General features: G+C 47.3%; 1 protein-coding gene across 2 annotated transcripts; it reads left to right on the forward strand.

Moving 5' to 3' along the window:
• The first annotated feature begins 5,019 nt into the window (after nucleotides 1-5,019).
• R3HDM4 (R3H domain containing 4) lies at nucleotides 5,020-117,541 on the forward strand. Of its 2 annotated transcripts, XM_063914376.1 has the most exons (8): nucleotides 5,022-5,179; nucleotides 91,502-91,656; nucleotides 97,819-97,937; nucleotides 109,526-109,643; nucleotides 112,118-112,203; nucleotides 113,095-113,180; nucleotides 114,797-114,852; nucleotides 116,103-117,541. In XM_063914376.1, exons 1-8 carry the CDS (start codon nucleotides 5,121-5,123, stop codon nucleotides 116,204-116,206), a joined length of 783 nt encoding a protein of 260 aa, XP_063770446.1. In that variant the 5' UTR covers nucleotides 5,022-5,120; the 3' UTR covers nucleotides 116,207-117,541. The 2 variants fall into 2 exon arrangements, with proteins under 2 accessions (XP_063770447.1, XP_063770446.1); XM_063914377.1 differs by lacking the exon at nucleotides 114,797-114,852 and having other exon boundaries at nucleotides 5,020-5,179.
• Nucleotides 117,542-144,179: the final 26,638 nt, after the last annotated feature.

The following is a 144,179-nucleotide window of genomic DNA, read 5'->3' on the forward strand; positions in this document are numbered from 1 at the left end:
CAATATCTTGCGCGTTATTCGAAATTTTCAGCTCCTTCTTGCACTGGTGCTTGGAAGCACGGACAGGCTGTAGGGCAGTAGCGCACTACCTGGACGATTTCTTGCTGGCAGGTCCAGCTCAGTCTGGGCAGTGCGCGCAGTTGCTGCAAGAGCTTACAAAGATGCTGAACGAGTTCGGAGTCCCCATCGCGGGGGAGAAAACTGAGGGCCCAAAACAGGTAATCTCTTACCTAGGTATAGAGATCGACACAGAGAAGATGGAGTGCCGGTTGCCAACAGAAAAAATCGAAAAGTTGGAGCGAGAGATCAGTGCATGCTACAAGCGAAGTCAGTTACCTTGGGCCAGTTGCAGTCATTGCTAGGGTCGCTGAATTTTGCTTGTCGCATAATCCCTATGGGGCGGATTTTCAAGCGACGTATGGAAAGGGCAACAGCGGGGGTGAGGAAGAAACATCACTTCATCCGCATCAGCGGGGAATTGAAGGAAGATTTGTTAGTATGGCAGGATTTCTTGAAACAGTTTAACGCGGTGCGCATGTGGCCGAGCAAGATATCGCCAAACCATGCACTGCAGCTGTTCACAGACGCAGCAGGAGCCATAGGCTTCGGAGCGTACTTGCAGGGAGAGTGGTGCGCAGAAGAATGGGCGCAAAGGGGGAAGGACAGCGGTTTGACTAAGAACTTGGCAGCTTTGGAGTTGTTTCCTATAGTGGTAGCCGTAGAGGTTTGGGGACGCAGGCTAGAGAATAAGTTCATACAGTTTTGGTGCAACAATATGGGCGTGGCACAGGCCATAAACAGCCAATCTGCCTCGTCCGCACCGGTGATTAGGTTGCTGAGGTGGTTGGTAGCGGCATGCTTGAGGCACAACATCACATTCAGGGCAAAGCATGTAACAGGAGTCGAGAACGTTATCGCGGACGCGCTGTCACGTCAGAAATGGGAGGTGTTTAGGGCGGCAGCGCAGTTCGCGCGGGGCCAAGGTTTAACATGCCCTTCTCATCTTTGGCAGATAGCCGAGCCTGTTTGAACGAGCTGGTGGAAAGGTCCCTTGCGCCAAAGACCTGGAAAGCGTACGTGGCAGCATGGGAGAAATGGCAGCAGTTCCAGGGGAATGTAAGCTCAGAGGGCCAGATACCCCTGCAGCAATTGTTGGAATTCTTAGGCAAGAGTAAGGAGGAGGGAGCATCAAGGGCAGTGGCAAACACCAGGCTGGCAGGGGTATCTTTCTTTTCAAAGTTGCTAGGGAAAGAGGACCTAACTAAGGCATTCGTAGTGCGCACAGTGATGAAGGGATGGGCCAGAGCGGAGATACAGAGACCGGACTCCCGGGAGCCAGTAACCATAGAGAGGCTTAAGAGCATTATTCACATTGTGGCGAAAGTATGTAACGGAGAGTACGAGGAAAAACTGTTTAAAGCAGCGTTTATCATGGCGTTTAGCAGAGCATTTAGGGTCGGGGAGCTAGTAGCGCAGTCAAAAATGGTCGCCGGAACAGGCCTGTTGGTAAAAAACATAGTGGCCTCGCAGCGCGAGGTCTTGTGCAAAATTCACAAGTCAAAAACAGACCAGATAGATAAGGGAAGATGGGTCCAGTTGGGCAGGCACCCGGACACAACAGTCTGTCCAATCGAGGCGGTACAAAATTTTTTGGAGGTCAGGCCAAAAGGGGGCGAGAATTTCCTCATTCATGTGGATCAGGTGGCACTTACCAGGTTCCAGTTCACAGCCATATTTAAAAAATGCATCAAGGAGTTAGGCTGGAACCCGAGGAAGTTCGGAACCCACTCATTTAGGATCGGCGCGGTAACATCCGCCGCCAACCAGGGATGCTCAGCCGAAGAGATAAAGGGGAAAGGGGGGTGGAAGTCAAACAGTTACAAATCTTACGTCAGGCCGGTGGCCAGGGCGCCGCCGCAATAAAGGGAATTGACGACTGTCCTAACCCCCCCCCCCGCTTCCTCTATTCTTCGCAGGAATCGCCGGGAAGCGGTGTTGGATCTTCGGCCATTCATACATATTCTGGGCAGCGGCACGGGCCGCGAAAAGACCATACGGGCGCCAGCTGGGGATGAGGCGGGAAGAGGCAGCAGTTTTTTGGCGGGGCAACAGGGGCATAGTATGGGAGCAGGCCAGGGAGGCCTGGCTCAAGGCCGAGCGGGCATTGGGAAAGCCCGACGTGTTGGTGTTGCACCTTGGGGGAAACGATATCGGGAAAACAAAGTCGCTAGACCTGATCAGGCAGGCCAGGGAGGACATCGCCTGGATAAAAGGGCGGTGGAGCAACGTGCGCATAGTCTGGTCAAAAATCATCCCGCGACTAGCCTGGAGGGGGGCTAGGTCAGGGCACGGAATAGACAGAGCTAGAAAGAAAGTCAATGCGGCCATCGGTAAAGTGGTCACAGCCAACGGTGGAAGCGTTATACACCACAATGACCTTGCAGGGAGATGTGAGGGTTTTTACAGGCACGATGGGGTGCACCTGTCGGACATAGGCCTTGATATCTTCAACAATGCGTTGCAGGATGCGTTGGAGGGTTTGCGGTGGTAGCGCAGGGTGGGGCTTCGGTCCACAGGTCGCTGGGACCTCGTGTGGCGGGGAAGGAGCGGTGCACAAGGCATGGTAAGGGGGGATTGTCAGAATGCCTCGCATAAGTCACCAATTAGTAGGCCGTACGCCTGGTTCCAGCTAAATGCGGCAGGGGCCATACGGGTTGCGCGCCGTGGTAGGGTGTTATGCGCATGGTAGCTGGTCCCCCAGCGCAGGGGGCGTGGTCCGTCGGCCCGCAAGGGCGGGACGGGTACGCCTCAGGCGAGGAGGGGGCGTGGCCGTCGCCGGTAAGGCGGCGTAAGGCACGCCCCAGTCGTTTCTCTAAACAGCGGGAGAGCCGTGCACCGCTTCCTCTCCTTTTTACCCTGCAATGGTGTGTTTTTTGGTATTAGGTGGAAATAAAGCTGTGACCATTTATTCTTTGCACAAAATTACCAGTCTCGTCTCCAGTTATTTGATTAGAGCAAGCCGGCGGGGCGCCGGAAGGTCACCCTCTCCATCCTTACCAGCATTCGTGCAATGTTGATTGATCATGTTCCATCCTCACACAGAGGTGGAAATAGGGGCAAAATTTGCTCCAGCATGAAACCAAATGGATCCATAAATTGAATACTATAGCTCCTGGTGGTCTAAATGAATATCTGGGTTTACAATGTATGTTTTAATTTATAATACATTTGATTACGATTATAGTTGAATAACCCATGATATCTCAGTCAGTAGATGGCTGTTTTGACATGTCTTTTAAATGTCTTACTGAATAGTGTGTGGTGTTAGTTTAAAATTTACACTTTATATGTCACTTTGTGATTTCAAATAAGTCTCTTATGCACTGTATTTATTGTTTACATAGTGCTTCACTTAGCAACTAGCGCATACTTGCCTACCTGACCCTCTCCATGAGGGAGAAAATACTCTGTTCCTGGACTTTCCTGGTAATGTATGATTGCCATCACCTGTGGTGAAACACCTTTCTTATCAATTAACTAGCTCACCACAGGTAATGGCAATCATACATTACCAGGAAAGTCCAGGAACAGAGCAGTTTCTCCCTCATGGAGAGGGTCAGGTAGGCAAGTATGAACTAGAGCCATGACGCTGATTCACCTGTCCGACGCCGTTGGATTACGTCACCGGGGGAGTTCCGACTACACGTGTGGGAAACGGCCGGTGGCCCGCGGCTCAGGACAGGTGAGTTGGAACAAACAGTAAATGTAATGATTGTCCTTGTTTTATAAGTGTTATGCTGCAGTTGTGCATTTGTGATGTACTGTCCCTGACGATGGGGTTAAACCCCGAAACGCTGTCGGAGAATAAAGCTATGTCTTTTAATTGACTGAAAGTCTGCATATATAAAATACTTGCGTACCTGACCCTCTCCATGAGGGAGAAAATGCTCTATTCCTGGACTTTCCTGGTAATGTATGATTGCCATCACTTGTGGTGAGCTAGTTAATTGATAAGAAAGGTGTTTCACCGGTTCCGGTATGAAAGATAGTGTCTAGTTAGACAGTCAATAGATAGACACCATATGTTAGACTATGGGTCTTCAACCTGCGGCTCTCCAGCTGCTGTGGAACTACACATCCCAGCATGCTCTGCCTCAGTTTTAGCATGCCTTAATAGCAAAACTGTGGCAGGGCATGCTGGGATGTGTAGTTCCACAGCAGCTGGAGGGCCGCAGGTTGAAGACCCATGTGTTAGACAGACATTAGGTCGACAGGATCAAAAGGCCGACATGCAAAAGGTCGACAGGGTCAAAAGGTCGACATGAAAATGGTCGACATGAAAAAGGTAGACACCATGTTTTTTGCATTTTTGTGGTTTGTGTGGATAGTTTTGTCATCTGGGACCCCCAATTGTAGAAAGGCATACTCTCGCCACGCTTCGGGCACGGTGGCTTGCTGCGCTCGCCACAAGGTTTATAACCAACTCTATGCCGACATGGATAGAGAAAGTATGAAATAATTCAAAAACATGTTACATAAAAAAAAACATTTGTATATCTTTTTTCATGTCGACCATTTTCATGTCGACCTTATGTCTGTCTAATATATGGTGTCTATCGACTGTCTAACTAGACACTGTCTATCTATCAAACGGATAGGGTTTCAAGTTGATGGCAATCATACATTATACAGCACCTTTTATAGCAGTTTGCCCTGTGCCCTAACAAAAACAGACTTGACATGCACCGCAGGCGTGCTCATGGAGATAGAGAACTCGTTGACCCTAAAGACGATGCCAGCATTTCAGTTTATGAAACAACTGTCGCCAAGATTACAAGTTCTACAAAATAAACTTTGTCTAGGGGTTGTCTATGTGGCAGCATTACTCCACCTATACTGTACACTGAGCCATCACAAAACATCATCCGATATCGTACTCTCCGCCCAGCCAAAGATGATGAGACAGAACACTGAGTAGGTACACACACACTGTGTACAGTGCTCCTGCAATAAACATCGGTGACGTCACTGGCTTGACAACAGGGACGCGCCCTTCGTGACGTAACTTCCGTCGGGACCGGCCGAGGTGTCCCCGCCACTGCTGCCAGCAAAACGCCGGGATGGTGAACAACTGGAACCCCGGGCACGTCGTTGAGGGGGAGACCGAGAGCCCTCCTCGGTGAGCTGGGGAGGCAATTAGGGCTGACCTTGTAGGTCCTAAAGGGGATGTCAGCCATAGGGGGTGTGCGCTGTCTTCAGCAGCTGTCACTGTGTGTGCAGTGACCCTCTGCCCACCCCATTTACACTGGTCACCTGTACTGTGTATTGCACTCTTTGGGGTCTGTTCATGGAGCAGTGTAGTGAGTCAGTGGAGAAGTTGCCCCTAGTAACCACTCAGTGTTGAGGTAACAATTGTAAAGTGCATTCTATAAAATTATATGTAGCAGCTTCTTCACTGGCTGACTTCCTCACACTTTTTACTGCTTCATAAATAGACGCTTTATCTCCTAAATATGTGTTATGTTACTGGTTAATTACAATAATATTTCCAGCACTAATGTATGTAATCTTTGATTGCGTTCCCCAGGTGATAACAATGAAGCCCTCACATATTTTAGAGGGGATTAGGTGTGTGTATGCAACTAGTACGTCATAGGATTAGTGTGCTACTGTCACGCAGGGAGACTGTAATGCTGGCAGACTAGTAGGGCAGGTGCTCATCTACACTACCCTATTCCAATAATGTATCTCACTAGCTTTTGCACACTATTAGCAGCACTGCTTCGTTCCCTGTCAGCAGTAATAGGACTGTACTGTGCACATTGGGCTCTAGAAAACCAGTAATCACTGTTTCTCTAACGTCCTAGTGGATGCTGGGGACTCCGTCAGGACCATGGGGAATAGCGGGCTCCGCAGGAGACAGGGCACATCTAAAAAAGCTTTTAGGTCACATGGTGCGTACTGGCTCCTCCCCCTATGACCCTCCTCCAAGCCTCAGTTAGGTTTTTGTGCCCGTCCGAGAGGGTGCAATCTAGGTGGCTCTCTTAAAGAGCTGTTTAGAAAAGTTTTTTTTTAGGTTTCAATCTCAGTGATTCCTGCTGGCAACAGGATCACTGCATCGAGGGACTTAGGGGAGAGATTTCCAACTCACCTGCGTGCAGGATGGATTGGAGTCTTAGGCTACTGGACACTTAGCTCCAGAGGGAGTCGGAACACAGGTCAGCCTGGGGTTCGTCCCGGAGCCGCGCCGCCGATCCCCCTTACAGACGCTGAAGAGACGGCAGAACGGAGGTCCGGAAAACAGGCGGCAGAAGACTCCACAGTCTTCATGAAGGTAGCGCACAGCACTGCAGCTGTGCGCCATTGTTGTCACACGGCTCACTGACTCAGTCACGGAGGGTGCAGGGCGCTGCTGGGGGCGCCCTGGGCAGCAATATAATTACCTTTAGTGGCAAAAGAAATACATCACATATACCCATTAAGGCTATATGTATGTATTTTGACCCAGGCCAGTTTCTTAAAAACCGGGAGAAAAATCCCGCCGAAAAAGGGGCGGAGCTTATTCTCCTCAGCACTCAGCGCCATTTTCCTGCTCAGCTCCGCTGGTGAGGAAGGCTCCCAGGACTCTCCCCTGCACTGCACTACAGAAACAGGGTAACAAAGAGAAGGGGGGCATAAATTGGCGATATTTATATATTAAGAGCGCATATATAGTAAACAACACCTTCTAGGGTTGTTTTTATACATTTATAGCGCTTTTGGTGTGTGCTGGCAAACTCTCCCTCTGTCTCCCCAAAGGGCTAAGGGGTCCTGTCTTCGATTAGAGCATTCCCTGTGTGGCTGCTGTGTGTCGGTACGTGTGTGTCGACATGTATGAGGACGATGTTGGTGTGGAGGCAGAGCAATTGCCGATGATGGTAATGTCACCCCCTAGGGAGTCGACACCGGAATGGATGGCTTTAGTTATGGAATTACGTGATAATGTCAGCACACTGCAAAAGTCAGTTGACGAAATAAGACGCCCGGCAAACCAGTTAGTACCGGTTCAGGCGTCTCAGACACCGTCAGGGGCTGTAAAACGTCCTTTACCTCAGTCAGTCGACACGGGTACCGACACAGATGAATCTAGTGTCGACGGTGAAGAAACAAACGTATTTTCCAATAGGGCCACACGTTATATGATCACGGCAATGAAGGAGGCGTTACAGATCTCTGATACTGCTGGTACCTCAAAAAGGGGTATTATGTGGGGGGTGAAAAAACTACCTGTATTTTTCCCAGAATCAGAGGAATTGAATGATGTGTGTGATGAAGCGTGGGTTACCCCCGATAGAAAAATGCTAATTTCAAAGAAGTTGTTGGCATTATACCCTTTCCCACCAGAGGTTAGGGCGCGCTGGGAAACACCCCCTAAGGTGGATAAGGCGCTCACACGTTTATCAAAGCAAGTGGCGTTGCCGTCTCCTGATACGGCCGCCCTCAAGGATCCAGCAGATAGGAGGCTGGAAACTACACTGAAGAGTATATACACACATACGGGTGTTATACTGCGACCGGCAATAGCCTCAGCCTGGATGTGCAGTGCTGGGGTAGTGTGGTTGGATTCTCTGACTGAAAATATTGAGACCCTGGATAGGGACAGTATTTTATTGACTCTAGAGCAATTAAAGGATGCTTTTCTTTATATGCGAGATGCTCAGAGGGATGTTTGTACTCTAGCATCAAGAGTAAGCGCGATGTCCATATCTGCTAGAAGAAGTTTATGGACGCGACAGTGGTCAGGTGATGCGGATTCCAAGAGGCATATGGAAGTATTGCCATATAAAGGAGAGGAATTGTTTGGGGTCGGTCTTTCGGACCTGGTGACCACGGCAACTGCCGGCAAATCCATCTTTTTACCTCAGACCCCTTCACAACAGAAAAAGACACCGTCTTTTCAGCCGCAGTCCTTTCGCTCCTATAAAAAGCGACCAAAAGGACAGTCTTATCTGCCGAGAGGCAGAGGAAAGGGTAAGAAAGGGCAGCACGCAGCCCCTGCCCAGGAACAGAAGCCCGCCCCGGCTTCTACAAAGCCATCAGCATGACGCTGGGGCTTTACAAGCGGACCCAGGAACGGTGGGGGGTCGACTCAAGATTTTCAGCAATCAATGGGCTCACTCACAAGTGGACCCGTGGGTCCTGCAGATAATATCTCAGGGTTACATGCTGGAGTTCGAAAGGTTTCCCCCTCGCCGGTTCCTAAAGTCTGCTTTACCAACGTCTCCCTCAGAAAGGACGTCGGTTTTGGAAGCCATTCACAAGCTGTATTCTCAGCAGGTGATAGTCAAGGTACCCCTCCTACAACAGGGAAAGGGGTATTATTCCACACTATTTGTGGTACCGAAGCCGGACGGTTCGGTAAGACCTATTCTAAATCTGAAATCCTTGAACCTGTACATACAGAAATTCAAGTTCAAGATGGAGTCACTCAGAGCAGTGATAGCGAATCTGGAAGAAGGGGACTTCATGGTGTCCCTGGACATAAAGGATGCTTATCTGCATGTCCCAATTTACCCCTCACACCAAGGGTATCTCAGGTTCGTGATACAAGACTGTCATTATCAGTTTCAAACGATGCCGTTTGGTTTGTCCACGGCCCCTCGGGTCTTTACCAAGGTAATGACCGAAATGATGGTTCTTCTACGAAGAAAAGGCGTATTAATTATCCCTTACTTGGACGATCTCCTGATAAGGGCAAAGTCCAGAGAACAGCTGGAAGTCGGTGTAGCACTAACCCAGGTAGTGCTTCAGCAACACGGGTGGATTCTGAATCTTCCAAAATCTCAATTGACCCCGACAACTCGTCTGCTGTTCCTGGGAATGATTCTGGACACGGTTCAGAAAAAGGTGTTTCTCCCGGAGGAGAAAGCAAGGGAGTTATCCGAACTTGTCAGGAACCTCCTAAAACCAGGAACGGTGTCAGTAGGTAACACCGTGGGTGTACCAATCAGTGTATGTGTTCCCTCCTCTGCCTCTCATACCAAAGGTACTGAGAATTATACGGAAAAGAGGAGTAAGAACGATACTGGTGGCTCCGGACTGGCCAAGGAGAACTTGGTATCCGGAACTTCAAGAGATGCTCACGGAGGATCCGTGGCCTCTACCTCTAAGAAGGGATCTGCTTCAGCAGGGACCTTGTATGTTCCAAGACTTACCGCGACTGCGTTTGACGGCATGGCGGTTGAACGCCGGATTCTAAAAGAAAAGGGCATTCCAGAGGAAGTTATTCCTACCTTGATTAAGGCTAGGAAGGAAGTGACTGTACAACATTATCACCGCATTTGGCGAAAATATGTTGCGTGGTGTGAGGCCAAGAAGGCTCCAACGGAAGAATTTCAATTGGGTCGATTCTTACATTTCCTGCAAGCAGGATTGTCTATGGGCCTAAAATTGAGGTCTATTAAAGTTCAAATTTCGGCCTTATCAATTTTCTTCCAGAAGGAATTGGCGTCAGTGCCTGAAGTACAAACTTTTGTCAAAGGTGTACTACATATACAACCCCCAATAGTGCCTCCAGTGGCACCGTGGGATTTGAACGTGGTTCTAAATTTTCTCAAATCTCATTGGTTTGAGCCGTTAAAATCGGTAGAATTAAAATACCTTACATGGAAGGTAACCATGCTGTTGGCCCTGGCTTCTGCCAGGAGAGTTTCAGAGTTGGCAGCTTTGTCATACAAGAGCCCATATCTGATATTCCATTCGGACAGGGCAGAATTGAGGACACGTCCTCAATTTCTCCCTAAGGTGGTTTCGGCATTTCACTTAAACCAGCCTATTGTGGTGCCTGCGGCTACTAGCGACTTGGAGGACTCCAAGTTACTGGACGTTGTCAGAGCATTAAAAATATATATTTCAAGGACAGCTGGAGTCAGAAAAACTGACTCGTTGTTTACATTGTATGCACCCAACAAGATGGGTGCTCCTGCGTCTAAACAGACGATTGCACGTTGGATCTGTAGCACAATCCAACTTGCACATTCTGTGGCAGGCGTGCCACAGCCTAAATCTGTAAAGGCCCACTCCACAAGGAAGGTGGGCTCATCTTGGGCGGCTGCCCGAGGGGTCTCGGCATTACAACTTTGCCGAGCAGCTACGTGGTCAGGGGAGAACACGTTTGTAAAATTTTACAAATTTGATACTCTGGCTACAGAGGACCTGGAGTTTTCTCATTCGGTGCTGCAGAGTCATCCGCACTCTCCCGCCCGTTTGGGAGCTTTGGTATAATCCCCATGGTCCTGACGGAGTCCCCAGCATCCACTAGGACGTTAGAGAAAATAAGAATTTACTTACCGATAATTCTATTTCTCATAGTCCGTAGTGGATGCTGGGCGCCCATCCCAAGTGCGGATTGTCTGCAATGCTTGTACATAGTTATTGTTACAAAATCGGGTTATTACTGTTGTTGTGAGCCATCTTTTCAGAGGCTACTTCGTTTTGTTATCATACTGTTAACTGGGTTCAGATCACAAGTTGTACGGTGTGATTGGTGTGGCTGGTATGAGTCTTACCCGGGATTCAAGATCCTTCCTTATTGTGTACGCTCGTCCGGGCACAGTACCTAACTGAGGCTTGGAGGAGGGTCATAGGGGGAGGAGCCAGTACGCACCATGTGACCTAAAAGCTTTTTTAGATGTGCCCTGTCTCCTGCGGAGCCCGCTATTCCCCATGGTCCTGACGGAGTCCCCAGCATCCACTACGGACTATGAGAAATAGAATTATCGGTAAGTAAATTCTTATTTTTTATCAAATCTGCCATATTTACTCTTCCTATTACATGGTGGGAATACTTTGGCCTGAATTCTATTAGCTCTTTACAGTAGGTCAATATCCTGTAGTTGCAGCATTTTCCTATTCAGTTAGAAAATCCGTATTTGGTTAATATGGGTCTCGGTGAGAGTTAAGACAGATTGTAAGTCACAGCCCGTGTGTGTGAAAAGCATGGATAAAATTAGATTTTCTCTGACGTCCTAGTGGATGCTGGGACTCCGTAAGGACCATGGGGAATAGCGGCTCCGCAGGAGACAGGGCACAAAATTAAAGCTTAAGGATCAGGTGGTGTGCACTGGCTCCTCCCCCTATGACCCTCCTCCAAGCCTCAGTTAGATTTTTGTGCCCGGCCAGAGAAGGGTGCAATCTAGGTGGCTCTCCTGAGCTGCTTAGAATAAAAGTTTAGTTAGGTTTTTTTATTTTCAGTGAGTCCTGCTGGCAACAGGCTCACTGCATCGTGGGACTAAGGGGAGAAGAAACGGACTCACCTGAGTGCAGAGTGGATCGGGTTTCTTAGGCTACTGGACACTAGCTCCAGAGGGACGATCACAGGTTCAGCCTGGATGGGTCACCGGAGCCGCGCCGCCGTCCCCCTTACAGAGCCAGAAGAGACGAAGAGGTCCGGTGAAATCGGCGGCAGAAGACATCCTGTCTTCAGACTAAGGTAGCGCACAGCACCGCAGCTGTGCGCCATTGCTCTCAGCACACTTCACACTCCGGTCACTGAGGGTGCAGGGCGCTGGGGGGGGAGCGCCCTGAGACGCAATATAACAGAATACCTTAGGTGGCAAAACAGAATACATCACATATAGCTCCTGGGCTATATGGATGTATTTTAATCCCCTGCCATTTTACACAAAAAAGCGGGAGATAAGGACGTCGTGAAGGGGCGGAGCCTATCTCCTCAGCACACAAGCGCCATTTTCCCTCACAGCTCCGCTGGAAGGACGGCTCCCTGACTCTCCCCTGCAGTCCTGCTTCAGAATCAGGGTAAAAAAGAGAAGGGGGGGCACGTTTGGCAGCAAATAAATATATTAACAGCAGCTATAAGGGAGTAACACTTATATAAGGTTATCCCTGTATATATATATAGCGCTGGGTGTGTGCTGGCAGACTCTCCCTCTGTCTCTCCAAAGGGCTAAGTGGGGTCCTGTCCTCTATCAGAGCATTCCCGGTGTGTGTGCTGTGTGTCGGTACGCGTGTGTCGACATGTATGAGGAGGAAAATAATGTGGAGGCGGAGCAGTTGCCTGTGTTGGTGATGTCACCCCCTAGGGAGTCGACACCTGACTGGATGATTGTATTTAAACAATTAAGTGATAATGTCAGCAATTTGCAAAAAACTGTTGACGACATGAGACAGCCGGCAAATCAATTAGTGCCTGTCCAGGCGTCTCAAACACCGTCAGGGGCGCTAAAACGCCCGTTACCTCAGTGGGTCGACACAGACCCTGACACAGATACTGAGTCTAGTGTCGACGGTGACGAGACAAACGTAATGTCCAGTAGGGCCACACGTTACATGATCACGGCAATGAAAGAGGCATTGAACCTTTCTGACACTACAAGTACCACAAAGAAGGGTATTATGTGGGGTGAGAAAAAACTACCAATATTTTTTCCTGAGTCAGAGGAAATAAATGAGGTGTGAAAAAGCGTGGGTTTCCCCCGATAAAAAACAGCTAATTTCTAAAAAATTATTAGCATTATATCCTTTCCCGCCAGAGGTTAGGGCGCGTTGGGAAACACCCCCTAGGGTAGATAAGGCGCTCACACGTTTATCAAAACAAGTAGCGTTACCGTCTCCTGATACGGCTACCCTCAAAGAACCAGCTGATAGAAGGCTGGAAAATATCCTAAAAAGTATATACACACATACTGGTGTTATACTGCGACCAGCAATCGCCTCAGCCTGGATGTGCAGTGCTGGAGTCGCATGGTCGGATTCCCTGACCGAGAATATTGATACCCTGGATAGGGACAATATTTTGTTAACTATAGAACATTTAAAGGATGCATTACTATATATGCGTGATGCACAGAGGGATATTTGCACCCTGGCATCAAGAGTAAGTGCTATGTCCATCTCTGTCAGAAGAGAGTTATGGACGCGACAGTGGTCAGGGGATGCGGATTCCAAACGGCACATGGAAGTATTGCCGTATAAAGGGGAGGAGTTATTTGGGGCTGGTCTATCGGACCTGGTGGCCACGGCAACGGCTGGAAAATCCACCTTTTTACCCCAGGTCACTCCACATCAGCAGAAAAAGACACCGTCTTTTCAAACTCAGTCCTTTCGTTCCCATAAGTACAAGCGAGCAAAAGGCCACTCCTTTCTGCCCCGGGGCAGAGGAAGAGGAAAAAGACTGCACCATGCAGCCGCTTCCCAGGAGCAGAAGCCCTCCCCTGCTTCTGCCAAGTCTTCAGCATGACGCTGGGGCTTTACAAGCAGACTCAGATATGGTGGGGGCCCGTCTCAAGAATTTCAACGCGCAGTGGGCTCACTCGCAAGTGGATCCCTGGATTCTACAGGTAGTATCGCAGGGGTACAAACTGTAATTCGAGGCGTTTCCCCCTCATCGGTTCCTGAAATCTGCTTTACCAAAGTCTCCCTCCGACAGGGAGGCAGTTTTGGAAGCCATTCACAAGCTGTATTCCCAGCAGGTGATAATCAAGGTACCCCTCCTGCAACAGGGAAAGGGGTATTATTCCCCGCTGTTTGTGGTACCGAAGCCGGACGGCTCGGTGAGACCAATTTTAAATCTGAAATCCTTGAACACTTACATAAAAAGGTTCAAATTCAAGATGGAGTCACTCAGAGCAGTGATAGCGAACCTGGAAGAAGGGGACTATATGGTGTCTCTGGACATCAAAGATGCTTATCTCCACGTCCCAATATACCCTTCTCACCAAGGGTACCTCAGGTTTGTAGTACAAAACTGTCATTATCAGTTTCAGACGCTGCCGTTTGGATTGTCCACGGCACCTCGGGTCTTTACCAAGGTAATGGCCGAAATGATGATTCTTCTACGAAGAAAAGGCATTTTAATTATCCCTTACTTGGACGATCTCCTGATAAGGGCAAGATCCAGGGAACAGTTAGAAGTCGGAGTAGCACTATCTCAGGTAGTGTTACGTCAGCACGGGTGGATTCTAAATATTCCAAAATCGCAGCTGATTCCAACGACACGTCTGCTGTTCCTAGGAATGATTCTGGACACAGTCCAGAAGAAGGTGTTTCTCCCGGAGGAGAAGGCCAGGGAGTTATCCGAGCTAGTCAGGAACCTCCTAAAACCAGGACAGGTCTCAGTGCATCAGTGCACGCGGGTCCTGGGAAAAATGGTGGCTTCTTACGAAGCGATTCCATTCGGAAGATTCCATGCAAGAACGTTTCAGTGGGATCTACTGGACAAATGGTCCGGATCGCATCTGCAGATGCATCAGCGGATAACCCTGTCGCCAAGGACAAGGGTGTCTCTCCTGTGGTGGCTGCAGAGTGCTCATCTACTAGAGGGCCGCAGATTTGGCATTCAGGATTGGATCCTGGTAACCACGGATGCCAGCCTGAGAGGCTGGGGAGCAGTCACACAGGGAAGGAATTTCCAGGGCTTGTGGTCAAGCATGGAAACATCTCTTCATATAAACATTCTGGAACTAAGGGCCATTTACAATGCCCTAAGTCAAGCAAAACCTCTGCTTCAGGGTCAGGCGGTGTTGATCCAATCGGACAACATCACGTCAGTCGCCCACGTAAACAGACAGGGCGGCACGAGAAGCAGGAGGGCAATGGCAGAAGCTGCAAGGATTCTTCGCTGGGCGGAAAATCATGTGATAGCACTGTCAGCAGTGTTCATTCCGGGAGTGGACAACTGGGAAGCAGACTTCCTCAGCAGACACGACCTTCACCCGGGAGAGTGGGGACTTCACCCAGAAGTCTTCCACCTGATTGTAAACCGTTGGGAAAAACCAAAGGTGGACATGATGGCGTCACGTCTAAACAAAAAACTGGACAGATATTGCGCCAGGTCAAGGGACCCTCAGGCAATAGCAGTGGACGCTCTGGTAACGCCGTGGGTGTACCAGTCAGTGTATGTGTTCCCTCCTCTGCCTCTCATACCAAAAGTACTGAGAATCATAAGAAGGAGAGGAGTAAGAACTATACTCGTGGTTCCGGATTGGCCAAGAAGGACTTGGTACCCGGAACTTCAAGAGATGCTCACGGACGAACCGTGGCCTCTACCTCTAAGAAAGGACCTGCTACTGCAGGGGCCTTGTCTGTTCCAAGACTTACCGCGGCTGCGTTTGACGGCATGGCGGTTGAACGCCGGATCCTGAGGGAAAAGGCATTCCAGAAGAAGTCATCCCTACTCTGGTCAAAGCCAGGAAGGACGTAACCGCAAAACATTATCACCGCATTTGGCGTAAATGTGGTGTGAGGCCAAGAAGGCCCCTACAGAGGAATTTCAACTGGGTCGTTTCCTTCATTTCCTGCAAACAGGACTGTCTATGGGCCTAAAATTGGGGTCCATTAAGGTTCAAATTTCGGCCCTGTCGATTTTCTTCCAGAAAGAACTGGCTTCAGTACCTGAAGTTCAGACTTTTGTAAAAGGGGTGCTGCACATACAGCCTCCTTTTGTGCCTCCAGTGGCACCTTGGGATCTCAATGTTGTGTTGAGTTTTCTAAAGTCACATTGGTTTGAACCACTTTCCACTGTGGACTTAAAATATCTCACATGGAAGGTGTCGATGCTGTTAGACTTGGCTTCAGCCAGGCGTGTGTCAGAATTGGCGGCTTTATCATATAAAAGCCCTTACTTAATTTTTCATTCTGACAGGGCGGAATTGAGGACTCGTCCTCAATTTCTACCTAAGGTGGTTTCTGCATTTCACATGAACCAACCTATTGTGGTACCTGCGGCTACCAGGGACTTAGAGGACTCTAAGTTGCTTGACGTTGTCAGGGCCTTGAAAATATGTTTCCAGGACGGCTGGAGTCAGAAAATCTGACTCTCTGTTTATCCTGTATGCACCCAACAAGCTGGGTGCTCCTGCTTCAAAGCAGACGATTGCTCGTTGGATTTGTAGTACAATTCAGCTTGCACATTCTGTGGCAGGATTGCCACAACCAAAATCAGTAAAAGCCCATTCCACAAGGAAAGTGGGCTCATCTTGGGCGGCTGCCCGAGGGGTCTCGGCTTTACAACTTTGCCGAGCAGCTACTTGGTCAGGGGCAAACACGTTTGCTAAATTCTACAAATTTGATACCCTGGCTGAGGAGGACCTGGAGTTCTCTCATTCGGTGCTGCAGAGTCATCCGCACTCTCCCGCCCGTTTGGGAGCTTTGGTATAATCCCCATGGTCCTTACGGAGTCCCAGCATCCACTAGGACGTCAGAGAAAATAAGATTTTACTTACCGATAAATCTATTTCTCGTAGTCCGTAGTGGATGCTGGGCGCCCATCCCTAGTGCGGATTGTCTGCAATACTTGTATATAGTTATTGTTACAAAAATTCGGGTTATTATTGTTGTGAGCCATCTTTTCAGAGGCTCCTTTGCGTTTATCATACTGTTAACTGGGTTCAGATCACGAGTTGTACGGTGTGATTGGTGTGGCTGGTATGAGTCTTACCCGGGATTCAATATCCTTCCTTATTATGTACGCTCGTCCGGGCACAGTATCCTAACTGAGGCTTGGAGGAGGGTCATAGGGGGAGGAGCCAGTGCACACCACCTGATCCTTAAGCTTTTATTTTGTGCCCTGTCTCCTGCGGAGCCGCTATTCCCCATGGTCCTTACGGAGTCCCAGCATCCACTACGGACTACGAGAAATAGATTTATCGGTAAGTAAAATCTTATTGTAAGGTAATAATGTCAGGACCTTCTTCAGAGAAAAACGCAGGTGTCCTGCTGCATGCAGATTTCCAATTATTGGTGATCTGCATCTGCACAAGTTCTGTTCTATGCAGTTACAGAACAGGCCTTGTGATGTTGCCCATAAATTTCCTGTCTGCCAATCAGCCAGTGGCATTGAGAGGGCGTTCCTGGAAATGGGGGCTCGTCACCGCTGTTTTCTGGGAAGGGAGAGCCAAGGGTCTGTGTTTTCCTGGCCTCACAGACCCTTCTTCTGTTGGTCTGCTGCATAAGCTGAGGCTTACTCAGTTGGCCACCTGCGCGGACATTGTGACCCATGGTCGAGATGTTGAATCCCCCCAGCATGTGACATCAGTCGCAGTGCTGGGATCGCAGCTATATGAAGTAAACATCTCTTCTACTGAGACGTCTCCTGCATGTTGTCTTCTTCAAATCGGGGGATCCCGTCCGCCGTAATGTAGGCGGAGCGCTAGAAAGACCCTTGCGGGCTTCCTGCGCTGCTGGCACTGTGGCTCACTGCGCTCGCCACAGGTTCTATTCTCCCTCTGTGGATGTTGTGGACACCCACAGAGGGAGAATAGACTGGCATCGGTATTCCAGCGGCATTTCACCGCTAGTAGGGATTCCGGCGTTGGCATTGTGACTGCCGGGATCCAGACTAGCAGTATTTTTACCGCTTCCCCAAATTGGACAGTAATTTGAAACTGCTTACAAGCTGCATTGAATTTCCATCCATCTCTGAATCAGGCCGTCAGTGCAGAATCTATGGCACACCCCTCCCATTGAATAACGATGCACCTGGAGGCATTTAAATAACATAATTTTACCAATAAATATGTAATTTTCACATTCTATTTTGCAGAAGCTCAAAAAAGGGTTGAATTATGTAGGACCTGTAACCTGGGGTGTTGCATGCAGTAGTTGAGAAATTTAGTTATTTAACTAACGGATGAAAGTTGCAACTTTTTTTTTATTTTTTATTTTTACAATTATTATTATTTTTTTTTTTTTTTTTTTTTTAGACTTGCTGAAAACAATTAAACCACATTGCAGACATTTTTCTGTACTCAAATTATTTATGTATTAACAGTTTCTTATATAATGAAGCAAATTCTGTTGCGTGTTACAGTTGGAAGCAACAGTGATAAAAAAAACAAAAAAAAAACTGGGTAATAACAGTCAGTCATACCCCTTTCACACTGCCAATGCCGGCTCCCACCCGGGAATTGGAAGCGGGTCCTTTCCGGGTGGGATCCGGCATTGGACGCTGCTGCTGGCTTCCCCAATCCGGCAATAAGCCGGGCGGGTTGCCATAGCAGCGGGGGGACGGTGCCGGCGGCGGCGCTGGGAGATGAGCTCAACTCCGCGCCGCCTCTCCCTATCTAGTAAACTGGTCCCGGGTCGCATCGACCCGGGAGCCCATTTACGCAGCCACTGACCCGGTATTCAACCTGGGTATAACACTGCTTTATACCCGGGTAGAATTGCCGGGTCAGGCGACCCGCGATTTCGGCAATACCCCTTTCACACCGCACACCGACCCGGCAATATGCCAAGTCGATACTGGGTTATTTGTGCGGTTAAAGAAAAGGTACAAATCAACTATGTGACACCTTTTGAAGAACCTAAAGCAAACAAGACCCATGGAAAACCATGGATGGAAATATATAGTGCAAGCTGCATTCAAGGTCTGCCATAGGGATCCGGTCACTAGGTCGACAGGGTTTCTAGGTCGACATGTTCTAGGTCAAAAGGTCGACATGAGTTTTTCACAATTTTACTTTTTTTTTTAACCTTTTCATACTTAACGATCCACGTGGACTACGATTGGAACGGTAATCTGTGCCGAGCGAAGCGACACGGTGCACTAATTGGGGTTCCCGGTCACTACGAAGAAAATGACACAAAAAAAAAAAAAAAAAATACTCATGTCGACCTTTTGACCTGTCGACTAGACCCTGTTGACCTAGTTACTGTCGACCTAGTCACTATCTACCTTCCATACCACACCCCTGCCATATGTTTTCTTTGAAGTGCGTGTGCACAGGGCCGTCTTTTCATATGGGCTCAATGAGCAGTTGCCCAAGGGCCCCAGGAGTATATGGGCCCTAGGCTGATAAGTGAGGGTCCCTCATTTCCAGGGGTACCAAATTTCTGCAAATCTGCCCTCGGGAATCGGAGATATCAGACTTCAAAACCGTGGTCCCTATCCGAGCCTGTTAATTGCTCTTCCCAGCTAGATATCTCGGGTTCTGTCTGACTTAAGGCCCACACACACTGGGTGATTTTGAGCTGAGAGCAGGTCACTTTTGGTGTGCTGAGCTGCTTTCAGCTCAGAGCTGCTCAGTGTGTATGTACAAGCGATGAGCGCTGATGCGCGCTCCCGCTTCATCGCTGGCGGACGCCTACTGGTATTACCAGTAGATGAACGGCGGTGTGAGCGGCTTTCCATAGCGTCCTGCTATGGAAAGCCGCTCACCCCCGCTGACATCTCTGGGCAGGGGGGAAAAGCGCTCAGTGTGTATGCACCTTTAGAGTTTTTCTGAGGGTATCCTCCAAAAGCTGTGACTCTCCTTTCGGTGGACACTGGCAGCTTGTATCTACTATGCACATAACCAGAGATATCAGCCTTACAGCTGGTCCCTGCTCCAAGTCCACACGCCTGGTATGCAGTTTTATATTTTAGTCTGTGTTTTGCTCTGGCTCCTGAACTCTGATCCCTAAAGTCCCCAGTACACTCTCGTTTCCTATCCAGTTAAAAGCTAAGAAATCTATTTTTAGGAACTTGAGATATCAGCACACAAGCAAGCAGCCCTTCCACCGGAAAAATGATGAATATAAAAGCCACTCCACTATCTACCCCTCCACTGCTTATTAAACCTCTTCTACCACCCTGGAAGTTACGTACCGGGGCCCCCTCATTCAGCACAATGCCCCCATCTATAGATGTCCATGATCTAGACCGCCCCTGCTCAAACGCCCCTTGAATCATTGAGCCCATATAAGCCCATGCATTAAGATTGTCCTTGCTACAGTGTTTTTTTGTTTTGGTTTTGTCCTTAGCTTTTTTTAGTGTGTTCCTTAAAAAAAAAAATGTTAAAAGGCTGTTTTGTAAGCTTTCATGCTCTCCATATCAGTGGATTGAACATCTGTAATTACATGCCATTTTGATGCAGTTAGGGCAGACTTGGTAGATGCATATGGGTCCATATTTTACCTTTAGTGCTGAGTGGATACTTCATTAATATTTGGCATTCCACAGCAAGATCTCATCTATAATTATCAGTTACGCTTTATCTATTTTCCACAAAAAGATTGTATAAATGTCACAATTTGCAGTACTGTACCGCATGTTGTTGTGTTTAAACAATAGGGCAAATGCTGTGGCTGCACACTCTGCTGCTTGCGTTGATTGATCTCTGCTTTTTGCATATTTCTGCTCGCCACCTAAGGAAAGTGTGAGCAGAAATTATGGGGACTCAGTAGCATTTGCGCCCAATTAGCACAACAATTGAATAGCTGCGCCGGACACCTCAACGAATTGAATTCCACCCTTAGGTGGGTTATTTGGAAATGGCAGTGTTACAAGCTGAACTTAATAGGAAATTTGGAAACACAACAACAAAATCAACCTGTGCCCGCATTTCTTGGTTAGCAGTAAAAATTAGTAAGGTGGCACCAGGAAAAATGTCAAATCAAAGTTCAACATATGATCCATGACCACCAGTTTAATTTAGTTATACTTATCAGTTTTTCTCTTGAAAATACTGCTTGGCTAATGTGGGGTATACTTTTGAACAAAGTAACTGCTCCTAATTTTCTCAATGATTAAGAAAATGCGATATCATACACACTAAACAATCATTGTACCTATTTGAACGATATGCTTGTTCAGAAGATTGTGAGCTACCAGTCGTGCCTGTATACACTCAGATCGTCCGTACACACATTATCAAAGACATATTTTTCAGAAATATCGCATCTCGTGCAGCATGGAAGCTGCTACAGTATATGTCTGTGCTAGAAGTCTTTTTGATAGATGAGTTGGGTGGATCGTCTCTATAGACAATATTTTGTTTAGTGCAAAGGTTCCCAAACTGTGTGCTGTGGCTCCCTGGGGTGCCTCGGGACACTTGCAGGGGTGCCCTGGGTTGGTGGTCCAGGGCCAATTCAAATTATTCATGGTCAATATAATAGGCAAAACCAGTGCTGGTGGCTGCCAGTCATAAAATATGTGGCCAAACAGAAGCAAATCTTGTCCCTCACCACACAACTGACCCTAAGGATGACCTATAAATGCAATCTACTTAATGTAATATTTCTTTCTAAATTTCTCAATAAGACATTTTTGGCCTAGGGGTGCCGTGAAAAAAATTCTGATATTCTAGGGTGTTGTGATTCAAAAAAGTTTGGAAACCACTGGTTTAGTGAGTATCCAGCATTAGCCTCATTTAGGTGACCATTTATTGGGGAATGCTGCCACTAGATTTATTACGTTTGATTGTTTGTGTGAGTGTTAATGTTTTACTTACCTTGGTTATATGCATTTTAGAAATGTATTTACCAACAGCAGCGCACCTGCAAAATGCATCCTGTTACATGTATAAGCTGAGAACAGGTTTCAGGTCCTGACCAGCTGGAGAATTCAAGTACTTTTCTGGATAGGAAAAAGTTTTGTACAGTAGCTGGAGAAGCTCTTCCCTCACACCCTGCAAATGCCGTTTAGCACAGCATTGTACAAAAAAAAAAAAAAAAAAAAAAGGGGGGAGGGGGCTGGAAATGTGAGGACTCTTAAGGGCCCCATACATTACTGCGACATGTCCGTCTGACATGTCGCAGGCGATCACCCCGGCAGCCTCCCGGGAGGCAGGAACGCCCAAGATACATTGTATGCTGTCCTTTTGCATATGATATACAGTTGCAAGAAAAAGTATGTGAACCCTTTGGAATTTCCTGGATTTGTGCATAAATTGGTCATAAAATGTGTTCTGATCTTCATCTAAGTCACAACAATAGACAAACACAGTCTGCTGAAACTAATACCACATAAACAATTATATGTTCTCATGTTTTTATTGAACACACCATGTAAACATTCACAGTGCAAGGTGGACAAAGTATGTGCTCATTGCTCCAGACTGGCCAAGGAGGGCTTGGTATCCAGATCTTCAGGAGTTACTACTGGAAGATCTTTGGCCTCTTCCTCTTCGCGAGGACCTGCTTCAGCAGGAGCCGTTCGTTTATCAAGCCTTACCGCGGCTGCGTTTGACGGCATGGCTGTTGAGTGCCAGATCCTAGCCCGTAAGGGTATTCCTAATGAAGTCATTCCCACACTTTTTCTGGCCAGAAAAGGGGCAACGTCCAAACATTACCATCGTATTTGGAGAAAATAAGTATCTTGGTGCGAATCCAAGAAGTCTCCTGCGGTGGAGTTTAAATTAGGACATCTCCTATTTCTACAGGCGGGTGTGGATGCTGGCTTGAGATTAGGGTCCATCAAGGTCCAAATTTTTACTTTGTCCATTTTCTTTCAGAAATAGTTGGTTTCCCTTCCTGAGGTCCAGACCTTCGTGAAAGGGGTTCTGCGCATCCAACCTCCTTTTGTGCCTCCTGCGGAGCCATGGGATCTTAATGTGGTGTTGCAGTTCCTTAAATTGGACTGGTTTGAGCCTCTGCAAGAGGCGCAGCTGAAGTTTCTCACGTGGAAAGTCGTGCTGTTGGCCTTGGCCTCAGGTAGACGAGTGTCTGAATTAGGGGCTCTGTCACACAAGAGTCCTTATTTGATTTTTCATGAAGATAGGGCTGAACTGAGAACGCATCAGCACTTTCTCCCGAAGGTTGTGTCGTCTTTCCATATCAATCAACCTGTGGTGGTGCCAGTGGTTTCTGACACCTCAGCCGTTTCAAAGTCCTTGGATGTCGTCAGAGCATTAAGGATTTATGTTGCTAGAACGGCTCGGATTAGGAAAACAGAATCTTTGTTTGTCCTCTATGACACTAACAAAATTGGGGGTCCTGCTTCTAAGCAGACTATTGCGCACTGGATCAGAGGTACCATTCAGCACGCTCATTCCACGGCAGGATTGCCGCTACCAACTTCGGTGAAAGACCATTCTACTAGGAAAGTTTGCTCATCCTGGGCGGCTGCCCGGGGGGGGGGGGGTCTTGGCATTACAAATCTGCCGAGCTGCTACTTGGTCAGGTGCAAACACGTTTGCTAAGCTTTACAAGTTTGACACCTTGGCTGCTGACTACCTTCTTTATGGTCAGTCAGTTCTGCAGGAACATTAGCACTTTCCCGCCCGTACTGGGAGCTTTGGTACATCCCCATGGTACTAAAATGGACCCCAGCATCCTGTAGGACGTAAGAGAAAATATGATTTTAATAACCTACCGGTAAATCCTTTTCTTGTAGTCCGTAGAGGTTGCTGGGTGCCCGCCCAGTGCTCATTTTTCCTGCTGAATTAAGTTTATCCTTTTGCACAGTTTTCATGTGTTAAGTGTTAACAGCTGTTGCTGTTGCGTTATGCATGCTAGTTGGCATGGGTTATGTTACAGGCCATGTTAGCCGGCATGTTTGGTGTATGGTGTGAATCTCGCCACTAGTTTAGTTTAGTTTAAATTCCTCTCTCGTGAATGTCCGTCTCCTTGGGCACAGTTCCTATACTGAGGTCTGGAGGAGGGGCATAGAGGGAGGAGCCAGTTCACACTGTTTAAAACTGTTAAAGTGCCGAAGGCTCCTGCGGAACCGTCTATACCCCATGGTACTAAAATGGACCCCAGCATCCTCTACGGACTACGAGAAAAGGATTTACCGGTAGGTTATTAAAATCCTATTTTAAGAAGCATTAGCTAAGGCCATCTTCCCATGGTCATTCACTCATCCTCTTTACAGCAAAAGGCCTTGCCACAGAGGGTTCTTCTGATCCCTCCCCTGCCTCTTTTGGTTGAAATGATGTGTGCATACAGTAATGGAATCCTGGAAGCATAAGGATAACAATCATTCACTATACTTTATCTCTTTGGGGTCCATTCAATTTGCCGACAGTTGAATAGCGCTGGGAATTAGCTCCTGGCGCTATTCAATACAGCGCAATGTGATACTTAATTATCGGGACTACTTCTCGCACGCCCAGGGAGTGCAAGCAGAAATCCGACAAAAGTGCTGTTGGGAGTCAACATCGCGCTGGGCAGTTAAGTCTGAGAATGCCCATTCTCCAAACAAATCAATCTGTTAAGTCTGTGAGAACGGGCATTCACTGACTTAACATTGAGCAGAATTGAATAGTGCCAGGAACTAATTCCCGGCGCTATTCAACTGTCGGCAAATTTAATTGACCCCATTGTCAGGACTGCATGTTATTGGAAGCCCTTTCCCGACAAGAAATTCTTGGTAAATTGCCCCAAAATTAATTAAAATGAATACATATGGCCCCTGGTGACTACATTACAGTATGTCTACCTCCAGCTTTTGTGTTTGAAAACTCACATTTTTGTTTCTTTCCAGCAAATATGAGCTAATATGTTATTGCATTGTGGAAAATAGTAGCGTTTAGTAGCCATTTACTACTGGTGATTTGCACCATATTTAAGGAGTGTGGCTTCCAGGCACATCCTTACTTGCACTGGAAAATAAGTACTTGCTGTGAAAATTAGCTTAGTGCCATGAAAAGTAGTTATTGCTTTTTAAATGGTCTTTTAATGTGCTTAGAAAAGCTTTGAGAACAAAGTGTATTCTTTGCAAAATGTCAAACTCACTTTGAAACATGGTCAACATTGGTATATTGCAAATTACTAGTCATTAAGTGGATATTTGGAAGAAAAAACTCAACTTGATCACTTACAATTCAAATAAGACTAATAATCCCAATGAGAGGAACAGCACAGTACAATGTTGCCAATTGTGACCATTTTGTATAAAATCCCTGTACTATATAATATTGCAAACTTGTATTGCCACTTTTCTAGTGCCTAAAGTATCTTAAATGACACTGTGTGTCACTGAAATAATCCCCCAGTAGGACAGGCTTTTTCCTCTATTCCTTGTACTTTGGAGTATGATGTAGTAATTCCTTCCCCATAGTGATGATTTATGACATTCTTTTTGAAAAGCCCATTAAACGACTTGTTAGGCCAAAAAAAAAAATTAATGTAAGGGAAATTACCTACAGTATGTTTGCCCAATGTATCACTTTGCTTTGTGTCCATTTCAGTGATGCCTACAGAGTCTAAACGTGTTAATGCTCAGTAAATCTAACTGAGTTCTACTGGAACAGGCTCTAAGTATATGGTACACTATTCTGCATGAAGGCTCTCAAATGCACTGATGAATGTGCCTCTAACTACCTGCTAATGTGAGGGCAAAGGGTTTTGTTTGACTGCAAATTTCACATGTACTTTGTTTTTTAACTTTGTTTCTCTATCGTCCTAGTGGATGCTGGGGTTCCTGAAAGGACCATGGGGAATAGCGGCTCCGCAGGAGACAGGGCACAAAAAGTAAAGCTTTAGGATCAGGTGATGTGCACTGGCTCCTCCCCCTATGACCCTCCTCCAAGCCAGTTAGATTTTTGTGCCCGGCCGAGAAGGGTGCAATCTAGGTGGCTCTCCTAAAGAGCTGCTTAGGAAAGTTTAGCTTAGGTTTTTTATTTTACAGTGAGTCCTGCTGGCAACAGGATCACTGCAACGAGGGACTTAGGGGAGAAGAAGTGAACTCACCTGCGTGCAGGATGGATTGGCTTCTTGGCTACTGGACATCAGCTCCAGAGGGACGATCACAGGTACAGCCTGGATGGTCACCGGAGCCTTGCCGCCGGCCCCCTTGCAGATGCTGAAGTAAGAAGAGGTCCAGAATCGGCGGCAGAAGACTCCTCAGTCTTCTAAAGGTAGCGCACAGCACTGCAGCTGTGCGCCATTTTCCTCTCAGCACACTTCACACGGCAGTCACTGAGGGTGCAGGGCGCTGGGAGGGGGGCGCCCTGGGAGGCAAATGAATACCTATTTTGGCTAAAAATACCTCACATATAGCCTCCGGAGGCTATATGGAGATATTTAACCCCTGCCAGAATCCGTTAAGAGCGGGAGACGAGGCCGCCGAAAAAGGGGCGGGGCCTATCTCCTCAGCACACAGCGCCATTTTCCCTCACAGAAAGGCTGGAGGGAAGGCTCCCAGGCTCTCCCCTGCACTGCACTACAGAAACAGGGTTAAAACAGAGAGGGGGGGCACTAATTTGGCGATATGCTTATATATATATTAAAATGCTATAAGGGAAAACACTTATATAAGGTTGTCCCTATATAATTATAGCGTTTTTGGTGTGTGCTGGCAAACTCTCCCTCTGTCTCTCCAAAGGGCTAGTGGGTCCTGTCCTCTATCAGAGCATTCCCTGTGTGTGTGCTGTGTGTCGGTACGTGTGTGTCGACAGGTAGGAGGACGATGTTGGTGAGGAGGCGGAGCAATTGCCTGTAATGGTGATGTCACTCTCTAGGGAGTCGACACCGGAATGGATGGCTTATTTAGGAAATTACGTGATAATGTCAACACGCTGCAAAGTCGGTTGACGACATGAGACGGCCGACAAACAATTAGTACGGTCCAGACGTCTCAAAAACACCGTCAAGGGTTTTAAAACGCCCGTTTACTTTAGTCGGTCGACACAGACACAGACAGGGACACTGAATCCAGTGTCGACGGTGAATAAACAAACGTATTCCTTATTAGGGCCACACGTTAAAGGCAATGAAGGAGGTGTTACGTATTTCTGATACTACAAGTACCACAAAAGAGGGTATTATGTGGGATGTGAAAAAACTACCATAGTTTTTCCTGAATCAGATAAATTAAATAAAGTGTGTGATGATGCGTGGGTTCCCCCCGATAGAAAATTATGGGCGGTATACCCTTTCCCGCCAGAAGTTAGGGCGCGTTGGGAAACACCCCTTAAGGTGGATAAGGCGCTCACACGCTTATCAAAACAAGTGGCGGTACCGTCTATAGATAGGGCCGTCCTCAAGGACCAGCTGACAAGGCTGGAAAATATAATAAAAAGTATATACACACATACTGGTGTTATACTGCGGCCAGCGATCGCCTCAGCCTGGATGTGCAGAGCTAGGGTGGCTTGGTCGGATTCCCTGACTAAAAATATTGATACCCTTGACAGGGACAGTATTTTATTGACTATAGAGCATTTATATATATGCGAGATGCACAGAGGGATATTTGCACTCTGGCATCATGAATAAACGCGATGTCCATAACTGCCAGAAGATGTTATGGACACGACAGTGGTCAGGTGATGCAGATTCCAAACGGCACAGTATGGCCGTATAAAGGAAGAGGACTTGTTTGGGGTCGGTCCATCGGACCTGGTGGTCACGGCAACTGCTGGAAAATCCACCGTTTTTTACCCTAAGTCACATCTCTGCAGAAAAAGACACCGTCTTTTCAGCCTCAGTCCTCTCGTCCCTATAAGATCATATCTGCCGAGGGATAGAGGAAAGGGAAGAAGACTGCAGCAGGCAGCCCATTCCCAGGAACAGAAGCGTTCCACCGCGTCTGACAAGTTCTCAGCATGGCGCTGAGACCGTACAGGACCCCTGGATCCTACAAGTAGTATCCCGGGGGTACAGATGGGAATGTCGAGACGTTTCCCCTTCGCAGGCTCCTGAAGTCTGCTTTACCAAGTCTCCCTCCGACAAGGAGGTAGTATGGGAAAAAAAAAATTCACAAGCTGTATTCCCAGCAGGTGATAATTAAATTACCCCTCCTACTACAGAAAAGGGGTATTATTCCACACTATATTGTGGTACTGAAGCCAGAAGGCTAGGTGAGACTTATTCTAAAAAAAAAAAAAAAAATTTTTTTTGAACACTTACAAAGGTTCAAATTAAGATGAAGTCACTCAGAGCAGTGATAACGAACCAGGAAGAAGGGGACTATATAGTGTCCCGGGACATCAGGGATGCTTACCTCTATGTCCCAAATTTGCCCTTCTCACTAAGGGTACCTCAGGTTCGTGGTGCAGAACTGTCACTATCAGTTTCAGACGCTGCCGTTTGGATTGTCCACGGCACCCCGGGGTCTTTACCAAGGTAATGGCCGAATTGATGATTCTTCTTCGAAGAAAAGGCGTCTTAATTATCCCTTACTTGGACGATCTCCTGATAGGGGCATAGTCCAGGGAACAGTTGGAGGTCTGAGTAGCACTATCTCGGATACTGCTACAATCAGCACGGGTGGATTCTAAATATTCCAAAATCGCAGCTGATCCCGACGACACGTCTGCTGTGCCTAGGGATGATTCTGGACACAGTCCAGAAAAAGGTGTTTCTCCCGGAAGAGAAAGCCAGGGAGTTATCCGAGCAAGTCAGGAACCTCCTAAAAACAGTGCATCATTGCACAAGGGTCCTGGTAAAAATGGTGGCTTCCTACGAAGCAATTCCATTCGGCAGATTTCACGTAAGAACTTTTCAGTGGGATCTGCTGGACAAATGGTCCGGATCGCATCTTCAGATGCATCAGCGGATAACCCAATATCCAAGGACAAGGGTGTCTCTCCTGTGGTGGTTATAGAGTGCTCATCTTCTAGAGGGCCGCAGATTCGGCATTCAGGATTGGATGCTGGTAACCACGGAGCCCAGCCTGAGAGGCTGGGGAGCAGTCACACAAGGGAAAAATTTCCAGGGAGTGTGATCAAGTATGGAGACTTTTCTCCACATAAATATACTGGAGCTAAGGGTAAATTTATAATGCTCTAAGCTTAGCAAGACCTCTGCTTCAAGGTCAGCCGGTATTGATCCAGTGGGAAAAACATCACGGCAGTCGCCCACGTAAACAGACAGGGCGACACAAGAAGCAGGAGGGCAATGGCAGAAACTGCAAGGACTTTTCGCTGGGCGGAAAATCATGTGATAACACTGTCAGCAGTTTTTCATCCCGGGAATGGAAACTGGGAAGCAGACTTCCTCAGCACGACCTCCACCCGGGAGAGTGGAAACTTCATTGAGAAGTTTTTTCCACATGATTGTAAACCGTTGGGAAATACCAAAGGTGGACATGATGGCGTCCCGTCTGAACAAAAAACGGGACAGGTATTGCGCCAGGTCAAGAGACCCTCAGGCAATAGATGTGGACGTTCTGGTAACACCGTGGGTGTACCAGTCGGTGTATGTGTTCCCTCCTCTGCTTCTCATACCTAAGGTGCTGAGAATTATAAGACGTAGAGGAGTAAGAACTATACTCATGGCTCCGGATTGGCCAAGAAGGACTTGGTACCCGGAACTTCAAGAGATGCTTACAGAGGTCTTATGGCCTCTGCCGCTAAGAAGGGACTTGCTTCAGCAAGTACCATGTCTGTTCCAAGACTTACCGCAGCTGCGTTTGTCGGCATGGCGATGGAAAGCCGGATCCTAAGGGAAAAAAGGCATTCCGGAAGAGGTCATTCCTACCCTGGTCAAAGCCAGAAAGGAGGTGACCGCACAACATTATCACCACGTGTGGCAAAAATATGTTGCGTGGTGTGAGGCCAGGAAGGCCCTACAAAGAAATTTCAACTCGGTCGTTTCCTGCATTTCCTGCAAACAGGAGTGTCTATGGGCCTCAAATTGGGGTCCATTAAGGTTCAAATTCGGCCCTGTAAATTTTCTTCCAGAAAGAATTGGCTTCAGTTCCTGAAGTCCAGAAGTTTGTCAAGGGAGTATTGCATATACAAACCCCTTTTTTGTGCCTCCAGTGGCACTGTGGGATCTCAACGTAGTTCTGGGATTCCTCAAATCACATTGGTTTAAAACCAGTCAAATATGTGGATTTGAAGCATCTCACATAAAAAGTGACCATGCTCTTGGCCCTGGCCTGGACCAGGCGAGTGTCAAATTGGTGTTTTTTTCTCAAAAAAGCCCATATCTGTTTGTCCATTCGGACAGGGCAGAGCTGCGGACTCGTCCCCAGTTCTCTCCCTAAGGTGGTGTCAGTGTTTCACCTGAACCAGCTTATTGTGGTGCCTTGCACCTACTAGGGACTTGGAGGACTCCAAGTTGCTAGAAGTTGTCAGGGCCCTGAAAATATGTTCCAGGACAGATGGAGTCAGAAAATCTGACTCGCTGTTTATACTGTATGCACCCAACAAGTTGGGTGCGCCTGCTTCTAAGCAGTCGATTGCTCGTTGGATTTGTAACACAATTCAACTTGCACATTCTGAGGCAGGCCTGCCACAGTCTAAATCGGTTAAGGCCCATTCCACAAGGAAGGTGGGCTCATCTTGGGCGGCTGCCCGAGAGGTCTCGGCATTACAACTCTGCCGAGCAGCTACGTGGTCAGGGGAGAACACGTTTGTAAAATTCTACAAATTTGATATCCTGGCAAAAGAGGACCTGGAGTTCTCTCATTCGGTGCTGCAGAGTCATCCGCACTCTCCCGCCCGTTTGGGAGCTTTGGTATAATCCCCATGGTCCTTTCAGGAACCCCAGCATCCACTAGGACGATAGAGAAAATAAGAATTTACTTACCGATAATTCTATTTCTCGGAGTCCGTAGTGGATGCTGGGCGCCCATCCCAAGTGCGGATTATCTGCAATACTTGTACATAGTTACAAAAATCGGGTTATTATTGTTGTGAGCCATCTTTTCAGAGGCTCCGCTGTTATCATACTGTTAACTGGGTTTAGATCACAAGTTGTTCGGTGTGATTGGTGTGGCTGGTAGGAGTCTTACCCGGGATTCAAAATTCCTCCCTTATTGTGTACGCTCGTCCGGGCACAGTACCTAACTGGCTTGGAGGAGGGTCATAGGGGGAGGAGCCAGTGCACATCACCTGATCCTAAAGCTTTACTTTTTGTGCCCTGTCTCCTGCGGAGCCGCTATTCCCCATGGTCCTTTCAGGAACCCCAGCATCCACTACGGACTCCGAGAAATAGAATTATCGGTAAGTAAATTCTTATTTTTTCTGCATCCAGTTCTTTTATTAGCTTTCTCTGACGTCCTAGTGGATGCTGGGGACTCCGTAAGGACCATGGGGAATAGACGGCTCCGCAGGAGACTGGGCACACTAAAAGAAAGATTTGGTACTACCTGGTGTGCACTGGCTCCTCCCTCTATGCCCCTCCTCCAGACCTCGGTTAGATTTCTGTGCCCGGCCGAGCTGGATGCACACTAGGGGCTCTCCTGAGCTCATAGAAAGAAAGTATATGTTAGGTTTTTTATTTTACAGTGAGACCTGCTGGCAACAGGCTCACTGCAACGAGGGACTAAGGGGAGAAGAAGCGAACCTACCTGCTTGCAGCTAGCTTGGGCTTCTTAGGCTACTGGACACCATTAGCTCCAGAGGGATCGACCGCAGGACCCGTCCTTGGTGTTCGTTCCCGGAGCCGCGCCGCCGTCCCCCTTACAGAGCCAGAAGCATGAAGATGGTCCGGAAAATCGGCGGCAGAAGACTTCAGTCTTCACCAAGGTAGCGCACAGCACTGCAGCTGTGCGCCATTGCTCCTCATACACACTTCACACTCCGGTCACTGAGGGTGCAGGGCGCTGGGGGGGGGGCGCCCTGAGCAGCAATAAAAACACCTTGGCTGGCAAAATAATCACAATATATAGCCCCAGTGGCTATATATGTGATAATTACCCCTGCCAGAATCCATAAAAAAGCGGGAGAAAAGTCAGCGAAAAAGGTGCGGAGCTATCTCCCTCAGCACACTGGGCGCCATTTTCTCTTCACAGTGCAGCTGGAAGACAGCTCCCCAGGCTCTCCCCTGTAGTTTTCAGGCTCAAAGGGTTAAAAAGAGAGGGGGGGCACTAAATTTAGGCGCAATATTGTTTATACAAGCAGCTATTGGGGAAAATTCACTCAGTGATAGTGTTAATCCCTACATTATATAGCGCTCTGGTGTGTGCTGGCATACTCTCTCTCTGTCTCCCCAAAGGGCTGTGTGGGGTCCTGTCCTCAGTCAGAGCATTCCCTGTGTGTGTGCGGTGTGTCGGTACGGCTGTGTCGACATGTTTGATGAGGAGAATTATGTGGAGGCGGAGCAGATGCCGATAAATGTGATGTCGCCCCCAGTGGGGCCGACACCAGAGTGGATGGATAGGTGGAAGGTATTAATCGACAGTGTCAACTCCTTACATAAAAGGCTGGATGACGTAACAGCTGTGGGACAGCCGGCTTCTCAGCCCGCGCCTGCCCAGGCGTCTCAAAGGCCATCAGGGGCTCAAAAAACGCCCGTTACCTCAGATGGCAGACACAGATGTCGACACGGAGTCTGACTCCATTGTCGACGAGGTTGAGACATATACACAATCCACTAGGAACATCCATTGCATGATCTCGGCAATAAAAATTGTGTTACACATTTCTGACATTAACCCAATTACCACATAAAAGGGGTTTTATGTTTGGGGAGAAAAAGCAGCCGGTGTTTTGTTCCCCCATCAGATGAGTGAATGAAGTGTGTGAAGAAGCGTGGGTTCCCCCGATAAAAAAATTACTGCTGGCGTACCCTTTCCCGCCAGAGGATAGGTCACGTTGGGAGATATCCCCTAGGGTGGATAAGGCGCTCACACGTTTGTCATAAAAGGTGGCACTGCCGTCTTAGGATACGGCCACTTTGAAGGAGCCTGCTGATAAAAAGCAGGAGGCTATCCTGAAGTCTGTATATACACACTCAGGTATTATACTGAGACCTGCAATTGCCTCAGCATGAATAGTGCTGCTGCAGCAGGGTCTGATACCCTGTCAGATAATATTAATACCCTAGACAGGGAGAATATGGTGCTAACATAGAGCATATTAAAGACGTAGTCTTATATATGAGGGATGCACAGAGGGATATTTGCCGGCTGGCGTCCAGAATAAATGCAAGGTCCATTCTGCCAGGAGGGTATTAGAGACCCGGCAGTGGACAGGTGATGCTGACTTTAAAAGGCACATGGAGATTCTGCTTTATAAGGGTGAGGAATTGTTTGGGGATGGTCTCTGGGACCTCGTATCCACAGCAACAGCTGGGAAGAAAAATTTCTACCTCAGGTTTCCTCACACCCTAAGGAAGCACTGTATTATCGGATACAGTCCTTTCGGCTTCAGAAAAGCAAGGGGGCCAAAGGCGTTTCCTTTCTGCACAAGGGAAGAAGGAAAAAGCTGCACTGACAGCCAGTTCCCAGGATCAAAAATCTTCCCCTGAGTCCACAGCATGACGCTGGGGCTCCACAGACAGGTGCGATGGGGGCGCGTCTCGGGAACTTCAGGGACCAGTGGGCTTGCCCACAGGTGAATCACTGGGTTCTGCAAGTAGTATCACAGGGATACAAGCTGGAGTTCGAGGCGACTCCCCCTCGCCGTTACCTCACATCAGCCTTGCCTGCTGCCCTCGGATATAGGGAGTTAGTACTGGCGGCAATTCACAAGCTGTACTTCCAGCAGGTGAAATCAAGGTACCCCTCCTTCAACAAGGCTGGGGTTACTATTCCAAAAATGTTGTGGTACCGAAACCAGACTGTTCGGTGAGACCCATTCTAAAATTGAAATCCTTGAACACTTATATACGAAGGTTCAAGTTCAAAATGGAATCGCTCAGGGCGATTATTGCAAGCCTGGAGAATTTCAGGGTATCACTGGACATCAAGGATGCTTACCTGCATGTCCCTATCTACCCTCCTCACCAGGAGTACCTCAAAATTGTGGTACAGGATTGTCATTACCAATTCCATACGTTGCCGTTGGTCTGTCCCCGGCACCGAGGGTATTTACCAAATGGCCGAAAGAATTATCCAGTACTTGGACAATCTCCTTATAAAGGCGAGGTCCAGGGAGCAGTTGTTGTCAGAGTAGCACTATCTCGGGAAGTGCTACAACAGCACGGCTGGATTCTGAATATTCCAAAGTCGCAGCTGGTTCCTACGACGCATCTACTGTTCCTGGGGATGGTTCTGGACACAGAACAGAAAAAAGTGTTTCTCCCGCAGGAGAAAGCCAAGGAGCTGTCATCTCTAGTCAGAGGCCTCCTGAAACCAAAACAGGTGTCGGTGCATCACTGCACGCGAGTCCTGGGAAAATTGGTAGCTTCCTACGAAGCAATTCCATTCGGCAGGTTCCATGCAAGAACTTTTCAGTGGGACCTCTTGGACGGGATCGCATCTTCAGATGCATCGGCTGATAACCCTGTCTCCAAGGACCAGGGTGTCTCTGCTGTGGTGGCTGCAGAGTGCTCATCTTCTAGAGGGCCGCAGATTCGGCATACAGGACTGGGTCCTGGTGACCACGGATGCCAGCCTTCGAGGCTGGGGGGCAATCACACAGGGAAGAAATTTCCAAGGACTTTGGTCAAGTCAGGAGTCGTACCTACACATAAATATTCTGGAACTGAGGGTCATTTACAATGCCCTAAGTCAGGCAAGACCCCTGCTTCAAAACCAGCCGGTACTGATACAATCAGACAACATCACGGCAGTCGCCCATGTAAACCGACAGGGCGGCACAAGAAGCAGGATGACGTGGCAGACGCCACAAGGATTCTCCGATGGGCGGAAAATCACGTCTTAGCACTGTCAGCAGTGTTCATTCCGGGAGTGGACAACTGGGAAGCAGACTTCCTCAGCAGACACGACCTACACCCGGGAGAGTGGGGACTTCATCCAGAAGTCTTCAAACTGTTGGTAAACCGTTGGGAAAGGCCACAGGTGGACATGATGGCGTCCCGCCTCAACAAAAAGCTAAAGAGATATTGCGCCAGGTCAAGGGACCCTCAGGCGATAGCTGTGGACGCTCTAGTGACACCGTGGGTGTACCAGTCGGTTTATGTGTTCCCTTCTCTGCCTCTCATACCAAAGGTACTGAGAATAATAAGAAGGCGAGGAGTAAGAACGATACTCGTGGTTCCGGATTGGCCAAGAAGAGCTTGGTACCCAGAGCTTCAAGAAATGATATCAGAGGACCCATGGCCTCTACCGCTCAGACAGGATCTGCTACAGCAGGGGCCCTGTCTGTTCCAAGACTACCCGCGGATGCGTTTGATGGCATGGCGGTTAAATTCCGGATCCTAAAGGAAAAGGGCATTCCGGAGGAAGTCATTCCTACGCTGATAAAAGCCAGGAAAGAAGTAACCGCAAACCATTATCACCGCATTTGGCGAAAATATGTTGCGTGGTGTGAGGCCAGGAAGGCCCCTACAGAGGAATTTCAGCTGGGTCATTTTCTGCACTTCCTACAGTTAGGAGTGACTATAGGCCTAAAATTGGGTTCCATTAAGGTCCAGATTTCGGCTCTGTCGATTTTCTTCCAGAAAGAACTGGCTTCACTGCCTGAAGTTCAGACTTTTGTAAAGGGAGTGCTTCATATTCAGCCCCCTTTTGTGCCTCCTGTGGCACCTTGGGATCTCAATGTGGTGTTGAGTTTCCTAAAATCACATTGGTTTGAACCACTTAAAACCGTGGATCTCAAATATCTCACGTGGAAAGTGGTCATGTTATTGGCCTTGGCTTCGGCCAGGCGTGTGTCAGAATTGGCGGCTTTGTCATGTAAAAGCCCTTATCTGATTTTCCATATGGATAGGGCAGAATTGAGGACTCGTCCCCAGTTTCTCCCTAAGGTGGTATCAGCTTTTCACTTGAACCAACCTATTGTAGTGCCTGCGGCTACTAAGGACTTGGAGGATTCCAAGTTACTGGACGTAGTCAGGGCCTTGAAAATTTATGTTTCCAGGACGGCTGGAGTCAGGAAAACTGACTCGCTTTTTATCCTGTATGCACCCAACAAAATAGGTGCTCCTGCTTCTAAGCAGACTATTGCTCGCTGGATTTGTAGCACAATTCAGCTGGCGCATTCTGCGGCTGGATTGCCGCATCCTAAATCAGTGAAAGCCCATTCCACGAGGAAGGTGGGCTCATCTTGGGCGGCTGCCCGAGGGGTCTCGGCTTTACAACTTTGCCGAGCTGCTACTTGGTCAGGGGCAAACACGTTTGCTAAATTCTACAAATTTGATACCCTGGCTGAGGAGGACCTGGAGTTCTCTCATTCGGTGCTGCAGAGTCATCCGCACTCTCCCTCCCGTTTGGGAGCTTCGGTATAATCCCCATGGTCCTTACGGAGTCCCCAGCATCCACTAGGACGTCAGAGAAAATAAGATTTTACTCACCGGTAAATCTATTTCTCGTAGTCCGTAGTGGATGCTGGGCGCCCATCCCAAGTGCGGATTGTCTGCAATACTTGTATATAGTTATTGCCTAACTAAAGGGTTTTTGTTGAGCCATCTGTTGAGAGGCTCAGTTGTATTTCATACTGTTAACTGGGTTAAATATCACGAGTTATACGGTGTGATTGGTGTGGCTGGTATGAGTCTTACCCGGGATTCAAAATCCTTCCTTATTGTGTCAGCTCTTCCGGGCACAGTATCCTAACTGAGGTCTGGAGGAGGGGCATAGAGGGAGGAGCCAGTGCACACCAGGTAGTACCAAATCTTTCTTTTAGTGTGCCCAGTCTCCTGCGGAGCCGTCTATTCCCCATGGTCCTTACAGAGTCCCCAGCATCCACTACGGACTACGAGAAATAGATTTACCGGTGAGTAAAATCTTATTTTTACTATACCAAGAGCATTATAATGATGATAAATGCACATCAAAGTAATATTTGTAGTATTTCTCAGTCAGTGTTTTCATTAGATTGAGGGCTCCTCCTTTCATTGGGTGGTCTTCAGTATACCGGCGCCGGGAGCCCGACAGCCGGCATACCGACACTTATTCTCCCTCGTGGGGGTCCACAACACCATGGAGGGAGAATAAAATAGTGTGGCGCGCGTAGCGAGCCCGCAAAGGGCTCATTTGCGATCGCCACACTGTCGGTAAGCCGGCGGTCGGGCTCCCGACGCCGGTATGCTGGTCGCCGGGAGCCCGGCCGCCGGCATATCGTAGTGAACCCCTTTCATTAATACATAGTCATCGTAGTGCCAACTAGTAGTCAATTCTCATTGAAGGTTGTGGCTGTGCTATTTAGTTTTACATAATAATCACAGAAAAGCTAGGTGCTAAATAAAAAAAATAGTTTAAGAATGACATTATAATAGTTATAGAGTGACACAAGCTTCCTTAGCATTGTACATGAGGGATAGAACGTACAACCAGGTTACATATGTACAAGGTCAACAAAGAGCAGTTACAGACACACACTATATAGTACATCATTATGCAATTTTCATGAAGTGTAGAAAGACAAAGGAAAAATGCCCCTTCTTGTGAGAGGCTATATTTTAGTGGATTCAGTATGATATCCTGATGGATGGGATGCTGGCAGTCAGAATCCCGACAGCGGCATCCCGGCCTTCAGAATCCCAACAGCCCCCCAGAAAGTAACCTAACCCTCCCCTGCCCCCTACCCTAACCCTCCCTTGTGGGTGCCTAACCCTTTCCGCTAGGTGCCTAACCCTAACCTCCCCTTGTAAGTGCCTAGCCCCCCCTCTATCCGGTACCTAACCATACCCTTCCCGTCCTTGCACCCAAACCCACTTTCTAATGCCTACACTTAACTTCCCACCTCCTGCGTCAGGAAGCGAGCACGTTCTGCTGAAAGAATGTTTGGTATTCTGGGCGTCTGTATTTTGGCGCCGGTCGTTAGACGCCGGGCGTATGCCGTCATTCGGCATTCCGCCGCCTGTATTTCGACCGCCGGGATCCCGTCCAGCGGCACTTTAACTTCATCCCATTCTAGGTATGGGCAGACACAAGGGAAAGGGGAGTAGACATGGATTACCAGTTAGCATGCATATATATTTTAAGCCAGGGGTGGCCAGAGTGCAGATTTCGATCCACTGCTAGATTGTGGTAAATTGATAAAAAAAAACTAGCGCTGCTGATGTTTTATAAATTATTAAAACAGTAGAACTTTCACAATGAAACATCTGATGGATCAATTCTTACAGATACGCCACTTTTCTCTGACGTCCTAGTGGATGCTGGGGACTCCGTAAGGACCATGGGGAATAGATGGCTCCGCAGGAGACTGGGCACATCTAAAGAAAGATTTAGGACTATCTGGTGTGCACTGGCTCCTCCCCCTATGACCCTCCTCCAAGCCTCAGTTAGATTTCTGTGCCCGGCTGAGCTGGATGCACACTAGGGGCTCTCCTGAGCTCCTAGAAGAAAGTATAGTTTAGGTTTTTTATTTTCAGTGAGACCTGCTGGCAACAGGCTCACTGCAACGAGGGACTAAGGGGAGAAGAAGCGAACCTACCTAAGTGGTGGTAGCTTGGGCTTCTTAGGCTACTGGACACCATTAGCTCCAGAGGGATCGAACACAGGACCCGACCTCGTCGTCCGTTCCCGGAGCCGCGCCGCCGTCCCCCTTACAGAGCCAGAAACAAGAAGGTGGTCCGGAAAATCGGCGGCTGAAGACTTCTGTCTTCTCCAAGGTAGCGCACAGCACTGCAGCTGTGCGCCATTGCTCCTCATGCACACCACACACTGCGGTCACTGATGGGTGCAGGGCGCTGGGGGGGGGGCGCCCTGAGCAGCAATAGTAACACCTTGGCTGGCAAAACTAACACCATATATAGCCCCAGAGGCTATATAGGTGTATATTAACCCCTGCCAGAAACGATAAAATAGCGGGAGAAAGCCCACCGAAAAAGGGGCGGAGCCAACTCCCTCAGCACACTGGCGCCATTATTCCCTCACAGCTTCGCTGGAAGGAAGCTCCCTGGCTCTCCCCTGCAGTCCTGCACTACAGAAAGGGTAAAAAAGAGAGGGGGGGCACAATTTAGGCGCAGTGTGTGTGTGTGTGTATGTATGTACGTATATATGTGTGTGTATGTATGTATGTATATATATATATATATATATATATATATATATATATACATATACATATACATATACATATACATATATATATATATATATATATATATATATATATATATATATATATATATATATACACATACACTCACTTCCTCCAAAATGGAAAAAAGCAATTAGACCAGCACTCACGTTTTTGAAGAGAAAAAAAGTAGTTTTATTCCTGACAGATCATCTGGGAGTAACTACTGCTACGATCCGCCCAACAGCTGTTTCAACGTTTCCTCGTCTTCATCAGGGGCGCCTGATGAAGACGAGGAAACGTCGCCCCTGATGAAGACGAGGAAACGTTGAAACAGAAGCCACAAGGATTCTCAGATGGGCAGAGAATCATGTGTTAGCACTGACGGCAGTGTTCATTCCGGGAGTGGACAACTGGGAAGCAGACTTCCTCAGCAGGCACGACCTCCACCCGGGAGAATGGGGACTTCATCCAGAAGTCTTCCAAATGCTGGTCAACCGGTGGGAAAAACCACAGGTAGACATGATGGCGTCCCGCCTCAACAAGAAGGCCCCGACGGAGGAATTTCAATTGGGTCGATTCCTGCACTTCCTGCAAGCAGGGGTGACGTTGGGCCTCAAATTGGGGTCCATAAAGGTCCAGATTTCGGCTCTGTCGATTTTCTTCCAAAAAGAACTGGCTTCACTGCCTGAAGTTCAGACTTTTGTCAAAGGAGTACTGCATATTCAGCCTCCTTTTGTGCCCCCAGTGGCACCTTGGGATCTCAATGTGGTTTTGGCATTCCTGAAATCACATTGGTTCGAACCACTTAAGACTGTGGATTTAAAATATCTCACGTGGAAAGTGGTCATGCTGTTGGCCCTGGCGTCGGCCAGGAGAGTTTCAGAATTGGCGGCTTTGTCTTGTAAAAGTCCTTATCTGATTTTTCCATATGGATAGGGCAGAATTGAGGACTCGTCCTCAGTTTCTCCCAAAGGTGGTCTCAGCTTTTCACTTGAACCAACCTATTGTGGTGCCTGCGGCTACTGGGGACTTGGAGGATTCCAAGTTGCTGGACGTAGTCAGGGCCCTTAAAATTTATATTTCCAGGACGGCTGGAGTCAGGAAGACTGACTCGCTGTTTATCCTGTATGCACCCACCAAGCTGGGTGCTCCTGCTTCTAAGCAGTCTATTGCGCGCTGGATTTGTAGCACTATTCAGCTGGCGCATTCTGCGGTGGGCTTACCGCAGCCTAAATCTGTAAAAGCCCATTCCACACGGAAGGTGGGCTCATCTTGGGCGGCTGCCCGAGGGGTCTCTGCTTTACAACTTTGCCGAGCAGCTACTTGGTCGGGGGCAAACACGTTTGCAAAATTCTACAAATTTGATACCCTGGCTGAGGAGGACCTGGAATTCTCTCATTCGGTGCTGCAGAGTCATCCGCACTCTCCCGCCCGTTTGGGAGCTTTGGTATAATCCCCATGGTCCTTACGGAGTCCCCAGCATCCACTAGGACGTCAGAGAAAATAAGAATTTACTCACCGGTAATTCTATTTCTCGTAGTCCGTAGTGGATGCTGGGCGCCCATCCCAAGTGCGGATTGTCTGCGATACCTGTACATAGTTATTGTTACAAAAATCGGGTTTTGTTGTGAGCCATCTCTTCAGAGGCTCCATTTGTTATCATACTGTTAACCGGGGTTCCTATCACGTGTTATATGGTGTGATTGGTGTGGCTGGTATGAGTCTTACCCGGGATTCAAAAATCCTTCCTTATTGTGTCAGCTCTTCCGGGCACAGTTTCCTAACTGAGGCTTGGGGGAGGAGCCAGTGCACACCAGATAGTCCTAAATCTTTCTTTAGATGTGCCCAGTCTCCTGCGGAGCCGTCTATTCCCCATGGTCCTTACGGAGTCCCCAGCATCCACTACGGACTACGAGAAATAGAATTACCGGTGAGTAAATTCTTATTTTTTGCCTCTACCCCCGGATCACCGCCCGTGGGAGGTAAATCGAGCTTTGAATCCCTCTGCTGCACCTGCCGATCAACTAAAGGCTTGCTCTCAACTATATACCAAATCTTGTTAGCTCACAACTCGCCCCTGAAGGAACCCCACGAAGTGGCGTGGGAACGGGAGGTGGGTGAAACCCTGACACCAGATGAGTGGTCTGAGATTAGGCAGGAAATCACGAGCTCCATTTCGGTCCGAATTAAAGAAAATGCCTACAAATTATATTATCGTTGGTACCTGGTGCCATCGCGTCTCCATTCAATTTACCCCTCCTGCTCGGATAGATGTTGGCGTCAATGTGGCCAGCGCGGAACCCTGCTGCACATTTGGTGGAATTGCCCGCAGATTAAGGGATATTGGACTAGGGTTCATAGACTTATTTTTAGGGTCCTTTGACTGACGATCCCGATGTCACCTCTCTATTCCCTGCTCTCTCGCCCAATACCTCACACCCTTCGCCACCAACAGAAGCTAATTAAGCATATCCTAAACACGGCCAAATGCCAAATTGCGGCTAACTGGAAATCCCTGTCACCCCCCACAACCCCTGCTACCATTAATGCTATATGGCAAACTTATAGACTGGAACGTATCACAGCGGTTCTCCGGGACACCCCAGATAACTTTACCACTACGTGGTCACCCTGGACGTCACACTTCGGTGCTGAACCTCCGCTAACTACCATATAAGATAATTGGAATCCTCACAATACCCTATCTAACTAGGGATAATTTGACGCACTGCCCAGGCGGATGGGACCGCCCGACCATTCCTCCCTTACCTCCCTTCCCAACTCTCCCTCCCCCCTTTTCTCTTCTCTCTTCTTGTCTCTTTTCTCTTCTACTTCTATTGTTAAGTTTACTCTATGCTCCTCTTTTATAAGCTATAATGCTCCACTAAGAGATGTTCCTTCGCCCTTAACTACGGTACATACCAAACGCATAACACTATCTATTGACGGCTTTCTATACATAGGCATACATGCCTGTTTGATTCTCCACTCACTCGATGTTGTACATAGATAGATATTCTGCCACTGCTAGTCAACGGTTAACTGCGTTATGTGCCAATGTGTGACACCTGTAATGTATACCTTACGAATATCTTGTTAAAAGTATAAAATTCAATAAAACTTTTTCTCAAAAAAAAAAAAAACATCTGATGGGTGAGTTTTAGAAACGAAATGCTTCTTCCACAATCTGCCCTCAAATGGCTCCACGTATTTAGAAAGACACTCACATCAGTATTCAGCCTCACGTTCCTAGAAGGGTATCTTTATGGCTATAGGAAATAGCTGGTGCTCTTTTCAATCACAGTGAACCATAAGAATGACACTTACATTGAAGTTCAGTCTCGAGTGCACTGAAAGGTTTCTTTTTATTTATCCACTCACTGCAGACAGACAGGCAGACGGTAGTGCTTAAAAATGTACTCAAATTTATTCATGAAGCATAAAAACACACGAATACTGCAACACACGTCCCGCAGCTGATGGATGGTCGTCACAGCATAAAAACTTCAACCGGTTTCAAGGATTCTCTCCCCTTTGTCAAGAAGTCTTCTTGACAAAGGGGAGAGAATCCTTGAAACCGGTTGAAGTTTTTATGCTGTGACGACAACAGTATTCGTGTGTTTTTATGCTTCATGAATAAATTTGTGTACATTTTTAAGCACTACCGTCTGCCTGTCTCCTGTCTGCAGTGAGTGGAGAAATAAAAAGAAACCTTTCAGTGCACTCGAGACTGAACTTCAATGTAAGTGTCATTCTAAAGGGGGGTACACACAGAGCGATTTTCTAAGCAATCTGACTAGATTGCTTAGATTTTCAGCAAGATCGCTCCGTGTGTAGCCCTAACAGCGATAGCGATGCGCAGCCCCGCGCATCGCTATCGCTGCTGCTAGATTGGCCTGCATGCAGGCCAATCTAGCGGGTCGCTCACTTCACCCGCTGGGTGAAGTGAGCGGCCCCCCCGTCTCCCCTTGCACGCTCAGCACAGATCGCGCTGTGCTGAGCGCCGGGAGAGATGTGTGCTGAGCGGTTTGCTCAGCACACATCTCTCCAGCATCGGGCCGTGAGTACTGGCCTTTATGGTTCACTGTGATTGAAAAGAGCACCAGCTATTTCCTATAGCCATAAAGATACCCTTATAGGAATGCGAGGCTGAATATTGATGTGAGTGTCTTTCTAAATACGTGGAGCCATTTGAGGGCAGATTGTGGATGAAGCATTTCGTTTCTAAAACTCCCCCATCAGATGTTTCATTGTGAAAGTTCTACTGTTTTAATGTTTTAATAATTTATAAAACATCAGCAGCGCTAGTTTTTTATTGTTTATTTTTTTTCATGAGTCCATATTTGGGAATTTTTGAAGGGTAAATTCCATTGATTTTAAACCAGCAGCTTTTCATTGCAGCGCAGGGCTACATCTAGTATATTTGTTGCAGATTGTGGTAAGTTGCCCACCTGCGCTCTAGTAGACTTTGTGTGACAGCATCCAATAAGAATCGGGCAGATTCACATGTAGCAGCCTCTAGGGCAGCAGACTGGGTCAGGTGGCAAGGGATCACTTGCCACCTGGGCTGGCAACATTTTTTGCCTTGGGTTAATGCCAGGCAATTGGGAATGCTGTAGAAGAGATGTTACATATGTATGTTATATCTGATCAGTGGTTAATAAATTTGCTTTGATAGTCCCATACAATTATATGACAATTATGACTGTTAATCAGATCACTTATAATGGAAGCTCTCAATTTTTTTCAATTATGATTAATAACGTCAGGCGTTACTAATACACTACAAAATAATTAAGCAAAACACTTATTTTTGAATTTTTAAAACTAGCGTTTACCCCCAGCTTTGCTTGTGTGGATGCCTATTTTTTTTCTCTGCGGAACTAATTTTATGAAGATAATAGTGCCATCTAATTATATGATGTGTATTTTATATTGTACACATTGGTCATAAAATATACAGTTAACAATATTTACAGGTTTTTTTTTCTTGAGGGATTGGCACAAATAGATGATTGGGACTACTAACTCCTGAGCAAGCCACGTAAAGCGTCCCATGAGAAAATCAGCTAGTCCAGAGATCTACGCCTGCAGCCCTGAGCATTTGCCCCTGCGACTTGTTGATCATCATAGCGAAGCAGATTCTTACAGGGAACTACAGGCGCTTGAATTGAAAAGTAAAATTGATGGGAATAAGTGGTATACGTGGCATAAGCAGTCACTTTAAGTTGGGTTCCGTTGCATAACACAGAAACATGATTGAAACACCAACTTTCAGTGTGCCGAGTGTCAAGCATTTTCCTTTCTTGCTCCTCTCCCTGATGTCGCATCAAGACCCTACATACCTCCATTTCTTTCTAGGTCATTACAATAATGAGAACACGATCCAAATTCATCTGGTAGTGTTTGTGTGATGCCGGAACTAAAAGACAGGAAGACTATAAATTCCGGCCCAAATAGTTTTCATCTCGATAGTTCATAAACAGTCCTTAGAAGTATATTTCTCAAATAAAAGGCTTGCTAAATCTCACTTCTGCATTCGAAAACGTAGGACAGCAGTACATTATTATTTTTATAGTCTTACGATTTTTTCTGAACAATCTTTCTAAACAGCAGCTTATACGTACCTTAGAAAGAGTCGCTCCAACAACTCTGCTGGGTCGCGACAACGCTTATCCACGAGTACAGTGCTGTTTCAGCGGGCGTTTGTCGGATATATTAGCAGGTCCAGCAGACGTTTCCAGGCTGTGCCTGAAGCACGGGGAGAAGGTACGGCATCGGTTCCACTTAGAAGGGTAATGCGGACACAAACGCACTGTTTTGGGAGGAGACTACCAAACAGTCGCTGACGCTGCTGCCACCTTGGGTGCACCAGCCCTAGGCATTAGGGTTTAGAGGCTCCAGGAATAGTATGAGGCCGCGATCCCTAGGGTTGATGTCCGCAGTCGGGAGTAAGACTCTCTCCTGGTCAGCCCTCCCCCGGTTCATGACCAGTTTCTTCAGAGTCTCCCGCCATGAACTGTCTCAGACGCTGTACACTAAGGGGACCCAATCACAGCATAGGCGGCTGTTTGACTGGTGCGTCTGTGTTCACTATAGGTTCATGGAGTGGCAGTGTACACTAGTAGCATCTGGATCCACTCAGCGTTCGCTAACGTATTGATCGGTCCGGGAAGCGAGGTGAGTCTCCCTGTATCCCACTCTACTGAGTACGGGTAATACAGCATCAAGTCTCTCTCTACCTTTTTGAGTACGAATAGTTAGATAAGTGCCTATTGCATATGAGTCTGTATACATTTACTGTTTCTTTCACAATGCGTCTGAGTACGGTAGAACTGTTTAAACATGATTCAGTAATATGTTCTCCTACATACTTGAAATGTAGTTGATGTGCTCATATTGCTTATTATACTAATGTATAACGTGACTGACTGCTAGTGTGATTGCTGACTTTACTATATTCTGTCAGTTTTGTTCTATTCCGATCCTCAATGCTGGTGTATGGGTAGGGTCGGATTGTATGTCACTTTAGCTTAAAGTGATTACAGTCACAAATTGTGTAGTACACTGTGGAAGTGTTGATTATTTATCATGTCTTAGAGCGGCGAAGGTGAGTAAGATAACACTCACAGCAACACCAACACTCATATCACGTTTGTCTTGCAAAGCTGTGTTCTCCTCTCAGGATTTGGTTCAGGATGGCTTGTGTGCAAATTGTTTTAGCTTTCACCAGGGGTTCTTGAAAAATACAAGACCGATTCAGGTGCAGGTTGAGCCACCTTGGGCTATGTTTGCACAGACTTTATCCAGTATAGCTGAAAGGATAATTCCTCCAACTCCTGTACCGGGGATAGGGTACATGATTAACCCTTACATGCAGCTTCCCACTTGTGTGTATCACTTCCAGCAGCTGCCTCTCAAAAGAAACAGGCTGATAAGCCGGCAATAAGTAAATCTTCATCCTCACAGGCTACACATGGTTCAGACGAGTATTCATCGGAGGATGAAAGCTCAATTAATTCTACTTCGGCATACGAAGAGGAGGAGGAAGGTCTCAGCTCAGTGGATATAGCAGAGTTAATTAAAGCAATGAAAGATATTTTATCCTTAGAGGATTCAGCAGAGCCTGTGTTAAAAACCAAAGCACCTGTGTTTAAACGTCCCAAAACAGTTAAGACTGAGTTTCCAGGGTCAGATCAGCTGACGGAAATCATGGAAGAGGCTTGGGCTATGCCTAATAAATTTAGAATTCTTAAGAAATGGAATTCCAATTATCCTCTTCCAGCTGGGGATTGTTTAAAAAGGGAGGTGGCTCCTAAAGTAGATACGCATGTGATTCGATTAGTGCAAAAATCTACATTGCCTTTGCCTTCAACATCATTAAATGATGTTACGGATAGGAGAGTGGATGGTTTTCTAAAAACCATTCCCCCCCCCCCCTGTCTGGGGTAGTCAAAAGGCCAGCTATGGCTTCAGCTTGGATGGCAAAGGCAGTGGCTGCCTGGGCTGATGCATTGGAGGGGGATTTTTCAATAGCATCTAGAGAGCAAAAGTCTCATATAGCACATATAAAACAGGCTGCAATGTTCATGGAAGAAGCAGCATTGGATATGGGTACAATTGCCACCAGGGCATCCACTTTAACAATAGCTGCTCGTAGAGCAGTTTGGCTATGTACGTGGAAAGCGGATTCAGAATCTAAGAAGGTTTTGGAATCTTTGCCCTTTTCTGGAGATACTCTTTGGTAAAGAATTGACAAATATTTTGGAGTCAGAAGCAGACTCCAAGAAAGTAAAGTTTCCTTCAACATACAATTTCAAACCTAAAGTTCCGACTTTTCGGTCTCAAGGAAAAGCTAAAGGTAAAAGTGATAGCAGGCAGTACCAATACAAGAAGTCTGGTTAAGACTAAAAAGCATTGGGCTACCAGAGGACCGGTTGGTAAAACAGATAAGCCATTAGCCTGATGGTGCAGGCCTCCACCTGGGTGATCCGAGGGTGGGGGGCCAACTTCTTCAGTTTGCACAGATCTGGCAGCAGTCTACAACAGATGCCTGGGTGCAGGAAGTGGTATCTCTAGGTTATGCTTTTGCCTTCAAGAAGCACCCTCCTCAAGGTATTTTTTGTACCAGCCCTTCTCGGGTAGAGACGAAGGCCTGGGCTTTGCAAGAGGCAGCTCAGAAATTGCTTCAGTCAGGAGTAGTCATTCCAGTTCCTCATGCACAACGAGGACAGGGGTTTTACGCCAACCTATTTTTAGTTCAGAAGCCAAATGGGTCATTTCGGCCCATTCTCAATCTCAAAGTGCTGAACAAATACATTTGGGAACCTCTGTTTCACATGGAGACTTTACGTTCCATCATTTTAGCCATGGAGCCAGGGGATTATATGGTATCCCTGGATATACAGGATGTCCCATCAGTGCTATCTCAGGTTCGCTTTCCTCCCAACAGCATTTTCAGTTCCAGGCCCTACTTTTTGGGTTAGCCACAGCCCCCAGAGTATTTACCAAGATTATGGTGGTAATGGCAGCTTATCTCCGCCAGCAGGGGATAAGAATTTTTCCATACCTCGACGATCTTTTAATCCTGGACAGTTACAGGAATTGCTCCTATGTCATCTGCAACAGACAATAACGTGTCTGCAGAAGCATGGGTGGCTCATAAATTGGGCAAAATTGTCTCTAGTTTAGTCACAGCTGATGACTCACTTGGGGGGGCTGTACTGTTACCTCTGAACAAGATATCCAAGGTTCAGTCAAGGATTCAGCACTTGTTACACAGTCAAAAGGTATCCATTTACGCAGCAATGCATGTGATGAGTTGGATGGTGTCAACATTCGACATGGTGGAGTATGCACAATTCCACTCGAGGCCTCTGCAGCGTCTGATTCTTGCCAAAATGGAATGGGCTGCATCAGACGATAAAAACACAGACTATGGTTCTTACGATAGAAGTAAGAAGGTCATTAGCCTGGTGGCTACAGACATCCTATCTGGACAAGGGGAGACGCTTTTGTATATCAGATTGGGAGATTTTGACGACCGATGCCAGTCGCCAGGGTTGGGGAGCATTGTCAGGAAGGTTGTGGTTCCAGGGGTAATGGACCAAGGAAGAAAGTTGCCTGCCAATAAATATATTGGAACTTCGGGCCATATACATGGCACTGATTCAGGCAAAGGACATTCTTCGGGGGAAAGCCAGTCCAGATCCGCTCGGACAATGCGACGGCAGTAGTGTACCTCAACCATCAGGGAGGAACTCGCAGCCGAAAAGCGATGGAGGTAAGTCGCATACTAAAGTGGGCAGAAATTCATCATCCAGCCTCGTCCGCAGTGTTCGTTCCAGGAGTCCTAAACTGGGAAGCAGACTTGCTCCGATGACATGCCATTCAGGCAAGCGAATGGGCTCTACACCCGGAGGTCTTCCAGACTCTAGTAGACAAGTGGGGGTTGCCAGAGACAGATCTCATGGCGTCCCATCTGAACAACAAAGTTCTCGCATACGGGTCAAGAACAATGGATCCCAGAGCGATCTTTGTGGATGCCCTGTCGGTGAGATGGGACTTTCATCTGGCTTATGTGTTTCCTCCATTCACCCTATTACCCAGGGTGATGAGAAAGATAAAGCAAGGAAAAGGTGCCGTGATACTAATAGCTCCAGCTTGGCCCAGAAGGCATTGGTACACAGATCTGCAGAGAATGTCGATGTATGCTCCACTTCTGCTCCTTCAATGTCCAGATCTACTGATGCAGGGTCTTTGTTATCACAGACATATGGATCGACTGTCTTTGACGGCGTGGCTCTTGAAACCTCTATTCTGAAGTCAAGAGGATTCTCACAACAGGTAATTCACACTATGCTCAGAGCAATGAAACCTTCCTCAGCTCGCATTTATCACCGAATATGGCAAACCTATATTCATTGGTGCAGTTAACGGAAAATGGACCCTAAGTCTTTCAGAGTTTCCAGGGTCTTAGCATTCCTTCAGGCAGGAATGGATAAAGGTTTGAAGGTGGCTTCCTTGAGAGTGCAAGTGTCAGCATTGATTGTATGGTTCCAAAAGAAAATTGCCTACTTACAGGATGTGCATACTTTTTTCCAGGGAATGCTGTGCATTCAACCTCCTTTTGTTCCTCCTACAGTGCCTTGGGACTTAAGTCTAGTCCTGAAAGCCCTTCAAGTTGCCTCATTTGAACCACTTAATAAAGTGGATCTTAAATGGTTGACGGCTAAAGTTCTCTTTCTACTGGCTATGGCGTCAGCTAGAAGAATATCCGATTTAGGGGCTTTACCATGTCGTTCACCCTTTTCTGATTTTTTTTTTTTTTTTTTTTTATCCAGATAAAGCAGATCTCTGAACGAGATCTGGGTAACTTCCGAAGGTGGTGTCTAAAAATCCACCTTAATGAAGAAATTGTAGTCCCGGCTTTCCAGGTACCGGGCCTTTCTGCGGGAGATGCATCGCTGAACGTGGTCCGTGCATTAGGGATCTACGTGGATCGTACCAGTGCCATCAGTAAGACAGATTCTCTCTTCATTCTCTACAGATTTCGCAAGAGAGGATGGTCTGCTGATAAGCAGACACTGGCAAGATGGCTTTGGATGACTATTTCATGCTGATCTCCATGTTCCGGCTAATGTCTCTGCTCACTCTACTCGTAAGGTAGGTCCATCATGGGCAGCACAACGTGGTGCTTCAGCAGAACAGATATGTAAGGCAGCCACATGGTCTTCCATTAACACATTCATTCGACATTATGCCATGGGTACCTTTGCCTCTCATGACGCTGAATTCGGGCAGAGGATTCTCCTGTCCAATCAGGAGCGTCCCCTCCACTAAATTGCTTTGGAAAATCCCATTGTTATCCTGTGGATAACCTGTGGACCCTGCCGGAGAAATATACGTTATGGTAAGAACTTACCGTTGATAACGGTATTTCTCCTAAGTCCACAGGGATCCCACCCTGACGCACCTGATTTGAGGATGTTTTTACTCACTAGCCTCTTCCTTCTTGTACAGAAGGGTGTGCATGTGTGTTCTTATCGCCTAATTAGGGCTCTCTATGATGCTCCTGTCTTGAGCTTTGGAATACAACTGATTTGCCTGAGCCAGGAGGCGGGGATATATGGCCGTGCCTGTTGCATGCTGGGAGGACAGAAAGCTTTGACCGATTGGTGCAAATCCGCTGTCGCTTCATCATATCCCATTGTTATCCTGTGGAATTAGGAGAAATACAGTTATCAACGGTAAGTTCTTACCCTAATGTATATTTCTGTTCTGTGATATTAACACTGTAATGTGTTTGCATCAGTAATTCATTTTTGACATGATCGAATAAAATCTGACTGCAGATGTTACAGTAATGTATGCCGTGACTTGGACAGTAGGACATTGAAGGAAAGAAATTTTGCAGGAAATCCACCAAAAAAAGAATTTCGGGGATATCCACAAATTTCGAGTATCCTCAAAATGTCTCTAGAATGTACTGCTGTCCTACGTTTTCGAATGCAGAAGTGAGATTTAGCAAGCCGCATTCCAGAGATTGGGCCGGGTATCTAATGCCGCCTTCAGATGGGGTTAGTGCATTGTAGCCTGTGTGCAACTTTATTATATTTTTTGGATCCTTCTTTGATGGCCCCCAAACCCATGCGCAGCTCAACAATTGTGCATTAGGCTGGCGGGGCCCATGTCCCATTATGAGGAATGTGGTAGATTCGAATTTACACTATTTCTCATACGTCCTAGAGGATGCTGGGGATGCTTCAAGAACCATGGGGTATAGACGTGATCCGCAGGAGACATGGGCACTTTAAGACTTTAAAAGGGGTGTGAACTGGCTCCTACCTCTATGCCCCTCCTCCAGACTCCAGTTAGATTCTGTGCCCTGGGAGACTGGTCACACACAGGGGAGCTCTACTGAGTTTCTCTGAAAAAAGACTTATGTTAGGTTTTTTTATGTTCAGGGAACTCTGCTGGCAACAGGCTCCCTGCTTCGTGGGACTGAGGGGAGAGAAGCAGACCTACTTCTGTGAGTTCAAAGGCTCTGCTTCTTAGGCTACTGGACGCCATTAGCTCCAGAGGGTCCGATCACTTGGTACGCCTAGCTGCTCGTTCCCGGAGCCGCGCCGTCACCCCCCCTGCAGAGCCAGAAAAAAGAAGCCAGGTGAGTAAAAGAAGAATCGAAGACGTCAGTGACGGCAGAAGACTTCAGGTCTTGAGGTACCGCGCCATGCTCCCACACACACAGCGGCACCAACAGGGAGCAGGGGGGGGCGCCCTGGGCAGCATCTAGACCTGAAATAAACTGGTAAAAGTTATATGAAAAGTGCCTGGGCACTTAATATAGACCCCCGCCAGTATAAATATGCTAAAATGAGCGAGACTGAAGCGCACCGGTGAGGGGGCATGGCTTAGCCCTCACAGCTCTAACCGGCGCCATTTTCTCTTCACAGAAGCTGCAGAGACGCCGGCCCTGACCTCCACACTGCTGTACAAGTAACAGGGTGCAAAACGGGGGGGGGGGGGGCACAGTACATTTGGTGCTATTATCTTTATTATAAAAGCGCTAACAGGTTTGAGGAATTGTATATAAAGTTTCAGTACCGGGATAGGCGCTGGGTTGTGAGCTGGCAAACTCCCTCTGTGTCTTTCTAACAGGCTTTGCTGTGGGTCTGTCACCTATAGCCCCAGTGTGATTGTAGGTGTCGGTACGTGTGTGTCGACATGTCTGAGGCTGAGTGCTCTTCCCATAAGGAGGCTGGAGTGGGGACAGAAAAGACGGTGGGAGTGACCGGCTGATTGGGTAAATATGTTCAGTGTTTTGAATGCAAATGTGGCTCGGTTGACTAAGAGATTAGATAAATCTGAGTTTAAGAACCAGACATGGAGAAAATCCATGGAGGATGCGTGGTCACAAGCTCAGACCCCTTCGGGGTCACAGAAACGTGCATTTACCCACATAGCAAATACAGATACCGACACGGATTCTGATTCCAGTGTCGACTATAGTGATGCCAGATTAAATCCTAAACTGGCTAAGAGCATTCAGTACATGATTGTGGCGATAAAAGAAGTATTGCATATCACCCTGCTGTTCCTGATACAAGGGTCTGTATGTTTAAAGGAAAGAAACCTGAGGTAACGTTTCCTCCCTCTCATGAACTGAACGCTCTTTTTGAAAAGGCTTGGGAAAATCCTGACAAGAAGGTACAGGTTCCTAAAAGAATTCCAGTGGCATATCAGTTTCCCTCTGGGGACAGGGAAAAGTGGGATTCGACCCCCATGGTGGACAAAGCTCTATCGTGTCTGTCCAAAAAGGTGGCGCTTCCGTCTCCTGACACGGCAGCCCTAAAGGATCCTGCGGATCATAAGCAGGAAGATGCACTAAAATCCATTTATGTCACTACGGGTTGGCTACTCAGACCTGCCGTTGCTTCGGCATGGGTGAGTAGCGCTATTGAAACGCCCCACTATCAGATGCAGTCCTTTCGGCCCAATAAATACAAAAAAGGATGTGGGTCCTCCTTCCTTGCTGCAAGAGGAAAGGGAAAAAGGTCACAGGCTGTGGCAAGTTCCCAAGAGCAGAAGGCCTCTCCGGCTTCTACCAAATCCACCGCATGACACTGGGGCTCCTCCTGCGGGAGTCCGCACCGGTGGGGGCACGTCTCAAGCTCTTCAGTCAGGCCTGGGTGCGCTCGGACCTGGATCCTTGGATAGTAGAAATAGTAACCCAAGGGGACAAATTAGAGTTTCAAGACGTGCTCCCTCACCGATTTTTCAAATCTGCCTTGCCAGCTTCTCTTCTAGAAAGGGAGGTAGTATGCGCTGCAGTACTAAAGCTGTGTCAAAATCAAGTCATTGTCACAGTACCCCCGTCACAATAGGGGGAGGGTTTTTATTCGAGTCTGTTCGTGGTCCTGAAGCCGGATGGCTCGGTCAGACCAATTTTGAACCTAAAATCCCTCAATTTTTTTCTAAAGAAATTCAAATTCAGGATGGAATCTCTCCGAGCAGTGATCTCCAGTCTGGAGGAGGGGGATTTTATGGTGTCAGTCGACATAAAGGATGCCTACTTACACGTTCCCATATATCCTCCACATCAGGCATACCTGAGGTTTGCGGTTCAGGATTGTCATTACCAATTTCAGACGTTGTCGTTTGGTTTGTCCACGGCTGAGAGGATTTTCACCAAGGTTATGGCAGAAATGATGGTTCTCCTGCACAAGCAGGGAATCACAATTATCCCATACTTGGACGATCTCCTCATAAAGGCACGATCCAAGGAGCTATTGCTGAAAAACGTTGCACTCTCACTGACGATTCTGCAACAACATGGTTGGCTCCTAAACTTGGCAAAATCACAGTTGGTTCCGACGACACTGCTGTCGTTCCTGGGTATGATTCTGGATACAGAATTACAGAGAGTTTTTCTTCCAGTGGAAAAGGCTTTGGAAATACAGAACATGGTAAAACAGATTCTGAAACCGGCAAGAGTGTCAATTCTTCAATGCACTCGGTTGCTGGGGAAGATGGTGGCGGCCTACGAGGCCATTCCGTATGGCAGGTTCCATGCCAGGGTGTTTCAGTGGGACCTGTTGGACAAGTGGTCCGGGTCTCACCTGGACATGCACCGGAAAATAATCCTATCTTCCAGGACCAGGATCTCCCTTCTGTGGTGGCTGCACAGTTCTCACCTTCTGGAGGGACGCAGGTTCGGGATTCAGGATTGGATCCTGGTGACCACAGATGCAAGTTTCCGAGGCTGGGGAGCAGTCACACAGGATAGAAACTTTCAGGGAAAATGGTCAAGCCAGGAAACTTGTCTGCACATAAACATTCTGGAATTAAGGGCCATTTAAAACTGCATTCTGCAAGCGGAACATCTTCTTTGCGGTCTGCCCATCTTGATTCAGTCAGACAACATAACAGCAGTGGCGTACATAAACCGCCAGGGCGGAACAAAGAGCAGAGCGGCGATGGCCGAGGCCACGAAAGTTCTTCTCTGGGCGGAGACATGCAAGCGCTCTGTCAGCAGTCTTCATTCCAGGAGTGGACAACTGGCAAGCAGACTTCCTCAGCAGACACGATCTCCATCCAGGAGAGTGGGGTCTTCATCAAGAGGTCTTTGCAGAAGTGACAAGTCGTTGGGGAATTCCTCAAATAGACATGATGGCGTCCCGCCTCAACAAGAAACTTCAGAGATATTGTTCCAGGTCGAGGGACCCTCAAGCAATAGCGGTGGACGCCCTAGTGACACCGTGGGTGTTTCCGTTGGTCTATGTGTTCCCGCCACTTCCACTCATTCCAAAGGTGATAAAGATTATAAGAAGAACAAGGGTTCAGGCGATAATCATTGTTCCGGATTGGCCAAAAAGGGCCTGGTATCCAGATCTTCAGGAGTTGCTCATAGAAGATCCCTGGCCTCTTCCTCTACGGGAGGACCTGTTACAACAAGGACCGTGCGTGTATCAAGACTAACCGTGGCTGCGTTTGATGGCATGGCGGTTGAACGCCAAATCCTAGCCCGAAAGGGTATTCCCAGTGAAGTCATTCCCACGCTGCTTCAGGCTAGAAAAGAAGTAACGGGAAAGCATTTTCACCGTATTTGGAGGAAATAGGTGTCTTGGTGTGAATCCAAGAAGGCCTCCTACGGAGGATTTTCAGCTGTGGCGTTTGCTCCATTTTTTGCAAGCAGGTGTGGATGCGGGCCTAAAGTGAGGCTCCATTAAAGTACAAATTTCGGCCTTATCAATCTTCTTTCAGAAAGAATTGGCCTCCCTTCCAGAAGTTCAGACCTTCGTGAAAGGCGTGCTGCACATCCAACCTCCATTTGTGGCACCGTGGGATCTTAATGTGGTATTGCAGTTCCTGCAATCTTATTGGTTTAAAATTCTTACTTGGAAAGTAGTCATGTTGTTGGCCTTGGCATCCGCAAGGCGGGTATCTGAGTTGGCGGCTTTATCTCACAAAAGCCCCTATTTAATCTTCCATGCTGATAGAGCCATTGGAGATGTGTTAAATATTAATGACACCACACCTGAGCAGGTTGAGGAGGCTTACTTCACTGACAGTAAGAAAGCCTCGCTAACCTTCCCTGCGTCTAAAGACTTAAACGCTATATTTGAAAAATCCTGGGAAAACCCGGAGAAAAAATTCCAGATCCCCAAGAGGGTTCTGGGTGCTTTTTCCTTCCCTGAGGAAGATAGGGAAAAATGGGGAAAACCCACCCATTGTGGACGCATCTGTCTCCAGACTGTCTAAAAAGGTGGTTTTACCTGTCTTTGGATCTACCGCGTTAAAAGAACCGGCTAATCGTAAAATTGACACTACGCTCAAATCCATTTACACTGCTTTAGGAGTGGCGTTAAGGCCTACTATTGCCTGTGTATGGATTTCTTAAGCCATAGTAAAGTGGACAGGCACATTACTAGAGGATTTGGATACAATGGATAGAAGTGACATTGAATTGTTTTTACGTAACATACAGGATTCTGCTAGGTTCATGGTGGAATCCATGAAGGACCTGGGTACGCTGACTGCACGGATATCTTCCATGTTGGTATCCGCTCACAGGGGACTCTGGCTACGCCAATGGTCTGCAGACGCGGAATCCAGGAGAAGTGTGGAGAACCTACCCTTCACAGGTCAGGCTCTATTTGGGGAAGCATTGGATGTGTGGATTTCCAAGGCAACCGCGCGGGTAAGTCGCCTTTCCTTCCCTCTGCTACACCTTCTAGAAACCTTTTTCTTCAGCTGTGTCACGGTCCTTTCGGACCGCTAAGGCAAAATATTCCAAGCCTCCTGCCACCTTCTTTAGAGGTGGTCGTGCAAAATCCAAAAGGTCTGCACCCGCAGGCTCCCAGGATCAGAAACCTGCTTCTGGTTACTCAAAATCCTCAGCATGACAGTGGACCACACAGCCTGGAAGACGGCCTGGTGGGTGCGAGACTCAGATATTTCAGCCACGTCTGGGTGTCTACCGGCCTGGACCCATGGGTACAGGATATTGTGTCCCAGGGGTACAGACTCGAGTTTCAAGAACTCCCGCCTCACTGTTTTTTCAAATCAGGCTTACCAGCTTTGCTGACAGACGGGGCTATCCTACAGGAAGCCATCCTAAAATTGGAAAGGTCACATGTCATTATCCCAGTTCCACCTCACATGCAAAACCAGGGTTATTATTCAAACCTTTTCGTAGTACCGAAACAAGATGGTTCGGTCAGACCTATTTTGAACTTGAACTCGTTAAATCCTTATCTGAGGGAGTTCAAATTCAAAATGGAGTCTCTGAGAGCGGTGGTTTCAGGCTCTGCCATTCGGCCTCTCCACAGCACCGAGGGTGTTCACCAAGGTGATGGCAGAGATGATGGCTCTCCTCTGCAGACAGGAGGGGTGACATAATCCCATATCTGGATGATCTGCTGATAAAGGCGTCGTCCAGGGAGAAGCTGTTGCAGTCCATTGTTCTTACTACTCATCTGCTCAGGGAACACGGTTGGATCCTGAATCTTCCAAAATCACAATGGTCCGCAATGTCCTGAAGCCAGCCCGGGTTTCGGTTCATCAGTGCATTCGCCTTCTGGGGAAGATGGTGGCCTCTTACGAGGCTCTACAGTACGGAAGGTTTCATGCTCGGGCCTTCCAACTGGATCTCCTGGACAAGTGGTCAGGATCTCATCTACACATGCACCAGAGAATACGTCTGTCGCTGAAAGCCAGGATATCACTCCTCTGGTGGCTGCAACTACCTCACCTTCTGGAGGGCCGCAGGTTCGGGATTCAGGACTGGATCCTTCTAACCACGGATGCAAGTCTTCAGGGCTGGGGCGCAGTCACTCAGGGGGAAAGCTTCCAAGGAAGGTGGTCAAGCCTGGAATTCAGCCTTCCAATAAACATTCTGGAACTAAGAGCCGTCTACAACTGTCTTCTCCAAGCGGCCCATCTTCTGCAAGATCGAGCCATTCAAGTGCAGTCGGACAATGTAAACGATGGTGGCTTACATAAACCGACAGGGCGGAACGAAGAGCAGAGCTGCAATGTCAGAGGTAACAAGAATCATCTGGGCAGAAAAACACTCGTTGGCGCTGTCAGCAATCTTCATTCCGGGAGTAGACAACTGGGAAGCGGACTTCCTCCGCAGACACGATCTCCATCCAGGAGAGTGGGGACTCCATCCGGAGGTGTTCACGGAGGTAACCGATTTTTGGGGTGTACCTCAAATAGACTTGATGGCCTCTCATCTCAACAAGAAGCTTCAGCGGAATTGTTCCAGGTCGAGGGACCCACAAGCCGTCGCGGTGGACGCCCTAGTGACTCTGTGGGTGTTCCAGCCGGTGTACGTGTGTCCTCCACTTCCACTCATTCCAAGAGTTCTAAAACTCATAAGGAGAACAAGAGTTCAGGCAATCCTCATTGTTCCGGACTAACCAAGAAGGGCTTGGTATGCGGATCTACTGCTAGAAGAGCCAAGGCCTCTTCCTCTTCGGGAGGACCTGCTGCAGCAGGGGCCATTCGCTTATCAAGACTTACCGCGGCTACGTTTGACGGCATGGAGGTTGAACGCCAGATATTAGCCCGGAAGGGCATTCCGAACAAGGTTATTCCTACCCTGATACAGGCTAGGAAAGGAGTAACGTCTAAACATTACCATCGTATTTGGAAAACATATGTATCTTGGTGTGAGTCCAAGAAGTTTTCCTACAGTGGCGTTTCAACTGGGACGGTTTCTCCTCTTCCTGCAAGCAGGTGTGGATATGGGCTTGAGGTTGGGATCTGTAAAGGTCCAGATTTTGGCCCTATCCATTCTCTTCCAGGAACCATTGGCTTCCCTTCCTGAGGTTCAGACTTTCTTGAAAGGGAATCTGCACATCCAGCCTCCCTTTGTACCGCCTACGGCGCCCTGGGATCTTAACATGGTGTTACAGTTCCTCCAATCGGATTTGTTCGAACCTCTACCGGAGGTTGAGGTCAAGTTTCTTACGTGGAAGGTGGTCACTTTGTTGGCTAGACGTGTGTTGGAGTTGGGGGCTTTGTCTTGTAAGAGCCCCTACTTTATCTTCCATGAAGATAGAGCTGAGCTCCGGACACGTCAGCAGATCCTTCCGAATGTTGTGTCGGCATTTCATATCAACCAACTTATTGTGGTGCCAGTTGCTACTGACTCCTCAATTTCTTCAAAGTCCTTGGATGTTGTAAGGGCTCTGAAAATCTATGTGAAAAGGACTGCTCGTCACAGAAAATCGTACTGTTTGTCCTGTATGATCCCAAGAAACTTGGGTGTCCTGCTTCTAAGCAGACGATCTCTCGCTGGATCAGGTTCACTATCCAGCATGCGTATTCTACAGCAGGCTTGCCGTGTCATACGTCAGTTAAGGCCCACTCTACTCGTAAGGTGGGTTCTTCCTGGGCGGCTGCCCGGGGTGTCTCTGCTTTACAACTTTGCAGAGCGGCTACTTGGTCTGGGTCGAACACTTTTGCAAAGTTCTACAAGTTCGATACTTTGGCCTCTGAGGACCTGAAGTTTAGTCAATCGGTTCTGCAGGGGCCTCCGCGCTCTCCCTCCTCTTCTGGGAGCTTTGTTACATCCCCATGGTACTAATGTGGACCCTAGCATCCTCTAGGACATAAGAGAAAATAGGGTTTTAATTACCTACCGGTAAATCCTTTTCTCGTAGTCCGTAGAGGATGCTGGGCGCCCGCCCAGCTCTTCGTTATCCTGCAGTGGTTTCTTGGTTCAATACCGCTTTGTTCTTTAAGTACTGCATTCTGACGTGATTCAGTGTTTTTCAAGCTTGTTAGCTTGGTTTGCCTGGTTTGTGTGAGCTGGTGTGAATCTCGCCACTATCTGTGTAAATTCCTTCTCTCGAAGTTGTCGGTCTCCTCAGGCACAGTTCCTATTCTGAGTCTGGTAGGAGGGCCATAGAGGGAGGAGCCAGCCCACACTCTCAAATGCCAGTGGCTCCTAGTGGACCCATCTATACCCCATGGTACTAATGTGGACCCCAGCATCCTCTACAGACTACGAGAAAAGGATAATATCGGTAGGTAATTAAAATCCTATTTTTTCATCGGGCGCCCATTATTTATCACTCCCTTAGGCTCACCAGTCTGTTTCCATTCTGCGTAATGCCTCGCTGTGCACTTCACTTGAAATTAGCGTAGAGTAACATCACTTTTACCTATTCACTCTAGTGTGAGGCAAAATAAACGATGTTGTGGCCATGATGTGCCACATCACATTGCTCATAGTTGAATTGGCCTGTATGTGATAGCACTATTATTTAAATACTTCAGCTAATAACCTTGTTTTATAGTAGAGCTGTTTTGATCTGGTTACCTATTTTTCATTGTGATTATATAAACAGTCAAATTTAAATAAATGTACAATCTGATTTCAGAATACAGCAATATGGATAAGGCTGTTTTATTCCTGGATTAAAATCAATACAGGTTGAGTATCCCATATCCAAATATTCCGAAATACGGACTTTTTTGAGTGAGAGTGAGATAGTGAAACCTTTGTTTTTGATGGTTCAATGTACACAAACTTTGTTTAATACTAAAAGTTATTAAAAATATTGTATTAAATGACCTTCAGGCTGTGTGTATAAGGTGTATATGAAACATAAATTAATTGTGTGAATGTAGACACACTTTGTTTAATGCACAAAGTTACAAAAAATATTGCCTAAAATGACCTTCAGGCTGTGTGTATAAGGTGTATATGTAACATAAATGTATTCTGTGCTTAGACTTGGGTCCCATCACCATGATATCTCATTATGGTATGCAATTATTCCAAAATACGGAAAAATCCCATATCCAAAATACCTCTGGTCCCAAGCGTTTTGGATAAGGGATACTCAACCTGTATTTCTCTAACGTCCTAGTGGATGCTGGGGACTCCGTCAGGACCATGGGGAATAGCGGCTCCGCAGGAGACAGGGCACAAAAAGTAAGCTTTTAGGATCACATGGTGTGTACTGGCTCCTCCCCCTATGACCCTCCTCCAAGCCTCAGTTAGGTTTTTGTGCCCGTCCGAGCAGGGTGCAATCTAGGTGGCTCTCTTAAAGAGTTGCTTAGAAAAAGTTTTTAGGTTCTTTATTTTCAGTGAGTCCTGCTGGCAACAGGCTCACTGCATCGAGGGACTTAGGGGAGAGAAGTGAACTCACCTGCGTGCAGGATGGATTGGCTTCTTAGGCTACTGGACACCATTAGCTCCAGAGGGAGTCTGAACACAGGTCTCGCCCTGGGGTTCGTCCCGGAGCCGCGCCGCCGACCCCCCTTGCAGATGCTGAAGATTGAAGAGGTCCGGAACCAGGCGGCAGAAGACTTTCAGTCTTCATCAGGTAGCGCACAGCACTGCAGCTGTGCGCCATTGTTGTCAGCACACTTCACACAGCGGTCACGGAGGGTGCAGGGCGCGGGGGGGGGCGCCCTGGGCAGCAATGTATAATACCTGTATGGCGAAAAATACATCACATATAGCCCTTGAGGCTATATGGATGTATTTAACCCCTGCCAGATATCACAGACTCCGGAGAAGAAGCCTGCCGAAAAGGGGGCGGGGCCTATTCTCCTCAGCACACAGCGCCATTTTCCCTCACAGAAATGCTGGTGGGAAGGCTCCCATGCTCTCCCCTGCACTGCACTACAGAAACAGGGTTAAAACAGAGAGGGGGGGCACTGATTTGGCGATATGTATATATATTAAAATGCTATAAGGGAGGAACACTTATATAAAGGTTGGCCCTGTATAATTATAGCGTTTTGGTGTGTGCTGGCAAACTCTCCCTCTGTCTCCCCAAAGGGCTAGTGGGTCCTGTCCTCTATCAGAGCATTCCCTATGTGTGTGCTGTATGTCGGTACGTGTGTGTCGACATGTATGAGGAAAATGTTGGTGAGGAGGCGGAGCAAATTGCCTGTAATGGTGATGTCACTCTCTAGGGAGTAGACACTGGAATGGATGGCTTATTTATGGAATTACGTGATAATGTCAACACGCTGCAAGCCGGTTGACGACATGAGACGGCCGGCGAACAAATTAGTACCTGTCCAGGCGTCTCAAACACCGTCAGGGGCTGTAAAACGCCCATTTACCTCAGTCGGTCGACACAGACCCAGACACGGACACTGATTTCAGTGTCGACGGTGAAGAAACAAACGTATTTTCCTTTAGGGCCACACGTTAAGGGCAATGAAGGAGGTGTTACATATTTCTGATACTACAAGTACCACAAAAAAGGGTATTATGTGGGATGTGAAAAAACTACCTGTAGTTTTTCCTGAATCAGATAAATTAAATGAAGTGTGTGATGATGCGTGGGTTTCCCCCGATAGAAAATTATTGGCGGTATACCCTTTCCCGCCAGAAGCTAGGGCGTGTTGGGAAACACCCCTTAGGGTGGATAAGGCGCTCACATGCTTATCAGAACAAGTGGCGGTACCATCTACAGATAGGGCCGTACTTAAGGAGCCAGCTGATAGGAGGCTGGAAAATATCCTAAAAAGTATACACACACATGCTGGTGTTATACTGCGACCAGCGATCGCCTCAGCCTGGATGTGCAGAGCTGAGGTGGCTTGGTCGGATTCCCTGACTAAAAATATTGATACCCTTGACAGGGACAGTATTTTATTGACTATAGAGCATTTAAAGGATGCATTTCTATATATGCGAGATGCGCAGAGGGATATTTGCACTCTGGCATCAAGAGTAAATGCGATGTCCATATCTGCAAGAAGATGTTTATGGACACGACAGTGGTCAGGTGATGCAGATTCCAAACGGCACAAAGATGTATTGCCGTATAAAGGGGAGGAATTATTTGGGGTCGGTCCATGGGACCTGGTGGCCACGGCAACTGCTGGAAAATCCACAGTTTTTTACCCTAAGTCACATCTCTGCAGAAAAAGACACCGTCTTTTCAGCCTCAGTCCTTTCGTCCCTATAAGAGTCATATCTGCCCAGGGATAGAGGAAAGGGAAGAAGACTGCAGCAGGCAGCCCATTCCCAGGAACAGAAGCCCTCCACCGCTTCTACCAAGTTCTCAGCATGACGCTGGGACCGTACAGGACCCCTGGATCCTACAAGTAGTATCCAAGGGGTACAGATTGGAATGTCGAGACGTTTCCCCCTCGCAGGTTCCTGTAGTCTGCTGTACCAATGTCTCCCTCCGACAGGGAGGCAGTATTGAAAACAATTCACAAGCTGTATTCCCAGCAGGTGATAATAAAATTACCCCTCCTACAACAAGGAAAGGGGTATTATTCCACACTATATGGTGGTACTGAAGCCAGAAGGCTAGGTGAGACCTATTCTAAATCTGAAATATTTGAACACTTAAAAAGGTTCAAATCCAGATGCAGTCACTCAGAGCAGTGATAGCGAACCGGGAAGAAGGGGACTATATGGTGTCCCGGGACATCAGGGATGCTTACCTCCATGTTCCAAAATTTGCCTTTCTCACCAAGGGTACCTCAGGTTCGTGGTACAGAACTGTCACTATCAGTTTCAGACGATGCCGTTGGATTGTCCAAGGCACTCCGGGTCCTTACCAAGGTAATGACCGAAATGAGGATTCGTCTTCAAAGAAAATGGACGACCTCCTGATAAGAACAAGGTCCAGAGAACAGTTGGAGGTCGGAGTAGCACTATCTCAAGTAGTTCTACGACAGCACGGGTGGATTCTAAATATTCCAAAACCGCAGTTGTTCCGACGACACGTCTGCTGGTCCTAGGGATGATTCTGGACACAGTCCAGAAAAAGGTGTTTCTCCCAGAGGAGAAAGCCAGGGAGTTATCCGAGCTAATCGGGATCCTCCTAAATCCAGGAAAAGTGTCAGTGCATCATTGCACAAGAGTCCTGGTAAAAATGGTGGCTTATTACGAAGCGATTCCATTCGGCAGATTTCACGCAAGAACTCTTCAGTGGGATCTGCTGGACAAATGGTCCGGATCGCATCTTCAGATGCATCAGCGGATAACCCTATATCCAAGGACAAGGGTGTCTCTCCTGTGGTGATTACAGAGTGCTCATCTTCTAGAGGGCCGCAGATTCGGCATTCAGGATTGGATGCTGGTGACCACGGAGGCCAGCCTGAGAGGCTGGGGAGCAGTCACACAGGGAAAAAAAAATTTCCAGGGAGTGTGATCAAGTCTGGAGAATTCTCTCCACATAAATATACTGGAGCTAAGAGCAAATTTATAATGCTCTAAGCTTAGCAAGACCTCTGCTTCAAGGTCAGCCGGTATTGATCCAGTGGGATAACATCACGGCAGTCGCCCACGTAAACAGAAAGGGCGGCACAAGAAGCAGGAGGGCAGTGGCAAAACTGCAAGGATTTTTCGCTAGGCGGAAAATCATGTGATAGCACTGTCAGCAGTGTTCATTCCGGGAGTGGACGACTGGGAAGCAGACTTCCTCAGCAGGCACGACCTCCACCCGGGAGAGTGGGAACTTCATCGGGAAGTTTTCCGCATGATTGTGAACCGTTGGGAAAGACCAAAGGTGGACATGATGGCGTCCCGCCCGAACAAAAAAACGGGACAGGTATTGCGCCAGGTCACGAGACCTTCAGGCGATAGCTGTGGACGTCCTGGTAACACCGTGGGTGTAACAGTCGGTGTATGTGTTCCCTCCTCTGCTTCTCATAACCAAGGTATTGAGAATTATAAGACGTAGAGAAGTAAGAACTATACTCGTGGCTCCGGATTGGCCAAGAGGGACTTGGTACCCGGAACTTCAAGAGATGCTCACAGAGGATTAATGGCCTCGGGAGCTAAGAAGGGACTTGCTTCAGCAAGTACCATGTCTGTTCCAAGACTTACCGCGGCTGCGTTTGACGGCATGGCGGTTGAACGCCGGATCCTAAGGGAAAAGGCATTTCGGAAGAGGTCATACCTACCCTGGTCAAAGCCAGGAAGGAGGTGACCGCACAACGTTATCACCACATGTGGTGAAAATATGTTGCGTGGGTGAGGCCAGGAAGGCCCACGAAGAAATTTCAACTAGGTCGATTTCTGCACTTCCTGCAAACAGGAGTGTCTATGAGCCTCAAATTGGGGTCCATTAAGGTTCAAGTTTCGGCCCTGTAGATTTTCTTCCAGAAAGAATGGCTTCGGTTCCTGAAGTCCAGACGTTGTCAAGGGAGTATTGCATATACAGCCCCTTTTGTGCCTCCAGTGGCACCGGGGGATCTCAAAGTAGTGTTGGGATTCCTCAAAAATCATATTGGTTTGAACCGCTCAAATCTGTGGATTTGAAATATCTCACATGGAAAGTGACCATGCTGTTGGCCCTGGCCTCGGCCAGGCGATTGTCAGAATTGGCGGCTTTGTCTTACAAAAGCCCATATTTAATTTTCCATTCGGACAGGGCAGAACTGCGGACTTGTCCCCAGTTTCTTCCTAAGGTGGTGTCAGCGTTTCACCTGAAACAACCTATGGTGGTGCCTGCGGCTACTAGGGACTTGGAGGACTCCAAGTTGCTAGACGTTGTCAGGGCCCTGAAAATATATATATATATAATTCCAGGACGGCTGGAGTCAGAAAGTCTGACTTGCTGTTTATATTGTATGCACCCAAAAAGCTGGGTGCTCCTGCTTCTAAGCAGACTATTGCTCGTTGGATTTGTAGTACAATTCAGCTTGCACATTCTGTGGCAGGCCTGCCACAGCCAAAATCTGTAAATGCCCATTCCACAAGGAAGGTGGGCTCATCTTGGGCGGCTGCCCGAGGGGTCTCGGCTTTACAACTTTGCCGAGCAGCTACGTGGTCAGGGGGGAACACGTTTGTAAAATTCTACAAATTTGATACCCTGGCTGAGGAGGACCTGGAGTTTCTCTCATTCGGTGCTGCAGAGTCATCCGCACTCTCCCGCCCGTTTGGGAGCTTTGGTATAATCCCCATGGTCCTGACGGAGTCCCCAGCATCCACTAGGACGTTAGAGAAAATAAGATTTTACTTACCGATAAATCTATTTCTCGTAGTCCGTAGTGGATGCTGGGCGCCCATCCCAAGTGCGGATTGTCTGCATTACTTGTACATAATTATTGTTACAAAAATCGGGTTGTTATTGTTGTGGGCCATCTTTTCAGAGGCTCCTTCGTTGTTATCATACTGTTAACTGGGTTCAAATCACAGGTTGTACGGTGTGATTGGTGTGGCTGGTATGAGTCTTACCCGGGATTCAAGATCCTTCCTTATTGTGTACGCTCGTCCGGGCACAGTACCTAACTGAGGCTTGGAGGAGGGTCATAGGGGGAGGAGCCAGTACACACCATGTGATCCTAAAAGCTTACTTTTTGTGCCCTGTCTCCTGCGGAGCCGCTATTCCCCATGGTCCTGACGGAGTCCCCAGCATCCACTACGGACTACGAGAAATAGATTTATCGGTAAGTAAAATCTTATTTTAAGTATGTGGGAATGGATTTTACGGGTGTGGTATTGAAAGTCGACAGTAACTAGGTCGACCACTATTGGTTGACGGTAACTAGGCCGACAGGGTGTCTAGGTCGACAGGGTCTATAGGTCGACATGTTCTAGGTCGACAGGTCAAAAGGTCGACATGAGTTTTTATTGTTATTTTGGTGTCGTTTTCTTCGTAGAGTGACCGGGAACCCCAATTAGTGCACCGCGTCCCCTCGCATGGCTCGCTTCGCTCGCCATGCTTCGGGCATGGTGCCTTCGCTCCGCTACCGCTTCGCTCGGCACAGATTACCGTTCCAATCGTAGTCCACGTGGATCGTTAAGTATGAAAAGGTTCAAAAAAAGAAGAAAATTGTGAAAAACTCATGTCGACCTTTTGACCTGTTGACCTAGAACATGTCGACCTAGTTACTGTCGACCAATAGTGGTCGACCTAGACATTGTCGACCTAGTTACTGTCGACTTTCAATCCGGATCCCGGATTTTACATAAAATGAGTCAGTGAGCAGATTCTGAGTAATTTTCTGTTCTTATCCTTAATTGTTCTTGCATTACTGGGAAAGGTAATTATTATATTGACTCTCCTCTACTAATCAGGTTTATTTTCTGATTTCGTTCCACTTTTAAAGCAATTCTGCATGTTAACTGAAGTCAAGTGCTAGCTATGCCTCATCATAGATCTGTGGGATTGGTGTTTTACAGGATTATTTCCCAACTTTTGTTTATATAGCACCAGCATTCAGTGTCACTAGATGGCTCACGACTGCAGCAAATAAATTGTTCTGCCATTTGAGCACCATCACCACTAGCACCAACATTTCTGCAGCAGGGTACACTGGGGTTCCATAGGGAATAACATCGGGGTATAGAGTTGGATCTTGATCCGAAGCACCAACAGGCTAAAAGCTTTGACTGTTCCCAAGATGCTCAGCGCCACCTCCTCTATAACTCCGCCTCCGTGCACACGAGCTCCATATGTAAGTTGGTGCCTGCAGTGCAGGCTGACAACAGGGATGAAAAGAGCCTTTAATGAAGAAAGTAGACTTCAGAGCCGCAGCATAGGCACTTAAAAGTGCTATGGGTCATTCTGACACATCATGCTGCGGCTCCCTCACCTCACAGCGGCACTGTACACTCCCGTTCCCTGGTTGCCGGGTAACTACAGCGGAGGCTCCGGTTTTCTCATCTGGGCACACACATCACCCCTGCTGTCAGGGATCGCGTGGCCGCTGAAAGGAGGAGGTAAGAGTGTCCCCCAGGCGGGACCGATCTGGCTCGGTCTATGGGAGGCAGACCGCGCGCGCTGGCGTGGACACTGTGGCCGTGCAGGGACCCCACTAGACCACCAGGGCAAGCGCACAGGTCGTATTTGTACAGTAATCCGTTTCTTTACCGCAGTACCGGTGGTGAAGTTCAGCTCTGACCTGTAGTCCCAGCCCCAGGATGCCATTTACTGCTAATGTTCCCGCCCTGGAGCGGTCTCTCTCTCTCTCTCTCTCTCTCTCTCTCTCTCTCAGTGTTTGGGCGCCATTACACACACAGCTGCGCTGATCTGGGACTGCTGGGCAATGCCTCCTCTGTAAAGCCGCCTGCATCATCAGCGCTGTGCATTTACAGGACACTTAAGTATTCTACATGTCTTTAGACAGTGTTAGTTAAGAACAAGTGCACTTTGTCAGGGTTATTTAGTACAAACACCCTGTGATATACATCCAGTCTTTACTGTGCATTGCTATATCTAGAGATCTAATTAGCTTTACTTGTGTAGTGCAGTTACAACAGTATTGCTAGTCCAGTGCAGTTTTATTGTTTTCTCTGACGTCCTAGTGGATGCTGGGAACTCCGAAAGGACCATGGGGAATAGCGGCTCCGCAGGAGACTGGGCACAACTAAAGAAAGCTTTTAGGTCACCTGGTGTGCACTGGCTCCTCCCACTATGACCCTCCTCCAAGCCTCAGTTAGATTTTGTGCCCGGCCGAGGTTGGATGCACACTAGGGGCTCTCCTGAGCTTCTAAAAAGAAAGTATATAATTAGGTTTCTCTGACGTCCTAGTGGATGCTGGGAACTCCGTAAGGACCATGGGGAATAGCGGCTCCGCAGGAGACAGGGCACATCTAAAGAAAGCTTTAGGATCACCTGGTGTGCACTGGCTCCTCCCCCTATGACCCTCCTCCAAGCCCCAGTTAGATTTTCTGTGCCCGACGAGAAGGGTGCACACTAGGGGCTCTCCTGAGCTCTTTGTGAAAGTTTTAGTTTAGGTTTATTATTTTCAGTGAGACCTGCTGGCAACAGGCTCACTGCATCGAGGGACTAAGGGGAGAAGAAGCGAACTCACCTGCGTGCAGAGTGGATTGGGCTTCTTAGGCTACTGGACATTAGCTCCAGAGGGACGATCACAGGTTCAGCCTGGATGGGTCACCGGAGCCGCGCCGGCGGCCCCCTTACAGAGCCAGAAGAGCGAAGAGGTCCGGAAAAATCGGCGGCAGAAGACTTTCCTGTCTTCAGATAAAGGTAGGCGCACAGCACCGCAGCTGTGCGGCATTGCTCTCAGCACACTTCACACTCCGGTCACTGAGGGTGCAGGGCGCTGGGGGGGCAGCGCCCTGAGACGCAATAAATCGATAGAAAACCTTTTATGGCTAAAATAAATGCATCACATATAACTCCTGGGCTATATGGATGCATTTAACCCCTGCCAAAACATACAAGAAAACGGATGATAAGGACGCCGAGAAAGGGGCGGAGCCTATCTCCTCAGCACACTGGCGCCATTTTCCCTCACAGCTCAGTTGGAGGGAAGCTCCCTGGCTCTCCCCTGCAGTCACTACACTACAGAAAGGGGTTAAAAAAGAGAGGGGGGCACAAATTAGGCGCAGTATAAACAATACAGCAGCTATAAAGGGAAAAACACTTATATAAGGTTATCCCTGTATATATATAGCGCTCTGGTGTGTGCTGGCAAACTCTCCCTCTGTCTCCCCAAAGGGCTAGTGGGGTCCTGTCCTCTATCAGAGCATTCCCTGTGTGTGTGCTGTGTGTCGGTACGTTTGTGTCGACATGTATGAGGAGAAAAATGATGAGGAGACGGAGTAGAGTGTCTGTAATAGTGTTGTCACCCCCTGGGGGGTCGACACCTGAGTGGATGTACTGTTGAAATTGCGTGACCGTGTCAGCTTTGTATAAAAGACAGTGGTTGACATGAGACAGCCGGCTACTCAGCTTGTGCATGTCCAGACGTCTCATACAGGGGCTCTAAAGCGCCCGTTACCTCAGATACAGACGCCGACACGGATACTGACTCCTGTGTCGACGGTGAAGAGACCACCGTGATTTCCAATAGGGCCACACATTGCATGATTGAGGCAATGGAAAAAGTTTACACTCTTCTGATAATATAAATACCACCAAAAAAAGGGGTATTATGTTTGGTGAGGAAAAACTTCCTGTAGTTTTCCTGAATCTGAGAAATAAAATGAGGTGTGTGATGATGCGTGGGTTTCCCCCCGATAACAATTGATAATTTCTAAAAAGTTATTGGCAGTATACCTTTTCCCGCCAGAGGTTAGGGTGCGTTGGGAAACACCCCCTAGGGGGGATAAGGCGCTCACACGCTTGTAAGAACAAGGGCTCTACCCTCTCTGGAGATGGCCGCCCTTAGGGATCCTGCTGATAGAAAGCAGGAGGGTATCCTAAAATGTATTTACACACATACTGGTGTTATACTGCGACCAGCAATCGCCTCAGCCTGGATGTGCAGTGCTGGGTTGGCGTGGTCGGATTCCCTGACTGGAAATTTGATATCCTAGATAAGGACAGTATATTATTGCCTATAGAGCAATTAAAAGATGCATTTCTATATATGCATGATGCACAGCGGAATATTTGCCGACTGGCATCAAGTATAAGTGCGTTGTCCAATTATACCAGTAAAGTGGTCAGGTGATGCGGATTCCAAACGGCATTTGGAAGTATTGCCTTAACAAAAAAGGGGATGTACCCCAGGTCGCCTCTCAAAATAAGACGCCGTATTATCAGGCGCAGTCCTGGTTGGCAAGCGGACAAAAGGGTTCCTCTTTTCTGCTCGTGACAGAGGGAGAGGAAAATGGCTGCAGAGATCAGCCAGTTCCAAGGAACAGAAACTCTTTTCCGCCTCTGCCAAGCCCTCAGTATGACGCTAGGGCTTTACAAGTTCAGGCACGGTGGGGTCCCGTTCTCAATGAATTTCAGTGCGCAGTGGGCTCACTCGCAAGTAGACCCCTGGATCCTTCAGGTAATATTTCAGGGGTACAAATTGGAATTCGAGACGTATCCCCCTCGCCGTTTCCAAAGGTCTGTTTTACCGACGTCTCCCGCTGACAGGGAGGCAGTTTTGGAAACCATTCACAAGCTGTATTCCCAGCAGGTGATAATCAAGATACCCCTCCTGCAACAGGGAACGGGGTATTATTCCACACTATTGTGGTACCGAAGCCAGACGGCTCGGTGAGACAGATTTTAAAATCTAAAATCTTTGAACACTTGCATACAGAGGTTCAAATTCAAAATTGAGTCACTCAGAGCAGTGATTGCAAACCTGGAAGAAGGGGACTACATGATGTCTCGGGACATCAAGGATGCTTACCTTCATGTCAAAATTTACCCTTCTCACCAAGGGTATTTCAGGTTATGGTACAGAACTGTCACTATCAGTTCGGACGCTGCCGTAGGGATGGTCCACGGCACCCCGGGTCTTTACCAAGGTAATGGCCGAAATGATATCCCTTCGAAGGAAGGAAATTTTAGTTATCCCTTACTTGGACGATTCCCTGATAAGGGTAAGATCCAGGGAACACTTGGAAGTCGGTGTAGCACTATCTCAGGTAGTGTTGCGGCAGCACGATTGGATTCTCAATATTCCAAAATCGCAGCTGGTTCCGACGACTTGTCTTCTGTTCCTAGGGATGATCCTGGACACAGTCCAGAAAGAAGGTGTTTCTCCCGGAGGAGAAAGCCAGGGAGTTATCCGAGCTAGTCAGGAACCTCCTAAAACCGAACCAAGTCTCAGTGCATCAATGCACAAGGGTTCTGGGTAAAAATGGTGGCTTCCTACGAAGCAATCCCATTCGGCAGATTCCACGCAAGACTTTCCAGTGGAACCTACTGGACAAATGGTCCGGGTCGCATCTTCAGATGCTTCAGCGGATAACCCTGTCACCGGGTACAAGGGTATCCCTCCTGTGGTGGTTGCAGAGTGCTCATCTTCTAGAGGGCCGCAGATTCGGCATTCGGGACTGGGTCCTGGTGGCCACGGATGCCAGCCTGCGAGGCTGGGGAGCAGTCACACAGGGAAGGAATTTCCAGGGCTTATGGTCAAGCCTGGAGACATCTCTTCATATAAACATTCTGGAACTAAGGGCCATTTACAATGCCCTAAGTCAAGCGAAACCCCTGCTTCAGGGTCAGGCGGTATTGATCCAATCGGACAACATCACGTCAGTCGCCCACGTAAACAGACAGGGCGGCACGGGAAGCAGGGGAGCAATGGCAGAAACTGCAAGGATTCTTCGCTGGGCGGAAGATCATGTGATAGCACTGTCAGCAGTGTTCATTCCGGGAGTGGACAACTGGGAAGCAGACTTCCTCAGCAGACACGATCTACACCCGGGAGAGTGGGGACTTCATCCAGAAGTCTTCCACATGATTGTGAATCGTTGGGAAAAACCAAAGGTGGATATGATGGCGTCCCGCCTCACCAAAAAACTGGACAGGTATTGCGCCAGGTCAAGAGACCCTCAGGCAATAGCTGTGGACGCTCTGGTAACACCGTGGGTGTTCCAGTCAGTGTATGTGTTCCCTCCTCTGCCTCTCATACCAAAAGTACTGAGAATTATACGGCAAAGGGGAGTAAGAACGATACTCGTGGCTTCGGATTGGCCAAGAAGAACTTGGTATCCGGAACTTCAAGAGATGCTCACGGACGAACCGTGGCCTCTACCTCTAAGAAAGGACCTGCTCCAGCAGGGGCCTTGTTTGTTCCAAGACTTACCGTGGCTGCGTTTGACGGCTTGGTGGTTGAACGCCGGACCCTGAAGGAAAAAGGCATTCCAGATGAAGTCATCCCTACCCTGGTCAAGGCCAGGAAGGACGTAACCGCAAAACATTATCACCGCATTTGGCGAAAATATGTTGCGTGGTGGGAGGCCAAGAAGGCCCCTACAGAGGAATTTCAACTGGGTCGTTTCCTCCATTTCCTGCAAACAGGACTGTCTATGGGCCTAAAATTAGGGTCCATTAAGGTTCAATTTTCGGCCCTGTCGATTTTCTTCCAAAAGGAACTGGCTTCAGTGCCTGAAGTTCAGACATTTGTAAAAGGGGTACTGCATATACAGCCTCCTTTTGTGCCTCCAGTGGCACCTTGGGATCTCAATGTTGTGTTGAGTTTCCTAAAGTCACATTGGTTTGAACCACTCACCACTGTGGACTTAAAATATCTCACATGGAAGGTGACGATGCTGTTAGCCCTGGCTTCAGCCAGGCGTGTGTCAGAATTGGCGGCTTTATCATATAAAAGCCCTTATTTAATATTTCATTCTGACAGGGCAGAATTGAGGACTTGTCCTCAATTTCTACCTAAGGTGGTTTCTGCATTTCACATGAAGCAACCTATTGTGGTACCTGCGGCTACTAAGGACTTGGAGGATTCCAAGTTGCTTGACGTGGTCAGGGCCCTGTAAATATATGTTTCCAGGACGGCTGGAGTCAGAAAATCTGACTCGCTGTTTATCCTGTATGCACCCAACAAACTGGGTGCTCCTGCTTCTAAGCAGACGATTGCTCATTGGATTTGTAGTACAATTCAGCTTGCACATTCTGTGGCAGGCCTGCCACAGCCAAAAATCTTAAAATGCCCACTCCACAAGGAAGGTGGGCTCATCTTGGGCAGCTGCCCGAGGGGTCTCGGCTTTACAACTTTGCCGAGCAGTTACTTGGTCAGGAGCAAATACGTTTGTAAAATTCTACAAATTTGATACCCTGGCTGAGGAGGACCTGGAGTTCTCTCATTCGGTGCTGCAGAGTCATCCGCACTCTCCCGCCCGTTTGGGAGCTTTGGTATAATCCCCATGGTCCTTACGGAGTTCCCAGCATCCACTAGGACGTCAGAGAAAATAAGAATTTACTTACCGATAATTCTATTTCTCGTAGTCCGTAGTGGATGCTGGGCGCCCATCCCAAGTGCGGATTGTCTGCAATACTGGTACATAATTATTGTTACCAAAAAATTCGGGTTATTGTTGTAGTGAGCCATCTTTTATAGAGGCTTCTCTATTATCATGCTGTTAACTGGGTTCAGATCACAAGTTGTACAGTGTGATTGGTGTGGCTGGTATGAGTCTTACCCGGGATTCAAAATCCTTCCTTATTGTGTACGCTCGTCCGGGCACAGTATCCTAACTGAGGCTTGGAGGAGGGTCATAGGGGGAGGAGCCAGTGCACACCAGGTGATCCTAAAGCTTTCTTTAGATGTGCCCTGTCTCCTGCGGAGCCGCTATTCCCCATGGTCCTTACGGAGTTCCCAGCATCCACTACGGACTACGAGAAATAGAATTATCGGTAAGTAAATTCTTATTTTTTTATTTTACAGTGAGACCTGCTGGCAACAGGCTCACTGCAGCGAGGGACTAAGGGGAGAAGAAGCGAACCTACCTGCTTGCAGCTAGCTTGGGCTTCTTAGGCTACTGGACACCATTAGCTCCAGAGGGATCGACCGCATGGAACTGGCCTTGGTGTTCCGTCCCGGAGCCGCGCCGCCGTCCCCCTTACAGAGCCAGAAGCAAGAAGAGGTCCGGAAAATCGGCGGCAGAAGACATCAGTCTTCACCAAGGTAGCGCACAGCACTGCAGCTGTGCGCCATTGCTCCTCATACACACTTCACACTCCGGTCACTGAGGGTGCAGGGCGCTAGGGGGGGGCGCCCTGAGCAGCAATAAAAACACCTTGGCTGGCAAAAATACCACAATATATAGCCCCAGAGGCTATATATGTGATAATTACCCCTGCCAGAATCCATAAAAAAGCGGGAGAATAGTCCGCAAAAAAGGGGCGGAGCTATCTCCTTCAGCACACTGGCGCCATTTCTCCCTCACAGCTCCGCTGGAAGGAAGCTCCCTGGCTCTCCCCTGCAGTCTACACTACAGAAAAGGGTAAAAAAGAGAGGGGGGGCACTAAATTTAGGCGCAGTATATATAACAGCAGCTATAGGGGACATAATTCAGTTAGTCCAGTGGTTCCCAAACTGTGTGCCGTGGCACCCTGGGGTGCCGCGGGACACTTGCAGGGGTGCCTCAGGTTGGTGGTCAAGGACCAATTCAAACTATTTGTCAATTTAATAGGCAAAACCAGTGCTGATGGCTTCCAGTTATAAAATATGTGGACAAACAGAAGCAAATCTTGTCCCTCACCACATAACTGACCCTAAGGATGACATATAAACATAATTTACTTAATCTAATTTTTTTTTCTAAATTTCTCAATAAGAAAAGTGTGGCCTAGGGGTGCCGTGAAAAAAAAATCTTACACTCCAGGGTGCCGTGACTCACAAAAGTTTGGGAACCACTGAGTTAGTCCCTGCATTATATAGCGCTCTGGTGTGTGCTGGCATACTCTCACTCTGTCTCCCCAAAGGGCTTTTGTGGGTCCTGTCCTCTGTTAGAGCATTCCCTGTGTGTGTGCGGTGTGTCGGTACGGCTGTGTCGACATGTTTGATGAGGATAATGATGTGGAGGCGGAGCAGATGCCTATAGAAGGGATGTCACCCCCTGCGGGGCAGACACCTGAGTGGATGGACTTATGGAAGGAATTGCGTGCACGTGTCGACTCCTTACACAAAAAAATTTGACGACATGCCAAATGCGGGACAGCCGGCTTCTCAGCTCGTGCCTGTCCAGGCGTCTCAAAGGCCATCGGGGGCTCTAAAACGCCCGCTACCTCAGATGGCAGACGCGGATGTCGACACGGATACTGACACCAGTGTCGACGACGATGAGTCTAGTCTAATGTCCACTAAGGCCATTCGTTGCATGATTGAAGCAATGAAAGAGGTGTTACACATTTCTGATATAAACCCAGGTACCACTAAAAAGGGTATTATGTTTGGGGAGAAAAAACTACCCGTAGTTTTTCCCCCATCAGAAGAATTAAATGAAGTGTGTGAAGAAGCGTGGGATTTCCCTGATTAAAAGATTGGTAATCTCTAAGAAGTTACTAATGGCGTTCCCTTTCCCGCCAGAGTATAGGTCACGTTGGGAGACACCCCCTAGGGTGGATAAAGTGCTCACACGTTTGTCTAAAAAGGTGGCACTACCGTCTCCGGATACGGCCGCCCTCAAGGAACCTGCTGATAGAAAGCAGGAGGCGATCCTGAAGTCTGTATATACACACTCAGGCATTATACTTAGACCAGCTATTGCGTCAGCATGGATGTGCAGTGCTGCCGCTGCGTGGTCAGATTCCCTGTCAGAAAATATTGACACCCTAGACAGGGACACTATTCTGCTAACCATAGAGCATATAAAAGACTCAGTCTTATACATGAGAGATGCACAGAGGGAGATCTGCCGGCTGGCATCTAAAATAAGTGCATTGTCCATTTCTGCTAGGAGAGGCTTGTGGACTCGCCAGTGGACAGGGGATGCAGATTCAAAAAGGCACATGAAAGTTTTGCCTTATAAGGGTGAGGAGTTATTTGGGGATGGTCTCTCGGACCTAGTTTCCACAGCAACTGCTGGGAAGTCAGCATTTTTACCCCATGTTCCCTCACAGCCTAAAAAGGCGCCGTTTTATCAGGTACAGTCCTTTCGGACTCAGAAAAACAGGCGTGGAAAAGGCGGGTCCTTTCTGTCCAGAGGCAGAGGTAGGGGATAAAGGCTGCAACAAACAGCAGGTTCCCAGGAGCAAAAGTCCTCCCCCGCTTCTTCCAAGTCCGCCGCATGACGGTGGGGCTCCACAGGCGGAGCCAGGTACGGTGGGGGGCCGCCTCAAAAATTTCAGCGATCAGTGGGCTCGCTCACAGGTGGATCCCTGGATCCTGCAAATAGTATCTCAAGGGTACAAACTGGAATTCGAGGAGTCTCCACCCCACCGGTTCCTAAAATCTGCCTTGCCGATTACTCCTTCAGACAGGGAGGCTGTGCTAGCGGCAATTCACAAGCTGTATTCCCAGCAGGTGATAATCAAGGTGCCCCTACTTCAACAAGGACAGGGTTACTATTCCACACTGTTTGTGGTACCGAAACCGGACGGTTCGGTGAGACCCATTTTAAATTTGAAATCCTTGAACACATACATAAAAAAATTCAAGTTCAAGATGGAATCGCTCAGGGCGGTTATTGCAAGCCTGGACGAGGGGGATTACATGGTATCCCTGGACATCAAGGATGCTTACCTGCATGTCCCCATTTACTATCCTCACCAGGAGAACCTCAGATTTGTGGTACAGGATTGCCATTACCAATTCCAGACGCTGCCGTTTGGACTCTCCACGGCACCGAGGGTGTTTACCAAGGTAATGGCGGAAATGATGATACTCCTTCGAAGAAAGGGAGTTTTAATTATCCCGTACTTGGACGATCTCCTAATAAAGGCGAGGTCCAAGGAGCAGTTGTTGGTGGGAGTAGCACTATCTCAGGAGGTGCTACACCAGCACGGTTGGATTCTGAATATTCCAAAATCACAGCTGGTTCCGACGACACGTCTACTGTTCCTGGGTATGATTCTGGATACAGTCCAGAAAAAAGTGTTTCTCCCGGAGGAGAAAGCCAAGGAGCTGTCATCTCTAGTCAGAGACCTCCTGAAACCAAAAAAGGTATCGGTGCATCACTGCACGCGGGTCCTGTGAAAGATGGTGGCTTCTTACGAAGCAATTCCTTTCGGCAGGTTCCATGCCAGAATCTTTCAGTGGGACCTGTTGGACCAATGGTCCGGATCGCATCTTCAGATGCATCGCCTAATAACCCTGTCTCCAAGAACCAGGGTGTCTCTGCTGTGGTGGCTGCAGAGTGCTCATCTTCTAGAGGGCCGCAGATTCGGCATACAGGACTGGGTCCTGGTGACCACGGATGCCAGCCTTCGAGGCTGGGGGGCAGTCACACAGGGAAGAAACTTCCAAGGACTATGGTCGAGTCAGGAGACTTCCCTACACATAAATATTCTGGAACTAAGGGCCATTTACAATGCCCTAAGTCAGGCAAAATCCCTGCTTCTACACCAGCCGGTACTGATCCAGTCAGACAACATCACGGCAGTCGCCCATGTAAATCGACAGGGCGGCACAAGAAGCAGGATGGCAATGGCAGAAGCCACAAGGATTCTCCGATGGGCGGAAAATCACGTACTAGCACTGTCAGCAGTGTTCATTCCGGGAGTGGACAACTGGGAAGCAGACTTTCTCAGCAGGCACGACCTCCACCCGGGAGAGTGGGGACTTCATCCAGAAGTCTTCACGCTGATTGTAAATCGATGGGAACGGCCACAGGTGGACATGATGGCGTCCCGCCTAAACAAAAAACTAGAGAGATATTGCGCCAGGTCAAGGGACCCTCAGGCGATAGCTGTGGACGCTCTAGTGACACCGTGGGTGTACCAGTCAGTTTGTGTTCCCTCCTCTGCCTCTCATACCAAGGGTACTGAGAATAATAAGAAAACGAGGAGTAAGCACAATACTCGTGGTTCCGGATTGGCCAAGACGAGCGTGGTACCCGGAAATTCAAGAGATCTCAGAGGACCCATGGCCTCTGCCGCTCAGACAGGACCTGCTGCAGCAGGGGCCCTGTCTGTTCCAAGACTTACCGCGGCTGCGTTTGACGGCATGGCGGTTGAACGCCGGATCCTGAAGGAAAAGGGCATTCCGGAGGAAGTCATTCCTACGCTGATTAAAGCCAGGAAAGATGTAACTGCAAAGCATTATCACCGCATATGGCGGAAATATGTTGCTTGGTGTGAGGCCAAAAAGGCCCCAACAGAGGAATTTCAACTAGGTCGATTTCTGCATTTCCTACAAGCAGGAGTGACTATGGGCCTGAAATTAGGCTCCATTAAGGTACAGATCTCGGCTCTGTCGATTTTCTTCCAGAAAGAACTGGCTTCACTACCTGAAGTTCAGACGTTTGTGAAAGGAGTGCTGCATATTCAGCCCCCGTTTGTGCCTCCAGTGGCACCTTGGGATCTCAACGTGGTGTTGAGTTTCTTAAAATCACATTGGTTTGAGCCACTTAAAACCGTGGATCTAAAATATCTCACGTGGAAAGTGGTCATGTTATTGGCCTTGGCTTCAGCCAGGCGTGTGTCAGAATTGGCAGCTTTGTCATGTAAAAGCCCTTATCTGATTTTCCATATGGATAGGGCGGAATTGAGGACTCGTCCCCAGTTTCTCCCTAAGGTGGTATCAGCTTTTTACTTGAACCAACCTATTGTGGTGCCTGCGGCTACTAGGGACTTGGAGGATTCCAAGTTACTGGTTGTAGTCAGGGCCTTGAAAATTTATGTTTCCAGGACGGCTAGAGTCAGGAAAACTGACTCGCTATTTATCCTGTATTCACCCAACAAAATGGGTGCTCCTGCTTCTAAGCAGACTATTGCTCGCTGGATTTGTAGCACAATTCAGCTGGCGCATTCTGCGGCTGGACTGCCGCATCCTAAATCAGTAAAAGCCCATTCCACAAGGAAGGTGGGCTCATCTTGGGCGGCTGCCCGAGGGGTCTCGGCTTTACAACTTTGCCGAGCTGCTACTTGGTCAGGGGCAAACACATTTGCAAAATTCTACAAATTTGATACCCTGGCTGAGGAGGACCTTGAGTTCTCTCATTCGGTGCTGCAGAGTCATCCGCACTCTCCCGCCCGTTTGGGAGCTTTGGTATAATCCCCATGGTCCTTTCGGAGTTCCCAGCATCCACTAGGACGTCAGAGAAAATAAGATTTTACTCACCGGTAAATCTATTTCTCGTAGTCCGTAGTGGATGCTGGGCGCCCATCCCAAGTGCGGATTGTCTGCAATACTTGTACATAGTTATTGTTAACTAAAGGGTTATTGTTGAGCCATCTGTTGAGAGGCTCAGTTGTTTTCATACTGTTAAACTGGGTATAGTATCACGAGTTATACGGTGTGATTGGTGTGGCTGGTAGGAGTCTTACCCGGGATTCAAAATCCTTCCTTATTATGTCAGCTCGTCCGGGCACAGTGTCCTAACTGAGGCTTGGAGGAGGGTCATAGTGGGAGGAGCCAGTGCACACCAGGTGACCTAAAAGCTTTCTTTAGTTGTGCCCAGTCTCCTGCGGAGCCGCTATTCCCCATGGTCCTTTCGGAGTTCCCAGCATCCACTACGGACTACGAGAAATAGATTTACCGGTGAGTAAAATCTTCTTATTTGAGAGAATTTCTGCATTGTACATGTGACTGTATGTGTGTGCCAATAGCTGCTGTGTGATTTCCAGTCCGTGTATTTAACATCTACTGCTATCCCTATATTCTGTACCCTGAAGGGGGCTATGTGCGTCAGGGTTTTCATATAATATAGTGGTTTTCACAGGATATACTTTTGTTGGTATTTTGTCTGTGTTTTACAGTCACCATTTACCTCTTAAATCCTCCGTGTGTTCTCTGCCTGTAGTCACACTAACCGGGGGGATTTTTGTTAGGTATTCTGTCTGCTTTATTGTACTATTCCACCCTAGGTTAACGCTTTCATATAATGTCTGCTCATCAGGGTGAGGGTTCGGTGGCAGACCTTGCGTCTGGCAGTGCTCATGCCCCGATTGTTTCTGAGGAAAATATTGCAGTTTAGGGTTCAGGTGCTGGGGGCTTTGTACCCCCTAGTCAGTTTCCTGCAACGGGGGTAACTACTGACCCACCGTGGGCTACGTTTTCTAATTTACTGACTACACTGGTAACTAGACTTGCGCCCCTTATGGGACCTCCTGTGCCATTACAGCCACATATTGTCCCTGCTGTTAATCCACCTTGGGCAGATGCTCTGTCCTCTCAGTTACAGCAATTAAATCAGTCTCAAACAAGATTCTAACCCTCGCCCGCCTAAGACCAAAGTGTTTTCTAAGCGGGTCCTTCCATCCTCACAGTCCACTCATGTTACAGATACTTTGTCTGGTGAAGATGGCGCATACACTGAACCCTCAGACACTGACGCAGATGCTTCTGATGGGGAATCCCTGAACCAAGTGGATGTTCCTGACCTCTTGGAGGCTATACGGCTGATTCTTCAGTTTGATGACGATGAATAACCCCCAGCTACCTCTAAGAAACCAGATAAGTTTAAACGTCAGAAGGCTACTAAGTTAGTTTTACCACATTCTGACCATTTAGTTGACATTCGGCAGAAATCCTGAGAATTTCCAGGTAAGAAATTCTCTCTAAGAAGATGTTATCCCCTTGCTGCAGAGTTAAGCAAAAATTGGGAAACACCGCTGCTGGTGGACTCGCAGGTGATTTCATCTGCTCTGCCGGTCACTACTGTCACCTCTCTGAAGGAACCGACGGATAAGCGTGTGGCGGGTTGCTTAAGGTCCATTTTCTTTCTGGCTGGAGCTGTGCATAGGCCTACTGTTGCGGCCTCTTGGGCTGCTAAAACTATAGAGGCCTGGGTTCAGGAAGTTGAAGCGGAATTACCATCTAATTTTCCTGATAATGCAAGACAGTGTCTTTCATACATAGCTACAGCTTCTCATTATATTCAAGAGGCGGCATCGGATGCAGGTATCCTAGTGGCCAAAGCGTCTACTATGTCTATTCTGGATCGCCGGATCCTCTGGTTGCGGTCCTGGTCGGTAGATCTGGACTCGAAAAAGACCTTGAAGGTTATCTCTTTTAAGGTAAACATTCTTTTTGGGGAAGATCTCAACAAGATTGTCGCTGACTTGGCGTCTGCGAAGACTGCATGTCTGCCTAGTACTACTCCTTCAGCCCCGAAGGGTAAGAGTACTTCCTTTCATTCCTTTCAGCCTCCAGGTAAAGCAAAGGGTCAGGCGTACCCAAAACAGGCTCGCACTTCCAAATCCAATAAGCCCAAACCTAAACGTGCCTGCTGCATGACGGGGCGGGGTTCCTAGTGGGAGGCTGACTTATACGGTTTGGTTACAGACCACTTCGGACGCCTGGGTAAGAGAAGTAGTCTCTCACAGATACGCCATCTCTTTCAAGAAACGTCTCCCTCGACAGTTTTGTTCAACAAACGTCCCTTCGGAATTAGTAAAAGCAAAGACTCTCCATCTGGTGGTACAATCCCTCCTGGACACGGGAGTGGTAGTGCTGGTGCCTCTGACTCAGGGGGTACTATTCAACGCTGTTCCTAGTCCCGAAACCGAATAGATCCTTTCGGCCCATTCTCAACCTCAAGTCTTTGAACAAATTTGTGAAAGTCTCCAAATTCCGTATGGAAACTCTTCGCTCTATTGTTCTGGCCTTGGAGCCCAAGGACTACATGGTATCCCTGGACATACAGGATGCTTACCTGCATATTCCTATTGCAGTGTCGCATCAGCGGTTTGCTATTGACAACCTACATTTTCAATTCCAGGCCTTGCCTTTTGGTCTGACCTCGGCTCCTCGAGTTTTCACCAAGGTCATGGCAGTCATGACGGCACTACTACGCCGTCAGGGTATCAGGATCCTGCCGTATCTCGACGACTTGTTGATCCTGGCGAACTCTCCAGAGGTTCTCCTTCGTCATCTGGAACTGACGGTCCAATTCCTGCAAGCCCACGGGTGGTTCATCAACTAGAAGAAGTGTTACCTGGTTCCTGCTCAAAGCCTGGTGCACCTCTGAGCACTATTGGACACCCACAACCAGCAGATGTTTTTGTCCCCGGAGAAGATCCTGAAACTTTGGGACAAGACGAGATGCTTCCTTTCTCGCCTACGTGGGTTGATACACTCGGCAATGCAAGTACTAGGCCTCATGGTGTCTACTTTCGACATGGTGGCGTACGCTCAATTTCATTCCTGCCCTCTACAGAGGTTAATTCTCTCTGAGTGGGATGGCCTGCCTCACCGGATCAGGTCTCACATGATGATATTGACTCCGGAGGTCCGTCTGTCACTGTCATGGTGGCTGCAGGACCAACAACTGAGCAGGGGTCATCCATTCTAGATCTCAAACTGGGTCCTTCTGACAACGGACACCAGTATGCGGGGTTGGGGCGCGGTGTTGGAGCAACACTCTCTTCAGGGTCGGTGGACCAGGGAGGATTCTCTCCTCCCGATAAACATTCTGGAATTGCGGGCAGTGTTCAATGATTTAACACTGGCCCTGCCTCTAGTACGGAACAGGCCTGTTCAGGTACAGTCTGACAACGCCACCACGGTGGCGTACATAAATCATCCAGGCGGGCCCAGAAGCCGCAAAGCAATGATGGAAGTGTCAGAGTCTTCGTTGGGCGGAATGCCATCTGCCGGCCCTATCGGCAGTGTTCATTCCAGGGGTCCTGAACTGGGAAGTGGACTTCCTCAGTTGTCAGGACGTACACGCCATAGAGTGGACCCTTCATCCGGAAGTCTTTCAACTCCTAGTGGACAAGTGGGGCCTACCAGACGTAGACCTGATGGCGTCTCGACACAATCACAAGGTTCCGGTCTTCAGAGCAAGGACAAGGGATCCTCAAGCAGCGTTCGTGGATGCACTAGCAATTCCATTGAACTTTCGGCTGCCGTATGTGTTCCCTCCAGTGTCACTTCTGCCCAGGGTAATAAGGAAGTTCAAGCAAGCAGGAGGATTACTACTTCTAATCGCTCCGGCGTGGCCCAGATGGCATTGGTTCTCTGTTGCTAGAGCGTCCCCTTCTACTTCCGCAACGCCCAAACCACCTCGTTCAGGGCCCTTGTGTCTACCAGGATTTGGCCCGTCTGGCTTTGACGGCGTGGCTCTTGAAGCTTCCGTACTGAGGGCCAAAGGATTTTCTGAGGCCGTCATTCAAACTATGTTGAAGGCCCGTAAACCGGCTTCTGCCCGGATATATAATAGGGTCTGGAATTATTCTTCTTTTGTTTGGTGTGCAACTAACCATTATGATGCATAGAAGTTCAGTACCGCCAAATTTTTGGCTTTTCTGCAACAGGGCCTGGACTTAGGCCTTCGTCTGGCCTCTCTCTCAAGGTTCATATTTCTGCCTTGTCGGTATGGTTTCAGAGAAAAATAGCGACTCTGCCTGATGTTCATACATTCACTCAGGGTATTTTATGGATTCAACTTCCCCTATGTACCGCCTGTGGCTCCTTGGGCTTTGTCGGTTGTTCTGGATGCCTTACAAGAGTCTCCATTTGAGCCTCTTGAGTCTGTGGACCTTAAGTAGCTTACTCTTAAGGTCCTGTTTCTGCTGGCTATTGCCTCTGCTAGACGTGTTTCAGACTTGGGTGCCTTGTCCTGTCTGTCATCCTTTCTGATTTTTCATCGTGACCGTGCAGTTCTTAGAACTCAGTGCGAGTTCTAAGACCCGCACGGTCACGATGAAAAATCAGGTTATTTTCTTAAGGTGGTATCATCTTTCCACCTTAACCAGGAGATTGTGGTTCCGGCCTTTACCTCTCCAGGTTTATCCTCCAAAGAGCGGTATTTGGATGTGGTTCGGGCTCTCCGTATTTATGTGAAGAGGACAGCTTCTCTTAGGACAGGCCTGGCCAACCTGTGGCTCTCCAGCTGTTTTGAAACTACAAGTCCCAGCATGCTCTTCTACAGTTTTGCTATTAGGAAATGCTAAAACTGTGGCAGAGCATGCTGGGATGTATAGTTTCACAACAGCTGGAAAGCCACAGGTTGGCCATGCCTGTCTTAGAAGATCTGAATCCCTCTTTGTCCTTTTTGGTTTTCACAAACGTAGCTGGCCTGCTAACAAGCAGACCTTGGCCAGATGGATTAGAATGGTGATTGCACATGTTTATGTACAGGCTAGCCTTCCGGCTCCTGCTACCATCAAAGCCCATTCTACTCGGTCGGTTGGACCTTCTTGTGCGACCTTGAACAATTGTGCAAGGCAGCTACTTGGTCCTCAGGGAACACATTAATAAGGTTATATGCCTTTTGATACTTCCGCCTCCCAGGATGCTTCCTTTGGACGCCGGGTTTTTGTGCCCGCTACAGTGCGTCCCCTCACATGAGGAACTGCTTTAGGACACCCCCGATGTTATTCCCTGTGGAACCCCAGTGTACCCCGCTGCAGAAAAGGAGATTTATGGTAAGAACTTGCCTTCGTTAAATCTTTCTGCAAGGTACACTGGGTTCCACAGGGCGCCCACCCTGACGCACTTAGCTTCTTTGGGTTGGTATGGCATTAGCCGCTGATACCTTCTCCTATCGTGAGAATGTGGTGTACATGGCTACTAACGGTTGTCGTCTCTTTTACCTGCCACTGCATTGGACTGGTTAACAAAACTGAGCGCCTGTACATGGAGGTGGGGTTATAGAGGAGGCGGCGCTGAGCATCTTGGGAACAGTCAAAGCTTTTAGACTGTTGGTGCCTCGGATCAAGATCCAACTCTACACCCCGATGTTATTCCCTGTGGAACCCAATGTACCTCGCAGAAAGAGATTTAACAAATGTAAGTTCTTTCCATAAATCTCCTTTTCTGCTCACCACTTCCGGAGGTGGCAAGCTGAAATGTGCCAAATGTGTTCCGACCAAAACTATACTTTTTGCGTTGCGGGCACTATTTTAGTTGGGTTTAGCTTCTAAACCCGATGCTTATGGCCACCTGATCAGAGCAACAATTGAATACCTCTGATGGGCAACCATTACTTTGGGTGCCCAAAACAACTTTTGAATCACTCCCTAAGTTCTGGATAGACAGTGTATGATTAATAGGGGTAAATTCAGTTGTTTTCTGTGGGTATCTATAGGAGCCATTGAATTGTTTCGATTAGACGCCCATTATCAGTTAAGGCACCTGACAGCTGCCGGGTTTAGCTACGGCAGCCCAAACTACAGACCTTTTAACACCTTTTTTCTCGCACCTCCTGAGGCTCATAGCATATAGCTATGATAGACGGCCATTCCTTCAGAAGGCCAGCATCGCAATTGAATTTGCCTCATACTGGGGCAGATGTATTAACTAGAGATGAGCGGGTTCGGTTTCTCTGAATCCGAACCCGCACGAACTTCATGTTTTTTTTCACGGGTCCGAGCGACTCGGATCTTCCCGCCTTGCTCGGTTAACCCGAGCGCGCCCGAACGTCATCATGACGCTGTCGGATTCTCGCGAGACTCGGATTCTATATAAGGAGCCGCGCGTCGCCGCCATTTTCACACGTGCATTGAGATTGATAGGGAGAGGACGTGGCTGGCGTCCTCTCCATTTAGATTAGAAGAGAGAGAGAGAGAGAGAGATTGACCTGATTTACTGGAGCTTAGGAGTACTGTAGAAGTGTAGAGAGTGCAAAGTTTACTAGTGACTGACCACAGTGACCACCAGACAGTGCAGTTTTATTTAATATATCCGTTCTCTGCCTGAAAAAAACGATACACACAGTGACTCAGTCACATACCATATCTGTGTGCACTGCTCAGCCCAGTGTGCTGCATCATCTATGTATATATATCTGACTGTGCTCAGCTCACACAGCTTATAATTGTGGGGGAGACTGGGGAGCACTGCAGTGCCAGTTAATAGTTATAGGTTATAGCAGGAGCCAGGAGTACATATTATATTAAAATTAAACAGTGCACACTTTTGCTGCAGGAGTGCCACTGCCAGTGTGACTGACCAGTGACCTGACCACACTGACCACCAGTATAGTTAGTAGTATACTATATTGTGTGATTGCCTGAAAAAGTTAAACACTCGTCGTGTGACTTCACTTGTGTGGTGTTTTTTTTTTTATTCTATAAAAAACTAATTCTGCTGACAGACAGTGTCCAGCAGGTCCGTCATTATATAATATATATACCTGTCCGGCTGCAGTAGTGATATATATATATTTTTTATATCATTATTTATCATCCAGTCGCAGCAGACACAGTACGGTAGTTCACGGCTGTAGCTACCTCTGTGTCGGCACTCGGCAGTCCGTCCATAATTGTATACCACCTACCCGTGGTTTTTTTTTCTTTCTTCTTTATACATACATACTACTACATCTCTTTATCAACCAGTCTATATTAGCAGCAGACACAGTACAGTACGGTAGTTCACGGCTGTAGCTACCTCTGTCGGCACTCGGCAGTCCGTCCATAATTGTATACCACCTACCCGTGGTTTTTTTTTCTTTCTTCTTTATACATACATACTACTACATCTCTTTATCAACCAGTCTATATTAGCAGCAGACACAGTACAGTACGGTAGTTCACGGCTGTAGCTACCTCTGTGTCGGCACTCTGCAGTCCGTCCATAATTGTATACCACCTACCCGTGGTTTTTTTTTCTTTCTTCTTTATACATACATACTACTACATCTCTTTATCAACCAGTCTATATTAGCAGCAGACACAGTACAGTACGGTAGTTCACGGCTGTAGCTACCTCTGTGTCGGCACTCGGCAGTCCGTCCATAATTGTATACCACCTACCCGTGGTTTTTTTTTTCTTTCTTCTTTATACATACATACTACTACATCTCTTTATCAACCAGTCTATATTAGCAGCAGACACAGTACAGTACGGTAGTTCACGGCTGTAGCTACCTCTGTGTCGGCACTCGGCAGTCCGTCCATAATTGTATACTAGTATCCATCCATCTCCATTGTTTACCTGAGGTGCCTTTTAGTTGTGCCTATTAAAATATGGAGAACAAAATATGAGGTTCCAATATTAGGGAAAGATCAAGATCCACTTCCACCTCGTGCTGAAGCTGCTGCCACTAGTCATGGCCGAGACGATGAAATGCCAGCAACGTCGTCTGCCAAGGCCGATGCCCAATGTCATAGTACAGAGCATGTCAAATCCAAAACACCAAATATCAGTAAAAAAAGGACTCCAAAACCTAAAATAAAATTGTCGGAGGAGAAGCGTAAACTTGCCAATATGCCATTTACCACACGGAGTGGCAAGGAACGGCTGAGGCCCTGGCCTATGTTCATGGCTAGTGGTTCAGCTTCACATGAGGATGGAGGCACCCATCCAGCCTCCAAAATGAAAAGACTCAAGCTGGCAAAAGCAGTAGCACCGCAAAGAACTGTGCGTTCTTCGAAATCCCAAATCCACAAGGAGAGTCCAATTGTGTCGGTTGCGATGCCTGACCTTCCCAACACTGGACGTGAAGAGCATGCGCCTTCCACCATTTGCACGCCCCCTGCAAGTGCTGGAAGGAGCACCCGCAGTCCAGTTCCTGATAGTCAGATTGAAGATGTCAGTGTTGAAGTACACCAGGATGAGGAGGATATGGGTGTTGCTGGCGCTGGGGAGGAAATTGACCAGGAGGATTCTGATGGTGAGGTGGTTTGTTTAAGTCAGGCACCCGGGGAGACACCTGTTGTCCGTGGGAGGAATATGGCCGTTGACATGCCTGGTGAAAATACCAAAAAAATCAGCTCTTCGGTGTGGAACTATTTCAACAGAAATGCGGACAACAGGTGTCAAGCCGTGTGTTCCCTTTGTCAAGCTGTAATAAGTAGGGGTAAGGACGTTAACCACCTCGGAACATCCTCCCTTATACGTCACCTGCAGCGCATTCATAATAAGTCAGTGACAAGTTCAAAAACTTTGGGTGACAGCGGAAGCAGTCCACTGACCAGTAAATCCCTTCCTCTTGTAACCAAGCTCACGCAAACCACCCCACCAACTCCCTCAGTGTCAATTTCCTCCTTTCCCAGGAATGCCAATAGTCCTGCAGGCCATGTCACTGGCAATTCTGACGAGTCCTCTCCTGCCTGGGATTCCTCCGATGCATCCTTGCGTGTAACTCCTACTGCTGCTGGCGCTGCTGTTGTTGCTGCTGGGAGTCGATGGTCATCCCAGAGGGGAAGTCGTAAGACCACTTTTACTACTTCCACCAAGCAATTGACTGTCCAACAGTCCTTTGCGAGGAAGATGAAATATCACAGCAGTCATCCTACTGCAAAGCGGATAACTGAGGCCTTGGCATCCTGGGTGGTGAGAACCGTGGTTCCGGTATCCATCATTACTGCAGAGCCAACTAGAGACTTGTTGGAGGTACTGTGTCCCCGGTACCAAATACCATCTAGGTTCCATTTCTCTAGGCAGGCGATACCGAAAATTTACACAGACCTCAGAAAAAGAGTCACCAGTGTCCTAAAAAATGCAGCTGTACCCAATGTCCACTTAACCACGGACATGTGGACAAGTGGAGCAGGGCAGGGTCAGGACTATATGACTGTGACAGCCCACTGGGTAGATGTATGGACTCCCGCCGCAAGAACAGCAGCGGTGGCACCAGTAGCAGCATCTCGCAAACGCCAACTCTTTCCTAGGCAGGCTACGCTTTGTATCACCGGTTTCCAGAATACGCACACAGCTGAAAACCTCTTACGGCAACTGAGGAAGATTATCGCGGAATGGCTTACCCCAATTGGACTCTCCTGTGGATTTGTGGCATCGGACAACGCCAGCAATATTGTGTGTGCATTAAATATGGGCAAATTCCAGCACGTCCCATGTTTTGCACATACCTTGAATTTGGTGGTGCAGAATTATTTAAAAAACGACAGGGGCGTGCAAGAGATGCTGTCGGTGGCCAGAAGAATTGCGGGACACTTTCGGCGTACAGGCACCACGTACAGAAGACTGGAGCACCACCAAAAACTACTGAACCTGCCCTGCCATCATCTGAAGCAAGAAGTGGTAACGAGGTGGAATTCAACCCTCTATATGCTTCAGAGGTTGGAGGAGCAGCAAAAGGCCATTCAAGCCTATACAATTGAGCACGATATAGGAGGTGGAATGCACCTGTCTCAAGCGCAGTGGAGAATGATTTCAACGTTGTGCAAGGTTCTGCTGCCCTTTGAACTTGCCACACGTGAAGTCAGTTCAGACACTGCCAGCCTGAGTCCGGTCATTCCCCTCATCAGGCTTTTGCAGAAGAAGCTGGAGACATTGAAGGAGGAGCTAACACAGAGCGATTCCGCTAGGCATGTGGGACTTGTGGATGGAGCCCTTAATTCGCTTAACAAGGATTCACGGGTGGTCAATCTGTTGAAATCAGAGCACTACATTTTGGCCACCGTGCTCGATCCTAGATTTAAAGCCTACCTTGGATCTCTCTTTCCGGCAGACACAAGTCTGCTGGGGTTGAAAGACCTGCTGGTGAGAAAATTGTCAAGTCAAGCGGAACGCGACCTGTCAACATCTCCTCCTTCACATTCTCCCGCAACTGGGGGTGCGAGGAAAAGGCTCAGAATTCCGAGCCCACCCGCTGGCGGTGATGCAGGGCAGTCTGGAGCGACTGCTGATGCTGACATCTGGTCCGGACTGAAGGACCTGACAACGATTACGGACATGTCGTCTACTGTCACTGCATATGATTCTCTCACCATTGAAAGAATGGTGGAGGATTATATGAGTGACCGCATCCAAGTAGGCACGTCACACAGTCCATACTTATACTGGCAGGAAAAAGAGGCAATTTGGAGGCCATTGCACAAACTGGCTTTATTCTACCTAAGTTGCCCTCCCACAAGTGTGTACTCCGAAAGAGTGTTTAGTGCCGCCGCTCACCTTGTCAGCAATCGGCGTACGAGGTTACATCCAGAAAATGTGGAGAAGATGATGTTCATTAAAATGAATTATAATCAATTCCTCCGCGGAGACATTGACCAGCAGCAATTGCCTCCACAAAGTACACAGGGAGCTGAGATGGTGGATTCCAGTGGGGACGAATTGATAATCTGTGAGGAGGGGGATGTACACGGTGATATATCGGAGGATGATGATGAGGTGGACATCTTGCCTCTGTAGAGCCAGTTTGTGCAAGGAGAGATTAATTGCTTCTTTTTTGGGGGGGGTCCAAACCAACCCGTCATATCAGTCACAGTCGTGTGGCAGACCCTGTCACTGAAATGATGGGTTGGTTAAAGTGTGCATGTCCTGTTTTGTTTATACAACATGTGGGTGGGAGGGCCCAAGGACAATTCCATCTTGCACCTCTTTTTTCTTTTATTTTTCTTTGCGTCATGTGCTGTTTGGGGAGGGTTTTTTGGAAGGGACATCCTGCGTGACACTGCAGTGCCACTCCTAAATGGGCCCGGTGTTTGTGTCGGCCACTAGGGTCGCTTATCTTACTCACACAGTCAGCTACCTCATTGCGCCTCTTATTTTCTTTGCGTCATGTGCTGTTTGGGGAGGGTTTTTTGGAAGGGACATCCTGCGTGACACTGCAGTGACACTCCTAAATGGGCCCGGTGTTTGTGTCGGCCACTAGGGTCGCTAATCTTACTCACACAGCTACCTCATTGCGCCTCTTATTTTCTTTGCGTCATGTGCTGTTTGGGGAGGGTTTTTTGGAAGGGACATCCTGCGTGACACTGCAGTGACACTCCTAGATGGGCCCGGTGTTTGTGTCGGCCACTAGGGTCGCTAATCTTACTCACACAGCTACCTCATTGCGCCTCTTATTTTCTTTGCGTCATGTGCTGTTTGGGGAGGGTTTTTTGGAAGGGACATCCTGCGTGACACTGCAGTGACACTCCTAAATGGGCCCGGTGTTTGTGTCGGCCACTAGGGTCGCTTATCTTACTCACACAGCTACCTCATTGCGCCTCTTATTTTCTTTGCGTCATGTGCTGTTTGGGGAGGGTTTTTTGGAAGGGCCATCCTGCGTGACACTGCAGTGCCACTCCTAGATGGGCCAGGTGTTTGTGTCGGCCACTAGGGTCGCTTAGCTTAGTCATCCAGCGACCTCGGTGCAAATTTTAGGACTAAAAATAATATTGTGAGGTATTCAGAATAGACTGAAAATGAGTGGAAATTATGGTTTTTGAGGTTAATAATAATATGGGATCAAAATGACCCCCAAATTCTATGATTTAAGCTGTTTTTTAGGGTTTTTTGAAAAAAACACCCGAATCCAAAACACACCCGAATCCGACAAAAAAAATTCGGTGAGGTTTTGCCAAAACGCGGTCGAACCCAAAACACAGCCGCGGAACCGAACCCAAAACCAAAACACAAAACCCGAAAAATTTCAGGCGCTCATCTCTAGTATTAACTTGGAGACTGCATAAGGAAGTGATAAACCAGTGATAAGTGCAAGGTGATAAATGTACCAGCCAATCAGCTCCAATATGTAAATTGACAGGAGCTGACTGGCTGGTGCGTTTATCACCTTGCACTTATCACTGGTTTATTACTTTATGCCATCTCCAGGCTTAATACATCTGCCCCACTGTTCCTTGTGCGTTTATACATATGTCAGACTAATGCTGACATGTGCACCCTTTCACACAGGAGAGTGCTTGTTAAACTGGTGATCTGTATGTATTAGGCTGCCCGGGAGCATGAATATGCAGCTTGATGCAGAAAGGAAGGCCTATGGCCAAAGGACTATGCATTGTAAATATAATACGATGATGTAATGTAGTAACCCTTGTAAAACAAAACTGTCATCCTTTTTGTAGTTGTTTTTCTGGAGACTGTTTTCTAAAAATCTACTTTGTATTTGTGTAGGCAACAATAGAAGCCTTTATTTTATATTTTTCCATTTAAAGTGCACTTTATCCCTTAAATAACACCACTAAAATGTCCATATTGTTTCTTAAAGCAGTGTAGTCTCTCTATATGTAGAATAATGTTGAGATTGTGGCCAAATGCAAGAGGAGGATTTCAGATTTGCTTTTCACTGGAATATTAATGTCAGAAGTGTGTGTGTGTATAATATATAATCTCTTCAAGAGTATCTCATTGTATTTGTAGCCTTTGGGGTCTATTCAATTCGTGCCGGTTTTTCCAACAGTCTAAAAAAAGTCACTTTTCAACAGAAATGGGTTGAATTTGCATTCGACCTATTCAATGATAGTGGCGTTTTTCCGACTGTCAAAGTACATCTATCGACGAATTCACCGCCGATACACGTACTTGGTCGAGTTTGCTGGCGTTTTTGACAGGATTTTGGCCTGTTTTCTACAATGCCAATTCGACTTTAAAAAAAGTACGATTGGCAGTCGAAAACGGGACCAAAGTAGGAGAAAACGCCCTCAAATTTAATAATGAAGGATCCAACAGGAATTGAATAGACCCGTATGTATACTTCCTGATGAGGGGAAGCTTATACCTCTCACAGCCTTGTTACAGGGGGTTAGTAAAGTGTTTTGTGAAATAATAGAAATTAGCTTTTCTTCACATTTGTTTCTGTATGTATGAACTAGAGGATTCTGGGCACCTATAATCTCCACATATGATTACATAAATGATTTTTTTTTGTATGTGAAAACAGTAAATACAAATCTAATGCTGTGTAGTTTGCTTATGTCTTGTACCGTTTGCCTCATTAAGTGCCCTCTCTCTCTATGGAGTTGGCTGTATAAGTTTATGTACTTATCCCACCCCCAATTTGTTTGTTTTTTTTCCCCTCTAAAGAAAACAAAAATACATGAACAGGCCATCATTTGTGAATAATATGCAGTATATGAGAGAGGTTGGTCCTAGCTCATTCTTCATGTCCTTCTTTTTATCAGGTTAATTGAGGATTGCCTCTCCCCTTTGCCAACTACTCCATCTAAGAAGACCTCTGCCACTAAACGCAAGCAGTACTATATAAATCGTGCCATCCGCAATTCTGACCTGACGCCACGAGCCAAAGGACGCAAGAGTCTTCGTCGGCTGGAAAACAGTGAGAAAATATGTGGGGAGGGGTTACTCCCAGCACAGTCAGTTCTGTAGAGTCTCCTCCCTCTAGCTGCTATCTGCCAGTGATGTCAGAATAATTCTTAAATAGTGTTTTGTTTTTTTTACCTACCGGACGACCTCAGAGTGTACAGACACTGACCTGTAGCAAAGTCAGGGAAGTTGTTTTCTTAAAGTAGATCTAAGCAGAAGAAGTTGCATTAAATATGCAATAACTTTATTGAAGAGGACCAAACTCTCCTCCTTCGATGACATTGAATCTTAAAGACATATATACGGTGTACAAATTTCAGCATGAACTATAAATATTGTTGGTCTGTTAATACTAGAGAAACTGTACATTTAAGAGAATTTTTATTGCCCCATGTCATTTGCTTCCTGAAGGAGTTTCTCCAGTCTTCCTCATAGGACCAAGCAAGAGAGTGAGACTATCACTACATGTAATGTGATTTTAGTTCTCCTTTTCTCTAACGTCCTAGTGGATGCTGGGGACTCCGTCAGGACCATGGGGATTAGCGGCTCCGCAGGAGACAGGGCACAAAAATAAAGCTTTAGGATCAGGTGGTGTGCACTGGCTCCTCCCCCTATGACCCTCCTCCAAGCCTCAGTTAGGTTTTTGTGCCCGTCCGAGCAGGGTGCAATCTAGGTGGCTCTCCTAAAGAGCTGCTTAGAAAAAGTTTTTAGGTTTTTTATTTTCAGTGAGTCCTGCTGGCAACAGGCTCACTGCAACGAGGGACTTAGGGGAGAAGAAGTGAACTCACCTGCGTGCAGGATGGATTGGCTTCTTAGGCTACTGGACACCATTAGCTCCAGAGGGATTGAACACAGGCCCAGCCATGGAGTCCGGTCCCGGAGCCGCGCCGCCGACCCCCTTACAGATGCCGAAAAGCGAAGAGGTCCAGAAACCGGCGGCAGAAGACTTTTCAGTCTTCATGAGGTAGCGCACAGCACTGCAGCTGTGCGCCATTGTTGTCACACACTTCACACCAGCGGTCACGGAGGGTGCAGGGTGCTGCAGGGGGCGCCCTGGGCAGCAATGAGAATACCTTGTTCTGGCTAAAAAATACATCACATATAGCCCTTGGGGCTATATGGATGTATTTAACCCCTGCCAAGTCTCACAAACTCCGGAGAAGAGCCCGCCGAAATAGGGGGCGGGGCCTATCTCCTCAGCACACAGCGCCATTTTCCTGCTCAGCTCCGCTGCGAGGAAGGCTCCCAGGACTCTCCCCTGCACTGCACTACAGAAACAGGGTAAAAAAGAGAGGGGGGGGCACTTTTTTTGGCGTTTTTGATATATATTAAGCTGCTATAAGGGAGACAACACTTCTATAGGGTTGTTCCTATATATTTATAGCGCTTGGGTGTGTGCTGGCAAACTCTCCCTCTGTCTCCCCAAAGGGCTAGTGGGGTCCTGTCTTCGATAAGAGCATTCCCTGTGTGTCTGCTGTGTGTCGGTACGTGTGTGTCGACATGTATGAGGACGATGTTGGTGTGGAGGCGGAGCAATTGCCGGTAATGGTGATGTCACCCCCTAGGGAGTCGACACCGGAATGGATGGCTTTATTTATGGAATTACGTGATAATGTCAGCACATTACAAAAATCAGTTGACGACATGAGACGGCCGGAAAACCAGTTAGTACCTGTACAGGCGTCTCAGACACCGTCAGGAGCTGTAAAACGCCCTTTACCTCAGTCGGTCGACACAGACCCAGACACGGACACCGAATCTAGTGTCGACGGTGAAGAAACAAACGTATTTTCCAGTAGGGCCACACGTTATATGATCACGGCAATGAAGGAGGCTTTACATATCTCTGATACTGCATGTACCACAAAAAGGGGTATTATGTGGGGTCTGAAAAAACTACCTGTAGTTTTTCCTGAATCAGACGAATTGAATGAAGTGTGTGATGAAGCGTGGGTTAACCCCGATAGAAAACTGCTAATTTCAAAGAAGTTATTGGCATTATATCCTTTCCCGCCAGAGGTTAGGGCGCGCTGGGAAACACCCCCTAGGGTGGATAAGGCGCTCACACGCTTATCAAAACAAGTGGCGTTACCGTCTCCTGAAACGGCCGCCCTCAAGGATCCAGCAGATAGGAGGCTGGAAACTACCCTGAAAAGTATATACACTCATACTGGTGTTATACTGCGACCAGCCATCGCCTCTGCATGGATGTGCAGTGCTGGGGTGGTTTGGTCGGATTCCCTGACTGAAAATATTGATACCCTGGATAGGGACAGTATTTTACTGACTATAGAGCATTTAAAGGATGCATTTCTATATATGCGAGATGCACAGAGGGATATTTGCACTCTGGCATCGAGAGTAAGTGCGATGTCCATATCTGCCAGAAGAAGTTTATGGACGCGACAATGGTCAGGTGATGCGGATTCCAAACGGCATATGGAAGTATTGCCGTATAAGGGGGAGGAATTATTTGGGGTCGGTCTATCGGATTTGGTGGCCACGGCAACAGCCGGGAAATCCACCTTTTTACCTCAGGTCCCCTCCCAACAGAAAAAGACACCGTCTTTTCAGTCGCAGTCCTTTCGTTCCTATAGGAACAAGCGGGCGAAAGGACAGTCATATTTGCCCCGAGGCAAAGGAAAGGGTAAGAGAGTGCACCAAGCAGCTTCTTCCCAGGAGCAGAAGCCCCCCCCCGGCTTCTGCAAAGCCCTCAGCATGACGTTGGGGCTTTACAAGCGGACTCAGGGGCGGTGGGGGGTCGACTCAAGAATTTCAGCGCACAGTGGGCTCACTCACAGGTGGACCCCTGGATCCTGCAGATAATATCTCAGGGTTACAGGTTGGAATTCGAGAAGTCTCCCCCTCGCCGGTTCCTAAAGTCTGCTCTGCCAACGTCTCCCTCAGACAGGGCGACGGTATTGGAAGCCATTCACAAGCTGTATTCTCAGCAGGTGATAGTCAAGGTACCCCTCCTACAACAGGGAAAGGGGTATTATTCCACACTATTTGTGGTACCGAAGCCGGACGGCTCGGTAAGACCTATTCTAAATCTGAAATCTTTGAACCTGTACATACAAAAATTCAAGTTCAAGATGGAGTCACTCAGAGCAGTGATAGCGAATCTGGAAGAAGGGGACTTTATGGTGTCCCTGGACATCAAGGATGCTTACCTGCATGTCCCAATTTGCCCTTCACATCAAGGGTACCTCAGGTTCGTGGTGCAAAACTGTCATTATCATTTTCAGACGCTGCCGTTTGGATTGTCCACGGCACCTCGGGTCTTTACCAAGGTAATGGCCGAAATGATGATTCTTCTACGAAGAAAAGGCGTATTAATTATCCCTTACTTGGACGATCTCCTGATAAGGGCAAGGTCCAGGGAACAGCTGGGGGATGTAGTAGCACTAACCCAAATAGTGCTGCAACAGCACGGGTGGATTCTGAATTTTCCAAAATCTCAATTGACCCCGACGACACGTCTGCTGTTCCTGGGAATGATTCTGGACACGGTTCAGAAAAAGGTGTTTCTTCCGGAGGAGAAAGCCAAGGAGTTATCCGAACTTGTCAGGAACCTCCTAAAACCAGGGAAAGTGTCTGTGCATCAATGCACAAGAGTCCTGGGAAAGATGGTGGCTTCTTACGAAGCGATTCCATTCGGCAGATTCCACGCACAAACTTTTCAGTGGGATCTGCTGGACAAATGGTCCGGATCGCATCTGCAGATGCATCAGCGGATAACCTTGTCGCCACGGACAAGGGTGTCTCTTCTGTGGTGGTTGCAGAGTGCTCATCTGTTAGAGGGCCGCAGATTCGGCATACAGGACTGGGTCCTGGTGACCACGGATGCCAGTCTGAGAGGCTGGGGAGCGGTCACACAGGGAAGAAACTTCCAGGGAGTATGGTCAAACCTGGAGATGTCTCTTCACATAAATATACTGGAGCTAAGAGCGATTTACAATGCTCTAAGCCTGGCAAAACCCCTGCTTCAGGGTCAGCCGGTGTTGATCCAGTCGGACAACATCACGGCAGTCGCCCACGTAAACAGACAGGGCGGCACAAGAAGCAGGAGAGCAATGGCAGAAGCTGCAAGGATTCTTCGCTGGGCGGAAGATCATGTGATAGCACTGTCAGCAGTGTTCATTCCGGGAGTGGACAACTGGGAAGCAGACTTCCTCAGCAGACACGATCTACACCCGGGAGAGTGGGGACTTCATCCAGAAGTTTTCCACATGATTGTGAACCGTTGGGAAAAACCAAAGGTGGACATGATGGCGTCTCGCCTCAACAAAAAACTGGACAGGTATTGCGCCAGGTCAAGAGACCCTCAGGCAATAGCTGTGGACGCTCTGGTAACGCCGTGGGTGTTCCAGTCAGTGTATGTGTTTCCTCCTCTGCCTCTCATACCAAAAGTACTGAGAATTATACGGCAAAGGGGAGTAAGAACGATACTCGTGGCTCCGGATTGGCCAAGAAGAACTTGGTACCCGGAACTTCAGGAGATGCTCACGGAAGATCCGTGGCCTCTACCTCTAAGACGGGACCTGCTTCAGCAGGGACCGTGTCTATTCCAAGACTTACCGCGGCTGCGTTTGACGGCATGGCGGTTGAACGCCGAATTCTAAGGGAAAAAGGCATTCCGGAAGAGGTCATTCCTACACTGGTAAAAGCCAGGAAGGAGGTGACTGCACAACATTATCACCGCATTTGGAGAAAATATGTTGCGTGGTGTGAGGCCAGGAAGGCCCCCACGGAGGAATTTCAATTGGGTCGATTCCTACATTTCCTGCAAACAGGATTGTCTATGGGCCTCAAGTTGGGGTCCATTAAGGTTCAAATTTCGGCCCTGTCGATTTTCTTCCAGAAAGAATTGGCTTCAGTTCCTGAAGTCCAGACTTTTGTAAAAGGAGTACTACATATACAGCCCCCGGTTGTGCCCCCAGTGGCTCCGTGGGACCTTAATGTAGTTTTGGATTTTCTCAAATCCCATTGGTTTGAGCCACTCAAATCGGCGGATTTGAAATATCTTACATGGAAAGTAACCATGCTACTGGCCCTGGCTTCAGCCAGGAGAGTGTCAGAATTGGCGGCTTTATCGTATAAAAGCCCATATCTGATTTTCCATTCGGACAGGGCAGAACTGCGGACGCGTCCTCATTTTCTGCCTAAGGTGGTGTCAGCGTTTCACCTGAACCAGCCTATTGTGGTGCCTGCGGCTACTAGCGATTTGGAGGATTCCAAGTTGCTGGACGTTGTCAGGGCATTGAAAATATATATTTCAAGGACGGCTGGAGTCAGAAAATCTGACTCGCTGTTTATACTGTATGCACCCAACAAGCTGGGTGCTCCTGCTTCTAAGCAGACGATTGCTCGTTGGATTTGTAGCACAATTCAACTTGCACATTCTGTGGCAGGCCTGCCACAGCCTAAATCTGTCAAGGCCCATTCCACAAGGAAGGTGGGCTCATCCTGGGCGGCTGCCCGAGGGGTCTCGGCATTACAACTCTGCCGAGCAGCTACGTGGTCGGGGGAGAACACGTTTGTAAAATTCTACAAATTTGATACCCTGGCTAAAGAGGACCTGGAGTTCTCTCATTCGGTGCTGCAGAGTCATCCGCACTCTCCCGCCCGTTTGGGAGCTTTGGTATAATCCCCATGGTCCTGACGGAGTCCCCAGCATCCACTAGGACGTTAGAGAAAATAAGATTTTACTTACCGATAAATCTATTTCTCGTAGTCCGTAGTGGATGCTGGGCGCCCATCCCAAGTGCGGATTGTCTGCAATACTTGTACATAGTTATTGTTACAAAGAAATCGGGTTGTTGTTGTTGTGAGCCGTCTGTTCAGAGGCTCCTACGTTGTCATACTGTTAACTGGGTTCAGATCACAAGTTGTACGGTGTGATTGGTGTGGCTGGTATGAGTCTTACCCGGGATTCAAAATCCTTCCTTATTGTGTACGCTCGTCCGGGCACAGTATCCTAACTGAGGCTTGGAGGAGGGTCATAGGGGGAGGAGCCAGTGCACACCACCTGATCCTAAAGCTTTATTTTTGTGCCCTGTCTCCTGCGGAGCCGCTAATCCCCATGGTCCTGACGGAGTCCCCAGCATCCACTACGGACTACGAGAAATAGATTTATCGGTAAGTAAAATCTTATTTTTTTTCCCCATCGTAGATCGCTATCTGCTGAGTTTGCTGGAGAGGGATGAGTGTGTGTCTGAGGAGGGGGAGGCCTACCTATGCGCTTCTCCCAGCATATTTACTGAAGCCTGTAATAATGAGACCTATATTAAGGTAAGATATTGGTAGGCACATGGCATTTTTTTGTAAAGAGGATTTGTTTCTATATGGTATTTCAGCAATTTGTGTATTTCTTTATAAAACTTTGGACATGCCTGACTTAAGGTCATTATGAGACAAACTGTGGCCCTCCAGCTGTTGAGGAGTAACTACGCATCCCAGCATGCCTTGACACAGTTTTAGCATTCTCTGACGGCAAAACTGTGTCAGGGCATGCTGGGATATGTAGTTTCACAACAGCTGGAGGGCTGCAGTTTGGACATGCCTGCCTTAAGTGCAAGCAACTTGGCTCTCCATGGTCAACATATTTTCATAGTAAAGTACCGTTCAGGTGGGTGGTTCCGCCATCACCAGGGCACTACACACAGACACTCAGAGCAGCTGTACAGCCTGCAGGGGAGTTGGCTGGATTGCACAAAGGACACGCTGTTTGGCAATTTCTGTAGTGAAACTGGCTGCGGCACCCTGCAGTCCAGATTCAGGGTTAGTGTGCTGCCCCCAGGGCCCTCCGCCTTTGAACGATGGCACCAGCTGCCCCACCCTCCTTACGGTCCTGGTTACACCAACCCCACATTTTGTTACTTGCATTAATGGAACAATCTGTCATTAGAGAAATAGTAACTTAACTGTAGATGGGGGTAGAATATTATTAATTTTTGCGTAATGAGGTTTTTAGTAATATTATTTGCAATAACTATTCCTCCACGTGTAAACTGGAAAGATAGTGTCCATTTTTACAAATTCAACACAGAAAATGCACGTAGTTAGATTCCAGATGGTGTCATACGTTTTTAAGCCAGAGGTTCCCAAACTGTGTGCCATGGCTCCCTGGGGTGCCTCGGGACACTTGCAGGGGTGCCCTGGGTTGGTGGTCCAGGACCAATTCAAATTATTCATGGTCAATATAATAGGCAAAACCAGTGCTGGTGGTTGCCAGTCATAAAATATGTGGCCAAACAGAAGCAAATCTTGTCCCTCACCACACAACTGACCCTAAGGATGACCTATAAACGCGATCTACTTAATGTAATATTTCTTTCTAAATTTCTCGAAGAAATTTTTGGCCTATGGGTGCCGTGAAAAAATTCTGATATTCTAGGGCGCCGTGATTCAAAAAAGTTTTGAAACCACTGTTTTAAGCGTCTTTTTTTTTTTTTTTTTTTTTTTTTTTTTTTTTTGTTATTGCTTGTTTCTAAAAAATAAAAATAAAAAAATACAACAACTTTTTGTGTCGTAATCTGAACATACAAAGTGAACAGATAATGACCACTTTCATCCATATTACTGAAACCTTGCTTGTAGACTACTGTGATTAGTAACAGTACAGCATCGTATAATAAAATATTAGATGCTTGGGAACAGAAATGTTTAATTAAAGGAAATCTATATCGAAGCATTATCAAAGAATACCCAATTAAGTTGTAAAAAAAATATCAAACTGATGAGCAAAGTAATACTTGGACAAATAGTACATGTGGAACAACTTTTCCATGAGCTGTAAAATATTTTCAACTTTTCAGGGGCTGTAGAATATTATTTCCATTAAGTTTTAAGGTTCCACAGTGCTCCCAGGCATACAGACAGTGGAGAAAACAGGGACACGGAAGGTAGACAAAATAAGTGATTCAGTTAATAGTAGAGAGTGACCTGCTCTAGTGTTCCAACTTCCTACAATCTAGTAAAACAGAGTGGCGTAGCAGCGAAGGTGTTCTACACTGTTTGAGTAGTATAGTTGGGAGATGGTAGGCTGTAGAAAATTTGGAGTTTTCAGAAATGTGTAACATTTGTAGATGGCGGTCGGAGGCAGATCTAAGAGGTTGTTAATTAGAGTATTTAGAGATGAGGCTGGAATTGTAGTACAGGTTGAGTATCCCATATCCAAATATTCCGAAATACGGAATATTCCGAAATACAGACTTTTTTGAGTGAGAGTGAGATAGTGAAACCTTTGTTTTTTGATGGCTCAATGTGCACAAACTTTGTTTAATACACAAAGTTATTAAAAATATTGTATTAAATGACCTTCAGGCTGTGTGTATAAGGTGTATATGAAACATAAATGAATTGTGTGAATGTACACACACTTTGTTTAATGCACAAAGTTATAAAAAATATTGGCTAAAATGACCTTCAGGCTGTGTGTATAAGGTGTATATGTAACATAAATGCATTCTGTGCTTAGATTTAGGTCCCATCACTATGATATCTCATTATGGTATGCAATTATTCCAAAATACGGAAAAATCCAATATCCAAAATACCTCTGGTCCCAAGCATTTTGGATAAGGGAGACTCAACTTGTATAGGATAGTGGCATTAAGGGCTTTGTAAGTCATCGTTAATACAGATGTGGCCTCTTACATCCTTGCTGCAGTCACACTAAACAACCCTTCAAGTCGCGCCATGACGTGGTGGGACTCTGTAGCATAGCGTTTTGTATGAAAATACTGTCACAGGCCCAAATAGAATAAAGGCATACTGCATATCATTTTAATCAGCAGAAGCTCCTTGCGTGTCCTATTGCATTACATTGCATCTAAGACGCATTTCCACAGCAATAGACACAACAAAAAAAGATGCTCAGTGCTACCGAGTCACAGGGCACTCGCATGTTATGTGTAATGCGGCTTGTGTCCACTTACAACTTTGCTCCATGCGCTACATCTGTAATGTGGATTGGATTCTGGAGTACATGGGGATGTAATGGGACGTGGTGGATGTGAAAAGTCTCACTTTGCTGCAGCATTTACAAAGTATGAAGCGATGATAGATCATGGAAGATAGGACTAGGAAGGCAGTAGTTGTCAGGTAGGTGTAAGATTTTATACAAAAATGATATAGACTGCCCACCCTATAAATACAGCCTTATGAGAAAAAAGATGCTTCACAAGGTAGGTGGAAGGAAGTTGTGGTTGCAAAAAAAAAAAAAAGTGAAAACGAAATCCATTGTTCACTATGTAAGTTGGTAAATGACATGTCTTGATAAAGGGCCAAATTCAGACCTGATTGCAGCAGCAAATTTCTTAGCTAATGGGCAAAACCATGTGCACTGCAGGGGGGGCAGATCTAACATGTGCAGAGAGAGTTAGGTTTGGGTGGGGTGTGTTCAAACTGAAATCTAAATTGCAGTGTAAAAAAAAAAGCAGACAGTATTTACCCTGCACAGAAACAATATAACCCACCCAAATCTAACTCTCTGCACATGTTACGTCTGCCCCCCCTGCAGTGCACATGGTTTTGCCCATTAGCTAACAAATTTGCTGCTGCGATCAGAATTAGGCCCAAAGTTTCTTAGAACACAATTTGTTGATGAGGAGAGCATTAAGAAAGGTGCAAGAGTACTGCCATTTACCAACTTGCATACACAGTGATTGGACGGACTTATTGCACTGCTGCTAGCCCAAATACACTATATACAACTGAGCAGGAAAAGGTACATGCCCCCAACGCCAGAGGGTAAGCTTGAGTGTTGCGCTTCCTGGCCGATCCCATTCACAGTGCGCAAGGTAGCTGCTGAATGATTACGGTGTGGCTATCTTGTGGTTGGCATCACCTTACACTTTCTTCTGGAATACTCGTAGATTGATAAGATATCATTACCACCTGGGAGACTTGTGAAACATCATGTCGGACTCACCAGTTACTACAGCAGTGCTAACACCATCAGAGGCTGAGATTCCTGGGACTCTTATTTTACGTCTTGGATGTGATCACCTTAATTATCAGAGCCCCCCTGATTTCAGGACACTGTTATTATCGAGTAATTGAACTCTGCATTATCTCTAGTTCAATACAAAGAGACTTGAAGTATTTTTACTAAATATCAGGCAGCCAGAGTTTAAATTGTATATCAAGCTACATTGCATTCTGATCTTCAATTCATTGAGATTGTCATTGTATGTTTTCATTGTGTATTTATACTATATTTAGTTTCTCTATCGTCCTAGTGGATGCTGGGGTTCCTGAAAGGACCATGGGGAATAGCGGCTCCGCAGGAGACAGGGCACAAAAAGTAAAGCTTTTTCCGATCAGGTGGTGTGCACTGGCTCCTCCCCCTATGACCCTCCTCCAGACTCCAGTTAGATTTTTGTGCCCGGCCGAGAAGGGTGCAATCTAGGTGGCTCTCCTAAAGAGCTGCTTAGAAAAAGTTTAGCTAGGTTTTTTTATTTTACAGTGATTCCTGCTGGCAACAGGATCACTGCAGCGAGGGACTGAGGGGAGAAGGAGTCAACTCACCTGCGTGCAGGATGGATTGGCTTCTTGGCTACTGGACATCAAGCTCCAGAGGGACGATCACAGGTACAGCCTGGATGGTCACCGGAGCCGCGCCGCCGGCCCCCTTGCAGATGCTGAAGTCAGAAGAGGTCCAGAATCGGCGGCTGAAGACTCCTGCAGTCTTCTAAAGGTAGCGCACAGCACTGCAGCTGTGCGCCATTTTCCTCTCAGCACACTTCACACGGCAGTCACTGAGGGTGCAGGGCGCTGGGAGGGGGGCGCCCTGGGAGGCAAATGAGTACCTATAAAGGCTAAAAATACCTCACATATAGCCCTAGAGGCTATATGGAGATATTTAACCCCTGCCTAATTTTTCTAAATAGCGGGAGACGAGCCCGCCGGAAAAGGGGCGGGGCCTATCTCCTCAGCACACGGCGCCATTTCCTCTCACAGCTCCGCTGGTCAGGACGGCTCCCAAGTCTCTCCCCTGCACTGCACTACAGAAACAGGGTAAAACAGAGAGGGGGGGGCACATTTATGGCGATATTTTGATATAACAAAGCAGCTATAAGGGAGCACTTATTATAAGGCTATCCCTGATATATATATAGCGCTTTGGGTGTGTGCTGGCAAACTCTCCCTCTGTCTCCCCAAAGGGCTAGTGGGTCCTGTCTTCGTTAGGAGCATTCCCTGTGTGTCTGCTGTGTGTCGGTACGTGTGTGTCGACATGTATGAGGACGATATTGGTGTGGAGGCGGAGCAATTGCCAAATATGAGGATGTCACCCCCTAGGGAGTCGACACCAGAATGGATGCCTTTATTTATGGAACTACGGGATAGTGTCAACACGCTAAAGCAGTCGTTTGACGACATGAGACGGCCGGACAATCAATTAGTGCCTGTCCAGGCGACTCAAACACCGTCAGGGGCTGTGAAACGCCCTTTGCCTCAGTCGGTCGACACAGACCCAGACACAGGCGATGACTCCAGTGGTGACGGTGACGAATCAACCGTATTTTCCAGTAGGGCCACACGTTATATGATTTTGGCAATGAAGGAGGCGTTACATTTAGCTGATACTACAGGTACCACTAAACAGGGTATTATGTGGGGTATGAAAAAACTACCTATAGTTTTTCCTGAATCAGAAGAACTAAATGACGTGTGTAATGAAGCGTGGGTTGCCCCTGATAAAAAGCTGATAATTTCAAAGAAATTATTGGCATTATACCCTTTCCCGCCAGAGGTTAGGGAGCGCTGGGAAACACCTCCTAGGGTGGACAAGGCGCTAACACGCTTATCTAAACAAGTGGCGTTACCCTCTCCTGAGACGGCCGCACTTAAAGATCCATCAGATAGGAGGATGGAAAATATCCAAAAAAGTATATACACACATGCAGGTGTTATACTACGACCAGCTGTAGCGACTGCCTGGATGGGCAGTGCGGGGGTAGTTTGGTCAGAGTCCCTGATTGAAAATATTGATACCCTGGACAGGGACAATATTTTACTGTCGTTAGAACAAATAAAGGATGCATTTCTTTATATGCGTGATGCACAGAGGGATATATGCACACTGGCATCACGGGTAAGTGCTATGTCCATTTCGGCCAGAAGAGCTTTATGGACGCGACAGTGGACAGGCGATGCGGATTCAAAACGGCATATGGAAGTTTTGCCGTATAAAGGGGAGGAGTTATTTGGAGTCGGTCTATCAGATTTGGTGGCCACGGCTACAGCCGGGAAATCCACCTTTCTACCTCAAGTCACTCCCCAACAGAAAAAGGCACCGACTTTTCAACCGCAGCCCTTTCGTTCCTTTAAAAATAAGAGAGCAAAGGGCTATTCATATCTGCCACGAGGCAAAGGTCGAGGGAAGAGACAGCAACACGCAGCTCCTTCCCAGGATCAGAAGCCCTCCCCGGCTTCTACAAAAGCCTCAGCATGACGCTGGGGCTTCTCAAGCGGACTCGGGGACGGTGGGGGGTCGTCTCAAAAATTACAGCGCGCAGTGGGCTCACTCGCAAGTAGATCCCTGGATCCTGCAGATAATATCTCAGGGATACAGGTTGGAATTAGAGACAGATCCACCTCGCCGTTTCCTGAAGTCTGCTTTACCAACGTCCCCCTCCGAAAGGGAGACGGTTTTGGAAGCCATTCACAAGCTGTACTCTCAGCAGGTGATAGTCAAGGTACCTCTTCTGCAACAAGGGAAGGGGTATTATTCCACTCTTTTTGTGGTACCGAAGCCGGATGGCTCGGTAAGGCCTATTCTAAATCTGAAGTCCTTGAACCTGTACATAAAGAAGTTCAAGTTCAAAATGGAGTCACTCAGAGCAGTGATAGCGAACCTGGAAGAGGGGGACTTTATGGTATCCTTGGACATCAAGGATGCGTATCTCCACGTTCCAATTTACCCCTCACACCAGGGGTACCTCAGGTTCGTTGTACAAAACTGTCACTATCAGTTTCAGACGCTGCCGTTCGGATTGTCCACGGCACCTCGGATCTTTACAAAGGTAATGGCCGAGATGATGATTCTTCTTCGAAGAAAAGGCGTATTAATTATCCCATACTTGGACGATCTCCTAATAAGGGCGAGGTCCAGAGAACAGCTAGAGATGGGATTAGCACTGTCTCAAGAAGTGCTAAAACAGCACGGGTGGATTCTGAATATTCCAAAATCCCAGTTAATGCCGACAACTCGTCTGCTGTTCCTAGGGATGATTCTGGACACGGTTCAGAAAAAGGTTTTTCTCCCGGAGGAAAAAGCCAAGGAGTTATCCGAGCTTGTCAGGAACCTCCTAAAACCAGGAAAGGTGTCTGTACATCAATGCACAAGAGTCCTGGGAAAAATGGTGGCTTCTTACGAAGCAATTCCATTCGGCAGATTCCACGCAAGAATTTTCCAAAGGGATCTGTTGGACAAATGGTCAGGGTCGCATCTTCAGATGCACCTGCGGATAACCCTGTCTCCAAGGACAAGGGTGTCTCTTCTGTGGTGGTTGCAGAGTGCTCATCTATTGGAGGGCCGCAGATTCGGCATACAGGATTGGATCCTGGTGACCACGGACGCCAGCCTGAGAGGCTGGGGAGCAGTCACACAAGGAAGAAACTTCCAGGGAGTATGGACGAGCCTGGAAACGTCTCTTCACATAAACATTCTGGAACTAAGAGCAATATACAATGCTCTAAGCCAGGCAGAACCTCTGCTTCAGGGAAAACCGGTGTTGATCCAGTCGGACAACATCACGGCAGTCGCCCATGTGAACAGACAGGGCGGCACAAGAAGCAGGAGTGCAATGGCAGAAGCTGCAAGGATTCTTCGCTGGGCAGAGAATCATGTGATAGCACTGTCAGCAGTGTTCATCCCGGGAGTGGACAACTGGGAAGCAGACTTCCTCAGCAGACACGATCTTCACCCGGGAGAGTGGGGACTTCATCCAGAAGTCTTCCACATGCTGGTAACCCGTTGGGAAAGACCAATGGTGGACATGATGGCGTCTCGCCTCAACAAAAAACTGGACAGGTATTGCGCCAGGTCAAGAGATCCGCAGGCAATAGCTGTGGACGCGCTGGTAACGCCTTGGGTGTACCAGTCGGTGTATGTGTTTCCTCCTCTGCCTCTCATACCAAAAGTATTGAGAATTATACGGCAAAGAGGCGTAAGAACGATACTAGTGGTTCCGGATTGGCCAAGAAGGACTTGGTACCCGGAACTTCAAGAGATGATCACGGAAGATCCGTGGCCTCTACCTCTAAGGAGGGACTTGCTTCAGCAGGGTCCCTGTCTGTTTCAAGACTTACCGCGGCTGCGTTTGACGGCATGGCGGTTGAACGCCGGATCCTAAAGGAAAAAGGCATGCCGGAAGAAGTCATTCCTACTTTGATTAAAGCAAGGAAGGAAGTAACCGTGCAACATTATCACCGAATTTGGCGAAAATATGTTGCGTGGTGCGAAGATCGGAGTGCTCCGACGGAGGAATTTCAACTGGGTCGATTCCTACATTTCCTGCAATCAGGATTGTCAATGGGTCTCAAATTGGGATCTATTAAGGTTCAAATTTCGGCCCTGTCGATTTTCTTTCAAAAAGAATTGGCTTCAGTCCCTGAAGTCCAGACCTTTGTTAAGGGAGTGCTGCATATACAGCCTCCTGTGGTGCCTCCAGTGGCACCGTGGGATCTCAATGTGGTTTTGGACTTCCTAAAATCTCATTGGTTTGAACCACTAAAAAAGGTGGATTTGAAATATCTCACATGGAAAGTGACCATGCTTCTAGCCCTGGCTTCTGCCAGGAGAGTGTCAGAATTGGCAGCTTTATCTTACAAAAGCCCATATCTGATTTTCCATTCGGACAGGGCAGAACTGCGGACTCGTCCGCATTTTCTCCCTAAGGTGGTGTCAGCATTTCATCTGAACCAGCCTATTGTAGTGCCTGCGGCTACAAGTGACTTGGAGGACTCCAAGTTACTGGACGTTGTCAGAGCATTAAAAATATATATTGCAAGGACAGCTGGAGTCAGAAAATCTGACTCGTTGTTTATATTGTATGCACCCAACAAGATGGGTGCTCCTGCGTCTAAGCAGACGATTGCTCGTTGGATCTGTAGCACAATCCAACTTGCACATTCTGTGGCAGGCCTGCCACAGCCTAAATCTGTAAAGGCCCACTCCACAAGGAGGGTGGGCTCATCTTGGGCGGCTGCCCGAGGGGTCTCGGCATTACAACTTTGCCGAGCAGCTACGTGGTCAGGGGAGAACACGTTTGTAAAATTTTACAAATTTGATACTCTGGCTAAGGAGGACCTGGAGTTCTCTCATTCGGTGCTGCAGAGTCATCCGCACTCTCCCGCCCGTTTGGGAGCTTTGGTATAATCCCCATGGTCCTTTCAGGAACCCCAGCATCCACTAGGACGATAGAGAAAATAAGATTTTACTTACCGATAAATCTATTTCTCGGAGTCCGTAGTGGATGCTGGGCGCCCATCCCAAGTGCGGATTATCTGCATAAATTGTACATAGTTATTGTTAACTAATTCGGGTTATTGTTGAAGGAAGCCATCTTTCAGAGGCTCCGCTGTTATCATACTGTTAACTGGGTTTAGATCACAAGTTGTACGGTGTGATTGGTGTGGCTGGTATGAGTCTTACCCGGGATTCAAAATCCTCCCTTATTGTGTACGCTCGTCCGGGCACAGTACCTAACTGGAGTCTGGAGGAGGGTCATAGGGGGAGGAGCCAGTGCACACCACCTGATCGGAAAAAGCTTTACTTTTTGTGCCCTGTCTCCTGCGGAGCCGCTATTCCCCATGGTCCTTTCAGGAACCCCAGCATCCACTACGGACTCCGAGAAATAGATTTATCGGTAAGTAAAATCTTATTTTTAGTAAATATTTTTTCTCTTACATCCCAGGGGATACTGGGAATTTAGTACCATGGGCTATAGACTGGTCCACTAGGAGCCAAGGGCACTATAGAAGTTTGATAACGTGTGCTGGCTCCTCCCTCTATGCTCCTCCTACCAGACTCAGTTTAGAAAATGTGCACGAAGGAGCCGGTCACATCTCTGGGAGCTCCTGAAGAGTTTTCTGCATTTATTTTCTAAGTTTATTTTCAGGCAGGACTGGATCGCACCAGCCTGCCTGTTTCGTGGGACTTAGGGTGGGGAACGGCCTAACCCCACTAAGGGTTAATGGTCCCGTTCCCCGCTGACAGGACGCTAGCTCCTGAGGGAACTATTCGCAAGCCCTACCACGGCGAGCATACATTCCCGCAGCAAGCCGCCACCCCTAACAGAGCCAGCAGAAAGAAGAGTGATGAGTACTAAGCAGACGTCCCGGTTTATTGGGTCGCTGCCCATTATGGCGGCGTAAGGGTACGGAAACGCACAGCTCCCACACGGGATGAACTGAGTCTCCAGACTTAGTACACTGTAGTGTACACAGTACCCAGACTGGCAATACAGGCTTAAAAGGGGACTGTCTCCATTTTATGCGCCCAGACACACAAAGCCGGTATAAAGAAGAGCGGGAAGACCATGCGCCATCGAAGGGGCGGGGCTTCACTATGAGCGGATCCAGTTGTGAGAATAGAAAGTAAAGTACTGTAGTTTGCCAAGCAGGAAAGAAGTCAAGTAGGGTTTAAACTCTAAAAAGGTGATTAGGCTATTTTATTCACGTCAATAATATTGGTCCATCTACAAGCAGAGCATATCCCTGTATATAAAAGATTTTTAACCATTCTCCATTTCTCTTTAGCTACATAGTAGTATTGGTACATGTTGGCTTAAGCTGGCTATACACAGTCTCATCCAATTTCTGGCTGTAACTGTCACACATGCCATACAGATGCAGTAAATTTGACTGCGTTATTAGCTAGATCACACAATGGGGCTGATTCAGTTGTGGCACATGCCCCCTGCTGGACATCTGTGCGAATGGGCCTCTATCGGAGTTGTTCATTTGTTTCACTTAGCAGATGCCCATTAGTAGTTAATACGTCTGTCCGCTCTGGGTTTAGCCACACAAAGTCTCTAAACCTGTCTAAAGAACTTGATTGGGCGTCCAAAATCCTGATTTGGGCTATTTGGGCGGCCAAAGTACAGACTTTTTTACACCTTTTTTTTCACGTACCTCTGGAGGCTACGATAAAAACGTGACTGCCACAGCTGATGGGTGTCTGACCAGAGCAATAGTTGAATAGCATCAATAGATGTCCAGCAGGGTGAGTACACACCACAATTCAGTCAGCCACAATGAGTTCATGCGTGTTCAGATGTGGCCATTGTCTGACTACAATTACGATCTGTTCTAGTCAGTTTGGTCTCATATGGCCCATGTGGCTGTCAAAATTGCATCATACATTTTAATCAATTTGAAGTGTGGCAATGACCAAGCTAGTTATGTATTAATTTTGAACATAGTCAGTTTCAGGACAAATGGTGAAGATTAATGCTTTACAAAAATAAATGTTTTTCCCAGTTCTATACGTATCTTAATGTGTTTTAGCCCCTTCAACACATTCTCCATTTGGTACCATTTCAGTACTTGAGATCAATGCTATTTCTTAAATGGTTTTCAGTGTTTGATCTATAGGAAACTGTTTTGTATGCTGCAACAATATACTATGTCCCTTTGCCTGCTGGTTTGTAGAGTGTTCAAGGAGATGTTTCAGATTTAGCTGATGATGTAAAGAATCTAAACCATCACATCGTGCATTGTAACACAAGCACTTATCTCTTGATGCTGATTTCTACCCATCGTAGAGTTCTTCAAATATCCTTTTATTCTTTGAGCTCAATTGGAGTACCAATGGATTATCCTGTCACAAAGTGATTTTGATCTTGAGATAATGTTCTTTTTTTCAGATATGGAATGATTTTATGAATCGTACTGGAGAAGAACAGGAGAAAGTGCTTCTTTATCTGGAGCAAGAAGTGAAGGGACCTAGAGAGAGGGGTAGTAAGTCCAAAGATAAGAGGACAGGTACCGGAGGTCATTTATTGCCTTTATAGTACAGTCCATCTGGCAAACCTTTTCTATCCCTGTTTGCATCTTTATCTCCATGTGAAATTCTTCCCTGTTGTGCCACTTTGTTAGATGCATCTTTTGAACCTCTAAACTTAAAACAGAAGTGATGTGCCCCTAAGATTCACATAAATATGTACATTTGTATGAGCATTGACAAAACATGGCATTTTATTACATCTGGTGTGTAGCGGAGTGCTGGCTTTTTTTTAATCAGCTTTTTTTTGTTAGCTTTTGTACAGTATATTTTTCATACAGCAGATGTCTGAGGCATAGTTCAGAGTTGTTCAATATGAACAGCACCCTCCCTGTGACATTGGACCATTAGCGAAGGGGCACAAGAAGTGTAGCAAGTTGATGTTTACTGTGGGATTTTTTTTTCTTTTAGAAAGGATGCATGTTACACTGATGTAACTACTACATATAAATATCAAGTACCTACTAAATATCAAATATCAATAAATCTATGTTTAATGTATGCCTTAAGTATCACTAGATTAGTTTTACTTTTGGCCTGAAATTTGCTTGTAGGGGCTTACAGCCAGCCAGGACTTCTCAATGGAAGGAATTTTATGTGTATTAATATATATGAAATGTGTAAATGCAGTGTAGCAATATAGATTAGTGATGTAGTGAATGAAAAAATATAATTTCGAAGGAATGCTTCATGTCACCTTTGTAAGTTCTATTAAAACAAATACTTACCGAAGGAAAACAAGTTGATGTACCAGTGACACAGGAGTGCATGTATGACCCCCCCCCCCCCCCTTCCTTGTACCTCCTTGTCCACTTATTGTTAACTGTTACGTTTCCCTCTGAGCATTCTTACAAACCTCGCACATACTGCCACTTGTAACCTAACTCCTCCTCTGAGTTACAAACCCTTGCAGTCATCATAAACTATTTTCAGACATCAGTTACATGAACGTTGCTTCTCACTCCCCTCCTAAGCACATTCCCAAACATTCTCCCAAGTGCCTGCTGATGTCCTTCATTATCCAGTATTTATGATTACAGTAGTTTGTTAGATAAAGCATGGGTCATTTTTTTTTTTTTTTACTTTTTAGTGCATTACCAGTTCCCTAATATGTTTTATTTTTTTGTTTGTTTTATATAACATTATGGTATCGCATCAGTTTAGATATAAGCCAGATTTGTGAGTAATACCCTGACTCTAGCCATATTGGAGATTAGATGGATATTGGACAGTGAAAGATATTGATATACATGCATAAATATACACATACATGGTGGCCAAAATTTAACCTCTGTTATTTAGAGATGTATGTAGCTTGATCTAACAGGGAGACTAAGGGGTATACTCAGTACCTGGTCGGATCCTTTCCAACGGAAGGATACTACAGGTCAGCTCCTCACCCGTCCACACGGCGTCCCCGCTGCTCGTCTCCTCACCGGCGTCCCCGCTACCTCGTCTCTTCTCCCCAGTTCCGACAATGTCAATACGACTAAAAAAAAAAGTCGGATTGACCTTGTCGGAACCAGGGCCAAAACCTGTCTGATTTTGCCGCGGAAAACATGGATCCACGGCTAATCCGGCAATCCATGTGTTTTCCGACAAGTCGGGAATTCACGATTTGTCGGGGAAAAAACAGCCCCTGTTGAATAGGTCGGAACCCCTTCCGACCTAAACCTGTCTGAAACTGCCATCTTTCCGACAAGACGGCAGCTTCCAACACTTAATGAATACACCCCTAATTAGAACATGGGCTTCCTCCAAAAAAAGTCTGCAAAAAGTAATTGATTCAGTAGGGGGAATAAGGTGATGTACAGTGAAAATGGACAGACAAATGAATAATGAGACTAAACTGCAATGAACAATTACCTTTATTGTGTTATACAAATTATAACAATGCAATGTACAGCACCTTATTCCTCCTATCAACGACTTCTTGCACTATATGTTTTGGGATGTTTTCCTGCTATCTATGTCGTAGTAAGTCCCCTATCAAATAATATTGTGTTGTGGCGTTCTGATTGCTAGATCAAGCTACAGACTGCTCTGAATAGGGGAAATGTAATTAGGTTACTCTGTATACAATACATTGTGTGTGTGTGTGTGTGTATGTGTGTGTATATGTGTGTGTATATATATATATATATATATATATATATATATATATATATATATAGAGAGAGAGAGATTTATGTATATAGACAGATAGATCTGTGTTTGTGTATATATACTGTACGCTCAATGCATTCAATCACCAAAGACGTGTGTATATCGCTGCGTGACACACACCCAAGAGTGGTATGTCTGTTTCATAAAAAGGCCCCTGTCGTGACAAAATAATGCTACGCGGAGATGTAGGGTGAAAACGATAGAGATGCTAGTGTTTACACTTGTGGAGGGATACTGCTGTGTCTTTGTGATGATGTTTTGGTCACAATAACTGTGTTCTATTTCTTAGAGCATCCCGCTTACACCGCTGAGGAGTGTTACCAGAGGATTAGCCGCAGCCTGCGTTGCACTCTTAAAAGACGGCAGATTCCAATGGTAAAGCAGCGTTCTTTTCCACACTTTCTATAAAGTATGTAGAATATTGTGTAACTCTGAACCACATACGTAATTCTTGCAATGGAGGCTTCCCACTCACTTTGAAAAGGTATAGCATTTTTATGCGTGATACCAAATGCAAGTCATACTTGGGAGCCCGACCGCCGGCATACCGACAGCGTGGCGAGCGCTAAAGAGCCCCTTGCGGGCACGGTGGCGCGCCACACTATTTTATTCTCCCTCCAGGGGGGTCGTGGACCCCCACGAGGGAGAATAGCTGTCGGTATGCCGGGTGTCAGGATTCCGCCGCCGGTATAATGTGCGCCGGAATCCCGACATTCGGCATACTGAAGACCACCCGTACGAATAGCTTGGACATGTGATACAAGGTGATAGATATTGTCCCTACAGTCAACAGCCCTTGTTAAATAAATCTATCTCTTTGGTCTTGTTAATTTAAGTAGTAGTTATTATACAGAATTAATCAGTGCAAAACGAATACACAGTCTGCCAACTAGTGCTTTAGACTATTTCTCCATTTCAGGGCCTGCTTAACTTCTGTGTAACGGTTATATTATAAACATAATTATCCCTGTACAATGCTAAAGAATAGATTTGCACGGTGTAAATGAACAATAGTGATAATCCGTTTCAGAATAGTTTGCCATAGTATGTATAGATAGCCTACGTGAAGTGAAGTGAAATGAAATGGACTGTGGTGTGGATTGCACACTGGAGGACAAAGGTCACTGTTAGCAGAATGCTGGCGGCACTATCCCGGCACAGTACTATAAATATAAATTTAAACATGTCGTTTCCATATCATGATTAAAGTTGTAATGTATCCCAGTGCTGCTATTGTTTGGGTAACCAACTGTGTTTCTGTAACAGGGTACCCTGGAGTGCTTGGAAGAGGAGATGATGTCCTTTTTCTCAGTCAGCCCTGAGTCTGTGTACATTGCAATGATGGAAAACAGGTACCACATCTGTTTCTGACCATTTTCATACATCCACACTGGTTGATTAACCTTCTATTCAATGTGGAAGGGCTAAAACTATCATTCCGGCCATAAAAAGATCCTCTGTGTGTGTATGTATATCGATCTATTGATCTATCTCATAGGTTCTCAAACTCGGTCCTCAGGACCCCACACAGTGCATGTTTTGCAGGTAACCCAGCAGGTGCACAGGTGAATTAATTACTCACTGACACATTTTTAAAGGTCCACAGGTGGAGTTAATTATTTCACTTGTCATTCTGTGAGGAGACCTGCAAAACATGCACTGTGTGGGGTCCTGAGGACCGAGTTTGAGAACCTGTGATCTATCTATATCATTAACCCTGATCAATAGGTGTGTAGAGGACCATGAACTGGGTGGGGTGGGTGTTAAGTATAACCCGATAGGAGGAGCCGGGCAGCTGTGCTGATGTATTTACTATAGTGTGTGTGTGTGTATAGCAAGCAAGTGTGGGGTGTACAGAAAGGGGAATTATTTCCTATCATAAATAGTAGAAAAGAACTAGCACTCCCCAGACATTAAATGGTTGAATGTATCCAGTTATAATTCATTGTTTCAGTCTCTTGAGATTTGTCCTTGGAAAAAGCAGGACTGCAATGCCTGTTTAAGACTAGATAAATATCACCATTTAATGTTTGGAGGATGCTTGTATGTATGTGTATATACGTGTGTGTGTGTGTGTGTATATATATATATATATATATATATAGTGTGTGTGTGTGTATATGTATGTATGTATATATATATATATATATATATATATATATATATATATATATATATATAAAATGTCATTTTCTCTAGTGTTCTGTGTTTTTCATAGTGTACAAGTACAAACTAAAGTAGCAATATTAGCATTGATATCATTGTACCAATCTAGCAAGAATAGTATAAATGAATCGTTCCTAAAATGTAATACTGATGTCAGAACAGGGATCAGTTATAGACCAGTGATTCTAAAGCTGGGTACTCAAACGATATATACCCAGCCGACACATCGGAACCTGGGGACACTTTGAGCAATGTTAATGAAGCACAGAACATCATAAGCATACTACAGGATGCTAGCGATATCGTCAGGTTTGATGTGCAGCACATCAAACCTGTCAATGTCACTAGCGACCATGGTCACCTCGCCCAATATGCGCCTTTGTGAGCGATACGTTGTGTCGATCGGACAGTATATCGATCAGTGTGTATACAGCTTTACACTTATATTACTTGGAGTAAGACGAGACCAATAAAATAAACAAAAGCAACACAGCAGAGTACAAACATATCATTGGCTTTCTTTCTGGTATTATGAAAGAGTAAATGCAGTTGTGTGGATAAAAGTATGAAATAGGGGAAAAAATCTACAGTTTCTGTGGTTTATTGGGAAGACGAGGCTTGTTTTTCTGCTTTTCCTTGCTCATGTAATGGCAAACTAATTGTTAACCTTTCATTTCTTTTCTATTTAACTGTTATTTTAAAAGAATAAAATGTTGAAGTGTTTTATATAAACTGTTAAAATACTCGTGGCAGTGCTGCTGTGCAATACACACTTACTGTTTCTTATCTGGTTCTCTCGCAGTTACCAGCGCCTCCTGTTGCACGCTGTGTGCCAGTACATGGATCTGGCCTCTGCCAGTAAGGACTCTGGGATTTGTTTTGGGATGTTAATGCTGGATAATTATGGAAAAGGAAACAAATTTACGTCTATTAGGGACATGTTTATCTCCCAGTACATGTGGTCTATATGTTAGTACTAGTCCTGCTGCCAGCCCTTTTCTCCCTTCTCCAGCAATAGACCAATGTGAGCGTGCAGTGCCACCTACCTGTACCACAGGAACTAAAAGGCACAAGAGCAAGCTTTTAGTACTGTACACTTTCACTTGGCTTTCAATATTCAGTGATGAGAGTTTGTTCAGGTGATTAATTATATGAATTTATTTTAAACCAACCTTATAAACTTAATGTAGAAAATGAGATGAATACTTCTATTATTCCGCATGTGAAGGCCATTTGCAAAGTGCACTGTATGTGGAGGAGGGAGATTCTTCTAACAGAGGTCTGCATTTTATGCTGACTTGTCTTATTTGTGTCCACTCCTGGTGTCTTGCTGTATTTAAATATGCAGGATTTCTGGAAGCGTAATCCCCATTGTGACAGTTGGCAAACATTTTCTTCCGGGTGGGAGGAGGGGTTCTTCTGTGCATCTGAAATGATCAGTGCACTGGCTTATTTATATATTATCCCATATTAGCCTTTTATTTTTGTTGCAAAGGCATCCAAACCATTTTTACATTTTATTGTTGTATATGCCATCACCACCTCATTAGATATTCCCCCAACTGAACCACCGTTGCAGTAAAATTCCCTTTCCTATGCATTCACAGCTCATCGCCTCTATTAAGGTCCTTGGTACAAGAAAATAGACAACTCTTTGAATTGACCTCTAACATATTTATCTTTAATACTTAGGTAACTGTTTTCCAAACTAACCAAACCTAGTTTTTCAACCTTCTCTTTATAATGTAAATCTTCCCTTTTGTTAATAAGATTGCTCACCTCTGTACCTTTCATACAGGTAGTTGCCAAAAACTATACCCCATTTTTAAGACTAGATAGTAACTTGCACAGTTGTAATGCTGGTTCTACATAATGTGCATTTATGCCCTGTTTAATGTGCAAGTAGCATAGTTATTAGCATAGCCACAGTGCAGCGCTACATAGTTTAGTTACACTGAATTGAATCTGCAGTTTGTCTCTCCTATAGCAAGTTACTATCCTGGGCTGTGCAGATGACACTAGGCTATGTTAGGTAATAAATAATATAGACACCTTGATTTATTGCCAACTAATATCATCATCCTCCTTTTCATCTGACTTCTTCTTAGGTTCCAACTCCCATGGCAAACGTCTGATGCGTGTGGTGAACAGGAATGGCGATTTCTGCCCACCAGAACTGCTCCTCTCCTCTTACCTCCAGATGCGCTTCTGACCCTTGATGAGACTTAATGCAGGAATTTATCCAATAGCATGTTAAGTCTCTATCTGCCAACATCCCTGTTCTCTGTTGCTCTGCACATTGTGTTATTGCTTTACTGTGATCTTTTAGTCTTGACTATTAATGCTTTAAGGTTAATAATGTTTATGCATTTTCTGCATTAGGGTTGATCTGTTCTATACCAGTTGCAGGGTCCTGGCAGAGAGTTTACTTCTCCCATCAGTTATATTGCATCTGGTAGCGCACAGCTGATCAATAATATTTTGCAGAGTGATAAATGGCAGATGATCCAAATTATGGGCGATAGTCAGTACTTGCCAGCACCAGTAGATGGCGCCCAAGGGGCTATTCAAGTGTTGCTTTGTTCGGGCACCCTGTTGTCGCCGGCATTTCAGCTCACACCCTACCTCCTACACAGGGGGTGGGGAGCTGAAATGAGCGAAAAATTACCTGTTTGATCGCTCAAACAGAACTTTTCGTATCACGCCCATTCGTTTGGTAAAGAAACAATAGAATAGAATATCTCCCCCAAAACCCCAGTCCCGATCTCCCATCAGTTTTAGGTGGGAGATAGGGAGCGATACACAATTAAATATCACCCTAAGAGTGTGTTATGTATAATTGTACATATATGTGTTTGTATAGCTGGCCACACAAGCAGGCCAACAGTGTCTCAAAGCCAAACTATATAATGTGACTGAGACATTCGGGGGCAGTGAAACCTTGCAGTCGCCTGGTATATTTTAGAGGTTTATACATTTTCAGGGTACACATCCATACAATTAAATGGGTGTCTACTTTTAGACAACACCTTCTGGAGAAGAAAAAAATCTCTCCTCTTTTAGGAGCCCACCTGTAACAGCCACAATCCAGCCTTGAGCTGGATTGTGTGGCAGATCTCTTACTTGCCCTATTTGATGTAAGCAAGGGTGCATTTTAGTGATTCGGAATTGTCCATTTTTTTAATGCCTTCTACTTCTCTGTGTGCAAAATGAATATCTGACACTTGAGCACAAGGAAAAATTGGTGCTATTCTTTAAGAAATGAACTAGGGCAACAATGTTGTGTATGCCCTTTTAACCTTACCACATTGTGGTAGCTTAGACCATACTTCTTATGTTATAATGGTGTCTTATTACAGGGTATAAAATGGTACAAGCATAAGGATTGTCACTGTGCTATCAGGTTGTCTGAGTCATTACATGACATTGGGAATTTACTTCCTGTGATGAAGATTGCATGTAAACAGCTGTGGTGCTCATTAATGTGTACATGTGGAGTGAGAACTAGTGTACAATGTCACCTCTGTAATAAAAGGATACCTCACAATATGGTGTTTCTTGTGTCTTGTATTTATTTTATATGATACAGGTAGATTTAATATTAGAGGTAACATTAGAGTTGGAAAGTATGCAATGTTTTGTTTCTGCGAGATCCCCAAAAAATGATTTTGGGTACATATCAGTAGGCCTTGGCGCTTCTTGAAGAAGCATAGACTGGAAAACTGTGAGTTAGCCCTTTTAACAGCCCATGTGATCCACATCCATATCCGTGTTCCCTTGGTAAAGTTCTGTTTGATCTTTATTCGCATGTCATGAGACCTAAGGATTTATGCAGTAGCCCAGGAGTTGCAGACTGTTCGGGAAATTCTGTGAGTCTGCCCGTATTTTTAAAAAGCGGCAATTATTTACAAGGCAAAACCAGGTCAGTTTTGCCTTGTAAATGTTTGCCACTTTAAGAATACGGGCAGACTTGCAGAAATTTGGCTATTACATATTGCCCCAAAGCTTAAATTCAGCCAAGGATGATCAAAGTGCAAATGTATTAACCATCAATTTACCAATCCATTACCTGGTATACTTGAGGTGGTCTGGATGGGTTTATCTCAATTGCAGTTTGCAGTGTTGGATGTGTATATGTATGCTTCCACCTGAATGAAAATGATATGTATGCTTAAAATGCCATAATCCCACATAAATAACAATGGCAGAAGCATCTTCCCATTACAAAATCATAAAATAAAGTGCAACATACAGTAACTATATATCTTTGTTTCGTAATACATTAGCAGAAATATAGAATTGATGGTCATGTACTAGTATGTGTATTAGGGAAATGCTTTTATATGTAAATGTATAACTATACATTTAATGCAGTTATGTTATATAAATGAACATAATCTATGTTATGAACACCCTTATGTTAGTGAAAATAAATGTAATTTTTTTTCGTAAAGTGTAAAAAAAAACATGAATGTACTGCCATCTTGTGCTAGGGAAGAGAAGTGCAGGCAATCAGGCCATTCGTACAAGCGGATAAGTGTTAAATAAAACTACAAGATCATTTAATTGAATAGGAGACCATGTTTAGTGGGGCTATAGTTTGTGTGATCCAGTCACACAGCAGTGTTTGGGCATCAGTGGGTTATTAAGCTACAATGAAAATTGTTTTCCTGATCATTTTTAAAGCACTCCATGGCAGCCAGAACCTTAGACAGGAAAAAAGTTTGCAACTCCCTCCAGAAGGTACGGTATCCAGACTTTAGGTCGACACCTGAAATAGGTCGACATGGCCATTAGGTCTACATGACTTTTTCACATTTTATTTTTCTGGGGACTTTTTCATATTTTACGATCCACATGGACTATGATTGGGAATGGTAACCTGTGCCCGCAGCCTGGCGAGCCATGCAAGGAGACAGGGTACACTAATTGGGGTTCCTGGTCACTTGACATAAAAAACGACATAAAAAAAAATTATAAACTCATGTCGAACCAATGGGTGTCCCATACCCAAAGGTACATGCCACCTTTTCCACTATTTTTTTTGTTCACTATCCAAGCTGCTTCTGCACTAATTGGAGCATGGGAGTAAAATATTGGGGCTGCAATAAGTTGCGTCAGAGAATTTAAAAATGTTGTGTTAAACATACTTTAATTTGCTTATTTCTCTATCGTCCTAAGTGGATGCTGGGGTTCCTGAAAGGACCATGGGGAATAGCGGCTCCGCAGGAGACAGGGCACAAAAAAGTAAAGCTTTACTAGGTCAGGTGGTGTGCACTGGCTCCTCCCCCTATGACCCTCCTCCAGACTCCAGTTAGATTTTGTGCCCGAACGAGAAGGGTGCAATCTAGGTGGCTCTCCTAAAGAGCTGCTTAGAGAAAGTTTAGTTTAGGTTTTTTTCTTTACAGTGAGTCCTGCTGGCAACAGGATCACTGCAACGTGGGACTTAGGGGGAAAGTAGTAAACTCACCTGCATGCAGAGTGGATTTGCTGCTTGGCTACTGGACACCATTAGCTCCAGAGGGATCGAACACAGGCCCAGCCGTGGAGTCCGGTCCCGGAGCCGCGCCGCCGACCCCCTTGCAGATGCTGAAGCGTGAAGAGGTCCGGAAACCGGCGGCTGAAGACTCCTCAGTCTTCATAAGGTAGCGCACAGCACTGCAGCTGTGCGCCATTTTCCTCTCAGCACACTTCACTGGGCAGTCACTGAGGGTGCAGAGCGCTGGGGGGGGGCGCTCTGAGAGGCAAATATAAACCTTATACAAGGCTAAAAATACCTCACATATAGCCCATAGGGGCTATATGGAGATATTTAACCCCTGCCTGACTGGAAAAATAGCGGGAGAAGAACCCGCCGAAAAAGGGGCGGGGCCTATCTCCTCAGCACACGGCGCCATTTTCTGTCACAGCTCCGCTGGTCAGAACGGCTCCCAGGTCTCTCCCCTGCACTGCACTACAGAAACAGGGTAAAACAGAGAGGGGGGGCACATTAATGGCTATATATATATATATTAAAGCAGCTATAAGGGAGCACTTAATATAAGGATATCCCTTGTATATATAGCGCTTTGTGGTGTGTGCTGGCAGACTCTCCCTCTGTCTCCCCAAAAGGGCTAGTGGGTCCTGTCTTCATTAGAGCATTCCCTGTGAGTTTGCGGTGTGTGTCGGTACGTGGTGTCGACATGTATGAGGACGATATTGGTGTGGAGGCGGAGCAATTGCCAAATATGCAGATGTCACCCCCCAGGGGGTCGACACCAGAATGGATGCCTTTATTTGTGGAATTACGTGATGGTTTATCTTCCCTTAAACAGTCAGTTGAGGACATGAGGCGGCCGGACAATCAATTAATGCCTGTCCAGGCGCCTCAAACACCGTCAGGGGCTGTAAAACGCCCTTTGCCTCAGTCGGTCGACACAGACCCAGACACGGGCACTGATTCCAGTGACGACGGTAGAAATTCAAACGTATTTTCCAGTAGGGCCACACGTTATATGATTTTGGCAATGAAGGAGACGTTACATTTAGCTGATACTACAGATACCGTAAAACAGGGTATTATGTATGGTGTGAAAAAACTACAAACAGTTTTTCCTGAATCAGAAGAATTAAATGACGTGTGTGATGAAGCGTGGGTTGCTCCTGATAAAAAGTTGATAATTTCAAAAAAGTTATTGGCATTATACCCTTTCCCGCCAGAGGTTAGGGCGCGCTGGGAAACACCCCCTAAGGTGGACAAGGCGCTCACACGCTTATCCAAACAAGTGGCGTTACCCTCTCCTGAGACGGCCGCACTTAAGGATCCATCAGATAGAAAGATGGAAGTTATTCAAAAGAATATATACACACATGCAGGTGTTATACTACGACCAGCTATAGCAACTGCCTGGATGTGCAGTGCTGGAGTAGTTTGGTCAGAATCCCTGATTGAAAATATTGATACCCTAGATAGGGACAATGTTTTACTGTCGTTAGAACAAATAAAGGATGCATTTATCTATATGCGTGATGCACAGAGGGATATTTGCACACTGGCATCTCGGGTGAGTGCTATGTCCATTTCAGCCAGAAGAGCCTTATGGACACGACAGTGGACAGGCGATGCGGATTCAAAACGTCACATGGAGGTTTTGCCGTATAAAGGGGAGGAGTTATTTGGAGTTGGTCTATCAGACTTGGTGGCCACGGCTACTGCCGGGAAATCCACTTTTTTACCTCAAGTCACTCCCCAACAGAGAAAGGCACCGACCTTTCAACCGCAGCCTTTTCGCTCCTACAAAAATAAGAGAGCAAAGGGCTTGTCGTACCTGCCACGAGGCAGAGGAAGAGGGAAGAGACACCAACAGGCAGCTCCTTCCCAGGAACAGAAGCCCTCCCCGGCTCCTGCAAAAACCTCAGCATGACGCTGGGGCCTCTCAAGCGGACTCGGGGACAGTGGGGGGCCGTCTCAAAAATTACAGCGCGCAGTGGGCTCACTCGCAGGTAGACCCCTGGATCCTGCAGATAATATCTCAGGGGTACAGGTTGGAATTAGAGACGGATCCTCCTCATCGTTTCCTGAAGTCTGCCTTACCAACCGTCTCTTCCGAAAGGGAGAGGGTGTTGGAAGCCATTCACAAGCTGTACGCTCAGCAGGTGATAGTCAAAGTACCCCTATTACAACAAGGAAAGGGGTATTATTCCACTCTATTTGTGGTACCGAAGCCGGATGGCTCGGTAAGGCCTATTCTAAATCTGAAGTCCTTGAACCTCTACATAAAAAAGTTCAAGTTCAAGATGGAGTCACTCAGAGCAGTGATAGCGAACCTGGAAGAAGGGGACTTTATGGTATCCTTGGACATCAAGGATGCGTATCTACACGTTCCGATTTACCCCGCACACCAGGGGTACCTCAGGTTCATTGTTCAAAACTGTCACTATCAGTTTCAGACGCTGCCGTTCGGATTGTCCACGGCGCCTCGGGTCTTTACCAAGGTAATGGCCGAGATGATGATTCTTCTTCGAAGAAAAGGCGTATTAGTTATCCCATACTTGGACGATCTCCTAATAAGGGCAAGGTCCAGAGAACAGCTGGAGACAGCTTTAGCACTATCTCAAGAGGTGCTAAGACAACACGGGTGGATTCTGAATATTCCAAAATCCCATTTAATCCCGACAACTCGTCTGCTGTTCCTAGGAATGATTCTGGACACGGTTCAGAAAAAGGTTTTCCTTCCAGAGGAAAAAGCCAAGGAGTTATCCGATCTGGTCAGGAACCTCCTAAAACCAGGAAAAGTGTCAGTACATCAATGCACAAGAGTCCTGGGAAAAATGGTGGCTTCTTACGAAGCAATTCCATTCGGCAGATTCCATGCAAGAATATTCCAAAGGGATCTGTTGGACAAATGGTCAGGGTCGCATCTGCAGATGCACCTGCGAATAACCCTGTCACCAAAGACAAGGGTGTCACTTCTGTGGTGGTTGCAGAAGGCTCACCTATTAGAAGGCCGCAGATTCGGCATTCAGGATTGGATCCTGGTGACCACGGACGCCAGCCTGAGAGGCTGGGGAGCAGTCACACAAGGAAGAAACTTCCAGGGAGTATGGACGAGTCTGGAAAAGTCTCTTCACATAAACATTCTGGAACTAAGAGCAATCTACAATGCTCTAAGCCAGGCGGAACTTCTCCTGCAAGGAAAGCCGGTGTTGATTCAGTCGGACAACATCACGGCGGTCGCCCATGTAAACAGGCAGGGCGGCACAAGAAGCAGGAGTGCAATGGCAGAAGCTGCCAAGATTCTTCGCTGGGCGGAGAATCACGTGATAGCACTGTCAGCAGTGTTCATCCCGGGCGTGGACAACTGGGAAGCAGACTTCCTCAGCAGACACGATCTTCATCCGGGAGAGTGGGGTCTACATCCAGAAGTCTTCAACATGTTAATAGACCGTTGGGAAAGACCAATTGTAGACATGATGGCGTCTCGCCTCAACAAGAAACTGGACAAATATTGCGCCAGGTCAAGAGATCCACAGGCAATAGCTGTGGACGCACTGGTAACTCCTTGGGTGTACCAGTCAGTGTATGTGTTTCCTCCTCTGCCGCTCATACCAAAGGTATTGAAGATCATACGGCAAAGAAGAGTAAGAACAATACTAGTGGTTCCGGATTGGCCGAGAAGGACTTGGTATCCGGAACTTCAAGAGATGCTCACGGACGAACCGTGGCCTCTACCTCTGAGAAGGGACCTGCTACAGCAGGGTCCCTGTCTTTTTCAAGACTTACCGCGGCTGCGTTTGACGGCATGGCGGTTGAACGCCAGATCCTAAAAGGGAAAGGCATTCCAGAAGAAGTCATTCCTACCTTGATTAAGGCACGGAAGGAAGTCACCGTGAAACATTATCACCGCATTTGGCGAAAATATGTAGCGTGGTGCGAGGATCGGAGGGTTCCGACGGAGGAATTCCAACTGGGTCGTTTCCTACATTTCCTGCAATCAGGATTATCTATGGGTCTCAAATTGGGATCCATTAAGGTTCAAATTTCGGCCCTGTCAATATTCTTCCAAAAAGAATTGGCCTCTGTCCCTGAGGTCCAGACTTTTGTCAAGGGAGTACTGCATATACAGCCTCCTGTGGTGCCTCCGGTGGCACCGTGGGATCTAAATGTAGTTTTAGATTTCCTCAAATCCCATTGGTTTGAACCATTGAAAAAGGTGGATTTGAAATATCTCACATTGAAAGTGACTATGTTACTAGCCCTGGCCTCTGCCAGGAGAGTATCTGAATTGGCGGCTTTATCTTATAAAAGTCCTTATCTAATCTTCCATTCGGATAGGGCAGAACTGCGGACTCGTCCGCATTTTCTCCCTAAAGTGGTATCAGCATTTCATCTGAACCAACCTATTGTGGTGCCTGCGGCCACTAGCGACTTGGAGGACTCCAAGTTGTTGGACGTTGTCAGAGCCTTAAAAATATACATTGCAAGGACGGCTGGAGTCAGAAAATCTGACTCGCTGTTTATATTGTATGCACCCAACAAGTTGGGCGCACCTGCTTCTAAGCAGTCGATTGCTCGTTGGATTTGTAACACAATTCAACTTGCACATTCTGTGGCAGGCCTGCCACAGCCTAAAACTGTAAAAGCCCACTCCACAAGGAAGGTGGGCTCATCTTGGGCGGCTGCCCGAGGGGTCTCGGCATTACAACTCTGCCGAGCAGCTACGTGGTCGGGGGAGAACACGTTTGTAAAATTTTACAAATTTGATACCCTGGCAAAGGAGGACCTGGAGTTCTCTCATTCGGTGCTGCAGAGTCATCCGCACTCTCCCGCCCGTTTGGGAGCTTTGGTATAATCCCCATGGTCCTTTCAGGAACCCCAGCATCCACTTAGGACGATAGAGAAAATAAGAATTTACTTACCGATAATTCTATTTCTCGGAGTCCGTAGTGGATGCTGGGCGCCCATCCCAAGTGCGGATTATCTGCAATACTTGTACATAGTTATTGTTAACTAATTCGGGTTATTGTTAAGGAGCCATCTTTAAGAGGCCCTTTCTGTTGTCATACTGTTAACTGGGTTTAGATCACAAGTTGTACGGTGTGATTGGTGTGGCTGGTATGAGTCTTACCCGGGATTCAAAATGCCTCCCTTATTGTGTATGCTCGTCCGGGCACAGTACCTAACTGGAGTCTGGAGGAGGGTCATAGGGGGAGGAGCCAGTGCACACCACCTGACCTAGTAAAGCTTTACTTTTTTGTGCCCTGTCTCCTGCGGAGCCGCTATTCCCCATGGTCCTTTCAGGAACCCCAGCATCCACTACGGACTCCGAGAAATAGAATTATCGGTAAGTAAATTCTTATTTTTTTCTTCAGGCTCCATAGCATCTCTCATATACCCAAGCAATAAAATATTTATTAAGTTACTGGCACAATGCCAGCATATATCATTGAACAAAACCATAATAGAAGAGTAATAAAATAAGACTGGGTAATAACAGACGGAAACGTAAGAGTGCTTGCAAGCTTAATATGTGTATGGAAATAGGCATTGATACACAAAGAAAAGTGCAATCTGGCTTGATCGATATGTACTATGTAGCAGAGGTTCTTGGTCAACTGTATGATCTAGTCACACAGCAATATTGGCTTGGGGTCAGTGGGATGGGTGAGTGTACAAAGGGAACATATATAGTTATGTGTGGACTGTGTAGAGGGGATTTAATTGGGTAGAATAGTTTAGGGAGGTTATGTTGGTGGTTCTGGAATTTGAATTTGCCTGAAGTGAGTTTTCAGGAAATGCTTGGAGATTTGGAGACTAGATTAAAGTCTTGGAGGTAAATTTACTAAAGGTGTGTACACACGGTGAGATAAATCTGTAAGATTTTTACTGTATAGTCCAAATCTTAAGGAAAGTTAGTGCACATCTCAAGGTGTTAAGCTTGCGATACCGATTCGATCCTGATGTGGGGATCGGTATCGGAAGGCTAGGTAGACTGTGCAGGCAAGTCAATCTTGACTATATAGTGTACTATCTAGTACAAAGTATAGACAATCGAAAGTACAGTTAGTCAAAATCTGTGCTATCTGGTCTCTGGGGGAGTTCAAGGGAAATCGCATAGTCAAAATCGGGCATAGAAAGGATGTCAGAGAAATTACATTATGACAGTGGGGGGGTTTTCCATGTGCAATTTTCCCACGGGATTCTTTCATGTGCGTTCTTTTCTGGTTAGTTTGTGATATCTGATGAACCTGTTTATGACAGGTTTTTTCCCTGTATGTATTTCTCTTACGTCCTAGGGTATACTGGGAATCCATTTAGTACCATGGGGGTATAGAGTGGTCCACTAGGAGCCATGGGCACTATAGAAGTTTGATTAGGTGTGCTGGCTCCTCCCTCTATGCCCCTCCTACCAGACTCCGTTTAGAAAATGTGCCAGGAGGAGCTGGTCACATCTCTGGAAGCTCCTGAAGAGTTTTCTGCGTTTATTTTATAAGTTTGTTATTTTCAGGCAGGACTGGATGGCACCAGCCTGCCTGCTTTATTGGACTTAGAGGGGGAAACGGCCCAACCTCTCTCAGGGTTAATGGTCTCGTTCCCCGCTGACAGGATGCTAGCTCCTGAGGGAACTATTATCAAGCCCCACCACGGCGAGCGTACATTCCCACAGCACGCCACCACCCCTAACAGAGCCAGAAGAATGAAGAGTGGTGAGTACTAAGCCATTATGGCGGCATGAGGGTACGGAGACGCACGGCTTCTAAATGGGACAGACTGCGTCGCCCGACTGTGTACATTAACAGCGGACACAGTACCCAGACTGGCAACAAAACCATAAAAGGAGTCTGTCTCCATTTTATGCACATAGACACATACAGTCAGTATAAAGAAGAACGGGAAGACCGCGCACCATTGAAGGGACTATGAGCGCTTCCAGCAGCTCACAGGCGCCATTTTCCGTACTGCAGCTAACACAGACGCTGACTGACAGGGACGCGCAGCCCCTCCGGAGAGACTCGGATTATCTCAGCGGTACCAGGGGGTCATAGCAGGGATGAGCAATTATTAGTGTACCAAGTCCTTAATCTAGGTACTTAGTCTGCATCCCGGCTAAGCTTGGCATTAGCGATAAGGGTGCCGTGTGCTGGTTGCATACTCTGTGTTTCCCTGGAAGGGCTCTTTGTGGTTTAATTGTGCATTTAACCTTTTCCTGGGTGTGTGTGCTGTCACTGTCACGGTATGTCAGACAAAGAGTGTGTTTCATGTAAAGCAGTGTTCCTCTTCTCCAGGGGGTTCACTAGTGTGTACTCAGTGTAGTATCCCTTCCCAGGCTAGTGGGGTGGAACCAGCATGGCTGGACTCCATCAGGGGAATGATTTCCTCCATTTCTAATAAGCACCTGCCATTTGTCCGCAAAAACGTACTTTCTCATACGTCCTAGAGGATGCTGGGGACTCCAAAAGGACCATGGGTTATAGACTGATCCGCAGGAGCTTGGGCACACTATAAAGACTTAAACTGGGTATGAACTGGCTCCTCCCTCTATGCCCCTCCTCCAGACCTCAGTTAGACTTTGTGCCCAGGAGTGATGGGTCACACACTAGGGGAGCTCTCCTGAGTTTCTCTGAAAGACTTTGTTAGGTTTTTTATTTTCAGGGAGACCTGCTGGCTACAGGCTCCCTGCAGCGTGGGAGTGAGGGGAGAGAAGCAGGACCTACTTCTTAGTTTAAAGGCTCTGCTTCTCGGCTACTGGACACCATTCGCTCCAGATGGTTCGATCACTTGGTGCGCCTAGCTGCTTGTTCCCGGAGCCGCGCCGTCAATCCCCTCACAGAAGCCAGAAGAAAGAAGTCGGGTGAGTATTGGAAGAAAAGAAGACTTCAGTGACGGCAGAAGACTTCAGTAACGGAGGTAACAGCAGCGGTAGTGCTGCGCTCCATGCTCCCACACACCAACGTTTCTCAGGGTGCAGAGCGCTGGGGGGGAGCGCCCTGGGGGCAGGTTACTGAGGGACTAAATGCTGGCGGGGGGACATATTTTGATGCCTGGGCAGGGGGTATGTTCACCCCGCCAGTGGGCCGCAGGGGGGAGCGGTAGCGCTGCGCTCCCTGCTCCCACACATACCTTCGGCGTGCAGGGCGCTGGAGGGGAGCGCCCTGGGCAGCATATAATATGTTGTTCACTGGCGGGGGGACGTACTCCAGTGCCCGCCCCGCCAGTGTGCTGCGAACGGGAGGGAGCAGCAGCGGTAGCGCTGCGCTCCCGCACTCCGCCGGCCTGTAGGGTGCAGGGCGCTGGGGGGGAGCGCCCTGGGCAGCATATAACGGGATATGTATAAGGTACTCAGTAGATCACTGGCGGGGGGACATATTTCGGTGCCCGCCCGCCAGTGCGCTGCAAACGGGAGGGAGCAGCAGCGGTAGCGCTGTGCTCTCTGCTCCCGCACACCATCGGCCTGCAGGGCGCTGGGGGGGAGCGCCCTGGGCGGCATTTATGGATGGATCCCGGGCGGGGGGACATACCCGGACACCGGGTGTCGTCGCCCCGCCAGGGTACCGCAGCGTGCAGGCTACGCTCCATGGCTCCCACACACCAACGGCTTCCGTGGGTGCGGGGAGCAGGTGGGGCGCCCTGGGCTGCGTTTGGACATACAGTGATTTATACAGGGGGTTACCCCCTGTATATAGGGTCCCCAGCTGGATTTAGATTTATATATTTATATAAGTTGAGCGGGCTTAAGCGTGCCCGGAAGGGGCGGAGCTTAGCCCTCACAGGGAATCAGCGCCATTTTCTCAGGTTCCCAGCCAGGACTTGCTGGATAGCGAGTTGGAGGGGGGGCACAGTGTTTTAAAGCTATATGGGTGTCATATAGCCTTAGGTTTGATAATGGGCGCATAATCACTCTTACATTACATATTTTCAGTGCTTCACTGTTTGTACCCACTATTGGTTAGTTGACATGTCGGCAGGTGTGAGGACTTGTCACAAGCTGCTGGGGGGTTAACCTTCGGCTTCGCCGGCGCATGGCAGTACTTGATTAGGGAAATTAAGTATGAGCAAAGTGGTGTTTGTGTGATTAAAACAGTAAACACGATAGGGGAGATACAGTTGTTTGGGGATGCCCTGTCGGCATCAACGGTATTTCCTAGGTAAAAAAATTGTCAGGCTGTTATTGCCTTGTACCTATATATTTATATATTTTTATTGGTATATGTGGGGGAGTCTTATCGGAATTGTATTTGTATCCTTCCCTCGAACCCCTCGGTTTTTTGCCCGCTTACTATTCTTTGCTGTCGACATTTACTAAGTTTCTGTCGACTTTAACGTTCCTGGTAGATCCACATCGGGGGCATGTCAGTACATGGTCATACACATTCACAACACATTACAGTCACTAGGGACCTGACAGGTCTGGACAATCCACTTGCGTATATGTTATATCTATATGTGTATATATGTAGATATAGGTTTATTATTGTGTATTACATGATGTATATCCATGAATGCTGAAATAATGGTATTCTTATCATGTACTGGTCGCTCTGTTGATTAAGCTCTAGATTGGCCGTGACGAGTTGGTTCGATCCTCTCAAGGAGTCCGACTATTCTTCTCTTCACATTGCGGAGAGAAAATTATGACTCCTGGCCGACGCAGAGCCCGTTCGCAAGGGATCATACACCGGCAGCTAAGTGAAATTTCTCTGATGTCCTAGTGGATGCTGGGAACTCCGTAAGGACCATGGGGAATAGCGGGCTCCGAAGGAGACTGGGCACTCTAAGAAAGAATTAGGACTACCTGGTGTGCACTGGCTCCTCCCTCTATGCCCCTCCTCCAGACCTCAGTTAGAATCTGTGCCCGGCTCGAGCTGGATGCACACTAGGGGCTCTCCTGAGTTTCTAGAAAAGAAAGTATATTTAGGTTTTTTATTTTCAGTGAGATCTGCTGGCAACAGACTCACTGCTACGAGGGACTTAGGGGAGAGAAGCGAACCTACCTGCTTGCAGCTAGCTTGGGCTTCTAGGCTACTGGACACCATTAGCTCCAGAGGGATCGAACACAGGCCCAGCCTCGGTCGTCCGGAGCCGCGCCGCCATCCCCCTTGCAGAGCCAGAAGCAAGAAGAACGTCCAGGAAATCGGCGGCTGAAGACTCCGGTCTTCATTAAGGTAGCGCACTGCAGCTGTGCGCCATTGCTCCCCATGCACACCTCACACTCCGGTCACTGATGGGTGCAGGGCGCTGGGGGTGGGGAGCCCCGGGCTGCAATAAGATTACCTTACATTGGCAAAAAATACACATAATATAGTCATTAAGACTATATATGTGTAAAATCCCCTGCCATATATCCATAAAAAAAGCGGGAGAAGTCCGCCGTGAAGGGGACGGGGCTATCTCCCTCAGCACACTGGCGCCATTTCCTCTCACAGCTCCGCTGGAAGGACGCTCCCCAGGCTCTCCCCTGCAGTTTCCAGGCTCAATAGGGTAAAAAAGAGAGGGGGGCACTAAATTTAGGCGCAAATACTATATATATAGCTGCTATAGGGTAAAATCACTCATTATAGTGTACATCCCTGTGATTTATAGCGCTGTGGTGTGTGCTGGCATACTCTCTCTGTCTCCCCAAAGGACTTTGTGGGGTCCTGTCCTCAGTCAGAGCATTCCCTGTGTGTGTGCGGTGTGTCGGTACGGCTGTGTCGACATGTTTGATGAGGAGGCTTATGTGGAGGCGGAGCAGGTGCCGATAAATGTGATGTCACCCCCTGCGGGGTCGACACCTGAGTGGATGGATATGTGGAAGGAATTACGTGACAGTGTCAACTCCTTACATAAGAGGTTTGATGACATAGCAGATGTGGGACAGCCGGCTTCTCAGTCCGTGCCTGCCCAGGCGTCTCAAAAGCCATCAGGGGCTCAAAAACGCCCGCTACCTCAGATGGCAGACACAGATGTCGACACGGATACTGACTCCAGTGTCGACGACGATGAGACTAGTGTACATTCCAATAGGGCCATCCGTTACATGATTACGGCAATGAAAAATGTGTTGCACATTTCTGACATTAACCCTGGTACCACAAAAAAGGGTATTATGTTTGGGGAGAAAAAGCAACCTGTGGTTTTTCCCCCTTCTGAAGAGTTGAATGAAGTGTGTGATGAAGCGTGGGTTTCCCCCGATAAGAAACTGGTAATTTCCAAAAAGTTACTAAGGGCGTACCCTTTCCCGCCAGAGGATAGGATACGTTGGGAGACATCCCCTAGGGTGGATAAAGCGCTCACACGCTTGTCAAAGAAGGTGGCACTACCGTCTCCGGATACGGCCGCCCTAAAGGAGCCTGCGGATAGAAAGCAGGAGGCTATCCTGAAGTCTGTATATACACACTCAGGTATTATACTGAGACCGGCTATTGCTTCAGCATGGATGTGCAGTGCTGCAGCTGCGTAGTCAGATTCCCTGTCTGATAACATTGATACCCTTGACAGGGACACTATATTGCTAACTGTAGAGCATATTAAAGACGTAGTCTTATACATGAGAGATGCACAGAGGGATATTTGCCAACTGGCATCTAGAATAAATGCAATGTCCATTTCTGCCAGGAGAGTATTATGGACTCGGCAGTGGACAGGTGATGCGGATTCTAAAAGGCACATGGAGGTTTTGCCTTACAAGGGTGAGGAATTGTTTGGGGATGGTCTCTCGGACCTCGTTTCCACAGCGACGGCTGGGAAGTCGACATTTTTACCCCATGTTCCCTCACAGCCAAAGAAAGCACCGTATAATCAGGTACAGTCCTTTCGGCCCCAAAAAGGCAAGCGGGTTAAAGGCGCGTCCTTTCTGCCCAGAGGCAGAGGTAGGGGGAAAAAGCTGCACCAAACAGCAAGTTCCCAGGAACAAAAGTCCTCTCCCGCTTCCTCTAAGTCCACCGCATGACGCTGGGGCTCCACAGGTGGAGCCAGGTGCGGTGGGGGCCCGTCTCCGGAACTTCAGCGACCAGTGGGTTCGCTCACGGGTGGATCCCTGGATTCTACAAGTGGTATCTCAGGGGTACAAGCTGGAATTCGAGACGTCTCCCCCTCGCCGTTTCCTCAAATCAGCCTTGCCAACTACTCCCCCAGACAGGGAGGCGGTGCTGGAGGCGATTCACAAGCTGTACTCCCAGCAGGTGATAACCAAAGTACCCCTCCTTCAACAGGGACGGGGTTACTATTCCACAATGTTTGTGGTACCGAAACCGGGCGGTTCGGTGAGACCCATTTTAAATTTTAAATCCTTGAACACTTATATAAGAAGGTTCAAGTTCAAAATGGAATCGCTCAGGGCGGTTATTGCAAGCCTGGACGAAGGGGATTACATGGTATCACTGGACATCAAGGATGCTTACCTGCATGTCCCCATTTACCCTCCTCACCAGGAGTACCTCAGATTTGTGATACAGGATTGTCATTACCAATTCCAGACGTTGCCGTTTGGTCTGTCCACGGCACCGAGGGTATTTACCAAGGTAATGGCCGAAATGATGATACTCCTTCGAAAAAAGGGAGTTATAATTATCCCGTACTTGGACGATCTCCTTATAAAGGCGAGGTCCAGGGAACAGTTGTTGATCGGAGTAGCACTGGCTCGGGAAGTGCTACAACAGTACGGCTGGATCCTGATTATTCCAAAGTCGCAGCTGGTTCCTACAACGCGTCTACTGTTCCTGGGGATGGTTCTGGACACAGAACAGAAAAAGGTGTTTCTCCCGGAGGAGAAGGCCAAGGAGTTGTCATCTCTAGTCAGAGACCTCCTAAAACCAAAACAGGTGTCGGTGCACCACTGCACGCGAGTCCTGGGAAAGATGGTAGCTTCTTACGAAGCAATTCCATTCGGAAGGTTCCATGCAAGGATCTTTCAGTGGGATCTGTTGGACAAGTGGTCCGGATCGCATCTTCAGATGCATCGACTGATAACCCTGTCTCCAAGGACCAGGGTGTCGCTGTTGTGGTGGCTGCAGAGTGCTCATCTTCTAGAGGACCGCAGATTCGGCATACAGGACTGGGTCATGGTGACCACGGATGCCAGCCATCGAGGTTGGGGGGCAGTCACACAGGGAAGAAACTTCCAAGGACTATGGACGAGTCAAGAGACTTCCCTACACATAAATATTCTGGAACTAAGGGCCATTTACAATGCCCTAAGTCAGGCAAGACCCCTGCTTCAACACCAGCCGGTGCTGATCCAGTCAGACAACATCACGGCGGTCGCCCATGTAAACCGTCAGGGCGGCACAAGAAGCAGGATGGCGATGGCAGAAGCCACAAGGATTCTCCGATGGGCGGAAAATCATGTGTTAGCACTGTCAGCAGTGTTCATTCCGGGAGTGGACAACTGGGAAGCAGACTTCCTCAGCAGGCACGATCTCCACCCAGGAGAGTGGGGACTTCATCCAGAAGTCTTCCAAATGATTGTACACCGTTGGGAAAGGCCACAGGTGGACATGATGGCGTCCCGCCTCAACAAAAAGCTAAAAAGATATTGCGCCAGGTCAAGGGACCCTCGGGCGATAGCTGTGGACGCTCTAGTGACACCGTGGATGTACCAGTCGGTTTATGTGTTCCCTCCTCTGCCTCTCATACCCAAGGTACTGAGAATAATAAGAAGGAGAGGAGTAAGAACTATACTTGTGGTTCCGGATTGGCCAAGAAGAGCTTGGTGCCCAGAACTTCAAGAAATGATCTCAGAGGACCCATGGCCTCTGCCGCTCAGACAGGACCTGCTGCAGCAGGAGCCCTGTCTGTTCCAAGACTTACCACGGCTGCGTTTGACGGCATGGCGGTTGAACACCGGATCCTAAAAGAAAAGGGCATTCCGGAGGAAGTCATTCCTACACTGATTAAAGCTAGGAAAGATGTGACCGTAAGACATTATCACCGCATATGGCGAAAATATGTTGCTTGGTATGAGGCCAGGAAGGCCCCAACGGAGGAATTTCAGCTCGGTCGATTTCTGCACTTCCTACAGTCAGGAGTGTCTATGGGCCTAAAATTGGGTTCCATTAATGTCCAGATCTCGGCTCTGTCGATTTTCTTCCAAAAAGAACTGGCTTCACTGCCTGAAGTTCAGACTTTTGTTAAAGGAGTGCTGCATATTCAGCCCCCTTTTGTGCCTCCAGTGGCACCGTGGGATCTCAACGTGGTGTTGGATTTCCTAAAGTCGCATTGGTTTAAGCCACTTAAAACCGTGGAGCTAAAATACCTCACATGGAAAGTGGTCATGCTGTTGGCCTTGGCGTCGGCCAGGCGTGTATCAGAATTGGCGGCTTTGTCTTGTAAAAGCCCTTATCTGATTTTTCATATGGATAGGGCGGAATTGAGGACTCGTTCCCAATTCCTTCCTAAGGTGGTTTCAGCTTTTCATGTGAACCAACCTATTGTGGTGCCTGCGGCTACTCGGGACTTGGAGGATTCCAAGTTACTGGACGTAGTCAGGGCCCTGAAAATTTATGTTTCCAGGACGGCTGGAGTCAGGAAAACTGACTCGCTATTTATCCTGTATGCACCCAACAAGCTGGGTGCTCCTGCTTCTAAGCAGACTATTGCTCGCTGGATCTGTAGCACGATTCAACTTGCACATTCTGCGGCTGGACTGCCGCATCCTAAATCTGTAAAAGCCCATTCCACGAGGAAAGTAGGCTCTTCTTGGGCGGCTGCCCGAGGGGTCTCGGCTTTACAACTTTGCCGAGCTGCTACTTGGTCGGGTTCAAGCACATTTGCAAAATTCTACAAGTTTGATACCCTGGCTGAGGAGGACCTTGAGTTTGCTCATTCGGTGCTGCAGAGTCATCCGCACTCTCCCGCCCGTTTGGGAGCTTTGGTATAATCCCCATGGTCCTTACGGAGTTCCCAGCATCCACTAGGACGTCAGAGAAAATAAGAATTTACTCACCGGTAATTCTATTTCTCGTAGTCCGTAGTGGATGCTGGGCGCCCATCCCAAGTGCGGATTGTCTGCAATACTTGTATATAGTTATTGCCTAACTAAAGGGTTATTGTTATGAGCCATCTGTTCGTGAGGCTCAGTTGTTGTTCATACTGTTAACTGGATATAGTATCACGAGTTATACGGTGTGATTGGTGTGGCTGGTATGAGTCTTACCAGGGATTCCAAATCCCTTCCTTATTGTGTCAGCTCTTCCGGGCACAGTTTCCCTAACTGAGGTCTGGAGGAGGGGCATAGAGGGAGGAGCCAGTGCACACCAGGTAGTCCTAATTCTTTCTTAGAGTGCCCAGTCTCCTTCGGAGCCCGCTATTTCCCATGGTCCTTACGGAGTTCCCAGCATCCACTACGGACTACGAGAAATAGAATTACCAGTGAGTAAATTCTTATTTTTATTTCTATACTTTGACCTTGTTCCGCTGTATGCACTTGAGGGAGTGTTGTATTCGGGTAGGCATCCGATAGAATTACCCTACCCAGTGTAGGTAGGCTTGTCTATGTTTGTTCTACCTTATAACATTGCAGCAGGCTGCCACGTGACAGAGGTGTGACCGGAAAAATGCGGAGGATCTCTCCGGGAGATGATGGAGAAAGGTATACAGCTGTTTGGTGGCCTATGGTCAGTCAATCTCGGCGGACTCCTCTGGTAAGTCTAACTTCGTGTGTTAGCCTCTTTCACAACGGTTGGTGACGCATTCTTTTGTGGGATGTGGTCGTTTTAACCGGTTCGATACCGTCCTTTTTCCTGTTCTGGGTAGTCAGGGGAAGGTGAAAAGGTAAGAGTTCTGCAGCTTTGTTTGGTTCGCAGAAGTGGATGTTGTTTTCTGTTTCCTCCACATCCACCACTTGTCGCTGAGTCTATCGGGCTGGTCCCCGCTCCGGCGGGCACTTGTCTACTATGGTTCAATTGGTCCAGAAATAGACTGGGACCTGTGGGTTTTTTATAGAATCCAAAGGGGAACATTTGGAGTTACGGTTGTTTCCCCTTATTTTCTAATAGTGCTTGCCATTCCATTCTGGAAGGGAAGATGGTACACGACGCTGTACAGAGGGGCGTCAGGATCAGGACATTGTCCGGTGGTCCCTGTATAAAGGTGCAAATCGTTGGTTCTCTCTGACTGTTCTTCGACACAGGGACTGGCTATTGTTTCCAACGACACTGATGTTGGAGGTGGTTTTCAGAGTAGATAATGACCGGTAAAAGTTTGGTGTTTTTCCATGAGAAAAGAGATCTGAAGATCCAGGGTTGGATTGGTTTTCCTGTGACACTTCATCAAGGTGTTCCGTTACTTAACCGGTTGGCTGCGGCCGGAGAGGCCTTTTTTGGTGAGAGGCTTTATTGCCAGAGTGGTTTTCAAGAGACCAGTTGGAAATGTGGTCCGGGTCTCACCTGCACATGTATATAATCATAACGGCCAGGACATCGCTCCTGTGGTGTCTGCTCGGTTCTCTCCTTCTAGAGCAGGGCTGGCCAAACCGGTCCTCGAGATCTACCAACAGTTCATGTTTTCCAGGCCTCCTTGAGATCTGTAGAATTGTCAGTTAGGAATGAATGCAGAACATCTTAATTAGTAATGACTACACCTGTGCACCAGCTAGGTGATCTGGAAAATGTGTACTGTTGGTAGATCTCGAGGACTGGTTTGGCCAGCCCTGTTCTAGAGGGATGAGGGTTCCGGGTGTAGATCCTGGTGTCCGTGCATACAGATCTCCGAGACTGAGGAGCAGTACTTGCAAGGGACGTGTTTCCAGGGGATAAGGTCGAGTTGGAAAGCTTGTCTGCTATAAACTTCTGGAATTAAGAGTTAGTTTCGACACACATAGTCTTCGTGTTCTGCCCGTGTTAGTTCTACTAGATGACTTGTCAGCAGTGACATAAGTAAACCGCTATGGCGGAACAAGGAGCAAAGCGGAAATGGTAGAAGAGGCACAGTTTTGCCGTTAGGTGGAGAGTCTGGTAAACGCTATACTAGCAGTCTTCGTTCCGGAGGTGAACGACGGAGAAATAGATTTCCTCTGCTGAAGCGGTCTCCATCCAGAAAAATTTGGTCGTCATCGAAGTTTTCACAGACGTGACAAGTCTTTGGCGATTGTCGCAATTGGATATGTTGGCGTCTCGCCTCAATGAGAGGCCTCAGGGATATTGTTCCAGGTCAGGGGACGCTTAAGCTATTGCAGTGGACAACCTCGTGACACTGTGGTTTTTAGTTGGTCTAGGTGGCCTCTCCGCTTTTATTTTTGTTTGAAGGTGATAAACGTAGGATGAACAAAGGTTCAGGCGATCCTCTTGGATCCGGTCTAACCAAGGAGGGTTTGCTTTCCAGGTTTTCATGATTTACTCATAGAAGATTCCTGCCCTTTTTCTCTACGTGAGGATCTGTGACAACAAGATCAGGGAGTGTTTCAGGACTTGCTGCGTCTGACGTCATGGCGGTGGAATGCCATATCCTAAGCAGGAAGGGTGTTCCCAGTGTAGTCCTTTCCTCAATTCTTCAAGCTAAGAAAGAAGTAACGGCTAAGCTTTACCACTGTAGTGGGCGTAACTATGTGTTTTGGGTGTATCCAGGAAGGTTCCTATGGAAGTCTTTCAGCTAGGTCGTTCTTATCCGTACTTTACAAACCGGTGTGGATGCAAGTTTAAGGTTGGGAGTGTGGCCTAATACTTTCTTTACAAAAATTTCTCTCTTGGAAAGTGGTCATGCTCTTGGCTTTGACATCCGCAAGGCGGGTGTCTGAAGTGGTGGTTTTGTCTCACAAGAGCCTTGTTTGATCTTTCATGTGGATTGAAAGGAATTGAGAACTCGGTTAGTAGTTCTGCCGAGAGTGTTTTCTGGGTTTCGCAGAATTTGGCCTATTTTGATGCCGGCAGTTACTTGGGCATTAGCTGATTCAAATTCTCTCGATGTAGCCAGGGATTTGAATATTTAAGTTGCCTTTTTGGTTCAGATTGGAGAAACAGGGGCTCTGTTTGTCTGATATATGTTCCCAGTATGGTTTGGGTGACTGTGTTATGCAGTCGGGTTACACGTTGGATCTGTGATGCTATTTGGCATGTTCGGTCTACGGCTGGATTGCCGACACCGAAGTCGGTGGAGGCCCATTTTACTGGGAAGATGGGCTCCTCCTGGGAGGAGGCCCGAGGAGTCTCAGTGGTTCAACTCTGCTGAGTGGATACTTGGTCGGGTTCAAACGCGTTTGCTATGCTCTACAGGTTTGATACCCTGGTTGAGGGGGACCTTTTGTTTGCTCAATCGGTGCTGCAGAGTCATTCGCACTCTCCCGCCCGTTCTGGAGCTTTGGTATTGACCCCATGGTCCTTTTGGAGTCCCCAGCATCCTCTAGGACGTATGAGAAAAGAGGATTTTGGTACCTACCGGTAAATCCTTTTCTCTTAGTCCGTAGAGGATGCTGGGCGCCCGTCCCTGTGCGTATTGTGTCTGCAGTTGTTTTTGGTTACACTTTAGTGGTGTTTCTTCTCTGTCAGGCTGTTGCTGATGATGTTCAGGCCATGACATGAGGTATCTTATTATTGGTTGTGTTGGCACACAGGTTGTGTTACATATTCTCTCAGCATGTGGATGTGTCTTTTTCATGCCGTAGGCTGGTTTTCTTTTGAATGCCACGTTCTGCGGTATGTTCGTGGTGTGAGCTGGTATGACACTCACCATGTTTATAAATTCTTTCCTTGAAATGTCCATCTCTCCTGGGCACAGTTTCTAACTGAGGTCTGGAGGAGGGGCATAGAGGGAGGAGCCAGTTCACACCCAGTTTAAGTCTTTATAGTGTGCCCAAACTCCTGCGGATCCATCTATACCCCATGGTCCTTTTGGAGTCCCCAGCATCCTCTACGGACTAAGAGAAAAGGATTTACCGGTAGGTACCAAAATCCTCTCTTGGCTCATATCCTGCAGTCTGACTCTGATGATGAGAGTTCAGAAATGGAGAAGGGTGATGTGGACTCAGAGGTAGGGGAGGGTACTCTGTTGCAGGGAATAGAGGCTCTCATAGAAGCTATCAGAGAAGTTCTGAATATTCTTGATAAGGCGCCAGAGGAGAGTGAGGAATCCTATTTTAATGTAAAGAAGAAATCCTCAGCCACTTTTCCTGTATCAAAGGAACTAAATACCCTGTTTGAAGAACTGTGGGTTTATCCAGATAAGAAATTTCAAATCCCTAAACGGTTGTTCTCATCTTTTCCTTTTCCTCCTGAGGATAGAACCAAAATGGGAAAATCCACCGGTAGTGGATGCATCGGTCTCCAGGCTCTCACAACAGATTGTATTGCCTGTCCCGGGTGCAGCCTCCGTAAAAGACGCGGCTGATCGCGAAATTGATACTACACTCAAATCTTTGTATACAGCTGAAGGGGTGGCCCAGAGACCCACCATAGCATGTGGGTGGATTACGCGAGCCATTGCTAAGTGGTCTGGTAACCTAACTGAGGGGTTAGATACCTTGCATCAAGGGGAGATTATTTTGCTCCTGCAACATATACAGGACTCTTCTAACTTTATGGTGGAAGCCATAAAAGAGAGATGCTTGCTTAATGCACACACTACAGCTGTGGCAGTGTCTGCACGCAGGGGTTTATGGCTACGCCAGTGGACTGCGGATTCCAGGAAAGGCGTGGAAGGCCTACCTTTCACAGGCGAGGCCTTATTTGGAGATGAACTCGACAAATGGATCTACAAAGCTACTGCGGGTAAGTCCCCATACCTACCGTCTGCAGCTCCCCCAGCTAGGCAGGCCTATTCAGGATCCAACTTACAGTCCTTTCGGACGGCCAAGTTTAGAGGCCAGGCCAGAGATTCCTGTGCCGCTGCTATAGGTAAACCCACGGAAACCAGCTACTGCCGGTTCACAGGAACAGAGTTCAGGCTCTGATTCCTCAAAACCTTCTGCATGACGGTGGACCGCGATGCCTGGAAGACTGTTAAGTGGGAGCCTGGCTAAAATTCTTAAGTCACATCTGGACACAATGCCTGGGTCATAGACTTTCTATCCCAGGGCTACAGACTGGAGTTCCAGGAGCTTCCACCTCTCAGATTCTTCAAATCAGGCTTACCAGTTTCGCAAGAGGCAAGAATATCCTTACAGGACACCATTCAAAAACTGTTAGACTCAGGTCATTGTTCCAGTTCCACCTCATCTACAAAACAAGGGTTACTATTCCAGCTTGTTTGTAGTACTAAAGCCGGACGGTTCGGTTAGACAGATTCTGAACCTCAAGTCGTTGAACCCGTACTTACGAGTGATCAAATTCAAGATGTAGTCTCTGAGAGCGGTGATCTCAGGTCTGGAGGAGGGGGAATTCCTAGTGTCTCTGGATATCAAGGATGCATACCTTCACATTCCGATCTGGCCGCCTCATCAGGCTTATCTACGGTTTGCACTGTAGGACTGTCACTACCAGTTCCAGGCCCTACCATTTGGTCTCTACACTGCACCGAGCGTGTTCACCAAAGTGATGGCAGAGATTATTTTACTACTCCGCAAACAAGGAGTGAACATAATTCCTTACCTAGACGATCTTCTGATAAAGGCACCGTCCAGGGAGTGTTTGTTGAACAACATTGGTCTCTAAACCAGACTACTCCTGGATCACGTTTGGATTCTAAACCTACCAAAATTTCACCTAGAACCAACACAGAGGGCTTCCTTTCCTGGGAATTATACTGGACACAGAAAGTATTCCTTCCCTTGGAAAAGGCTATGGTAATCCAGTCGGTGGTTCGGGCTGTCCTGAAACCAACCCGGATCTCGGTGCATCTCTGCATAGCCTTCTGGAGGAAATGGTGGCCTCTTACGAGGCGCTTCAGTACGGAAGGTATCATGCGAGGCCCTTCCAGCTGGATCTGTTGGACAAATAGTCCGGATCGCATCTTCACATGCACCAGAGGATTCGTCTGTCTCCAAAAGCCAGGATCTTCCTCCTGTGTTGGTTACAAACGTCTCACCTCGTCGAGGGACGGAGGTTCGGGATTCAGAATTGGATTCTGCTAACCGCAGACGCAAGCCTCAGAGTTTGGTGCGCAGTCACTCAGGGGGTGCAGTATCAGGGAAGATGGTCAAGTCAAGAAGTCATCCTTCCAATAAACATCCTGGAACTCAGGGCAATCTACAACGCCCTTCAGCAGGCCGCATTTCTTCTTCAGAATCAGGCTATTCAGGTCCAGTCGGACAATGTGACGGCAGTGACATACATAAACCGACAGGGCGCGAAAAGCAGAGCCGCAATGTCAGAGGTGTCAAGAATACTCCTCTGGGTGGCGTTGTTGGCGGTCTTCATCTGGGGAGTAGACAACTGGCAATCAAACTTCCTCAGCAGACCCGACCTGCACCCGGGGGAATGGGGCCTTCACCCGGGCGTGTTCCTATGGTTGACACGTCGGTGGGGATATCCACAGATCGACATGATGGCCCCTCGACTCAACAAGAAGCTCAAGTGGTATTGTTCCAGGTTGAGAGACCCACAAGCAGTGGCGGTAGACGCTCTGACAACACTGTGGGCCTACCAGCTGGTGTACGTGTTTCATCCACTTCCTCTGATCCCGAGAATTCTAAAAAGAATAATAATGGAAAAGGTTCAAGCAATCCTCATTGCTCCAGACTGGCCACGAAGGGCCTGGTATGCGGATCTTCTCGAATGTCCATGGCCTCTACCTCTTCAAGAGGATCTTCTGAAACAACGGCATGGAAGTGGAACGGCTGATTCTAGCCAGGAGAGGGATTCCTGATAAGGTCATCCTGACTATGATCTAAGCCAGGAAGGGGGTAATGTCTAAACATTACCACCGTATCTGGAGGAAATATGTCTCTTGGTGTGAGAGCAGACAATATTCTGCGGTGGAATTTCATCTGGGACGTTTCCTGCTTTTTCTGCAGTCCGGAGTGGATGTGGGCCTACGTCTAGGGTCCATAAAAGTCCAGATTTTGGCCTTGTCTTTTTTCTTTCAGAAACAATTGGCTTCTCTCCATGAGGTCCAGACATTCTTGAAAGGTGTTCTGCACATCCAACCTCCCTTTGTGCCTCCCACGGCACCTTGGGATCTCAATGTGGTGCTGCAGTTCCTCCAATCATACTGGTTTAAACCGTTACAGGAGGTGGACGTAAAATATCTTACGTGGAAGACCGTCACACTGTTGGCCTTGGCTTCAGCAAGACGTGTGTCGGAGCTGGGTGCTTTGTCTCACAAAAGTCCCTATTTAATTTTCCATGAGGACAGAGCTGAACTCAGAACTTGTCGGCATTTTCTTCCTAAAGTGGTGTCTGCATTTCACATCGACCAACCGATTGCGGTTTCGGTTGTCACCGACACCTCTGCTACTTCAAAGTCTTTGGCTGTTGTGAGGACTTTGAAGGTGTATATGGAAAGAACAGCTCGTCACAGAAAGACGGACTCGCTATTTGTTCTTTATGATCCCAATAAGATTGGGTGTCCTGCTTCAAAGCAGACAATTACACGCTGGATCAGACTTACTATCCAGCATGCTTATTCCACGGCAAGTTTGCCATGTCCAAAATCTGTACAGGCCCACTCTACTAGGTTGGTGGGTTCTTCCTGGGCGGCTGCCCGGGGTGTCTCGGCTTTACAGCTCTGCCGAGCAGCTGCTTTCTCAGGTTTGAACACGTTGGCTAAGTTCTACAAGTTTGATACTTTGACCAAACTGAAGGTCCTCAGAGGCCAATCAGTTCTGCAGGAACCTCAGCACTCTCCCACCTGGTTTGGGAGCTTTTGTACATCCCCATGGTACTTAATAGACCCCAGTATCCTCTAGGACGTAAGATAAAATAGGATTTTAATTACCTACCAGTAAGTCCTTTTCTCGTAGTCCGTAGAGGATACTGGTCGCCCGCCCAGTGCTTCGTTTTTCCTGCACTGTTCGTGTAAGTAATGTTGGTTCAGCCGTTGCTGTTCCTGTTTCAAGTTTGGTTAGCTTGGCTTTCCTCTTCTTGTGTGTGCTGGTTCGGAATCTCACCACTATACTTTTTCGATATCCTTCTCTCAAAGTATGTCTGTCTCCTCAGGCACAGTTTCCTAGACTGAGTCTGGTACGAGGGGTATAGAGGGAGTAGCCAGCACACCCAATCAAACTTCTATAGTGCCCATGGCTCCCAGTGGACCCGTCTATACCCCCATGGTACTAAATGGATTCCCAGTATCCCTAACATACTACGAGAAAATGATTTACTGGTAGGCAATTAAAATCCTATTTTTTTTATAGAACCGATAAGTGAACAATGTGTGATAAAAAGTAAACTTCATTTGATGAGATCACAGTTTGCCTGGAAAAAGATACTTCACTTTCTTTAAACCATAGTTTTCTGCTATTCCTATTAATAGAATATTGTCCAGATAAGGCCACAATCACATTTTGTTTGATACCTGAAAGCCATCATCAAGACTATAGGACTTTTGTAAACATGCATGGGGATGTTGAGAGGATAAATGGTAAGCATACTGTATAATTAGGTAATCTCTAAATATTTTAGGATGGAATTTATAGAAATCATATAAAAAAGCTTTTTTATGATCTACTGAGATTCATAACACTCGAAAATTCTGACAATCAAAGCGTTTAGAATAAATGTCTTCTGGGAAGCAGGTAGTATGGAAATCACTTTTCTCTGAGTTTTTGTGCAGTTGCATAATGCTATCTTTTGTACCTGAGATTGAGTTCATGACTTAACAAATATCTGTTTCTTATTGCCTGGAGTTATGTTTTTGTATCCATATCTTATAATATACTGGCCAAAGGTCCTGTGTAGAAACTACCCAGGCTTCCACATACCTGGAAATTCTGCCACCCAGCTGCATTGTTGGAGGTTGTGTTAGACGTTGTTTATCTTCCTTTTCCGACACCTGGATTGCATAGCCTCAAAACAGTCTGTCATTATTATTATTATCCTTTATATGTCACCACAAGTGATCCACAGCACCCAATTATGGAGTACATAATAAATATGTAAAACAAGAAAACAGTGACTTACAGTTTAAGACAATATAGGACAAGTTTAGGGTATATTAACATATCAGCATCATCAGACAACACTGAAATGATCAGGGTGTACAATTGGCTCTCTCTTCCTTGAACTATAATGTTACAGAAGGAGCAAACTTTTTTTTTCACTATAACTTGTTGGAGTAATCTGTTTTCAGTCTCTCTTTAAATCCATTTTTCTCATACGTCCTAGAGGATGCTGGGGTCACTTCAAGAACCATGGGGTATAGACAGGATCCGCAGGAGACATGGGCACTTTAAGACTTTCAAAGGGGTGTGAACTGGCTCCTCCCTCTATGCCCCTCCTCCAGACTCCAGGCAGACTGGATGCACTCTGAGGAGCTCTACTGAGTTTCTACTGAAAATTTTGTTAGGTTTTGTTATGTTCAGGGAGAACTGCTGGCAACAGTCTCCCTGCTTCGTGGGACTTAGGCGAGAGAAGTCAGACCTACTTCTGTGAGTTTCAAGGCTCTGCTTTTTTTGGCTACAGGACACCATTAGCTCCTGAGGGTCTGATCGCTAGGTACGCCTAGATGCTCGTTCCCAGAGACCGCCGTCACCCCCCTTGCAGAGCCAGAAGTCAGAAGACAGGTGAGTAGAAGAAGATCAAAAGACTTCAGTGACGGCTTTGAGTTACCGCACAGCGATCGTACGCTGCACGCCATGCTCCCACTACACAGCAGCACTACAGGGCGTGCGGGGGGGGGGGGTGCGCCCTGGGCAGCATAT

This window comes from Pseudophryne corroboree, chromosome 1 (genome assembly GCF_028390025.1).
Source record: "Pseudophryne corroboree isolate aPseCor3 chromosome 1, aPseCor3.hap2, whole genome shotgun sequence".
NCBI lineage: Eukaryota > Metazoa > Chordata > Amphibia > Anura > Myobatrachidae > Pseudophryne > Pseudophryne corroboree.

What these genes read in the sequence shown, in the direction of transcription:
- R3HDM4 (XM_063914376.1), top strand. Translation starts at nt 5,121, where the DNA reads ATGGTGAACAACTGGAACCCCGGGCACGTCGTTGAGGGGGAGACCGAG. An exon ending in AAAGACGGCAGATTCCAATG is followed by an intron (nt 112,204 to 113,094) that starts GTAAAGCAGCGT and finishes TTTCTGTAACAG; the next exon opens with GGTACCCTGGAGTGCTTGGA. An exon ending in CATGGATCTGGCCTCTGCCA is followed by an intron (nt 114,853 to 116,102) that starts GTAAGGACTCTG and finishes ACTTCTTCTTAG; the next exon opens with GTTCCAACTCCCATGGCAAA.